Consider the following 144,179-nt stretch of genomic DNA (forward strand, 5'->3'; position numbering starts at 1 on the left):
ACATACATCTTTGCATACATACAATTATTCCTTTAGTACAAATTCTTAGAAGTAAGATTGCTAGGACCAAGGCATGCATATACAATTATATACAAATGCATTTATACATAATATTATATAAATGGGATTATACTAAACCTATTGTCATGCAACTTGTTTTAAAATGAAATACAACTTGTACAAAAATAGTATATATAACATGTGTGAATAAGTTAAAGAAGAATAAAAAACAAATACGGTATCCAATACATGTGCTAGAACATTAGTCACACCTGTGAATCTACTGGAGGGCTTTTCTAATCACATCTTCCTCTCTCTTCATCACAATCCTAAATTTTGTGCTCATCACTCCCTTGCTTTATAGTTTTACTATTTTACTATAGTTTTTCTATTTTATTATTCCCTTGATTTATAGTTTACATGTCTTTACATATTATATGTTGTTTAGATTTGCCCATTTTTTGGTTTTTAATTAAATAAAATCATTTTTTTATGTATTTTTTTAAAATTTATTTTTGGTTGCGTTGGGTCTTCATTGCTGCGTGTGGGCTTTCTCTAGTTGTGGAGAGCGGGGGCTACTCTTCATTGCAGTGCGCGGGCTTCTCATTGCGGTGGCTTCTCTTGTGGTGGAGCACAGGCTCTAGGCACGTGGGCTTCAGTAGTTGTGGCACGCAGGCTCAGTAGTTGTGGCTCACGGGCTCTAGAGCACAGGCTCAGTAGTTGTGGCACACGGGCTTAGTTGCTCTGCGGCATGTGCGATCTTCCCAGACCAGGGATCGAACCTGTGTCCCCTGCATTGGCAGGCAGATTCTTATCCACTGCGCCACCAGGGAAGTCCTGTGTGTATTTTTTTCTTGTTTAAGATTATATCTTTATTAACATATGTAGCTATTCATTAACTCTTCCTGTTTTATTGTGCCCCATTCTATGACTATATCACAATTATTTATTCTGTTTAATGGACATTTTGATTCCTTCTTGTTTTTCACTATTATGAATAAAGTTGTTTTGAATATTCTTTTACATTTTTGGTGTTCCTGTTCAAGAATATCTTTAGAGTTTATACGTAGTAAGGGAATTATTGGGTCGTAAGATAGGTACATCTACAGCTTTTAATATAAACTGCAATATTTTTTCCAAAATGGTTGTGCCAACTGTAATTTCCAATAATAGTGTTTGGGCTCACATTTTTATAACTTACTTTTACCATAAAATGATCACAAACATGTTCTGATATTAATCACTATTTTTAAAGATTACAGAGTATTTTCATCCCATATTGGTCGATATTTATGTGTTTTCTTCTATGACAAATAGTGGAATGATTTCTCAGGATGGATTCCAAGAATGGAAATTTTTTTATCAAAGCGTATTTCAAAAAATTCCACAGATATTTTTAATTTATTTATTTATTTTTGGCTGTGTTGGGTCTTCGTTTCTGTGCGAGGGCTTTCTCTAGTTGCAGCAAGCGGAGGCCACTCTTCATCGCGGTGCGCGGGCCTCTCACTATCGCGGCCTCTCTTGTTGGGGGCACAGGCTGCAGACGCGCAGGCTCAGTAGTTGTGGCTCATGGGCCTAGTTGCTCCGCGGCATGAGGGATCTTCCCAGACCAGGGCTCAAACCCGTGTCCCCTGCATTGGCAGGCAGATTCTCAACCACTGCACCACCAGGAAAGCCCTACACAGATATTTTTGAATGGCTGCACAATAAGGTTCTAATTTACTAACATTTATAGTACTCGTGCTTTACTTCAGATTGGTTTGTTTGAGAGACTCTTGTCCCTTAAAAGGTTGAAGGGATGGACTTCAGCAGAGTCAGCCTCTTACTGGGGCTCTCTTACTTAGGGACAGTGTGGCTTATCTGACACCTATCAAGTTCCAGCTCAAAGACCAAGCTAGAGCTACTCTATAGGAGGATTTATAATTTAATGAGAGAATATAAACACACAATGAAGAAGGGAGGAGGGAACTCACAGGGAGCAATGAACTGACGAATAGATTGTTCTGTGTTCACTGCTCCCCAGGGACTCTGCCTCCGAGTCATAACACCAAGCTGTAGAAACAAATTCTGGCAGCTAGAAAAAGCTTCTCATTCTAACTACAAAGTGAATTGAAGTACTTTTAAAAAAACAATACTGAATGAGGAACCTGAAGAAGGAACAAAGGGATCGAAGCTAATGACAAATACGAGTCAAACTGTGACACTAGATACAAATAAGAGTGAGAAAATAATGGAGATTTAAAATTTAAAAAAACAGTTGGGTTGGATTGGAGGATTATATTTTGAAACAGTAAAGGTGTTTTAAAGGTGGGAAAGAAAAAAAAAACCCCAGCATGCAGCGATTCTAGAAGCAATATTGAGTGCCTACTTGTGAACGTTCTCTTTACAAAGCCCCAATAATGTGGGGGGTTGAGAAAAGAATGAGTCTCAGTCTATTTCTGAGAACAGTTCTCAGAAAAAAGTAACCTATTATCACTTAGGGCTTACTGTGGTGCAAATACCTGCAAATCCAAAGCATGGTGTCTTAAACCAAAAGGTAATTTATTACCGCATGTGATTGGAAGGCACAGTGTGAAGACAGGCCTGCTGGTGGTTTAATTCAGAGACTCAGCGGACTCGCCAAGAATCTGGGATCTATTTTCTGTTTTCCATTTTGTCCCTTAATTCTTCCTTTCCAGTGTCAGCTTCATCTTAAGGATACCTCCTTTCCTAAACACATGATTGACGCTAACAGTATCCAGGGCACCATGTTTCCTCCTTCACCTTCAGGGAGATTAGATAGCGTCCTTCTCCAAACCATCTGAACAAAAGACCTGGTTTTCATTGGTATTGGATTATTTTAGATCACATGCCTATCTCTGAACCAATCACTGGGGGAGAAAAGTATGGGATTATCTTAACTGGTTTAAACTAGTTCAGGTTCACTCCTGGAGTTCTGAATGCAAACACTCAAACACTAGGAGTATCTGGGCACTGTGAGGAAAGGGAAGGAAAGACTGATGTTGGGGCTGTATAGGCAATCAAAAATACGTTTACCACACAGTCCTGGCAAAGAGCAATAATCACGTACATATATAATGGCAACCCAAGACACAGTTAGCAGGTACACCAAAATCAGAAGAGTATACATGGCACGTTTCTAATGTAAATGCTGCCTCTTCCACCATCATGGAAATATAAAGTTTGGCTTTGTTCAAAGAGAGCTTCCATGCTCTTCATGGTTTCATTCAGTTTTTTTGTTTTGTTTTGTTTTGTTTTGTTTTAACACTGTAGTTGGAACTACCTATCAACACTACGTAAAAGAAATCAATACGTTTTCCTGATAAGAGTGTGCTGCACCCTCTATATGTCTTTTTCCCCATGGTTGTCAATATTTATGTAAATCTCTATTACAATGTGAGGCTTTGCCTTAGAAAAGAGTCTTTTATAATATATTTTTTTAAAACATGTTGCCATATTTGTTTCATTTCTTTTGACAGATTTTCTCTCATTTTGTTTACTCCCTCCCACAGAACTCCCAGCCTGAGCATAGGATTAGGGGCTCTGTAGAGTTCATTAGCTGTTTGTGCTAACGAAAGGGACAGTAGCAAGTTGTTCTTTTGGAAAATTAGATAAAAAACTAGGAAGTATATTCCAGAAATGTCTTGAAATGTTACCAAATTACAATGGCAATGCTTTCTGAATATTTCTATAAAAGAAACCAATAGCTTTGGACACAAAGCTTTAAGTATTTACCAACAACATCACCACTCAGCAAACAAGTCTCTATCCCCTGAAGCTCTTTTCTGCCAATTTCCTTAGACTTCTCTACAGCAGAGGGCACTCATACCCAATGTCTTTGAAAGAACAGTGTTTAGATCAAACAAAATAAGTAGAAATATAAGCTTAATTTCTCTATAGGAGAATGGTTATTAGGAAAATTAAGAAAGTTCTGCTTCAGCCAGAGGCTCCTTGAAGAGAGGCCATGTCCTGGTCAGTGCATTTGGAAGCATCTCTCTTCACAGCTTTACTACAAAGAAGGTTCCAGATTATTTGTCACCACACAGTGGTGGCTCTAGGCCAGAATGGACATGTCTTCCTTTGCTTCCATTTCCATGATCTGTGGAGAAGATGATGGAAATGCTCTGGGTTCAATAAGAACTAAATAAAACAGAACACAACAAAAAACCCAAAACATAATCATTAATTAAGCAAAAATGATTAGTGAATATGCATCATTCTGTCCCAAGGAGAAAAATAACATTTCTAACTTGGCTCTGCCGAAGAAACAGTTTTCAATTCAATGTTCCTTTACTAATTCTAAATGTGCAGATAACTTTACAGACCCAAATAAAATAAAACTAAAAGGAAATGCTAAAAAAAGAGACTCTAGTCTTGTTTTATTTTTAGACCCAATGGCTAAGCGGAGCTGAACACAATTAAGAGACTTCTAAGCAGACGCTACAACTTCTAGATCTTGGGCTCTTTGCTTGAGTGAATTTTAATTTTCCCCTAAATTAGAGCTTTGATCTTAGTTATGAAACCACATTTCCAATACACATGACAGTCTTTCCATGCTTAGGCTTCACTGGCTTCAAGAGTGGGTAAGGAACGTGGAAAGAGCTAGGGTTCTGTCTTCTTTGTAAACTGCAATCCTCAGACCCACCCTTTGAAGTGTCAGCCTCCAATGTTGGAAACCAAAGGACCTCCTTATGCCAGGAGTGGTTTTGAATTGTTTTTCTACTCTTTGTTCTAAATTTCTACAACTGAGAGTATGGGGACCCTGGGAGACTTCTGAAACTTTTTTTGTTTTCGTTTTTCCTGTGACAAACATTCCTCTATTGTATTTGTGCCTCTGCCCCTTCCAATTATTCTGCAGGGTGTCAGAAGTAACAGTGATGTGTTGGAGCTGGCTCATACAGCATCAGGAGACTGACTGATAAAATTTTAGGAATCTGTGAGCTTGTTATTAAAATACTGTCATCTTGGAATGGGTCATGGCAAAAGTATTTCTACCACAGACACTGTCAATTGCAGAAATACCTTGAGTAACAAGGTCACCTGTTGGGAATGAGTATAAACTTTTCCTGCTCTACCACAGGCTTCCTTCCCAGAACAAGTCTCCCTGAAATATGAAATGAGAAGTAGTGCAAATTTGTTTCAGTCTTAAGAGAAAAAAATGCAATTTTCTATATGCAACCCATCAAATTAAAATTATTCTCTATATGAGAGAACTATATATACTTGATCATAAGTATCTGGATCCATAAAAATCTGGAAACACAAAAACTATTCAGTAATTCTTTTTTATTATTTAGTGTGTTTGGAAAATGAGATGGTCTAAAAAAATACTATCGTTCTTTAAAAAGCGACCAAAATGCCTAGGTTTAGATTTGGATTACTAACTTTGAGGAAATCAAGTACAAAAATATATACTTAATAAAATTGTACAGAATATTACTTGATTTTGTGATGATTCATATGGCTCCTCACTAATTAAGAATCATCATTGTGAGCAATGTATCTCATATTTTAGATGTTCAGAGATTACTGATGAGCAGAATGTCAAGGGCAGAATACACACATATATGTCACAAAGGTGACAGTGGAGAAATTCAGATTTCAAGGGAAGTCACTGTTAGAGATATTCTGCCAATATTTGGAGGTACCTAGTACTCTTCAGCCTAGCTTTTCAAACACTGTTACTCAATCCCCTATGTTCCAAATATGTACACTCTGGGTTTCAGTAGAACAGACACACTGTAAGTATAACGGGGAAGGGGTTTAATGTAGGAATTAGTGCTTAATTAAAGGATGAAGTTGCTGAGGCAGTAAAGGTTTGGAATGCTGAGGCTGGATGGTGGGAAAATCAGTCACCAACACCCTCAGGCTGAAGCACTGCACTGAGTAGTAGAGCCACTGCTCTTGGGGAAGTCCAGAGGCCCTGGCCACACAGCTCTACTACTCTGCCGGACATCTGTGAAGCCACCATGTTTGGGCACCACAGCCTCCTGAGAATAGTTGCTTCTTCTTTACTTCTGCATTCCAAATCTTGCAGGAGTTTCTCTCACTGGCAAACTACAATCCAGAGTCATATGGGGAAGAGATTCTGAGAGACACAACTCCAAGACTTAGAATGGAGCAATGGTGGTGTCAAGTTGATCACACGCAATCTAGCACAGCATCTGTATTCATGGTTCTCCAGAGAAACAGAGCCAATAGGATGTATATATGAATGGAAAGAGATTTATTATGAGGAACTGGCTTATGTGATTATGGAGGCTGAGGTTGAGAGGTCCCACGGTCTGCCATCTGTCAGCTGAAGACCCAGGAAATCTGGTGCTTTAGTTCCAGTTGGAGTCTGAATGTCTGAGAACCAGGAGATCCAATGGTGTGAGTTCTAGCCCAAGTTAGAGGGCCTGAGAACTGCAGGGCCAGTGGTGTAAGTCCCAGTCCTAGGGCAGGAGAAGACCAATGTCTCAGCTGAAACAGTCAAGCAGACAAAGAGAATTTTCCCTTCTTCTACCTTTCTGTTCTGTTCAGGCCTTCAGTGGATTAGATGATGCCACCCACACTGGGGAGGACAATCTGCTTTATTCATTCTACTGATTCAAATGCTAATGTCTTCTGGAAACACTCTCATGGACACACTCAGAAACAATGTTTAACCAGATATCTGGACATCCATGGCCCAGTCAAGTTGACACATAAAATTAACCATCACAGCATCCTATAGGGCAGTGTCTCCCAAATGTCCCTGCTTTACATATCATACTCAACCCTTTACCATTTCAACCTAACATCTGTTCTAATAATGGCTTACAATTTTTCAATTCACTTTTATGTTACTACCATAAAACCACAGGTATGCTGTACTAGTTAATTAAAATAATGACATAACTATAACAGTGTAGAATGCCCATTATAAAAAAAAAAGAAAAGCAGACATGACAAGATGGTCAAACTGATTACTGGTTGGTGCCATCCGTCAGGCATCAGTGGTGCCAGGAGTTGGTCTTTCCTCACAGCTAGCCTGGCCTTACAAACAATTTCTCAGAACTCCAGTGTCGGACAAAGCGATTTTGTAACTGAGATGGATTAAGACAAAATAAAGCTGTTCTAAAATCAAGTATGAGAATAACAAAAGCACAAACACTGTGCAAATTAAAAATATGACCAACAGTCTCTTATTCTCACATTCTGGCTCATACTATAAGAAAATGCTGATTTTTTTAATCCAACTAAGCTCCAGTCTTGCTCCATCCTTCTCATCTAGATAAGAACTGTTATGATTCTCAATCACAGAATTACCTTTGCTTCCTGACATCATTCAACCCAAGCAAAGTCCTGCTTCCTTAAACCCTCCCCCAGTCACCTAACTCATGTCTGAATCCTATATATCCTTTCTAACACCCTCTAACTGAAACCATCCATGGTTTCCCATGGTATATATTTTCTATCATTTCAACAAGGTCATTAGCTTAACTCTGTTCAATTGTTCACATAAAGACATGTTTGGTTGGTTTTGGTTAAAGATCATTGACACCATATATTACTTAAACCAATCTTCAATACTTACATAATGGGACAACACTTCTACAGGACATTTCCACATGGACATATCATTGCCTATCACACAGTGAGTTTCTCTTTTAAATCAAAAGGTCTTCCTTCTCTAGCATACAATTTCCTGCATACAAGGTTTGTAACTTTGTAGGCAGCTTTGTTTTTTGCTCCCTCCTTCTTACTTACCTTCCATGTTTTGATATAGATATTCTTATGCATTATAATCTTGGATTGACCTTTTCTCCTTATTTCTCAGCTCTAATTTATTAACACCTGAACTAATATGCTATCTTCACTGTACTCCCTTAATTTTCCTTCGTTTTTATACTATTACAGTCACCTGATTCTTTAAATATAATGTAGATAGTCACCTTTGCTTGGTGACTCTCAACTGCTTGTCACATTTAATTAAAACACCTGGCACTATTTTTAACACTCTTCACATATTGGTCCTTCCTTTCAGCTCTGTAGGGACTAGCCACCCCCTGTGGCACCTCAGAACCGTGCACCACAAGGAGTAGTAGAATGATTCCATATGAATGGCATAGCAATGATAATAACTTGATCCAAAGGAATCTTCCAAATGAAGTAAAAAAATATCTGTGATTTGTGTGGACCACTAATCATGATGTCACTTCCCAGCTGAGTGATCTTGGGTGTAAGTTACTCAGTCTCTTCATGCGTTAACTGTAAACTGGGGTAATGATAAAATAGTAGCTACCTTATAAGGCTATTGTGAGATATGAATGAAATTAATACAAGTAAAGCTTTGAGAACAATGCCTGGCATATAGAAAATACTAAGTGACAGATATTATTATATTACTATTTGTATTATCATCATCTTCATTATCATCATCCCCATTTCACATATATGGGAAACAAAGCACAAAGAACTGTTCAGGTATAACGTGTGTGTGTGTGTGTGTGTGTGTGTGTGTGTGTGTGTGTGTGTGTGTCTCTTTCCCATTCCATTGTCAGGCTCTCTGACGTATAAGTTCCTTTTTCCTTGTTATCATATAAACATTTCTATGATGCCTAGTATAGTTCCCTGGACTAATTGTTTAAATCAGTATATCCTTTACTTGATCTAATTCCCTATCAGATCCCTTCCAATGTTCAGACTTTTCACATTGATATTGCTTTTACCCATATCATGTATGCTGTAAATGCAGGATAGACTGATCCTTGGAAGATCCTAGATGAGGTCAGAGGACACTCTGCTGTGCCAATCTTGTTTAGCCAGTCTCAGATCTGTGCTTGTTTGAGATTTGGAACTCATGGAGGAACGGGAATGGAGAAAAGGCTTTAACACAACCTCACCCCCTCTGCTTTCAGAAGAGTTAAGAGCAGTGAATTGGCAAATTGCCTACTTATTGGATCCATTTCCATTGCACACTGCATCTTCAAGAACCTATGTGGATTTGGAGGAGAACTACCTCACATGACAATGGAATTTAATTTTATCTTTGTTGGATGGAGAGAGACAAAGTCATCAAGTGTGTGAAGCAAAAGAGACTTTAAGTAATTTAAAAATAAACTTAAATTGGTATTTTTAGTAGGAGAAGAGATTCTTCTACCAGAAAGCTTGATTTTTTTCTCAAATATAATAAACTCCTGGTAATATCACTTAAATTCAACCGTCCATTTGAGATTGCAACTACTTTCGATCCTGGCTGGTCTTTTTAAAATCTAGTGTACACTTAAAATTAAGTTCACATACCCTTACCAACATCCACAACATCCTTTTGGTTTGTTTTACAATTGTCATGCATAGTTCAATCTCTAAGCCCTCAAATTATTTTTCTTTAAAAAGTTCATTGCTGTTTTGTAACATTACATATGTCTCTGTGTATACATGGATGTATGCCTCAACCTTGGGGTCTATGTCCTGGAAGCACTATAATAAGGGAGTTCACAGCAGTTGGCTGTGGGCTTGTTGCAACTGAAAGGTTTTTATTTGCTGACATAATCCTAAAGCCTGGTAGTACCAGGCAGAATGATACTAATTTTCCAATTTTCAAGGATGGTCTTTCTGAGTTGGGTCACTTTACATTTTCCCTTCCCAGGACACACACCTCCAAACTCGTGCCCTCTTATACACACTTTCTCAAAATTTCTATCAAATTTCCCAACAAAAGAAAAGGAGAAAGAAGTCAGCCATCACAGCAGCTCTGAAACAACCTAAAAAAAGAAGGAAAAAAAATGGATTATATAAGGCATGGATATTTGTTTCTCTCATTTTAATAAACGAGGAGAAATAAAGGAGAAAAGACTAAAATTCGGAAAAGGGTAAATAAAACTCGTCCATTCTCATTACTTCATGCCCCACCCTCCACTTGCATTAACGCTGATTTTTCTTGAATTTTAGGAATCTGAATATTTATCTATCTTAGCTTTCAAGTTGTTTCTAGAGCACTTGCAGGGAAGATTATTTGTAAGTGCCAAAGCTCCCCTCACTCCACAACAAGCAGGTCACTGCCACAGTTTGCTTCATCTCGAATTCCCACCTCCATTATCTGTGCATAACTCTACATTCTTACCTCAGGTAACAGTAATCCCTGGCGCTTTAAAGTGGTCCTTAACAAGGTGGCACCCTCTTTTTCTACAGCCCAGTACCAACGTCCATGATGACACGTGGAGAGGCCGAGACTGATGCTTCTGCCAGGTGGGGCCCAGACAGCTCGGTCCACCTGGCCAGTTGCCAAGGCATGGAGACCCCCCCTCCCCCACCTTTTCCCAGCTGAGGCTTCCGCTGCACAAGAGACACCCGGGAGAGGGATGTGCAAAGCCCCCTACACAGTAGCAGAAGTAGTGACAGATATCTTCCCTGGGCGCAAATCGGTTGGAATCTGTGACTGGGAGAACAAATGCTGTAAAGTTAAGGAAAAGAAAAAAAACAAACGAGAGAAAGGGAGTCCGGGAATGGAGAGAGAGGGAGAGGTGGAAGAGAAGAAAGAGGTGGAGAAGACAAGGAAGAGCGGAAGGTGCCCCTGCTGTGGCCGCGGCCGCCAACAGCCCCGCCCAGTCTGAGCGCAGCCTGGGAAGCAGACCACTCGCGCGGCCGCCACGCCCCCAGCAGGCCCGCCTCCTGCACCTCTCAGGCTCCGCCCCGTAGAAGCCCCGCCCGACTCCCTGGCCCTATGGGTGGGCACAGCGGCAGCGTCCGGGAGCGTCCGGGAGGGGAGGGCAGCTGTCCCGCGTGCCCCGCACCCAGCCCGACGCACGGCGGAGACCGCGAGTGTGGCCGCCTCAGAGCGCTAGACTAGGCCGGCCACATGCGGGCCAGGGGATGCGGGGCCTCCACTAGAGAATCCCGCTCCACCACCGTGACCAGCAACAAAGTGAGACCAGCGCCCTCAGGACAGAGGGACCCAGCGGACCTTCTTTTCTGACGTCCTTGGGCATCTCAGGGGGCGTCAACTTTAGTCTCTCAGGTAGGAGTCCCCCATAGACACCCCTCCTTTCCGTGCTCCATCACTGTGAGGCTGGGGTTCCGGTACCCCTCAGTGGACAGAGCTCACTGGCCTTGCCTCCGCAAACCCAACAACAGCTGCATCGAGAATAGACGGAGGAAAATTGGGGGAGTGTGAGGGCAGAGAAGGACTCTTGCCAGTGTAAAAGGTGCAACATAAAAGTTTGCAGAACTAAATTCTATTCCCAGTTCTTCTAATCAGATTCGTTGATTATCCCACATAAAGTTTTTGGCACCTACTGTGTGCCAGGTATTGTTCAGGGCAGGGCATGCATGAGTGACCAACTTACCAAATTACCTTTCCTTATGGAGTTTTCATGACTGTGAGCCAGGTTAGTGATTCAGGGACACGTCACTCAATCCCAATCAAGCTCTCTCTCCACCCTCACCCACCCTTTCTTAGTTGTGAAAATAATGCCTGTCCCACACACCTTATATATTAAATTTACAAAGATAATGAGAGAATACATAAGAACACAGAAGACTCTTTGAACACTATAAAGAACTCTATAAATGTAACCCATTAAACTGCACTGAAAAAGAAAAATTACATCCTAAGCATTTTCTGAGTTCAAAGTCCAGCTGAGAAAAAATGGACAATATGTGACAGCATCTGGCACTTTGATCAGTTAGAAAACCTAACCAGTAAAAAATGAAATTCTTAGATTTTATTTTAAATTTTGAGTTATTGGATTTCTCTCCTGTTCACACACAGAAGGCAATCTGAGAGCGCCCTGGAATTGCCTTCACTTTGGCTCTCCTGAGTTGAGGTATCCCACTCTCCTTGGTGATGAAAAATGACAGCAAATAAACAATGGTGACCTTGTTCGGATGGTGAAAGATTTTTGTAACCAATATCATGACTTCACAGAGAGTTGCAAAGCTGGATTACTTCAAGGAGTACAAAAGAAATTTGTCGATTTTAGAATTTGGTTATATTAACTATACGCCCCATCATCTACTTTACTTCACACATGATGGTGTTTATAAGATCTTGGAGCAGTTAAAACTGCTAAAATCCCCTTCAAAATAACTCATAATCAACTTTCAAACTGACCATTAGAGCTATCCTGGAATTATGGCCCATAAAGTCTCGGTGTAAGAGAGGTTAAGATGACAGTGACCATCAGGACAGCAGCCTCTGGACAGCATTCTTGGCCACATGTTGCTCTCCGTGTGTGGTAGTCACACAGTATTTTAGGTCAGGCCTCCGGAGACTGAGGCTTCTATCAAAGTTCAGTCAGCTTCAAAATTACAATGAGGTTCTGCACTCCCTTCCACTTGCTCTATTTCTCTCCCAAATTTACAGTTTTATGCCTGTCAAAAGAGAAGAATTTGGAAAGTAGGGGATTAAAGTCAGGTACCCTGGTGACTCCTACAAAGACTACTGTAATAATTCAATAATAATGGCAAACTATCCTATATTGTTTATACACTTTCATTGAATGCTTACAATAACCCCATGAGATAGATGGATCAGAGAGGTGTTTGTTTTTTTTTAACATCTTTATTGGAGTATAATTGCTTTACATTGTTGTGTTAGTTGCTGCTGTATAACAAAGTGAATCAGCTATATGTATACACATACCACCATATCCCCTCGCTATTGCGTCTCCCTCCCACCCTCCCTATCCCACTCCTCTAGGTGGTCACAAAGCACTGAGCTGATCTCCCTGTGCTATGCAGCTGCTTCCCACTAGCTATCTATTTTACATTTGGTAGTGTATATATGTCCATGCCACTCTCTCACTTCGTCCCAGCTTACCCTTCCCCCTCCCTGTGTCCTCAAGTCCATTCTCTACGTCTGTGTCCTTATTCCTGTCCTGCCCCTAGGTTCATCAGAACCATTTTTTTTTTTTTTTAGATTCCATATATATGTATTAGCATACGGTATTTGTTTTTCTCTTTCTGACTTATTTCACTCTGTATGACAGACTCTAGGTCCATCCATGAGAAGTGGGTTTTGGGCCCAGTTAGACTAAATTCAGAGAATAGGTTCTTAACCATTAGGCTACATGGCCTCCCAGCAAAAACTAAAATGATGACAAACCTGTGATGGTTAATTTTATATGTTAACTTGACTGGACCATAGGTTACCCAGATATCTGGTTAAACATTATTCTGGGTGTGTTTGTGAGGATGTTTCTAGATAAATTAACATTCGCATTGGTAGACTGGGTTAAGCAGATTGCTGTTCCCATTATGGGTGGGCCTAATCTGTTGAAGACCTGACTAGAACAAAAGGCTAAGGGAGAATTTGCTCTCACTGCCTGACTGTCTTCAAGCTGGACTCAGACTCAGACTGATAACTATACTATGAGATCTCCTGGTTCTCCAGCTTGCAGACTGCAGATCTTGGAACTTCTCAGCCTCCATAATCATGTTAGCCAATTCCTCATAATAAATATCAAGAAATCTCTTTTTCTTTTCTGTCTCTCTCCATATACACGTGTATATATATATATATATACACATATGCATGTGTGTGTACATATCCTATTGGTTCTGTTTCTCTGGAGAACCCTGACAAAACCAATAGGTTTACTGTCAGCCAGAGTATCTTTACTGGATTTATTGGAAATAAGGAGCCCTTGGATCTTCTTCCAAGGTCAGAGATATGTGATAAAAAGGACACTAATTTCTGTTTATTTATTTTTTCCTCTAGATCCAGAAGCAGACCAAAGCAGCAAACAGATGATCACAAAAGTAACATGTGCTCCTCTGTGTGTGCCAGGTTAAACCTTGATCAAGAATGTTCTGGATGAAAGACAGTACAGATAGTTAAAAGGTGAAGTACAAAACTAGATTCTTTCTGACACATGAGAAGTCTTCTCAGTGGCAAGCTGGATATGCCACTTTGTTTTAATATAATTTCTAGTTCCTTTTTCTTAAGGAATTCAGCTGAGATAAACATCAGTACTTATTTGTAAAAGCAAGAGTGTATCAAAGTTATTGCAAACTTTGAAATGGAAATATAATGATCCACCTGCTATGGATGTTTTATGCAGATATGCACACAAAAGTGAAAATGCTTGCATTATGTTTACCTCCGTATATATGAAATTGAAGACCTGTGTGCCCTACACGGAATGGCTGCATGCCCCCAGTGAAATTGCCTGTCTGATCTGCCTGCTTCTTTCATTTCAGCAGACGTTCCTTTAGTAATTGCAGTTTTTTAGTTTCTATAGTTGAGAAATGTTCGTGAAATCCACTTACATTTTTTTCCAGGAAAGTCAGAGGTAGAATGGATTCATTCTAAATTAGCAGCATGTGAATATCCCACAGCACAGTACACAGAGAACTATTTCAATAAGTATAACCAGTTATTTGGAGACAAAACGTGTGACAAAGACACTGCTTCTTCTTGGAAGAAGCATTATCAAAGTGAATAAGGCTGCTGCTTACAAGTTGACAAATGGGTTAAAAATAAACACAGTCGCCTGATGCAAACACTTATTATCAGTGTGAATAAATAAGAGATTAGGTGTGTATATGTATCTTGCTTGTGTGTTATCGCCTGGGATGTTAACACTGGACCATTTTATGTACAGAAATGTCATGGACTTGATAAAAATATATTGCAATTAATTGTTTTTGTTTTCAGCAAAAATATTTGCAGGCTCCGTGTGGCACAGTCCGAGAGCTACTGTCCTACAGGAAGCAGGAAATGATGGATGCGAAAATACAAGTGGAAGTGTTACCTAGGCAAGAGGAAGAAATATTTATTCATCTGAGACAAGAGTAAAAGAAGATAGAGAGGTGAGAATAGAATGTGCATTCACATATGTAATTGAATACATTGCTTTAAGGAGTATGACATACTGTGGGATTTTAGGTATAACCATAACCAGGGGAGATATTTTTGGACAGGGGACCTATTTTAAGAGATATTACCTATAAAAGTGACTGCCTAGGTTGCCATGCAAAATTAGCTCTGAAGTACCCATCAGAAGTCAGTCACATTATGTGGTATTTATAAGCATCCATTTAGAGTCAGAAAGAGCTGAGTTTGAATTTCTTAATAGCTGTGTAACTTTGAATAATTTCTCAAAATTATCTTGAATAAAATATATTTTTGTAATAAAACTTACCTCATGGGATTGTTGTTAGAATAAAATTTAATATGATCCTAAGTGTTCAATAAATGCTGGTATTAGCTAAATAACAAAGTTAATGTTGTGTCAGTAAAAAGATAACTTGGGTCATCTTCTAGGAATTAAAAGGCTTCTAGGCTGTCTCCAAAGAGTGAGGTAGAAGAATCATGCATTGCAGGTAGAAATTAAACATTATGTGTGTATATATAATATGTATATGCACATATAAAATGATATAATCACACATGTATTTACACATACACGCATATACATGTATATGCTGTATGTAGAGATTCTGTTATATCCTTTAATAATTCACACTTTTTATATGGTTTTATAAACAAAATTCAAGGGAAATACTCCAAAAAAAGCAGGCAAGAGTTTTAAGAAATATTTTGGCAGTGGGTAAGAAATATAGTTAGTTTGGTTATGTTTCCTGCTTTTGAACATGTGTTACGTAAAAAAGAATTCTTAAAAATTTGGATTGTGATTATTTTATTTTGATGAGATGAAGAAAAGGGAAGAGAATGTAGTAGCCTATGAGTATGAGGGATTTCCCAAAGAATGTTGGTATTCTTACCTGCCTTTGCAAAAAGAGAAGTAAAAACAAGTATTGAATATTTCAAGTTTAATTATTGAGTATATTCTATTTAAAAAATGAATGAGGAGATCTGGCTGTCAACCGTGTTGACCCTTCAAGTAAAATAAGATAGTTATGACAATAATTCTGGACTTACAGGGACTTAAGAAGCGAGTTAATGAGGGACAAGCTTCTGTTTCTGATGTAATTACCTTGGGGAAGTGGAACTGTTTATGAGATGGCCCGTTTCTGACGGACAAATGTGGGTGTATAGGAGTGGGCCCCCTAACCTGGGAATGGTGGGCTTTCAAAGTGTGCCTATGCAGGCAACGCTCTAACAACTAGCTACACCTCCTCTGTGATTCCGCTGAAGCATCCATGTCATAATCTAAGAACACCATTGATCTCCCATCTAACTCCAGTCATATTTACCTTGAAAAAGGAGTATCTGGGCCAGGCAGATATCCTCACCTCAGTGAAAACAATTAAAGCAGAGGGCATCTTCATTTCTTCCTTGTCCTTAGTACTCCTTACAAACCTTGTTTTTCCCTTTCAACTTTGTGTTGAGAAATGCTCAAATCTCCTGAACCAGGCTGAGATGAGAAAGGATTTGAAAAAGAAATCTGGAAGCCGTTCTATAACACACCAGTTTTGTTCACAAAGCCAATGTTTCTAAACCAGCAACTTAAGAGTGCTGGAGCCAAAAAAAGTAAATGGTTTCTTGTCTTCTGCTAGGAATAGTGATGCTTTATTCCATAAAGTAGTGTTTATATTATTCTTATTCTTGAGCTTTCAATGCGATACTTGCTCCAGAGGACAGACTAAGAATTGTAAAAAACAGACTGTCATCTTGCTACCTTTTATAACTTACACGTTCTTATACATTTATACATTCTTTAAAAGTAATTTGAGGGACTTCGTTGGTGGTCCAGCAGTTAAGACTTTGCCTTCCAATGTAGGGGGTGTGGGTTTGATCCCTGGTCGGGGAGCTAAGATTCCACATGCCTCGTGGCCAAAAAAGAAAGAAAGAAAGAAAGAAAACAGGAGCAGTATTGTAACAAATTCAATAAAGACTTTAAAAAAATGGTCCACACACACACAAAATCTTTAAAAAAAAAAGTAATTTGAATTTTTAAAGTGTTCTGAGACTCACTTGTCTCCACTAATCTCAAGTTAAGAAGTGAACTTAAAACCTAAAAGTAAAAAAGAGGTTCTAGTTCAATATAATTGAAGTCTCTCTCAATTATAGTAAAATATTGAATTAAAGACAACATTTTTTCATTTTATGAAAGATAATTGATAATTATCAATTATTTGAACATGGTATTAAACCAAGTTAAATTATTTCTGAATGTTAGCACAAAAGCACTTTGAGTTTTGGAAAGAGAGAAATTTAAATTAAGCATCAAAGCTGAAAAGAATATTGTTAGAAATGTTCCATCAACATTTTCCACCCGACTGTTGTGAATCCCATATCTGCTTTTGAGGAGATATCTTTTCTTATTCTTGCCCTTGAACATATGTATTCTATTTCCAAGTAAATAAACAGCCATCCTTTTGAGCTAATAGAAAAAGGAAATGCTTCTCTTGCCTCCTCTCAAATTTGTTACAGTTGGGAATGTTTCCAGTAGTAATTTAACATTTTTGAAGCAATTTTGAAAGATGACTTCCAAATATCATACATTTCATTTAGTTAACTTTATGAAAATTTTAATTAGTAGAAAACCTTTGAAATATGAGTTTGTTAGCAGCCCATTAGGTCATCCATATTTACACAAACCGTGTCTATTTTCTTTCCACTAAAATTAGTTTCTTTCATCTAATTGCCTGTCAATTTAGCTAATGGCAGTTCTCATAAATTATGTCAAATTACTTCCTGAAAGATAAATCGTTATTCTATTAAACTTCAGAGATTTTGTGCAAATGCTCTAGATTTGTTGATGATTTTAAACTTATGTTTTTGCCTGATTAGTGATTATGTTTTAAAGTCTCTTGAGAAGTTTACGTACTTTTATATCTGCATTCATTTGGCCATTTAATAAGGCATTTACTTTAAATAAATATGTTTAAAATTTTTACCTTTCTTATTAAAATAATTCACAATCCCAAATCATCTGTAGTGGCACAAACAATATATAAAATTTATGACTATAAAGAAATAAACATGTTTAATATGTGCCTAATACTATAATCCTCTGCTAAGCACTTTATGTGGTTTATCTATTTTAACCTCATAATCCTTTGATCACTGATAAAGACAACTAAAATGTTATATGCTATTAACATATACATGTTAATATATGCCTTTATGTGTACGTATATATATCTTCTAAGTATATATGTACCTGCATATATATATACACACACATATTGATACATATATATTTATTGATATATACATATCTTTAATTTACATATTTATAAATGCCAAGCGTTTGACTATTGCTTTACTGCCTCTACAGTACAATGGCAAATACTAGCATCCATACATTTAGATATGTATGTTCTTGAAAGAGTCACCTTAGGAAGTTATATGGCTATTCCAATAATATCCCTTTGCTTAGCATATGACATCATTTGTGACTTGCCTTTAGAATTAGCTTATGAATCACACAGAAAATCTTTTCTATTATATTTTGTATCTATACCCCCCTGTTTATCCAAATCTATTTTGTCCAGTGTAATAAACTACTTTATTTCATACTAGTGGTTCAAAAAAAGTTTAGTCTTTTATAAGAATCAGATCTACCATCAAATGAACACATTTTTGTCTCAATTAAAGGCACTTATAATGGGAAGCATGTTTTGAAACTGTGTGAATAGTTACATAGTTTTTGCTTTGTATTTAACAGGAAGGAAGCATAGCATATAGGCTGAGAAGTCAGGCTACAATTCTAGATGTCCTTCTGTCACTTTGACAAGTAACTAATTCCTCTGGGCCTCAGTTTCTCATCTGTAAGATGGAACTGTTACCAACACCTTAAGTTTGCTGTGAGGATGCAATAGCATTGTATAGATGCATATGTCTACTGTAGTTCCATTATAGTTCCATAGGAAGAACCTCATAATTGACAGACTGGTCTTACTCATATACTTGTGCAATGGCATAGAACACTAAAACAGGCATGTTCCTAGTGTCTTCCCTTTCCTGCAAGAAAAAGTTATGCCTTGCCTGATAAACTATTTATGATAGTAGATCAGGCGCAAAAGGGGAGCGTAAGTGTAGAGAGACAGGGAAGTCAGGGTATGAGGAGTGAGGAGTTTGGAGGCATATGGGTGTCGCTAGAGCAGAGAATCTTAAGATCAATTGGTGGGAAGAAAAATGGGTAAGAGATGAAAAAGTGGGGAGGTTTTAAGATGTTTTGATTGGGACTAGGTGTGGCCTTCATATAATTAAGGAGATCAATGTTAAGGTCTTTAATAATTTTATAATTAGTTATTGTGAGTTTTTAAATTCTTATTAAAGAATTAAGTAAATATACTTAATTGAAGTATATTTAATTTACAATGTTGTGTTACTTTCAGTTGTACAGTGAAGTGATTCAGTTATACATATATGTATTATTTTTCAGATTTTCAGATTAATAACCATTATAAGTTATTACAAGATATTGAATATACCTCCCTGTGCTATACAGTAGGTCCTTGTTGTTTATCTATTATATATATAGTAGTATGTATGTGTTAATCCCAAACTCGTAATTTATCTCCCCCCTCCCCCGCCCCCCCGCCCTGCTATCCCCTTTGGTAACCATAAGTTTGTTTTCTATGTCTGTGAGTCTATTTCTGTTTTGTAAATAAGTTCATTTGTATCATTTTTTAGATTCCACATATAAGTGATATCATATGATATTTGTATTTCTCTGACTTCCTTCACTTACTATTATGATTTCTAAATCCATCCATGTTGCTGCAAATGGCATTATTTCATTCTTTTTTATGGCTGAGTAATATTCCGTTGTATATATAAACCACATCTTCTTTATCCATTCATCTGTCAATGGACATTTATGTTGCTTCCATGGCTTGGCTTTTATAAATAGTGCTGCAGTGAACATTGGGGTGCATGTATCTTTTCGAATTAGAATTTTCTTGGGATATATGCCCAGGAGTGGGATTGAAGGATCATATGATAGTTCTATTTTTAGTTTTTTGAGGAACCTCCATACTGTTCTCCATAGTGGCTGTACCAATTTACATTCCCACCAACAGTGTAGGAGAGTTCCTTTTCCTCCACACCCTCTCCAGTATTTATTTTTTATAGACTTTTTAATGATGGCCATTCTTACTGGTGTGAGGTGATAGTTATCTCATTGTAGTTTTGATTTGCATTTCTCTAATAATTAGTGATATTGAGCATCTTTTCCTATAAATGTTGGCCGTCGGTATGTCTTCTTTGGAGAAATGTCTATTTAGGTCTTCTGCCCATTTTTTGATTGAGTTGTTTGGGTTTTTTGATGTTGAACTGTATGAGCTGTTTATTTTGGAAATTAATCCCTTATAGATCAAATCATTTGCAAATATTTTTCTCCCAGTCTGTAGGTTGTCTTTGGTTTTGTTTGTGGTTTCCTTTGCTGTGCAAAAGCTTTTAAGTTTAATTAGGTTCCCTTTGTTTATTTTTGTTTTTATTCCATTACTCTAGGGGATTGATCCAAAAAAATATTGCTGTGATTTATGTCAAAGAGTGCTCTGCCTATGTTTCCCTCTAGGAGTTTTAGAGTATATGGTCTTACATTTAGATCTTTAATCCATTTTGAGTTTATTTTTGTATATGGTGTTAAAGAATGTTCTAATTTCATTCTTTTACATGTAGCTGTCCCTTTTTCCCAGCACCACTTATTGAAGAGACTGTCTTTTCTCCATTATATATTCTTGGCTTTTTTGTCACAGATTAATTGACCATAAGTGCGTGGAGTTATTACTGGGCTTTCTATCCTGTTCCATTGATCTATGTGTCTGTTTTTAGCCAGTACTATACCATTTTGATTACTGTGGCTTTGTAGTATAGTCTGAAGTCAGGGAGCATGATCCCTCCAGCTCCATTCTTCTTTCTCAAGATTGTTTTGTCTATTTGGGGTCCTTCGTGTTTCCATATAAGTTTAAAAATTTTTTGTTCTATATCTGAAAAAATGCCTTTGGTAACTTGATAGGGATTGGGTTGAATCTGTACATTGCCTCGGGTAGTATGGTCATTTTAACAATATCGCTTCTTCCAATCCAGGAACACGGTATATCTTTCTGTCTGTTTGTGTGGTCTTCAGTTTCTTTCACCAACATCTTATAGTTTTCAGAGTTCAGGCCTTTTGCCTCCTTAGGTAGGTTTATTCCTAGGTATTTTATTCTTTGTGATATGATAGTAAGTGTGGCTGTTTCCTTAATTTCTCTTTCTGATATTTCATTATTAGTGTATAGAAATGCAGTAGATTTCTGTGTATTAATTTTGTGTCTTGCAACTTTACCAAATTTGTTGATGAGCCCTAGTAGTTTTCTGGTAGCATCTTTAGGATTTTCTATGTACAGTATCACGTCATCTGCAAACAGTGACAGTTTTACTGCTTCTTTTCCAATTTGGATTCCTTTTATTTCTTTTCCTTCTCTGGTGGCTGTGGCTAGGACTTACAAAACTACTTTGAATAAAAGTGGTGAGAATGGGCATTTTTGTCTTGTTCCTGATCTTAGAGGAAACACTTTCAGCTTTTCACCATTGAGTATGATGTTAGCTGTGGGTTTGTCATATATGACTTTTATTATGTTGAGGTGGGTTCCCTCTATGCCTGCTTTCTGGAGAATTTTTATCATAAATAGGTGTTGAATTTAGTCAAAAGCTTTTTCTGCATCTATTGAGGTGATGATATGGTTTCTATTTTTTAATTTGTTAATGTGGTGTATCACACCAATTTATCTGTGGATATTGATAAATCCTGGCATCCCTGGGATAAATCCCACTTGATCATAGTGTATAATCCTTTTAATGTATTGTTGGATTCAGTTTGCTAGGATTTTGCTGAGGATTTTTGCATTTATGATTATCAGTGATACTGGCCTATAATTTTCTTTTTTTGTGACGTCTGTCTGGTTTTGGTATCAGGGTGATGGTGACCTCACAGAATGAGTTTGGAAGTGTTTTTCCCTCTGCAGTTTTTTAGAATAGTTTCAGGATAGGTGCTAACTCTTCTCTAAATGTTTGGCAGAATTCACCTGTGTAGCCATCTGATCCCGGACTTTTGTTTGTTGGGAGTTTTAAAATTACTGATTCAATTTTGGTACTGGTAGTTGGTCTGCTCATATTTTCTATTTCTTCCTGGTTCAGTCTTGGGAGATTGTACCTTTCTAAGAATTTGTCCATTTCTTCTAGGTTGTCCATTTTATTGGTGTATAGTTGCTCATAGTAGTCTCTTATGATGCTATATATTCCTATGGTGTCAGTTGTAACTTCTCCTTTTTCATTTCTGATTTTATTGTTTTGGGCCCTCTCCCTTTTCTTCTTGATGGGTCTGGCTAAAGGTTTATCAATTTTCTTTATCTTTTCAAAGAACCAGATGTTAGTTTCATTGATCTTTTCTATTTATTTTTTTGTCTCTATTTCATTTATTTCTGCTCTGATCTTTATGATTTCTTTCCTTCTACTAACTTTGGGTTCTGTTTGTTCTTGTTTCTCTAGTTGCTTTAGGTGTAAGTTTAGGTTGTTTATTTGAGATTTTTCTTGTTTCCTGAGGTAAGCTTGCATCACTAAAAACTTCCCTCTCAGAAATGCTTTTGCTGCATCCCATAGGTTTTGGATTGTCATGTTTTCATTTTCATTTGTCTCTAGGTGTTTTTTTATTTCCTCTTTAATTTCTTCAGTGACCCAATGGTTGTTTAGTAGGATATTGTTTAGCCTCCTCATGTTTCTGTCTTTTGCAGTTTTTTCTTGTAGTTGACTTCTAGCCTCACAGCATTGTGGTCAGAAAAGATGCTTGATATGATTTCAGTTTCCTTAAATTTACCAAGGCTTTCTTTGTGGCCCAGCATGTGATCTATCCTGGAGAATGGTCCCTGTGCACTTGAAAAGACTGTGTATTTTGCTGTTTTGGATGGAATGCTCTATAAATATCAATTAAGACCATCTGGTGCAATGTGTCATTTAAGGTCTGTGTTTCCTTATTGATTTTCTGTCTGGATGATATTGTGGTTATTTTTAAAAATCAAAGTAACATGGGTATATTTTGTAATAAATGCCCTTTTAGTTTTTTTCTTCCCATTAATGATGTTAGTAAATATCCAGCTACATTCCTTTTGAATTCCCTTTTACAATGCAGTTAGTATGTTTTTCTCAAGCTGGAATTTTAGAACTTTCCCAAAGCATTTCCATTAGATATTGTATAATTTACTAAAAACATGATGTATAAAGTTGACCACGTTTTCCAAGCTTAACTGATTACAGGTGCTAAAACAATTCTGAATTATTGGGTTCACAAAAATTGCTAAACATCTATAATATGCATTGTTTCAGCAGTGTCTCATTCAATTTGATATTTCTCATTCAATAATGATACTTATAAATTTTGATAGCTGTTGGCCACATTTGGGTGTAATCTGAGTCTATGATAATTAACAAAACAAAAAGACTTTTTCATGACTTGAAACAGTGCTCTCATATTTATTAGTTTGTAGTCTAAGCAAGCTATCATGATTGTGTGTGTGTGTGTGTGTGTGTGTGTGTGTCTGTGTCTATGTGTGTCTGTTTCTATGTACTTCGGTATGAATCTAAGTTATTTCATAAAACACAACATATTGACTCTAAATGTCAAAAAAACTACAAGGGGATGTTGAAATAAGTATAATGTTGAATTAAGAGAGTAATGTGCTGACTTGTTTAACTATTTTGTACAATCCCAAGGAACTACAGAAGCAAACACATTGTTCCAGAAGCAGCAATGGAGTTATAGTTATTTAGATATTTCAGTAGATCCAAGAAGGAATTATTCATACATGCCATGCTGGTTTCAAAGTTGTTTTCTTTTATAATACCACTTTGACATTTCATAGAACTCAGAACAATAGTGAAAGTTAAAATAAACCCTGTTTTCATTGTACTGTCTTTTTGAGAGCAAATGATGCATACTTTAGCTGCGGAGAATTCTGGCATATGTCACATACAGCAGTAGAAAAAAAGAAGCAAATAAAGGAGAGGGGGGAAAGAAAAGAAAGAAAGAGAGAGGGAGAGAGTGTCATGGCTCAGAAATTATGTTAAATACTATCCTATATATTATTCCCTTAAAATTCAAAAAATCCTATATATTATTCACTTAAAATTCAAAAAATCTGCTCATTACATTTTAAAGGAAAAAGCAGGCTTAGGAAATTAAGGTGGCTTGTTCAAATTCACACACCTGATAAAACGTAGAGCTGACTCTTTTCTGATTTTAGAGTCCTTGCATCCTACACTACACATAGAGTCTGAAGATTGATGTATGGCACAATAAATATTTATTGAGACCTTAGATAAATATGGCTGCACATTAATTTTATTTTAACTAAAAATATACTACAATATACGAATTTCATGAAAAATTATTTAATACAGTTTTCAAAGTTCATTATATCAGGATAAAAATAACAGACTGAGTTATTATGCTTCTTTTCTCCCCTTTGTGAAAAATCTTTAAAGCTAGAATATATATAAAATCTGTGACTCCATAGAAAATGAGAAAGGCCATCAGTGATAAACTAAACATTTGGGGAACCCTGAAAATTAGAAAATGAACTGATTTGGATTAAAAGAAGAAACTGCACACAAAATAAAAGTAGCACTGTTAAAAGCAGGAGCAACTCTAGGTAATACCCAGATTTTTATGTTTCCTATGTTGGGAGAGGGAGAGAAGCACTGTAGCACTTATTAGAAATATTGACTCATGAACCACATACAGAAGTGCTAAGCAGCAATTAGTATATGTATTTGCCAATAGCTGGAGAATTTCAGGTGAACACTTAAGCTGAAGAAACAGGGTAATGATCCAGGTTGCTGGCAAAACCCAGGAAAATTTTGGAAGAAAACATCAATTGGCAAACTGTGCCTATCAGCATGTCTTCTGGTCTTCTTTCCATCAAATGGTAATCACTGGAGTATAGAAACTGTAAACCTAAACAGTATCCATAACTGGGCAGATAGAAAACTCCAAACACCAAAATGGACATAAAGAATCATTGAATATTTGAGGAAAACCAACAGCCAAAAGAAGGAATAAACAAACTAAATAAGAGCACACAGAAAGCTGTTAAAATAAGTATAATTAATATCTTTAAACAAATACTTCAGGCCATATTTATTAAGAAGAACGGAATGTCATAAAAATATAAATGTCATAGAAATGATATTTATGTAGAAAAATATAAAATGTCATAAAATTTTATATATTATACATATCATATATATATTTTAAATACTTGAAAGTGGAGTTGAATAGTAAAATGTACACTGCTTAAGAGTGAATTAGAGAGCTGAAAGAAGACACAGAATGGAGGATTCTGTAAGAATATGGTACAGAGTGCAAAAGAACTAAATTAGGAGCTATTGAAGTAAAATTTTAAAGTTGCAATATGCATGCAATTATAGATCCAAGATGGAGAGTAAAGTGTAGAAGGAACTTTCTCAAGCATAAGAAGGACGCTGACCTTCAAATTGAAAGAAATTACTTAGCACTTAGAAAGATACATTTAAAAGACCAACATGGTAAAACTTTAGAAAAACATGGATAAACAGAAAGTTATAAATGTTTCTGCATTTGAGGAAAATGTAGAAAAATATTTGGCACAGAGTAATTTAGAATTCTGTTGACATCAGGTTTCTTATCACCAGGTTTGGATATAGGTAGACAGTGGAGCTGTGTCTTCACAGTCCTGACTAAATGTGATTTTCTATAATAATTGTATGCAGTCAAACTAGAATTCAAGTGATGGAAAAAATTCTCACACATTTATGGATGGAGAACAATTATCAACAGTGGTTACATATTGTCTGTGGGGCAAATATAGGGATTGGTTTACTGTGGTGTTATAAAGTATGTGTATATACATGTATTAAAATTTTTTTTACATCTTTTATTGGAGTATAATTGCTTTACAATGGTGTGTTAGTTTCTGCTTTATAACAAATCAAATCAGCTATACATATACATATATCCCCATATCTCCTCCCTCTTGCGTCTCCCTCCCACCCTCCCTATCCCACTCCTCTAGGTGGTCACAAAGCACTGAGCTGATCTCCCTGTGCTATGCAGCTGCTTCCCACTAGCTATCTATTTTACACTTGGTAGTGTATATATGTCCATGCCACTCTCTCACTTCGTCCCACCTTACCCTTCCCCCTCCCAGTGACCTCAAGTCCATTCTCTACGTCTGCATAGAGACATAGAGAATGGACTTTATTCCTGTCCTGCCCCTAGATTCTTCAGAACCTTTTTTTTTTTTTTTAGATTCCATATATATGTGTTAGCATACGGTATTTGTTTTTCTCTTTCTGACTTCACTCTGCATGACAGACTCTAGGTCCATCCACCTCACTACTGATAACTCAATTTCGTTTCTTTTTATGGCTGAGTAATATTCCATTGTATATATGTGCCACATCTTCTCTACCCATTCATCTGTCGATGGACACTTAGGTTGCTTCCATGTCCTGGCTATTGTAAATAGTGCAGCAATGAACACTGTGGTACATGACTCTTTTTGAATTATGGTTTTCTCAGGGTATATGCCCAGTAGTGGGATTGCTGGGTCATATGGTAGTTCTATTTTTAGTTTTTTAAGGAACCTCCATACTGTTCGCCATAGTGGCTGTATCAATTTATATTCCTCCAACAGTGCAAGAGTGTTCCCTTTTCTCCACACCCTCTCCAGCATTTATTGTTTGTAGATTTTTTGATGATGGCCATTCTGACTGGTGTAAGGTGATACCTCATTGTAGTTTTGATTTGCATTTCTCTAATGATTAGTGATGTTGAGCATCCTTTGATGTGTTTGTTGGCAATCTGTATATCTTCTTTGGAGAAATGTCTGTTTAGGTCTTCTGCCCATTTTTGGATTCGGTTGTTTGTTTTTTTTGATACTGAGATAAACGAGCTGCTTGTAAATTTTGGAGATTAATCCTTTGTCAGTTGCTTCATTTGCAAATATTTTCTCCCATTCTGAGAGTTGTCTTTTCATCTTGTTTAAGGTTTCCTTTGCTGTGCAAAAGCTTTTAAGTTTAATTAGGTCCCATTTGTTTATTTTTGGTTTTATTTCCATTTCTCTAGGAGGTGGGTCAAAAAGGATCTTGCTGTGATTTATGTCATAGAGTGTTCTGCCTATGTTTTCCTCTAAGAGTTTTACAGTATCTGGCCTTACATTTAGGTCTTTAATCCATTTTGAGTTTATTTTTGTGTATGGTGTTAGGGAATGTTCTAATTTCATTCTTTTACATGTAGCTGTCCAGTTTTCCCAGCACCACTTATTGAAGAGGCTGTCTTTTCTGCACTGTATATTCTCGCCTCCTTTATCAAAAATAAGGTGACCATAGGTGCGTGGGTTTATCTCTGGGCTTTCTATCCTGTTCCATTGATCTATATTTCTGTTTCTGTGCCAGTACCATACTGTCTTTATTACTGTAGCTTTGTAGTATAGTGTGAAGTCAGGGAGCCTGATTCCTCCACCTCTGTTTTTCCTTCTCAAGATTGCTTTGGCTATTCGGGATCTTTTGTGTTTCCATACAAACTGTGAACTCTTTTGTTTTAGTTCTGTGAAAAATGCCAGTGGTAGCTTGATAGGGATTGCATTGAATTTGTAGATTGCTTTGGGTAGTAGAGTCATTTTCACAATGTTGATTCTTCCAATCCAAGAACAGGGTATATCTCTCCATCTGTTTGTATCATCTTTAATTTCTTTCATCAGTGTCTTACAGTTTTCTGCATACAGGTCTTTTGTCTCCTTAGGTAGGTTTATTCCTAGATATTTTATTCTTTTTGTTGCAATGGTAAATGGGAGTGTTTCCTTAATTTCTCTTTCAGATTTCTCATCATTAGTGTATAGGAATGCAAGAGATTTCTGTGCATTAATTTTGTATCCTGCTACTTTACCAAATTCATTGATTAGCTCTAGTAACTTTCTGGTAGAGTCTTTAGGATTCTCTATGTATAGTGTCATGTCATCTGCAGACAGTGACAGCTTTACTTCTTCTTTTCCAGTTTGGATTCCTTTTATTTCTTTTTCTTCTCTGATTGCTGTGGGTAAAACTTCCAAAACTATGTTGAATAATAGTGGTGAGAGTGGACAACCTTGTCTTGTTCCTGATCTTAGAGGAAATGGTTCCAGTTTTTCACCATTGAGGACAATGTTGGCTGTGGGTTTGTCATATATGGCCTTTATTATGTTGAGGGAAGTTCCCTCTATGCCTACCTTCTGGAGGGTTTTTATCATAAATGGGTGTTGAATTTTTTCGAAAGCTTTTACTGCCTCTATTGAGATGATCGTATGGTTTTTATTCTTCAATTCATTAATATGGTGTATCACATTGATTGATTTGGGTATATTGAAGAATCCTTGCATTCCTGGGATAAACCCCACGTGATCATGGTGTATGATCCTTTTCATGTGCTGTTGGATTCTATTTGCTAGTATTTTGTTGAGGATTTTTGCATCTACGTTCATCATTGATATTGGCCTGTAGTTTTCTTTCTTTGTGACATCTTTGTCTGGTTTGGTATCAGGGTGATGGTGGCCTCGTAGAATGAGTTTGGGAGTGTTCCTCCCTGTGGTATTTTTTGGAAGAGTTTGAGAAGGATAGGTATTAGCTCTTCTCTAAATGTTTGATAGAATTCGCCTGTGAAGCCAATTGGTCCTGGGCTTTTGTTTGTTGGAAGATTTTTAATGACAGTTTCAATTTCAGTGCTTGTGATTGGTCTGTTCATATTTTCTATTTCTTCCTGGTTCAGTCTCAGAAGGTTGTGCATTTCTAAGAATGTGTCCATTTCTTCCAGGTTGTCCATTTTATTGGCATAGAGTTGCTTGTAGTAATCTCTCATGATCCTTTGTATTTCTGCAGTGTCAGTTGTTACTTCTCCTTTTTCATTTCTAATTCTATTGATTTGAGTCTTCTCCCTTTTTTTCTTGATGAGTCTGGCTAAGGGTTTATCAATTTTGTTTATCTTCTCAAAGAACCAGCTTTTAGTTTTATTGATCTTTGCTATTGTTTCCTTCATTTCTTTTTCATTTATTTCTGATCTGATCTTTATGATGTCTTTCCTTCTGCTAACTTTGAAGTTTTTTTGTTCTTCTTTTTCTGATTGCTTTAGGTGTAAGGTTAGGTTGCTTATTTGAGATGTTTCTTGTTTCTTGAGGTAGGATTGCATTGCTATATATTTCCCTCTTAGAACTGCTTTTGCTGTATCCCATAGGTTTTGGGTCATCATGTTTTCATTGTCATTTGCTTCTAGATATTTTTTGATTTCCTCTTTGATTTCTTCAGTGATCTCTTGGTTATTTAGTAATGTATTTAGTATTTAGTAGTAGCCTCCATGTGTTTGTATTTTTTCAGATTTTTTCCTGTAACTGATATCTCGTCTCATAGCGTTGTCATTGGAAAAGATGCTTGATATGATTGCAAATTTCTTAAATGTTTCAGGGCTTGATTTGTGACCCAAGGTGTGATCTATTCTGGAGAGCGTTCCGTGTGCACTTGAGAAGAAAGTGTATTCTTCTGCTTTTGGGTGGAATGTCCTAAAAATATCAATTAATTCTATCTGCTCTATTGTGTCATTTAAAGCTTGTGTTTCCTTATTTATGTTCTGTCATGATGATCTGTCTATTGGTGTAAGTGAGGTGTTAAAGTCCCCCACTATTATTGCATTACTGTCGATTTCCCCTTTTATTACTGTTAGCATTTGCTTTATATATTGAGGTGCTCATCTGTTGGGTGCATAAATATTTATAGTTGTTATGTTTTCTTCTTGGATTGATCCCTTGATCATTATGTAGTTCCCTTCCTTATCTCTTGTAACAGTCTTTATTTTAAAGTCTATTTTATCTGATATGAGTATTGCTACTCCAGCTTTCTTTTGATTTCCATTTGCATGGCATATCTTTTTCCATCCCCTCACTTTCAGTCTGCTTGTGTCCCTAATCTGAAGTGGATTTCTTGTAGACAGCACATATGAGGGTCTTGTTTTCAAATCCATTCAGCTAGTCTGTGTCTTTTGGTTGGAGCATTTAATCCATTTACATTCAAGGTGATTATTGATATGTATGGTCCTATTACTATTTTCTTAATTGATTGGGTGTGGTTTTTTGGGTCTTTTTCTTCTCTTGTGTTTCCCGCTTTAGAGAAGTTCCTTTCGCATTTGTTGTAAAGCTGGTTTGGTAGTGCTAAATTCTCTTAGTTTTTGCTTGTCTGTAAAGCTTTTGATTTCTCCATAAAATCTGAATGAGATCCTTACTTGGTAGAGTAATCTTGGTTGTAGGTTTTTCCCTTTCATCATTTTAAATATGTCCTGCCACTCTTCTGGCTTGCAGAGTTTCTGCTGAAAGATCAGCTGTTAACCTTATGGGGATTCCCTTGTATGTTATTTGTTGCTTTTCCCTTGCTGCTTTTAATATTTTTTCTTTGTATTTAATTTTTGATAGTTTGATTAGTATGTGTCTCGGCATGTTTCTCTTTGGGTTTATCCTGTATGGGATTCTCTGCACTTCCTGGACTTGATTGACTATTTCCTTTTCCATGTTAGGGAAGTTTTCAACTCTAATCTCTTCAAATATTTTCTCAGGCCCTTTCTTTTTCTCCTCTTCTTCTGAGGCCCCTATAATTCGAATATTGGTGTGTTTAATGTTGTCCCAGAGGTCTCTGAGACTGTCCTCAATTCTTTTCATTCTTTTTTCTTTATTCTGCTCTGTGGCAGTTATTTCCACTATTTTATCTTCCAGGTCACTTATCCGTTCTTCTGCCTCAGTTATTCTGCTATTGATTCCTTCTAGAGTATTTTTAATTTCAGTTATTGTGTTGTTCATCACTGTTTGTTTGCTCTTTAGTTCTTCTAGGTCCTTGGTAAATGTTTCTTGTATTTTCTCCATTCTGTTTCTGAGATTTTGGATCATCTTTACTATCATTACTCTGAATTCCTTTTCAGGTAGGTTGCTTATTTCATCCTCATTTATATGGTCTTGTAGGTTTCTATCTTGCTTCTTCATCTGTAACATATTTTTTGTCGTTTCTTTTTTTTTTTTTTGATGTGTGGGGCTGTATTCCTGTCTTACTGGTTATTTGGCCTGAGGCATCCAGCACTGTGGTTTGCAGGTAGTTGGGGACCTCTGGGAGGCCTCACTCTGATTAATATTCCCTGGGGTCTGAAGATCTCTGTTAGTCCAGCGGTTTGGATTCGGAGCTCCCACCACAGGAGCTCAGGCCTAACCTCCAGCCTGGGAACCAAGATCCTGCAAGCCACATGGTGAGGCAAAAAAAAAAAAAAAAAGAAAGAAAAAAAAGGAGCAGTACAATAACAATAAAAAACAAAATAAAATTAGAAAGATAAAAGTATATTAGGAAAAATAAAAACATAATTGCAACAACTGAAATAAGGTAAAACAAAACCACAACAGAAAGAAGAAAAAAAAAAAAAAAAGTGGAACAAGCCAAAAGGAGCAGAACAATAACAAAGTATAAAGAATAAAATAAAATTAGAAAAATTAAAGATTTATTAGAAAAAATAAAAATATAAATGAATCAACAACAATGAATCAACAAGGCAAAACAGAACCCCAATCTAAAAGAGGAAAAAAGAAAAAAAAAAGAACACCTTGGCTATGGGGGGGCGGGGTGGAGTTTAGGTGGAAGTGGAACTTAGGCAGAGTCGGGGCCTCTGCTTAGGACCCCCTGCCTCGGAAGCAGAGAGGCAGCACATCCAAAGGGCTGCCTCTGGAATGTGGAGTTCCTGAGTTTGGAGGTAGGGCCCTGAGTGAGGGTGTGTGGGTGAGGTTTAGGCCCAGCACGGTTGGAGGGGGTCCCTGAGGGGGTCTCTGAGTGTAGAGGTGGGGCCCTGGTTGGGGTGTAGGGGTGGGGCTTGGGCTCTGCACAGCAGGAGAGCGGTTCCGAAGGCAGAAGTTTAGGCCCGGGAGCCCAACAGGGTCCCTGGTGCCTAAGTGGACAGGGAAGTCACTAGCTGCGTTCCCTTCCATTCCTCCGCATCCCTCCACGTCTCCCCCCAGGGTCTCCCCCGTTGCCCCTGGACCCCTAGCCGTGGGTGGGTCCTGCTGGGTGTGGAACTCCTCCCCTCCCCCAGCTGCTCCTCAGGGGTGCCAGTCCCAGACGTCCGGCCTTTACTTTTGCTCCCCCTTCCCTCCCTCCCACTCCCTCAGGATCGACGCGGCTGGAGGGGGCCTCAGTGGGCAGAGGATCAGGCCCGAGATCTCAGCAGGCTCCTGGGGGGCCAAGTGGGGAAGGGAAGACTGGCCATGCACTCTTTTGATCCTCTGCCCTCCCAGTGGTTCCCCAATTTCCCCCTTCAGGTGTGGGATCCCTTCCCCTCCCCCAGCTGCCCCTCAGGGGCACCAGTCCCATCCCGCCTCCACTTCTCCTCCCCCCTCACTCCCCACCACTCCCCACACCCTACCCACTCGCTGGGGGTTCCTCCCATCCCCTTTGGTGTCCGTGGTCCCCCACCGGTGCCTGGTAGGTGCCCTAGTTGTGCAGAGACGCGAATTCTGCATCCTTCTTAACTGCCATCTTCACTCCTCTCCAAAGTTGTTTATTTTAATAAATCAAATTATTTTAAAATATCACTAAATCAGATAATTTTCATTAAAAGAAACTACGTGTTTAAAGACACATCACAGAAAGAATTGCCTGATCAAGGAATTATAAAAGAAAAAGAAGATAAGAGTCCTTCAAGTGGGAAAAGTTTGTAGCCTGTTCAGAAAACAGAATAAATTGATGTTAAGCAAAAGGATACCTAAAATACCTATAAAAGAACAAATGTACCTTTGGTAGGACTATTTTAAACACTGTGTCATATGGAAACACACATGTTCCTCCTGTCATTCTCTGTAGTATCAATTGTAATCATAATCATAACAAATCATTCTGGTTTACTTTCTTCAATGCACTTATTGCTACCAGAAATTAATTAATTAATTTTCCTTCCACAGGTTTCATGAGAACTGGAAAACTATTTTTCACAGCTGTGTCTTGGTAGTCTACAACATTTCTTGACATGTAATAGACAGAAATGCTTAGTTGATGTTTAGGTGGATTGATGTGTGAGCAGAATATATAAAAGCTGATGCTAAGCAGGGCTTCTGGGACCGCTGAATGAGGAGCTAAGCAAATTCCCTGCCCTGTGGTGAAACTGGAGAAAAAATTTCCAGCAGGCATATTAGTAGATAAGCAGAAAGCCTATAAAGTTAATACATGGCTAAAGGCTGAGTGTGGGCTACTGTGACATAATAGAATAGGACCCCTGGGTGGCCCAAACAAGAAGAGAAAATCTTACTTAAGGACCATTGTCCATGGTCCACCAGGTGCTAAAGAGTAAGACCGGGGCTGGCAGGAGGACCGAGGGACGCTGAGAGGCACCAACCCATCCCGTCCCCTCTTTTCTTTCTTACAGAGTTAAAACCGTAAGCCACTGGACAGAATCAGGAAACACTGTTGCTTATATTAAGGAGATTGACTAAAAGTGGAAAAGAGGGAAGGCTTTGTAGTGATGGAAGCGTCTTATAGCTCGATTTTGGTAGTGGTTACACAACTACATGTGCTTACCAAAATTCATATAAAGGTATACCTAAAGAGTATGAATTTTACTGTAGGTTAAATATTCCTCTAAACCTGACTTGAGAAAAATTACTTTTCAACTGTATAAAGTCATTATTATGCATCTAGACTATTAAATTGTGCAAGTTTTCTAAATTAAACATCCTTGGTGAAAGAGGTAATGAATGTTTTAGGGGCAGATTGAGGAAGAAGACCTTCTCCTTGTTTTTTGTGTTTTGTTAATGAGTTTAAACATGGAACTTAAACATGTTGAGGAGTAAGGGCAAATAAAGCTGGAGAAACTGAAGGTGAAAAAAAAGATAGATGCTACTATGTAAGCAAATACAAATTAAAAATAAGAGGCTTAATTCTCCCCATTGAAAATAAGGACAGAGCTTTCCTTACTCCTTTTTCAGCGTGCATTTACTTTAGAAAACTTGGTCATTTTAAGTTCTTTCTCTGTCTCTTTGAAAAGTATCTGAGTCATTTTAAAAACCAAATAAGCCTCTTAGCAGCTTTACAAACCAGGAATGTCTTTCTCAAGAATCTGGAAACTGTGTCTTTGAAATGTAATCATCAAGGAAGACAGCACCCCTGTCTCCCAGTCTCTGTGGGAAGGTAGGAGCCTCACCTCAGTGGGCACCTTGCTCCAAGTTGCAAAACTGCTTCCTGTCATAAAGACGTGACAAGTTTATTTTTCCTTTGAATAAAGCCAATTAACCAACACAGAAGGTCATCACAGTTAGCAGATGAATTTAGGATGAACTATGTGTGACAAAGGATGCTGGCAAGTCCCGTTTCTTGAGGATTATCTGTCATTTCTCTTGAGAACATGTGTGTAATGGGTTGTAACTGCTTGGCTGTAAAAAGGTGAGATTTATGACTCTGCAGCCTCTTTAGTGGGCTGCCTGCGATGTGCCTCACATTCTGGTTTAATGCTTTTTCAATAATGAAACTGTTTTTCTTTCTTCTATATTTATAGAGGACTGAAAGAAGATATGTTCTTAATTATACTTCCTAAACACTAACTTTTAGAGAAATATTCATCCAGAGACAGAAATGAGAGGAATAAGGAGCACAGATGAGGGAGTAGTTAATTTAGAAAACAAGGAAGAAAAAAATTGGTGGACATAAGATTAATGATAAATGTCTTAGTCTGCTCGGGATACTGTGACAAAATATCACAGGCTGTGTGGCTTAAGTCACAGAAATTTATGTTCTCATTGTCTGAAGGTGAGCCAATTCAGTTTCTGGTAAGAGCTTTTTTCCTGGATTGGAGAGACAGAAATAGAAATGGATGGAGAAAGGGAGAGAGAGAGAAACAGAAAGAGAGCACTCTGGTGTCTCTCTTTTAAAGGCCCTAATCCCATCAAGAGGGCCCCATCTTCATGACCTCATCTAAACTTAATCACCTTGCAAAGGGCCTACTTCCTAATACCATCACATTGGGGATTAGGGCTTTCATACATGAATTTTAGGGAGACACAATTCAGTCCATAGCTATGGTAAATACAGACAAAGTGAATCCAGTCATTACAATGGATGTATATTACATTGTTATATATTATACATTCACTATTAGAAAGAGTCATGAAAATTCTCTTGAAATTGCACAATTATAGTTACAATAATCTAACAGGAAGCATCTTATTCTGAATATATTTTTTGTCTTCCTAAAAACCATCAAATTTATAGATAGATAGATGATAGATAGATGGTAAAAATTTAGATATAGAATATTTTTGTCCAATATGATGAAACAAAATTTTTATTATGCAAAATTAGAGAATGCTACAGTAACATATATAAATTTGATTAGATAATTAAAGTATGCAAATTTCAAATTAGTAGTTTATTCATATTCATATATAAATGAATATGTTTTGGTCAGAAATAGCTTCTTTTATATACAGTTTTTCTTTCTGCTTAATGAATCTTGATTAGAAAAAAATCAGCAAGATGTATGCATCATATTTATGATTTTTTTCTTTGAATTTGCATACATATATATTCATTCTCCCTCACACACACACGTCAATTAAGGATCATTTTTTAAAAACAGAAAATAACTGAGGACCCGCAGTGAAACTAAGAAATTAAGCTGTGGTTAGTATATTCTAGAGAAACTCTATATTTATTCAGGTCTGCCTTCCTGTCTGCCTGCCTTCCTTCCTTCCTTCCTTCCTTCCACTGATGCCATGGGAGTTAGGGAAGCCTGCTTACCACCTGGCTTCCCACTTTACCCTCTCTGACTGGTACCATTTTGGTCGGGGATTGAGGCACCTCAGCAAAGCCTAGCAAGGGTGGAAGTCTAGTCTCTCCTCTCAGCCTTTGCTGGTGGAGGTGGGCGTGGGGCTGTAGTTTTGCTTTGTGTTTGAAAGTTTTCTGTCTTTCTAGGCTGCCCTTTTCCTGGTTCTTTTCTAGGGAAAGCAGGCTTTTCTTTTCTTGAGCCTTTTTTTTGTCTGAGCCCATTGGCAATTCCATGCTGCCAGCTTCTCTAGTACCTGGGCTGGGATACACAAGGCAAAAAGAAAACCCATGGAACTCACCAGCATGCCATTTAGGTTTTTAGGTCCCTAGATGGTCTGTCTTCTTGTTTTTAACCTTTCAGAGTCTTCTTATGTGTGTTTTATGTATAATGTCCAGGGTTGTTAGTTGTACTTAATATAGGAAGAACAGGGAAAATTATGTCTATTCCATGTTCCCTGACACTGAGCCCAGAAACTGCGTTTTTGTTTAGGTTCACTTATATTTTCTTATTTTCATATAATAATGCTTTCTTCTTATCTGGGAATGAGATCTGCAGCTCTCATAAAAATGGCATGTGAAAAATTAAGTAATATATGCGAATTACCATAGAAAGAAGTAAAAGTATTGCCATTAAGAGCTAAGCACATTTTATATAATGTAAAAAAAAATGACTATGGGAAAATGAAATAAGTGGTTTTCACCATGGCAAGTTGGTTATTTAAGGCTTATGTAATTGATCTCTCAGAATGCAATTAGTTTTTCTTACAGAAAGTTATTAGGACAATGTCCAAATATAAATTTTATGTATCAAGCTAACTACATAAAGATTTAAAAGTGAAAACTCTAAAATTGCATGTTCTTTTCAGTTCTATGTTGATGCAGTAGCAGTATATCAAGTTCTTTGCTGAGCCTTTTAGCAAACAGATTCCTGCAGATAGAGCCAGACAGCGTTCAGTGACCCTGGAAAATGAGACAATTAAGCAATGACATCATCAATCATGAAGATGAGATTCTGATGCTATAAAATTTCCACCAGAGGCTCTTTAACATTTATTACAATAAGAACTGCTGCCACGATGTAGGAGTATCTGTGCACTTAGGTTCAAACTGTGGAGAAGCTCAGCAAAGGAGAGAAGGAAAATGGGTAGGAGGTAAGATGGCACAATGGTTAGTGGCATAATGGTTAACGTGGTCCCTGGATGGAAATTTCCTATGTTTGAATCCTAGATCATATCCTGACTCTGAAGGCACTGGTGTTACTTAACCACTAACCATTAACCATTTTATTTATATAAATATCTTATCCCTCCATCTGTCGACGGACACTCCAGGTGTTTCCATGTCTTGGCTATTGTGAATAAATGCTGAAATCATAAAAGAGAAGATTGGTCATTGCCAGGGGCCTGGGGTGGAGGAAATGGAGGAGCTGTTGGTCAATGGTACAAACTTTTACTTACAACATGAGTAAATTCTGAGATCTAATATACAGCATGGTGACTATCATTAACAACACTGTATTGTATAGTTGAATGTCACTACCAGAGTAGATCTTAAATGTTCTTACCACCAAAAACAATCAAACAAAAACTATGTGAGGTGATGGATGTGGTAACTAATCTTATTGTGGTAATCATTTCACAATATATACATATATCAGATCACCATGTTATGCACCTTAGACTTACACAGTGTTATATGTCAATTACATCTCAATAAAACTAGGGAGAGAAAAGAGCAATGAGAGGTTAGTAAACAGGTGAGCAGTGGGTGGGGAGTGTATAGGAGGAAAGAGCAGAATTCAAACAGACAGGATTGGGGACATTTGGTAAATCTCTTTAGTATCTCAAACATGATATCATGGACTTCTCTTTGCACTGACTTATTCCTGCAGTTTCGTCGAAATTACCACTGTAGCCCACACTTCAGGGTTCATATCTGCAGCCTGTATCTCAATAGTGGAAATCTCTGTGTTCTTATCACAGTTTCCTCCTTCTGCAAAACAGTGCAGCCAGCTTAGACACAAGCTTGTCTGTGTCTCAATACAGTTTCTAAATGGACAGGAATTATGAACCAAACAGGCTTGATTTAGGGGTTCTGAATAAATGATCAGTCTGGGAAGATGCCAGACCTCCAACTTCTCCAACTCCTTCTTATTCTAGTTCCTGCTCTCCTGTTTATTTCTTACCTCTTTTACTCGCCTGTTTTTCCAATCCTTGCCTGACACCTGACTAATAACGCCATCTGTTCCACCAGCATTCTGAGCACTGTGAATCTTTCCTTTCTTTCCTGCTAATTCCTGTGTAAGTTAATACAGACTATTCAATAACTTGAAAAAATAAAATAAGACATGAAAAACAAAGGTCACATATTACCCATATTTTCATAATTTAAACACAACTGCTAATTACTTACCAATCTCTTTATTCTAGTCTGTGTTTTTCTCTATCTAAAGCTAAAGATTTACTGAATGCATAATTTTGTATATTGATTGGCTGAGCATTTGTCATCTTGAAGTTTCCGTGTGACTCCTGACTAACATCCATTTTCTAGTTAAGTGTTAATGCCCGGCTTCATGATATATAGGAATCTATTTGCAAACCCTGTCCGGTGTATAATGTGAAGCACGTGGGTCACTTTCAGTTTTTCTTAATGAAAGCTGGAAATTCAGAAACGCACTCAGTGTTCTTTTATAAAAATAAATATAAAAAATTTTAAGATTTTTAAAAAAAATATAAAGGTTAAATATGGAAAAGCAGTGTAAAGTCTGGAGCTCACTGATTTGTTTCTTCATCCGCCTGGATTTAAAATCACAAAGCTAAACATATTATAATTCTGTGCCCATGTCAATCAAAAACATAGGTAGTTAGCTGTATACCATTATTCCTTGACACAAGAAAAATTTTAAAGTTTCTTCAATAAAAATGGGGCTGGATAAAATGTAGCATTACTTAAAGACAAACAGAATAAAGTGACATCAGCATAGTTTCTTATTCTTTTGTGGGCGGGGGGGGGGGAGAAGTTTAGCTACAGCTCTCTGTAAACCAAAAGGTGTTGAACTTGAAACAAAAACAATAGCATGCATAGGGAGAATAAGAAAAGTTGTGTATTCAGTGGATTAAAAGATAAACTGAAGAAATGCTAAAAACTGAAGAATAAACTCAAGAAAAATGAAATTATTAGATTGATAATTAGAAAAATAAAAATCAAACAAACTTAAATGAAGACATATGGTAATACAAAGTAGATTTCATTAAGAATGATTTTTGTCTACTTTGTCTACTTTGAAGTAAGACAAAGTCTAAGTGGCATTAGAGTTATAGGGAATTCAGTTTGAGAAAGTTTTAAAATCTTAAAAGAAAAGTAACATTTTAAATTATATAGCTTACAATAAGCATGGAAAGAAATTGGTGTGATTTCTTTTCTTTAAGGAAATATTAAAAACATAAATAGCATGTTTTAATAACAGAAGTAAAAATATAGCCAATTAACTCTGAAACTCTGAAAAGCATTTTTCAAAAATGCCTGTCATCATTAAGTAATAGGTGGGTTCTGAATTAAAAGTCAAAAGCAAACATATTGAATAATATTGTGAAGTTTGAATTAGAGAAATTTTAAATGACATATTTCATCATCTACTTTCCAGTGCTTTGAAAACTTACTTTAAAATAAATGAATCACACAAGATTTACTGTTGTCATCCAAAATAGGTTTGCCTGTTATCCTTTAATAATATTCCCAGGCTAGATTCTAAAGACCTGTGGTTTTCCTCTCTGTAGGAGAAAAAGTAACACTGACATTATGATGTTAATGTCTTGGAAACAGAGACCACCTTTCATATAAGCAGGGTAGATAGTAAGCCCATATTCATATGACGTAATTTACAAAAACCATTTATGGAACAAACCACTTTCATATTTCAGTTCCCCTGAGCATAATACTTCCAAATTAAAGTTTGCTGCAAGGAATTCCAAAATTAACAATGGATCTGGGCTTCCCTGGTGGCACAGTGGTTAAGAGTCCGCCTGCCAATGCAGGGGTCCCGGGTTCAAGCCCTGGTCAGGGAAGATCCCGCGTGCCACGGAGCAACTAAGCCCGTGCGCCACAACTACTGAGCCTGCGCTCTAGAGCCCGCAAGCCACAACTACTGAGCCCACGTGCCACAGCTACCGAAGCCCGCGCGCCTAGAGCCTGTGCTCTGCAACAAGAAAAGCCACTGCCATGAGAAGCCCGTGCTCCGCAACCAAGAGTAGCCTACGCTCACATCAACTAGAGGAAGCCCGCGGGCAGCAACAAAGACCCAACGCAGCCATAAATCAATCAATCAATCAATAATGGATCTATTGATCTGACTTCTTTTTCTCCTTTTGTATCATCAAGAAATTTGGTTGCAAGCAACAGAAACTGGCCCTGATTTTCTTAAAAAAAAAAAAAAGGAAATGTATTAGAAATATATAACATTGATAATGGAGTAGAAAACCAGGCTTGGAAAATTGGCCAAACTTGGGTAGATATAAAAAGTTAAAAAAGCACAGCAATACTTTTCATTTAGAAACCTATCAGTAATTGGTTAGCCTGGGTATCGCATCAACTGATGGATACTGCTTCTTTATCTTTGCCTCCCAGGAAGGAGATGAGACTAGACTAGTTAAGGTGCTTAAGCACTGTCTAAAATGGTAAGGAAAAGTAGGATTTGCCTACAGTACTTCTACAAGGCAAAGTGGGGAATTCCTTTGTATCAGCCAGTTTATAGTCAACAAAGGAGTACTGAATCTAGGTATTTCAGATAGGATAGTGTTTAGGACAGGAATTTAGGTGCTTAGAAAACCACTGGAGAGCATGAGATTAGAGAGTAAGGAGTACTACCTCCAGTTTCACATTTTCCTTCTATCCTTCAGACACTCAAGATGTACCAATATGTTTTAGGGTCCAGAATGGCAGCTGCCTGAGTATTTGGGTAGGCAATTTGTGGTGGAATTCTTAGATGCTCTTAAAACAGTGTCTCCTGAAGCTCATTGCTGCTGGAAGAGAAAAAAGAGCTTCTGTGTTCTTTCAACTTTCTAAATTTTGTGTAATGCTTTATTGTTTAAATATAGGCAGAACTCTGCTGGAAAGGGATTCTGGTCAATGTAGTTCCTAAACATCCAGCCCTTGTAATAAATGGAGAGCCTAGAAGTGGGAAAAGATGTATCTGAGCGCAAGCAGAAATTCAGGACACGTTCACACGGTCTAAACACATAACTGGGAAATTCCTCCATATAGAAATGGAAGTGGTATATTGGTCAGACAAAGAATGACAAAATGGCTTACAACTAGTCAAATCCAAAGTTCTCTGAAAGATATGATTTATCAAATCATTCGCAAAACAAATATTATCAAAAATAAAGTTACATCAATAGGATGTTGTGGGGAGGGAGCCCGACCTTCAGGCAGCAGCTGGGAAAGTCAGGATGTTAGATATGCAGTCTAGTCCCTCACAGGGGACAGACCAAACCTGAGAGCTGGGTGTTTTTGCTTATTCACTCTGCGCTGAGCCAGAGGGAAGTGTTGCTCAGAGTGCTTGTGCACATAATTAGAGCCACCTTTTTATTTTGCACGGTCCCCAGGGACTCGTGAATGCCAAGCCCCATCAGCAACCAGAACGAGGTGGCAGCTGTAACAGTTGGGGTGCTAGATGTGGAAGCAATCTGCTTCAGGGAGAAGCCCATGGAGATGTGGTTTTACTGTTGGAGTGAGCTTGGGGGCTTAGTGGAGGTTGTGTTCACCAGCTCTATCAGGATCCTGGGAGAATCCTAGTCAGCTCCTACATGCAGGCTGATGAGAAACCAGAAGAATCTCAGGCAGCGGCTAGTAAAGTATGTAGTCAAATTCCTTCCAAGGAGAAACTGGGAGATGAACATTTTCACTTTCTCCCTCTGCCCTGGGCCAGGGGGACAGCTGCAGAAGGGGCTTGTGTACCCACTTGAAAGCTCCTTCTTGTTTGATATGATTCTGTGGGATTCATGTATGCTGAGCCTCATCGGCTATCAGAGCTAGGTAATTGGAGGGTCCTTCTCTCTGGCAGAATCCACAAAAGTTAGGGTGCTAGATGTGTGGACAAGCTCCTTCCAGGTTGAAGCTGGAGATTTGGTTTTGATGTTGGAGTGAGCCAGGGAAGATAGCTGGGGAAGTGCCCACTGGCTCTCGTAGGCTCTCAGAAGCACAACAGTCAGCACCTAGATGCAGGTTAATTAGAAGCTGGATCCTCTGGCAATAGCTGGGAAAGGCGGTCAAAATCCTTTGAGAGAGAAACTGGGAGAGAAGTGATTTTTGCCTGCTCCTTCTGGGCTGAACCTGGGTGTGTAGCTGTGCAGAGTGCTTGTGTGCCTGTTGGAAAACTGTTTCTTTGCTATAGTCCTTCGGACTCATGAATACAAGCCCCACTGGCTCTCAGAGTTGGTGATTTGGGGGCCCGTCCCTGGGGTGGCAGACGTAAAATTTGGTGTGCTAGTGGTGTGGACAAACTCTTTCCCAGGAGTTCTGGCTACTTGGTTATATCATTAGAGTCAGCCAAAGGGAGAAAGGAGGGGGAATTGTCCAACAGTTTTTGCAGGCTCTTGGGAGGAGACTAGTCAGCTCTAAAATGCAGGCTCATTAGAAGATAGGAGAGCATATAAATTTCTCCAGGAAAAAAACTGGGAGATGGGTGTTTTTGCTGTTCTTTCTGCACTGAGGTGGGGGTCAGGGGGTGGGCTGGGGTGAGGGGTTAGGAGTTGGGGGGCGTTGGAGGGGAGATAGCTGAGGAGAGTGCTTGGGGGCCTGTTTAACAGCTGCTTCTTTGTTTGCTATAGTCCTGTGGGACTTGGGAACACACCCAGGAGATCTGGGGCCCTGTCCCTCAGGTAGCAGCCTTTAAAGTTGGGGTGCCATAGGTGTGGTCCAAACCTTCAGCTTCTCAGGGAGGAGCTGTGAGCTGGGGTCCCCTCCAGGTTGTAAGGCGCTGGGCCGTGGGTGAGGTTTACAGCGAGAGTGTGTCTCAGCCTTTCCTACCAGTTTTGATGCGGGTAGTTTCTCATTTGCTTGATACCCAGGAGTTACTCAGCTAGTCTGGATTTCTGTCAGAGGGAATTGGTTTGTATGTAGCTGTATATTCAGTGCATCTGTGGGAGAAGGGAAATTCAGCAGCCTCCTATGTCAACCATCTTGGTGACGTTCCCTAAAGGTTTTTTTTTTTTTAAATAATTTCACAAAAATAGAATATAAAATCACAAATTAAAAGGCAAGACTTTCTTTTTCCTTGAGAACTTGCCAAGTTTGTTTTATGGTTATAAGTGCAGATGGCCTGTTTCTTCTTCACTGGGTTAATGAAAAATGTAATCAATTATTAATTGATATAAAGGCAGACTACTTTGTTTTAAGAGGTAATTTCGTTTCCCACCTTGCTGGTATTTAGCAAAACTTTCTTAGATGAAGCACTGACAAGACACCTTTGTATTTCATAGATCTTTTGTATCAAAACTTTCATGTTATATTTTCTCTTAAATTGAAGTTGAGCAGTCATGAATGTAATAAAAGTGTTGTTAGCAACAGATAAAGTCAATAAAACTGCTCCCAAAGTAAAATAACTAAGGTTATCTGATTCACTTCTACACTCTGCTACTATCCACATAATATGGTTAAATTGAAGTGAATTATTGAGTAGTTAAATGAATCATGCATTTACCTCTGAATCAAATCCTCAATTACTTCTGTTTAAGTTTTGTAACTCAATTTTGCCAGAAATATCATTTCCTTAAGACAAATTTATGACAAAATATGAAAAATTTAAGCTGATAATAGCAAGTTTGTTTTTCTAAGAGCATTAACCCCAACATTTAAAAAGAAAAAAATAAACAGCTTTCAATTTACCTTTTGCCTGCTAAAGAAATTAGCAGATACAAAATGGTCATCATTCAAACACAAAGGTAAAGGAAGAATTAATTACAAGAAATAAATTATTTAAATTCTCTTCCTTAAATCAGATTATTTTCTTCTAAAAAGGTTTCTGAGATCATACCAATCAATTTATCCTCATCTTTTCTCTAAAGACTAATCATCCAGACTTCATCGTTTACTCACACACTTAGAAATCCCATTCACCTCAAAATGATAAATTAACATATTTTTCAGAGACACATTCACAGGTGTGCATAATGTGACTCACTAGCATAATCCACCTGCTTATGACATTTGGCAGTTCAGTAGCAAGTAATAAATATCTATTTAGGGTTAAAAGAAATTCATGATCCATAAGCAATACCTCAAAAGCATTTGAATCTGTGTATCAAGCTCATTAACCTGCTTAGTCTTGATGATTGACTTATTCTCAGATTTTTGGAGCAAACATCACTGTCTAAAAATGTGTAGACACATTTATTATTAGGCATCACTTTTGATTATTTGTCATGTGAACCTTCTGTCTCCTGTATCATCATCCTTCACACACTTCTTGTTGCCAGTGTTGCCACAAATATGAACACCACCTGCGAGTGCAGAAATTGTTCTCACCCCAGAGACATCTGTTCCCACCATGTTAGCAGTGACTTGGTTTTTAACAACTCTAAGAATCTCTAGTCACAATCTGTGAGCAATTTATTGAATACAAGGGAATGAACAGTGTTTCCTGATGAGAAAGTTCGTAAACATCAACTTTTTCTCAAAAATTCTCTAATCAGAAAACTAGGAATCTTCTTCTTTAACACTTACCAGCAATAAAATACCAAGCCCATTAATTAGCCTAAATATGTGGCTTCCCAATTAGTCTCACTGAGTCCTTCTTCTCTGTTAGGCTCTTTCCACCTAATGTTTACTTCTATTAAACTAATATCCATGGCAAGTTGTCTTCAATTACTGGGTTCTGGAGACACAGGTACAGTGTCATGTTTTGTCTCCTTTTACCTGGGTAGTTGCCCTTGGAATTACTTAGTATGGATTTAATTCAGTGTCTATGGTAAAATAAAAAGTGTTTTGGGAAATCTCGTTCCTCATGCCACTTTCAGTTTATTGTGACCCCTTGTCATATAACATTTTATGTAGAAATGTTAGAAACAATCAACTTAAATCAACTTAAATAAAAAAAGAAAAACCCAACCTTCAAAGAGACGCGGAAAGCAAGATGTTTTGAGGATACCGTGTATGATCTGGTGGGGAAGACACATTATAAGTAAAGGAATCACAGAAAGAAAGATGAGGATGTAAAAGCTATAAGCTACTAAAGTTTTGGAAATGACTGGCAAGACTACATATCTTCATTATATTCAATTGTACTTTTAATTCAATTTTGTAGCTCAAGAGATGATGGGGAACAATATATTTGCAATTCTCCAAGTCACTGTGAAAGCTTGAGTCTATATCGGAAATCCAAGTATTCCAACAACAAATGTTCACCTTTTCATTCCAGATAAACTTGGAATACAAATGTTTAACTCTTTCAAAATCAATGTTATAAGGCAGAGACAAGAATTTAATTTCTTTAAATTTGTCTAAAGATTCTCCAAAAAGTTTAGTTACAGTCCCTTGATAGTTTTCAGTCTAAGTTCATTCTTTCATCTCAAAGCTATTCATTTGGTATTAACAGATGTCACCATCATATTTATTAGAGGTCTTGGAGAAAACACATGCTTTCTGCTCTCAAACAGCTCAGTCAGTAGAAAGTTGATGCAAACAGTGGTTTCCATACAATGTGGTAAAGGGTAAAGTGAAATAGTTGGTGGGAGTATAGAAGACGGAACACGTATGTTTGCATTTGTGCAGGCTGGTCAGAGAGGACCACAGAAAGATAATAATGTCTGCACTCCTGCTTATAATCTAAGGGTTTTCTTCCTTCCTCCCTCCCTCCCTCTCTCCCTTCTTTCTATCTTCTTTCCTTGCTCTCTTCTTCTTTTTTTTTTTTTTAATAAGATTGGAGTTGAGAATGATCTTCCCAACAGATAATACAAGATGTGCAGATGTTTTAAACATAGAAAATGTAAAGTGTAAACATAGAAAATAGAATATTTTTGTTACATTTTCTATTCCAGTTCCACTTAATATTAATCACCCGATTACTCCTTTAATTGAAGATTTGGTGTTTCTAAGAAAAATAGAAATATTAACTAATCAGATGAGTGTAATGCAGTCTAAGGGATGACAAGAATCCCCAAAATCTGAGCTTACAACATAATTACAATATGAGCAGAAGTATATAAATGTACTTTATAGATATATACCTTGGAGGAATATTAAATTACAAATCCTTTATGAGTTAGGACTCAAAATGCCATACCGTAGTCATCCTGCTCTCATTATTATTTAAAAACAGGTTCTTTTCACTGTTAAAATGACTGTCATAGAGAACTCGATGTATGCTATGAAATCTTGAGGTAACCCGGCTAATCTTTGTCAGCAGATAATTATTATTTATAGAAATAGCACATAAATACTACACTTTCAAGTACAAAATACTTAAGGCACAATAATGTATACTAAGATTTTGCAGATTTTTCACATTGATATTAATATAAATTCAGACAGGTGACTTTTATTTTTTAACATCTTTATTGGAGTATAATTGCTTTACAATGGTGTGTTAGTTTCTGTTTTATAACAAAGTGAATCAGCTATACATATACATATATCCCCATATCTCTTCCCTCTTGCATCTCCCTCCCTCTCACCCTCCCTGTTCCACGGCTCTAGGTGGTCACAAAGCACCGAGCCGATCTCCCTGTGCTATGCGGCTGCTTCCCACTAGCTATCTGTTTTACATTTGGTAGTATATATATGTCCATGCCACTCTCTCACTTTGTCCCAGCTTACCCTTCCCCCTCCCTGTGTCCTCAAGTCCATTCTCTAGTAGGTCTGCGTCTTTATTCCCGTCTTGCCCCTAGGTTCTTTGTGACCAATTTTTTTTTTGATTCCATATATATGTGTTAGCATACGGTATTTGTTTTTCTCTTTCTGACTTACTTCAGTCTGTATGACAGACTAGGTCCATCCACCTCACTACAAATAGCTCAATTTCATTTCTTTTTATGGCTGAGTAATATTCCACTGTATATATGTGCCACATCTTCTTTATCCATTCATCTCAGACAGGTGACCTTTTTGAAGCTATAAGATAGTATAATTAATATGCATCTGGAAACAATAAAAATACATGAGGGTTTATTTCTTAAAAAACAGTCAATATGAGAATTTCTCATTTCAGCTCCAACATTCCTTCCCATCCTTATAATAAGAAAAAAAAATACAGAAACTGAAAATCATTGACTTTTCTTGGACCCCTCAGAGACATAAGGTCACAAGGCAAACCACCAACCTGAAATTTGGAGAAACAAATGCCATCCAGAGAGATACAGCCAATATCTTACCTGGAGCTGGGGCCAATAGAGCTATAAATAAGTAAGACCACATAAGTGACGATTTTGCCAATTTTCTGGTGGTTGAGTGTAGACTAGTGTGAGAAGCTCCTGAGGGCAGCAGTCTTCAAGGCACCCCACAGTTTTGTGGGCTTTATATCAAGGAACCATACCACGTTCTTATAATGAAGATCCCAGAAAAAGATTCCCTCATGTCCCTGAGAAGAGGAAGGGAGAGTAATATTTAAAAAATACATTCAGAGGCTCTCTAGAACAAAGTCCTGCTCTGCAGGGAAAAGGACTTTGCCAGAGCCTTATCAAGCTGGAGGAAAGAAATTCCTCTCACTCCAACCCCCTGCAACCCTCCCCTCTCACCTGAGTGAAAACAAGAATGGTCAACAGGGATCCAGAGCAGCTAGGAAAGATGTAGGGGACAGAGGGAAAAAGCTATAACAACGAGTAAGCCTGGTGAAGGTCACAGCCCTGCGATCCTGGCCCACTAGAAGACTGAGATTTGCACAGAAGATTATAGAACACTCCTCCCCATTGCTCACCTTAACACCCTACCAACAAGGCTCTAGTCTAAGAAGAGTGGATTATAGCTGAAAGGTCTGCAAATCACAGACTTGTTCTGAGGGAGAGTATCTGAGGAAGTCCAAAGTCAAGAAGGGTGACAAAAACAGACACTAAAGGAGTTTGAAGCCTTTACCACCTACAGCTGCAGCAAATATTAAGCACAACCCAAACCCAAGCCAGATTATCAGAAATCCTCACACTAAAGATCTATTTACCTGAGTATCTTTTACTAGAAACAAAGTCAGACTAAAAGCAGAAGGCACAATACATAAGGTTTTCTAAAGGTGTGTCACACGGGGTTCAGATTAATAATTCTGATAATGCACCACATACAGACTGGCACTGAACAATTAGGTAAATGAATGGAGGTGGGTGGGAGACAGGTTTCCTACTGTTAGACTGGGAGGTCATAGATGAGCAAAGGGAGGAGGCTTAGGGTTGGAAATACCAGTATGAACTCATGTTCAGCATAACATAGATACAGGTGAATATCTATCTAGAAATATTTAGAGCTATGTATTTATATGGGGGTTAGTATAGAAATATACGCTGACTTTCAATGTCAGCTGATGGGCTGAGAAACAAAATACACCAGTACAAAAAGTGTATCTAGAATCCAGATCTTGGTTTCTAATAACATTTTCCAATCAAATGAACCAACGTTCCTTGCAGAAAATGGTGATTCTAGGGCAGGATAAGGAATATGCAAGATAATCCTGGAACATCTTCTATCCTGAAAGAAAGGAGGTGCTTTAAAAAGAAAAAGAAAAAAGCACAATACTGATGGTATGCCAAAAGGACTCAGGAGCCACCTGAAAGAGTATCCAATGGCCAAAGCTAGAACAGTTAAGCAACAAAATATGTAAAATAGTATTGGATTATAATCCAAAATATAAAATAAATATCCATGTGTGCATACTGATATAAATACATGATTGAATAAATAAACAGAGAAAATTAGACAAATCTCCTATACAGAGGTATTTCAGATAATCCATGTAGATACCCCACCCTCAAGGAGATGAGCATGATTCCCTGCTGCCTAAGGGTGGGCTGCACATAGTGCCTTCCTTCCAAAAAGTCTAGTATGGAAAAGAAGAAATAAAGAAAGAGTAACATTATAGTAGAGAATCTTGGTGAACACTGACTCAGCCAGAGGATCAAGGTTAACATGAACAGTGGTAAGTCATGTTAATTGTATATACTCTTGAGATGATGATATCTCTGTGGTCTTCCTTCCAAAAGCCTGTATACCCAATTTAATTACATGAATTCCCAGTTGAGGGACAATCTAAAAAATACCTAGCCAGTGTTCCTCAGAACTGTTGAGGTCTTCAATCAAAAGGAAAGTCTGAGGAACTGTCACAGCCAAGAGGAAGCCTAGGAGATATGAAGACTAATTGTAAGATAGTATCCTGAATGGAATCTTGGAATAGAAAAAGCACAGATATAAATTAAGAAAATCAGAATAGGGTCTGGGCTTTAGTTAATAATAATATATTAATATTACTTCATGGGTGAAGGGGGTCAAAAATATTACTTAACTGTGACAAATGTACCATACTAATGTAAGCTGTTAATAATAAGAGAAACTTGGTATGCTGTATAGTGGATAGGACTGTCTGTACTATATCACAACCTTTCTGGCAATCTAAAACTATTCTAAAATTTAAAATTTATTTAAAAATAAGACTCAAAAATGATCAAGGTTAGAACGATCACTTGCCACATGAGTCATTCAGTAAAAGAAATTACTTTTCCCTTGAATTCTGCTGAGTATGTTATTTGTCATATTAAAATGCAGTACCCTGACAATTACTTTCTAGAATTATTCTAAGAGCAAGAATTATATAAAGGGTAATTCTGCAGGGGGAGGAAAAAGGAAAAAAATCTAAGCAATACAGGTGGGTGAACCAATTTAGAATCAACAAAGATTGACTTGTTCTGTATTCAGAATTCAAATTAGCCCTAAGATTCAGTTAAGAAGAGGAGCTATGAAAAATATTGTGATTTTTCTTATGGCTGAAAAATGAAGAAATCATGTTGATTGATATAAATTTAGCTAAGAATTAGATTTTAGAAACAGAGTACCAAAGAATTAAAATATGAATTTGGGAGACATACCCTAAGTAGAGTTAACAATTAAAAATGGATAATTTTACTGAGAGCTGTGGACAGCAACCTATACTCTCTTACATCTAAAGATGCTATTAAAGCTGGATGCAAAATAAACAAATCAGAATGATATTTGTTTACCTTATCTTTTGGTCAACACCAGGATCAAGAAAGTATTATCATGCTAGAAAATGAGTAAAGGGGAAAAAACAGAGAGTCCAAGAGGAAATACATAGGGAAAAGGTGGGAGTGGGGGGAAGTGAGGATATGAAAAGGAGACTGAAAATGTTAAAACCAAAAGACAATTTACATAATTCTTTAGCATCTTCAAAAAAGTACACAACTTCTCAGACATGAAAAAAAAATAAAGAGTACAATAATACTAAGGTGAGGGGAAAACATGGCATGGAAGGAAACTGGATGAAATTAAGACTCCATAGGATAGGGGCAAGGGAAGCAAAAGCAAATGAAACGGGACATGGATGAAATTAGTACAGATTTTAAGTAATTCAGTGTCATTGAGTCTACCTAGTTTGAAAAAGGAAAAAAATGTGCAGATGATGTAGTATAGAGATTTCAATAGTGGTATAGAACATATACTTAAAAATATGTCAGGTTAAGGTCAAAGGAATAAAAATAGAAAAACACTAGTTATGGAGAGCAAATAATGGAATAGCAACAACATAGATACAATTGGTCTTCGATAAATATCAGAGAAAAATGTTACAGAAGCAATTTTTTATAATTTATGGATAAATTAGTGGGAAGTTTCCTCTGTCCCCCATAATTATTATAATTATTGTAAAGTTTAAAATGTCTTGATTTCAAGATGTAGTTTAAATTCATTTTTAAGGCATAAGTATATTTATATAGAGGAAAGTATAGTAAATGACTATAACTGAATACCAAAATCTGACAAAGAAAGCACAACATGGGGCTTCCCTGGTGGCGCAGTGGTTGAGAATCTGCCTGCTAATGCAGGGGACACGGGTTTGAGCCCTGGTCTGGGAAGATCCCACATGCCGCGGAGCAACTGGGCCCGTGAGCCACAATTACTGAGCCTGCGCATCTGGAGCCTGTGCTCCGCAACAAGAGAGGCCACGATAGTGAGAGGCCCGCACACCGCGATGAAGAGTGGCCCCTGCTCGCCGCAACTAGAGAAAGCCCTCGCACAGAAACGAAGACCCAACACAGCCATAAATAAATTAATTAATTAAATTTAAAAAATTAAAAAAAAAAAAAAAAGAAAGCACAACATGGAATGTTATAAATCAAGCATATATACTAAGTATATATAATATGTTATAAACCAAGTGTATATACTTAGTATATTAGTCTATATATACAAGTATAGAGTATATATGCAACAATATATATAAACACACATACACACACACTTGGAATATATACTCTATATAGAGAGCATATATATATGTATACTATATGCATGTTTTGTTTACAACATATATATTTCTGTGCAAATGCATATATTCATTCCAACATAAAATATTATCAGTTTTAATACAAAAACAAAGTAACATATCATTTCAGAAATAGTTAACTAACATGTTTAAGACCAATTTTTCCAACCAAGAACAATTAGAAAATCTAGGAGAAAACTTCAAAAGAAATGTTTAAAGTCAAGGGAAACCTTGAGGGGCCAAAATCCTGCAGTGAAAGGAAACCCAGAGGATAAGTGCAGTATTCGGCACTGTTTTTCTTCTTGAGGAATTTGTTGTGAAATGAGCAACCGAGAGACAGAGAATGTAAATAGGACTTTAGCAGCCTTATGGGGTTAGTGGGAAAAATAGGAGGTCCAAAATTGCTAAGCAGGAGGTACCATGGTAAATGTCAGGCTTTAGGACTCCCAAGGGGTTGTGTGCTAAGAATAACTGAAAAACAGAAATAGACCAGCCCTCAAGACTGAAGTTAATGTTCAACTCTCTTCAATCATCGATTGGGTTAAGTTGATTTGATACCTTTATCCTACTTTGTTTTCAGAAACAAAGGGAACTCCTATTTGAAGGAAGATAATACCCCTAGCCTCTGTTTATCTACACAACTTTTCATAAACTTTATGTGGCATTCAATAAAAAGTTACCAGGCATACAAAAAAAAGTGATCATAATCCTGGTCCCCTTTCCATCGTGACCATGGAGCTGAGCCACCTACTTCTCCCATCTAGAACATTCTACAGGGAACAGAGCTGACTGACAGCATCCATCAGCCACTCCTTTAGAGCCACTAAGGTGGTCACATCAAGGCCACACTTTCCCTCAGGCTGTTGCCAGGGACTTCCCTGAATGAGTCTTTTAATTTATCTCTGAATGAATCTTTTAATACACACACACACACCCTCACAGTGGTGCTTGTAACATAGCTCAACATATTAAGACTTTCTGCTTTTGAAATTCCAACAACAGTGAACTATCTTGTTAAGACCAATTTTCCCTCCAAGAACAATTAAGAATTTAGGGGAAAAATGTCAAAAAAAACACCTGTTTGGAATTAAGCCAAGACTTGAGAAGGAAAGATCCTGGAGCACAGGGAAGCCCAGAGTGTGAGACACAATTTACCAAAATTGACACAACAATTCTTGTATCAAGAAAGAAATTGAATTGTAATTAGAACTCTTCCCACAAAAAAACTTTAGACTTAGATTACTTCACTGGTGAATTCTATAAAACTTTTGAAGTATAAATACCCAAGTTATAACTCCTTTAGAATATAGAAGAGGAGGGACATCTTTATTCACTTTATAAGAGCATCATAAACTTGTGACCAAATCAATAAAGAACATTTCTAGGAAAGCAAAATATAAACCAATGTCAGGAATACTGACACACAAAATGCTCAACAAGATATAAGCAAATCAAATAGGGTAATATATAAAAATAATAATGTAACATTAGGGATTTTCCTGGAATTAGTTTGACTTTGCATTCAAACATCAATTATTGAATTCCAGTGTCCACATGGGAAAGCAGGGAACAAGAAAGAATGTCACTCCCATCCTTATAAAAACAACAGCAAAAATCTGAACAACCTGAGAGGTTGTGATTTTTCTTGAACTCATCTGAGATCTGAGGTTGTAGGGCAACCAACCAGACCAAAATCAGAGGAGAGGCAGAAGCCTGAAGGCAGATTAAGGGGGCAATCCCACTTGAAGCTAGACAGGGCAAGAAGAATTCAGTTAGAATAGTTAAGCTGGTGGCCTGGTGTGTGACGGTGGAAGACAACAGATCCTATGGTGACTGAAATTATAATGGGAGTGTGCAAGTGGTCCCTGATTAGCTGGAACCCTGAAAAACGTCCTTCATTCAGGGTGCAGACTTAGGAGAGGGGAACAAGAGCTGCTGCAAAAGTGTCCTAAAATTTGGCCAAGAATCTTCTCCCCTATTTTCCTCCCTTGTGGCACAAAAATGACTCTTTGTCAATGGACAGTTTCTTTGCCTCTGGGGTCACTGAAAGTGTGGAATTCTATAATCTCTAAAACTAGGTAATCTAAAATGTGGTATTAGCTTCTATGGGAAGAGAAGGTGGAAAATTTCTGAATTTACATTATGCATGTAATGAATAAAAACAAAATATCTTTCTTCTAGTTTCTCTGAAATTTGTGGCTGTGTCCTGTGCTAAGAATTTAATGAACTGCATGGCATTAACCTGTTAACTCCATCATTCTTCCAGCTGAAATCTTGCTGGAAACTTCCTGAGGAAAATCTTACCTTTGCCAAGAGGCATTTTGTGCCAAGAAGGAAGGCTGGTTAATTCAGACTATAGTATAAATCTAGAGAAAATGTCTTGCTATGATATTTGCCAATTATTATTTTCCATGTTCTTTCATCCAATATTTATTTAGTGCCACTAATGTGTCAGTCACTCTCTTATATAATGGGGATTCATGGAACTCATATATTTATTGGGGGGCAGAGAATTTATCAAATAATGAAAAGAATAAGTTTATCATACCTGAAATGAGTGTTATAAAGGAGAGTCTGGTCATTCTCTGACAGTTTAATACAAAAGACTGACCTGGAATGGGATGTCACAGAGGGCTTCCCTGAGAAACAATGTCAGTTGAGATCAAAAGAATAAACAGAGGAGGATGGGGAACAGGGTTGATTGGAGAATGTTCTATATGGGGGTGCGTAGGGGTTATGCAGATGTGTGTGCAATAGCCTTGCAGCAGGAGGGCCATGAGATCAAGATGCTGAGAGAAGGCATGTGACTAGAACCCACAAAGCAGAGTTCAGAAGGCTGCAATAAGCCAAGAAGAGAGAGAGAGAGAGAGCACCTGACCTGCAGAAAGCTAGCGGCTCTCTGAAAGAACTTGGTCTTTGTCCTAAAGGAGCCGAGAAGCTAGCTACTGAAGTGCTTTAAGTTAGACAAAGCTGGGAACAGCTATCTCCTCCTAGTGGCCATGCTGGGAACAGCTCTGAGGGAGCCAAAGAGGATGACAGAGTGCTAGGAGACCTCTGCAATCACCTGGGCTTGACATCACCTAGCCTTGCAGCATGAGCCTTTGTGGTTGTGGCTGCTGTTGGCTGTTGGCTTGTTTGTTTCATTGAATTTCTCAGCTGACTCACAAACTGTGTTCACTTTTTTTCTATTTCAGGAGAAATAAATATGCCAAGAAGTAATGTACAAGGTGATGTCTAAGAAGAGTGTGAACTTGGCTGTGAGCAGCTACCCAGTGCTTCCTGTTGAGAAAATCCCCAACAACGGTAATTTTAATAAGCAAAACCATTGCTTTTCCTTAAGGGAACTTGTAAACCTTCATTTTATTATCATAGCAGAGATATTTGACTATAACTGAAATAGAGTCGAGATACATATAGTTAGTTCTTTTTTTTTTTAACTTTTGGGTTTATTTATTTATTTATTTATGGCTGTGTTGGGTCTTCGTTTGTGTGCGAGGGCTTTCTCTAGTTGCGGCAAGCGGGGGCCACTCTTCATCGCGGTGCGCGGGCCTCTCACCATCGCGGCCTCTCTTGTTGCGGAACACAGGCTCCAGACGCGCAGGCTCAGTAATTGTGGCTCACGGGCCTAGTTGCTCCGCGGCGTGTGGGATCTTCCCAGACCAGGGCTCGAACCCATGTCCCCTGCATTGGCAGGCAGATTCTCAACCACTGCGCCACCAGGGAAGCCCCCTAGTTAGTTCTTTAGAACTGCTTTTTCAACCACACCATAATACCCTAGCCTAGGCAATGGCACTATAATTAAATTGTTGACCTTTGTTCCTCCACTCAAGGGAAGAAGCCACAATTCTCAATCCATAATCTCTTCCGTGAGCATACAGCAAAATTATTGGCAACTTCAGACCCATTTTTAGAATGGATTATCAGATACATGAATCAAAGAAATAGCTGCCTATCTGTAAAGGGTTTATGATTTGTCTCTCTTTTTTAAAGAGATTTATTATGATTTGGATTGCTTAAAAAATATTAATGTCATGCTTATTGCATAGTGGCCAGAGGATTTGGAAAAAGAATCAATGACTTGGCAAAATACTTATTTAATATTAACACTTTAATAGACAAACCATGGCCTATGCTGCTGCGAGTTAATAATGGGCATGACCTTGGAGAGCTCCTTGCCCACATTCCCTTTGGGGTGAATGTTGGCCTCTCCTTTTCTTTCGAAACAGTACGGAAGATATGATGACAGTTGCTGCACTCGGGGATGGTGTGGTCATTTGGGGTTACCATCAGGGCAGAGGTCCTTAACATTGTTATTGATCCATATTTTCCTGAAATAAGCAAACTATACTTTAAAACATTTACTGCATCATATTTGTCTTACCACCAAGAAAGCTTCTTTTTTCACTGATCAGGAAGACAATGCAAAAGTAAAAATAAATGACCTCCTAAATGAGTGGTTGACTGGTGTGCCAGCAGAGAATAGCTACAGGCTGAAAAGGCAAGAGAGAACTCACTTCCTGAAAGTCACAGAACCATAGGCAAGGGCTGCTGTTATCAACCTGTGAGGTCAGTGAGGAGAGAGAGGGCAGGCTGGACAGAAAGCTGAAAAAAAGGCCTTGAGACAACGTGATATCCAGGTCAGAACTCTTGAAATCACAGTTTGGGGAAGAACCCTGGAAATAAACAGTGACCAATGCTTTTCTCTCTGAATGACTTTATTTTCTCCTTGTTATACTTTATTTGGAAGCAAAGTAGAATCAATAAAATATCTTTTCAGGTAAACCATACATTTCAGAAAACTTGTCGTATTCATCCTGGTTTAGGCATGGTAGAAAGACTGGGATTTCATAATCACAGTTATTCCAGAAGACTGTGTAGGCCTTCGATAACCTGAAACCAACTCTGCCCCTGTGTATCAGGCACATGTGCTCCGGCAATGACTTTGTCATGCCCTTTGCCTCATCTTCTTCCTTACCCATCAGTGATGAAGTGGGAATTAATTTGATAAGAAAAGAAAAACCATTCTTTGGTAAATATTTTATATCAATATATTTTTAAGAATTTCTAAGAGGGCTTCTGAACAGGAAATATGGTCAAGAAAAAGTAGATTTAATTTTTCTCTTTGCTCCCAATATCCTGATGTGGTCATACCTGCATATAAGGTATCCTGATTTAAGGGTGTATAGAGGAACTATGGAGTGTTACAGCCCTTCAAAATTGTTTGGAAACTTGGTTTTTTATTAATTAGATTTTTATTAGAGAAAACTGTGATGTGGCTCTTTTTTTTTTTTTACTATGACTGTGTCTTTAATCATCATTCTTAAAGAGTGTGAGAGAACAAAAGAGTGATGGAGCCCCTAAGAAGTGTGAGCTTGAGTGTGTGTGTGTGTGTGTGTGTGTTGTGTGTATGTGTATGTGTGAGAGAGAGAGATTTTGGTGGGTAATGTGATGGAAAGCTCCTTCACATTTTCACATGATGGGCTCTTTCCTCCTTTCTCTTTTTATCTTACTCCTTTCTGTTTATTGAACATGAGTTGAACAAACAATAAAAAATGTTTTTTGAATTAACATTTTGATGCTAAGCTTTTGTTAAATTATTTTTCAAATGTCATTGTACACGTGAAGACATAACAGGAATGATTGGGTCTGTCTACGTGTGGAGATAAATAAGTTCTATCTGGTGTAGAATCATGAATCAGTGAATCATCAGTGACCACTAAAGGCAGCAAATGGCCTCATATGAAAACAAGCCAGATGCACAAATCAAGATACTCTAAGAACAATTCTTTCTTCCATTGTGGGGTGATAGCAAATTTGGTTAACAAATATTTACTGTAACACATTTTGTTTACACTGATAGTTAGTGCCAAATAAAAATATCCAGTGAGGAGATCATTTGAATGGGTTTAATAAAGTGAAAGTATGAAAAGGGGTTTGAAATGATATTTAATTTGCACAAAAAGTATCATTTGCTTATTCATATTGAAGCATTCCCTCTAAGAACTAAGCAATTTGTTAGCTGGTTTAAAAGACCACTGTCTCAGAGCAGACCTTCAGATGGTCTGTGAAAGCACCCTAGAGATAAGATAAGTTAGAAAATGTCCTCAGCATTTGGTTATTGAGGGGCATATGTGTTTCTCTGTGATGAGGATTGTGAACTCTAGAAATCTCAAGCCTCAGCCCAGGTAAAGGGCCCATCATGTGACCTGAGGTGTTGAATAGAACACAGGAACCGCTATGTATGGAAAAATGATTGAGTCTGTTAGCCATCTTTATTTTTAAAGACTCACTTGCTGAATCTGAATTTTTAGAAAAAAAAAATCCATCCTCAAGTCTCTGTTTTTATTTTTCTTTAGGAAGAGAACCATAAAATTGGAGAAAAAAATAGCAAACAAAAAAAACCCCTTTTTTTTTTTTTCTAAAGTAGATTAGTGGTTGCCTGGGTCTGGGGGTGGGAATGGGCATGAGGGTTTTTTTTCTGGCTGCTAAGCATGTGGGATCCTGGGATCCTAGCTTCCCAACCAGGGATAGAACTCGCACCCTCTGCGTTAGAAGCACGGAGATATTTTCTAAAGACGCCAGGTTTCTATTGACATCTACCTGAGAGTTGAAACTGGATTTTCTTACTTTCCTCTAGCAAGAAACCTTCCTTAGGATTTTACCTCTCCAGTAGCTCACATTTTGTCTACACTTTAGAAAATGTGGGTGATCAGCAAAATTTAAAACTTTCCCACTTGTTCCTTACTCGGTCTTTAGAGTTTGTGGAGGAGCTGAGATTTGAACATAGAGACTCTTGTTTTTTCTTGGAGGTAGACAGTTAAAAAGAAGGAAATAATTAAGATTTTTATTTTTATTTTATTTTACTTTTTTAACATCTTTACTGGAGTATAATTGCTTTACAATGTTGTGTTAGTTTCTGCTGTATAACAAAGTGAATCAGCTATAAGTATACATATATCCCCATATCCCCCCGCTCTTGCGTCTCCCTCCCACCCTCCCTATCCCACCCCTCTAGGTGGTCACAAAGCACCGAGCTGATCTCCCTGTGCTATGCGGCTGCTTCCCACTAGCTATCAATTTTACATTTGGTAGTGTATATATGTCAATGCCACTCTCTCACTTTGTCCCAGCTTACCCTTTCCCCTCCCCGTGTCCTAAAGTCCATTTTCTACATCTGCGTCTTTATTCCTGTCCTGCCCCAAGGTTCTTCAGGACCATTTTTTTTTTTTTTAGATTCCATATATATATGTTAGCAAACAGTATTTGTGTTTCTCTTTCTCACGTATTTCACTCTGTATGACATACTCTAGGTCCATCCACCTCACTACAAATAACTCAATTTTGTTTCTTTTATGGCTGAGTAATACTCCATTGTGTATACATGCCACATCTTCTTTATCCATTCATCTGTTGATGGACACTTAGGTTGCTTCCATGTCCTGGCTATTGTAAATAGTTCTGCAATAAAAATTGTGGTACATGACTCTTTTAGAATTATGGTTTTCTCAGGGAATATGCCCAGTAGTGGGATAGCTGGGTCATATGGTAGTTCTATTTGTAGTTTTTTAAGGAACCTCCATACTGTTCTCCATAGTGGCTGTATCAATTTACATTCCCACCAACAGTGCAAGAGGGTTCGCTTTTCTCCACACCCTCTCCAGCATTTATTGTTTGTAGAGTTTTTGATAATGGCCATTCTGTGTGAGATGATACCTCATTGTAGTCTTAATTTGCATTTCTCTAATGATTAATGATGTCAAGCATCCTTTCATGGGTTTGTTAGCACTCTGTATATCTTCTTTGGAGAAATGTCTATTTAGGTCTTCGGCCCATTTTTTGATTGGGTTGCTTGTTTTTTTGATATTGAGCTGAATGAGCTGCTTGTAAATTTTGGATATTAATCCTTTGTCAGTTGCTTCACGTGTAAATATTTTCTCCCATTCTGAGGGTTGTCATTTCATCTTGTTTATGGTTTCCTTTGCTGTGCAAAAGCTTTTAAGTTTCATTAGGTCCCATTGGGTTTTTTTTGTTTTTATTTCCATTTCTCTAGGAGGCGGGTCAAAAAGGATCTTGCTGTGATTTATGTCATAGAGTGTTCTGCCTGTTTTCCTGTAAGAGTTTTACAGTGTCTGGCCTTACATTTAGGTTTTTAATCCATTTTGAGTTTATTTTTGTGTATGGTGTTAGGGAGTACTCTAATTTCATTCTTTTACATGTAGCTGTCCAGTTTTCCCAGCTCCAGTTATTGAAGAGGCTGTCTTTTCTCCATTGTATATTCCTACCTTCGTTATCAAAGATAAGGTGACCAAATGAGTGTGGGTTTATCTCTGGGCTTTCTATCCTGTTTCATTGATCTATATTTCTGTTTTTGTGCCAGTACCATACTGTCTTGATTACTGTAACTTTGTAGTATAGTGTGAAGTCAGGGAGCCTGATTCCTCCAACTCCATTTTTATTTCTCAACATTGCTTTGGCTATACGGGGTCTTTTGTGTTTCCATATAAATTGTGAACTTTTTTGTTCTAGTTCTGTGAAAAATGCCATTGGTAGTTTGATAGGGATTGCATTGAATCTGTAGATTGCTTTGGTAAGTATAGTCATTTTCACAATGTTGATTCTTCCAGTCCAAGAACATGGTATATTTCTCCATCTTTTTGTATCATCTTTGATTTCTTTCATCAGTGGCTTATAGTTTTCTGCATACAGGTCTTTGGTCTCCTTAGGTAGGTTTATTCCGAGGTATTTATTCTTTTTGTTGCAGTGGTAAATGGGAGTGTTTCCTTAATTTCTCTTTCAGATTTTTCATCATTAGTGTATAGGAATGCAAGAGATTTCTGTGCATTAATTTTGTATCCTGCTACTTTACCAAATTTATTGATTAGCTCTAGTAGTTTTCTGGTAGCAACTTTAGGATCCTCTATGCATAGTATCATGTCATCTGCAAACAGTGACAGTTTCAGTTTTCCTTTCTGATTTGTATTCCTTTTATTTATTTTATTCTCTGATTGCTGTGGCTAAAAGTTCCAAAACTATGTTGACTAATAGCGGTGAGAGTGGGCAACCTTTTCTTCCTGATCTTAGTGGAAATGGTTTCAGGTTTTCACCATTGAGAATGATGTTGGCTGTGGGTTTGTCATATACGGCCTTTATTATGTTGAGGTAAGTTCCCTGTATGCCTACATTCTGGAGGGTTTTTATCATAAATGGGTGTTAAATTTTGTCGAAAGCTTTTTCTGCAACTATTAAGATGATTACATGGTTTTTATCCTTCAATTTGTTAATATGGTGTATCACATTGATTGATTTGCATATATTGAAGAATCCTTGCATTCCTGGGATAAACCCCACTTGATTACGGTGTCTGATCCTTCATGTGTGCTGTTGAATTCTGTTTGCTAGTATTTTGTTGAGCATTTTTGCATCTATGTTCTTCAGTGATATTGGCCTGTAGTTTTCTTTTTTGTGACATCTTTGTCTGGTTTTGGTATCAGGGTGATGGTGGTCTCATAGAATGAGTTTGGGAGTGTTTCTCCCTCTGCTATATTTTGGAAGAGTTTGAGAAGGATAGGTGTTAGCTCTTCTCTAAATGTTTATAGAATTCACCTGTGAAGCCATCTGGTCCTGGGCTTTTGCTTGTTGGAAGATTTTTAATCACAGTTTCAATTTCAGTGCTTGTGATTGGTCTGTTTATATTTTCTATTTCTTCCTGGTTCAGTCTCGGAAGGTTGTGCTTTTCTAAGAATTTGTCCATTTCTTCCAGGTTGTCCATTTTATAGGCATAGAGTGGCTTGTAGTAATCTCTTATGATCCTTCATATTTCTGCAGTGTCAGTTGTTACTTTTCCTTTTTCATTTCTAATTCTATTGATCTGAGTCTTCTCCCTTTTTTTCTTGATGAGTCTAGCTAATGGTTTATCAATTTTGTTTATCTTCTCAAAGAACCTGCTTTTAGTTTTATTGATCTTTGCTATTGTTTCCTTCATTTCTTTTCCATTTATTTCTGATCTGATCTTTATGATTTCTTTTCTTCTGCTAACTTTGGGGGTTTTTTTGTTCTTCTTTCACTAATTGCTTTAGGTGTAAGGTTAGGTTGTTTATTTGAAATATTTCTTGTATCTTGAGGTAGGATTGTGTTGCTATAAACTTCCCTCTTAGAACTGCTTTTGCTGCATCCCATAGGTTTTGGGTCATCGTGTTTTCATTGTCATTTGCTTCTAGGTATTTTTTGATTTCCTCTTTGATTACTTCAGTGATCTCTTGGGTATTTAGTAGTGTATTGTTTAGCCTCAATGTGTTTGTATTTTTGACATTTTTTTCCTGTAATTGTTATCTAGTCTCATAGCATTGTGGTCAGAAAAGATACTTGATATGATTTCAATTTTCTTAAATTTACCAAGGCTTGATTTGTGACCCAAATGTGATCTATCCTGGAAAATGTTCCATGAGCACTTGAGAAGAAAGTGTATTCTGTGGTTTTTGGATGGACTGTCCTATAAATGTCAATTAAGTCCATCTTGTTTAATGTGTAATTTAAAGCTTGTTTTTTGTTATTTATTTTCATTTTTGATGATCTGTCCATTGGTGAAAGTGGTATGTTAAACACCCCTACAATTATTGTTACTGTCAATCTCCCCTTTTATGGCTGTTAGCATTTGCCTTATGTATCGAGGTGCTCCTATGTTACGTGCATAAATATTAACAATTGTTATATCTTCTTCTTGGATTGATCCCTTGATCATTATGTAGTGTCCTTCTTTGTCACTTGTAATAGACTTTATTTTAAAGTCTATTTTGTCTGATATGAGAATTGCTACTCCAGCTTTCTTTTGATTTCCATTTGCATGGAATATCTTTTTCCATACCCTCAATTTCAGTCTGTTTGTGTTCCTAGGTCTGAAGTGGGTCTCTTGTAGACAGCATATGTATGGGTCTTGTTTTTGTATCCATTCAGCCTGTCTATGTCTTTTGGTTGGAGCATTTAATCCATTTTCTATTTAAGGTAGTTATCAATATGTATGTTCCTATTACCATTTTCTTAATTGTTTTGGGTTTGTTTTTGTAGGTCTTTTCCTTCTCTTGTGTTTCCTGCCTAGAGAAGTTCCTTTAGCATTTGTTGTAAAGCTGGTTTGGTGGTGCTGAATTCCCTTAGCTTTTGCTTGTCTGTACAGTTTTTAATTTTTCCATCGAATCTGAATGAGATCCTTGCTGAGTAGAGTAACCTTGGTTGTAGTATTTTCCCTTTTGTCACTTTAAATATGTCTTCCTACTCCCTTCTGGCTTCCAGAGTTTCTGCTGAAAGATCAGCTGTTAACTTTATGGGGATTCCCTTGTATGTTATTTGTTGCTTTTCCCTTGGTGCTTTTAATATTTTTTTTCTTTGCATTTAACTTTTGATAGTTTGATTAATATGTGTCTTGGCATGTTTCTCCTTGGATTTTTCCTGTGTGGGACTCTGTGCGCTTCCTGGATTTGATTGACTACTTCCTTTCCCATATTAGGTAAGTTTTCAACTATAATCTCTTCAAGTATTTCCTCAGTCCTTTTTTTTGCTCTTCTTCTTCTGGGACCCCTATAATTCGAATGTTGGTGTGTTTAATGTTGCCCCAGAGGTCTCTGAGACTGTCCTCAATTCTTTTCATTCTTTTTTCTTTATTCTGCTCTGCAGTAGTTATTTCCACTATTTTATCTTCTAGGTCACTCATCCGTTCTTCTGCCTCAGTTATTCTGCTATTGATTCCTCTAGAGAATTTTTAATTTCATTTATTGTGTTGTTCATCATTGTTTGTTTGCTCTTTAGTTCTTCTAGGTCCTTGTTAAACGTTTCTTGTATTTTCTCCATTCTGGTTCCAAGATTTTGGATCATCTTTACTATCATTACTCTGAATTCTTTTTCAGGTAGATTGCCTATTTCCTCTTCATTTGTTTGTTCTGGTGGGTTTTTACTTTCCTCCTTCATCTGCTGCATATTTCTCTGTCTTCTCATTTTGCTAACTTACTGTGTTTGGGGTCTGCTTTTTGCAAGCTGCAGGTTTGTAGTTCCCGTTGTTTTTGGTGTCTGCCCCCAGTGGGTAAGGTTGGTTCAGTGGGTTGTGTAGGCTTCCTAGTGGAGGGGACTGGTGCCTGTGTTCTGGTGGATGAGGCTGGATCTGGTCTTTCTGGTGGGCAGGACCGCATCCAGTGGTTTTTTTAGGTTTGTCTGTGAACTTATCATGATTTTAGGCAGCATCTCTGCTAATGGTTGCGGTTGTGTTCCTGTCTTGCTAGTTGTTTGGCATGGGGTGTCCAGCACTGGAGCTGGCTGGTCATTGAGTGGAACTGGGTCTTAGTGTTGAGATGGAGATCTCTGCGAGAGCTCTCGCTGATTGATATTACTTGGGGCAGGAGGCCTCTGGTGGTCCAATGTCTTGAATTTGGCTCTCCCACCTCAGAGGCTCAGGCCTGACACTCAGCCACCCAGCATCAGGACCCTGTTAGCCACACAGCTCAGAAGAAAAGAGAGAAAAAAAAGAAAGAAAGAAAAAATAATAAATAATATAAAATAAAATAAAGTTATTCAAATAAAAATAATTAGTAAAATTAAAAAATTAAAAACTTTAAAAAAAGAAGAGAGCAACAAAATCAATAAACAAATCCACCAATGATAACAAGTGCTAAAAACTATAGTAAGATAAACATAAAAATCAGAAACGAGTCAGTTGCAGACAGCAAACCCAAAGTCTACAGTTGCTCCCAAAGTCCATGGCCTCAAATTTGGGATGACTCGTTGTCTCTTCAGGTATTCCACAGACGCAGGGTATATCAAGTTGATTGTGGAAATTTAATCTGCTGCTCCTGAGGCTGCTGGGAGAAATTTCCCTTTCTCTTCTTTGTTCGCACCGCTCCTGTGGTTCAGCTTTGGATTTGGCCCCACCTCTGCATGTAGGCCACCCCCTGGTGTCTGTTCTTCCCTCAGACAGGACGGGGTTAAAGAAGCAGCTGACTAGGGGGCTCTGGGTCACTCAGGCCAGTGGGAGGATGGGGTACGGAATGCGGGGCCAGCCTGCGGTGGCAGAGGCCGGCATGATGTTGCACCAGCCTGAGGTGCACCGTGTGTTCTCCCGGGGAAGTTGTCCCTGGATCACGGGACCCCGGCAGTGGCGGGCTGTACAGGCTCCCTGGGAGGCGAGGTATGGATAGTGACCTGTGCTTGCACACAGGCTTCTTGGTGGCGGCAGCAGCTGCCTTAGCATCTCATGCCTGTCTCTGGTGCCCGCGCTGATAGCCGCAGCTCGCACCTGTCTCTGGAGCTCCTTTGAGTGGTGCTCTTAATCCCCTCTCCTCATGCACCCTGAAACAATGGTCTCTTGCCCTTAGGGAGGTCCAGACTTTTTTCCAGACTCCCTCCCGGCTAGCTGTGGCACAGTAGCCCCTTCAGGCTGTGTTCACGCAGCCAACCCCAGTCCTCTCCCTGGGATCTGACCTCCAAAGCCCGACCCTCAGCTCCCAGCCCCCGCCTGCCCCGGCGGGTGAGCAGACAAGCCTCTCAGGCTGGTGAGTGCTGGTCAGCACCGATCCTCTGTGCAGGAATCTCTCCCCTTTGCCCTCCACACCCCTGTTGCTGCGCTCTCCTCTGTGGCTCCGAAGCTTCCCCCCTGCCCACCGCCCCCCGTCTCCTCCAGTGAAGGGGCTTCCTAGTGTGTGGAAACCTTTCCTCCTTCACAGCTCCCTCCCCAAGGTGCAGGTCCTGTCCCTATTCTTTTGTCTCTGTTTTTTCTTTTTTCTTTTGCCCTACCCAGGTACGTGGGGAGTTTCTTGCCTTTTGGGAAGTCTGAGGTCTTCTGCCAGCGTTCAGTAGGTGTTCTGTAGGAGTTTTTCCACATGTCGATGTATTTTTGTTGTATTTGTGGGGAGGAAGGTGATCTCCAGTTCTTACTCCTCTGCCATCTTGAAGGTCGCTTCCATAGTTAAGATTTTTATAGACTGCCTAAACACTGAGCCCAGTGTTTTTTGTAATGAAGTTCAATAAATCCCTATTGAATGGGTGAATGGATGGGGGCATGAATGAAAGATGAAAGTGAGAAAAATTAAAATTTAAAGGAGACTACAATGAAGTACTAGGAAAGGGGGCTGATCTGAAAGGTCAGGGGGATTCATTAATTCTGATCACTCTTGTGGAAGTAGCCTGCAGTAATTTGGAAACAGAGAACTGAAACGCAGTTGAAAAAATAGGACTAGAGTGTTTTTCACAGTCATGGTTTTTCTGGTTATAAAATTTACATACATTTATTGTAAAATATTCCAAAAATACATGAAAATGTAATAAAGCATAAAATTCCCTACTGCCTTACCTAGAGATAAACATTATTAACATTTTCTATATCTATAATTAAAAACAAATCTTTGTAAGTCAGAGAACAATTAGTTTTTTAAACCAAACTTGATTGTGACTCCTTTTATATTCTAAAGGATATCTCATGATTTGTATTAATGGATAATATAAGTCTGTTGCTTACAGGCACTGGTGCGACAATATGAAAATTTCAAAGCATCTTCCAGTTTATTTATTTTTGCTGTTGCTGTTCTCATGTGGCAGGGCATAGCAGAATCTTTTAGTATGCAATGTTGGGTTTGTAGCTGAGAAGAGATTTCAGAGCTAAACAGCCCAATAAAATAAAGTGGGAAAGATGGTATTTGGATGAAGCCAAAGGAAGGAGGCTCTCAAAAGAGATAAGTGAAAGTCTTTAGAAAGCAATGAAACATGATTATAGGATGGGCCAAAAGATATATAATGATATATTTTATCTAACATTCTCTTTACAATTGTTTCTATTGGGCATTGCCAAACACACCCATCTCCCCTAATTTTCGGCAGAGTATATATTCTGGAGTCTATGTCCATGGAAATCTAGTAAAGAGATGATTTTTCCTATCTCTGGTAACATGGCATACAAGAGGGACCCTGTTCATTGGATGATGATCTAATCCATTTACTGAACTAAAATAATGAATGCTGTGGCTTATACATGGGAAGAACCTTTAACAACAGGAACCATTGCCTCCCCCAGAAGCTCTTTCTCCCTATGCCCTACTGCTGGTTATAATAGGTGATTACACTGTAAATTATCTAATGACTTATTCCCTTAACAGTAAAATTTATGGGACTTCCCTAGTGGTGCAGTGGTTAAGAATCCGCCTGCCAATTCAGGGGACACGGGTTTGTGCCCTGGTCTGGAAGATCCCACATGCCGCGGAGCAACTAAGCCCGTGTGCCACAACTACTGAGCCTGCGCTCTAGAACCCGCAAGCCACAGCTACTGAGCCCGCATGCCACAACTACTGAAGCCTGCGTGCCTAGAGCCTGTGCTCTGCAATATGAGAAGCCACTGCAATGAGAAGCCTGCACACCGCAATGAAGAGTAGCCCCCACTCACCGCAACGAGAGAAAGCCTGTGCACAGCAGCAAAGACCCAGCACAGTCATAAATAAATAAATAAATAAATTTATTTTTAAAAATAAATAAATAAAATAGATTTAAAATCTCAAGAGGTAGACCTCTGTCAGTGTTTCTCAACACTGCCTGTACATTCCAATCACTTAGGTAGATTTTAAAATATACGATGCTCAGTCCTTACCCAAAGTTCCTCATTTAGTTGCTTTGTAACTGATTTAGTCACACCTTGTGGAGATGTAGATTTTGGTAAGACCAAGTCAGAACATGAAGAGAAAGCAAAACTATAGAGAGAAATACCCAGAACAAAGGAGAGAGCATTTGAAAATACCCACAGTGAGAAAACAGAAAAGGAAACAGAAAAACTAAAATTAGAGAAGAAAGAAACAAATCTGGGAGAGGATAGCTTATGATATAACTTCCAGATGAAGAATCGAAAGTAATGAGAAGGGCATAGTGTCAGATGCTATTGGGAGTTAACTCAAGGATAAATCCCCTGGATTTGGTTAGCAGAAGGTCACAGGTGGTTTCAGACAGAAGAAGCTATTTAGGTGTGGATGGGGAGATTCAGGGATGGCATAGGCAGGGTCCATTAAGAAAGAGATGGCGTAGGGGGAGGGTGGACATATCAGGTAAAGAGAACATCTTCAGCAAGTTATACACTTGAAGGAAAGAGGGTAGTACAGGCCAGCCCACATATAGGTGGTGGATTCAAATGAATATTTTTTTAGAAGTGAAGAGAACAGAGTATTTGAGAGCAGGTGGGAAGCAGCCCTTGGAAAGAGAGCTTGAGAAATAATGTAGAGCAAAGGGCTATTTTGAGACATGACAGTGCTGAGAAAGCATGAACTTTAGGGTCCCAGAGGAAAGAGTGCAAGATTCAGAATCAGATTGCTCAGCTTGACTACATTTTGCGAATGCCACATAGGATGTGATTTTCTGTGATCAAAATGTGTGATTATGATTAAATTCCTTCACCTCCCTTTGTGTCAATTTTGCTTCTATAAAATGAGCATAAGAATAATATCTTAAAGGGTTATTGTGAAGAATACAAGAGTAAATACAAATAAATACTTTAAAGCTGTGTGCAGCTGTATCAGTTTGTTGTTATTATTACTTATATCTTTGACCCATGCTAGCTTTTACCTCCATAGAAAATCACACCTAAAAAATATCCACACTATTTCTAAGAAGATTTTTCTGAAAAGAAAACTGGTGTAGCTGGAGCTCCCATAAATTGAATCTGGTTAGTGAGTAAATGAGAGTCGAAGCCAGGCCAGTGGAAAATCCAAGTGCCTGTGAAAAAGGAAGAATGTCCTTCCCTTCACTGTAAAGTTGAATAGATTTTGGAATTGATGACTGCATGGAATCATTTCCTTCCTTTCATAACTATTTCGCTTCTTTTAATTCAGATTCAGTAATTATCCTATGGCTTTAATGATCTTTAAAATACAGAGCATCTCACACGAAAGGCAGTGCAAAGGGACCTGACGCCATTAATGTTTTCAGTATCAGACAGAAAGCTGGAATTACAGAGGTGATTTCCCCCATGCTTTGATAGCAGGCTGTTAACATTATGCACCTCCCTTAATCTCACAGACGAGCCTTTCATTTTCCCTTTTTCCAAGTAATAACTTAGGGCATTAGATGTGAGTGCTATTATTTTCCCACTGTGGTTGTTCTGATATTGCACAGTCTGCTCATTACTTCTCACTTCCATCTTTTTGCTGGACCCCAGTGATGTTATTTCCCCGGTGGTTCCTCTAGTGGCCATCTCGGGGTAGCCACCCAGCGGGCCCTAATTGTAATACATTTCCTACTCTTAGAGACTCATGCTTATTCCTGTTATTCAGTAAATAATAGACCTTTGTATTCATACAATATTTTTAATGCTTCCGAGCTCTGTGCATTGTACTCTGCTTGCGTATTATTTGACTTTAAAGATTTTTATTATAATTTCAAATCCAAAAGGTCTATGGAGATGGATCTGTTTAAAGCTCCTATTTATTAAATATTGTTGCTTTTCTAAATTATGGCTAAAGATAACTGCTACTTTAGAACAGACTAAAAGTATTTCCTTCTGCTGCCATTAAAAGCCTTCTAATCCTATCCTGGAGGCAGATGGATTGCCTACAGAGCCCCGCTAGGTAAACAGATTTGTGTAGTAAAATTGAAATCTAATGATGTATATATTGCAGAGGTATGTTCGATGTGGGCAGGATGGCTATTGGACTGTAAGCCAATGGGACAGAAGTTGCTATCTGGTCAACAGAGGTAAAAATGTAGAAAGAAGAAGAATAACTAAGAGGTTGAACAACAGCAATGGGGTTGAATAGCTTTTTTCTGGCAGCCCTGGAGAGGATTCTTAAACTCTCCAGCCCAGAGAGTTATATGTGTAAAGATTTTACTGGAGGAAAGTCCTATGGGAGAGAAGATAGAGAAGGTGCTGAGAAAGGACTGGGAGAGCTGTCAGACTGTGAGCAAGTGTGAACCTGAGTGAAGGAAATGAAGAGGGCAGGATGGGAGGAAGTACCCCACACTAGCATGCAGCCCTCTCCACAGTGGTGAAATCTAAGGAAGGTTCAACAAGGCCATCGGGGAGTCCATGAGCCAAATTCAGTCATCAGACGAGTCCCATGTCTCTATCAATGGGCCTGCCTGAGTACCCCTGCTGCTGTCAGTCATCAGAAGGTAGTGATGAACTTCAGTGTAGCAGCTGGGCCCATGGTCAATGACTGTTTCAGTAGTTGGTGGTCTGCAAGGCATATTCTCATGACAGCCATAGGATTCCTATGAAGTTTACACATTTGATATTTAAGGTATGTATTTTTTTGAGAATTATGCCTCATATACTTTATGGCAACAACATATTTCCTGCATTTCTGATGTTTTTCAGGAGGGAAGGAAAAGAGGAATAAGTCCCTGGCAATACTGCACTGAAGAAACTATAATAATAAAAAATTGTGTAGGGCATGTGACTAAATACTAAACAATATATATGCAGAGTGGCTACTCTTGTTTTTCTTTTCTTAAATAGTGATATCCAGAAGGACAGGGTTCATGCCTGAGTCTGCATGATTTGTCACAGACCAACCAAAGAGAGAATGAAAAAATGTTGATCAGTGTTCCTGGTTCTGTCACACACTAGCGGTGAGATAATGGAAAAGTTACACCATCTGGGCTTTGGGTTTCTCCTTAATGAAATGCTGGGGCTGGATTAGATTATCTTTGAGATATCTTTCAGCTCAAAAATGTTGAATTTTGAATGCTCTCCATTTGAATATCAAACAATAGCTCAAAAAAGTAACATACGGATTAATTTTACTTATAATTTGGAGAGGCACCAAACATTTTGTTAAAATATGTGGAGGAAATTAAACATGTTACTTTGATGATCCATGAAACCCACATGATTGTGTAGGGTCTGGAGAGGAAAGCAGACATAGAGATTACCGCAAATAGCTCAAATATATTCCACTGAGTTAAGGCTGTCCCAGCCCTGAGCCACACAGCAAGGAGCCACAAATTCCCACCTGCTGAGCATCTTGCTGAATGTGTGCAGGCCACACTGTGGCCTTCGATCTCTGATTTGCTAGTTTTATTCCTAAAAATTATCTTTCTCAGCACAAGAAGCATGACCATTGACCACATCACTAATAGAAACAGTGTTTTGTTGTTTTTAATGGAAGAAATTTTAAAAATACCCCTCACATTTGAGGATTTTTGCCTGATACATTTTGAGTCTAATATGGGTAGTTGGTTCTGAGGCTATTCTGGCTTCTTCCATGGATTAACTGGCTGGGGATAGAAGAATTTTGGGTGCCAAGAAGTTTTTTTGGGTAAAGAAATTTTTATAAAATCATCCTGAATCCACATTTGAAGGTCTATAGCTATTTTAATTCAACAAATTTGATCAAAATGCTGTAGGCCTTAATTAAATCAATACACATTTACAATTCTGGTTTTACATGTTAGAAATAAGCATAATGTAAATTCTCAGAGAATTAAATTCTTCAGAGGAGAACTAACGCATGAACGGTGGCAATAAATAACAGACCTAAATAATGGCTAAAGCTTTATTCTTAGAAGATTTACATGCTCTGAGATCATAGTACCTAAAAGTTTTAGGCACAAATCTCATAATATAGCTTACTGATATATGGTATGGGAAATCTAGTCAATATTCATAATGACACTAAAACATACCTTCATTATGAATAGAGGAGGAATTAGCTCAATTAAATGGGGACAGTAAGTCATGAAGTATTTTTGATGTATCTTGCAATTCTGCAAATAATAAAGAAAATAAAGAATAACATTTAGTTAAGTCAGTTTCTGTGATAAAACATTATTCATTAAGGCAACAAAGATAATGGGGAACATGCCTGAGATAAATTTAATACTGCTGAAAATCTTAACAGGAATTAGATTGAATAGAATTTGACTAAAAGACCACAGAAGGGGCTGAAGGCATTGCCAGAGGTCTCCTGTAACTGGCTGAAATGTCAGTGGTATGATATTTCTCTAATGAATCCAAAGCAATTAAGCAAAAGTTAAAACAAAACAAAAGGACATCTACCTGTTTTTCGGCATTCGCCAAAATTGTCACCTGGTTCTTATCTGTCCTGGTCATGTTATTGATAGACCTAATATAGTTCTAATTCCAAGCAACTGGGCAGTAAGGAAGAAGGTGACCAAAAAGGAGAAGACCCAAGCCAATGACTGATTATCATAGACACTCACCTAAAGTGAGATTCTTCTTCATAGAAACAAAAGGAAGAGCAAATTTCTATTCCAGTCTCTAGTATCAAATAATAAGCTACTCTGAGACACATGGTAACTGGGTTCTAGACCTGGTTCTCCTGGCACCTGTCACTTAAGCTCTTTGGGTTCCAGCAGCGTCTGTAAAAGTGAGAACCTCACGTGTGGAGCTCTCCCTTCTACCAATCACCCTATCCCTTCAGCTGCAACACTTCAAGACCATCACCATACAGTCTAGAGTACATGACCGTGAACTGGTGGAACAGCTAACTGGGAAAAGCAACACTAGCTCATTTAGCCTTTTAATTCTCGCCATTTTTGTTGAGGAGTTTTTGCTACTCATCCACCTTTGTGAGCCTTAGCCAATTTTTCTTGCTAGGCAGTTCCTCATTTTATTTCTAAGAAGAACTAAACATTAGAAACCTTTTTGTTGCAAACCAATGACTCTTAGGTCAACCAGCCTTCTGAGGTGTTTTGTTTGGTCTTACAGACCTGCACACTGATTGAAAGGCAACGTCACTAGGCAGGTGCTTTGTAGTGCAGGCAGCTGCCCACTTGATGTTTCATGCTTGACCACTGTAGACCTGAGTTTTCATCCCTTGCAGTGAGATAAGCTTTGCTTTTACAGAAGTCAGGAAAAGTAGACTGATGCACAGAATATTTTTTAAAATTATTTTTAAATAATTAGTATTTTTCCTTTCTCCCACAAAACCTCAAGGAATCATAAGTGCTTAGGGAAGCCACTAAGAAGGGACCCACACACACAGACACACACACACACACACGCAAGAATAATTCAACTTTGATGAAGTTATAGAGTTTTACAATTAGAAAAATCTAAAAAAGAATCTCAATCTTTAGCACATATGTACGTTTTTGTTCTTTTGATGAACAAAATTGTATTTTACCTTTACATGCAAAGATGGGGAGCATGGGATGGAGACTGTTAATTGGGGGAGAACAAAATCTTTCTGAAGCTTCAGAGTCACCAAAGTCACCTTCTGGCCTGGAATCGTGACATTACACTCTTCGCTGAGCAGATGTGTAGTAATGGCCCTTTTAATTGTTTCTCCCTAATTTCCAACCTTCACTCCCACTTCATAATTCTCAGAGTATCCTGCTCACAGAGAACCTTATTCTATGAATTGAATTACTCCAAATCCTGTACACATTAGAACTGCCTTAGTTCCTTTACTTGATTCCAATTGTTCATTATAAGCTTGTATCTGTGCAGATTTCTGGATTTAGATATCTTTAGGGGTTAATTCCCTCCTTCCTGAGGAACCATTACAGAGCAGTTCAAAGGTTTTCTTGGGTTAATTAACTATTTTTGGAATCCTAGCATCTCAGAGTAGAAAGATTTCTTAAAGGTCATGTAGTCTAACTATTCATCAGACACTTAAATCCCATCTATCCTCTCATGTTGATTGTTAAGATATAGCATGTTGATTTATCTCTACTGAAAAATAACTCACTCCCTCATAAAGTATGCCACACCAGCTCTGGTCAGCCTTGTTAAAAATTCTACTATGAGCTAACATCACTCTTTGTTTTCTACTCATGTTGTCAGTTCTACACTTCGGAACGTGCCTAACAGTGACATTTCTTAACACATTTCAACACAACTATGATGTCCCTGCATTGCTGTCTTTTTTCTGCATCCTAGAAGTTTCTAAGCCCTTCAACCATTGCTTTACCAGTCTGATGGTTCTTTAGTAAATTTGGTCCGATCAATTTTTGCTGAAGGGTAATGCCCAGCTCAGAACAGAAGACTTTCTACAGCTTCTTTAGTTCCTGGGCAGAAATTCCAGCTCAGTCCTGGATGTACTAGTATCTAAATCAGCTTTCTGGGCAATGACCCATCCTTAACTGTTCTGTGAAACAGAAAAGTTGGCTTCATTGGGGGGATTAATGAAGCAGGACACAGCTGCTAAAAGTTTCCTTCCTGGAGAAACTTACCTGAGATTTATATCTCTTTCCCAACTCTTAAAAACTGAACATAACTATTAACAAAAAGAAAATGAAAATTTGGTTCATTTATGTTCCAGGTTAAACATTTTTTATTCAATTTTTTATATCTGCAATTTCTTTGTCAATATTTAATTTAGATTTGAGTAATATATTCAGTTTTCTTTGTGTGTGTGTTGTTGCAGATATTTATATCTGCAGAAATGTTTTCATTATCATCATCTATTCTATTCTAGTATTTTATATGAATGTCATCTCCATTTTCTGCTCATTTTAATCCCGTCCTCCCAGACTAGCCCACAGCAGTTGTATGCAGAGACAGCTGACTAGGTTTTTCTAGGCTAACTTGGGTTCTTGTTCAGAGCAAAGTCTTCTGGTTCATGCCCACAGCCAGGTTGCAGTCACAACCATAAGTGTGAGGCTGGTGGAGTGCAGGGTGGGCTGCACCAAGGAGACGTGGGAGAGTTCATGCTCTGCAGGTTCACACCACTCACAAGAAAAAAACAATTGTAACTATGTATGGTAACAGATGTTAACTAGACAGTGTGGTGATCATTTGCCAATAGTATATACAAAATATATTCCTTAATAAAAAAAAAATAATAACCCAGGAAACCCAGAATCCTCAGGAAGCAAAGAGAAAGCAGAGAAATCCACCCCCATATGATCTCAAACTCATCACCTTATTAATCAGGTTAGGCCCTGAAGAAATGACTTTTCCCCCCTCCCCTGCCCTGCCCCCATCCCCCCCCCCCAAACATTTCCAGAAATGCTAGTACTCCGCTTCCCCCACCAGCTCATTAGGGCCCGCCAGTCATGCTGTGGGAAAGGATCTTCATCTCTGTGTCACCAATGTTGCCTTAGAAATTGCAAAAATTTAGAAATTCACACACACACACACACAAACACACACACAAAAGCCTGTGCCATCAAAAAATGAGAATTTGTCAGATTTGGATTCTGGGGGCCTTTGGTGCATCTGGAACAGGTGAGGGGGGATTAACACGTGTTCACTCCCCACAAGGCTCCTTCTAGCCTGTTCACAGATTATCTCATTTCATCTTCACAAAAGACCTGCAAAGCAGTTATTGTTAGTCTCATTTTATAGATCAGGTAACTGAAGTTCAGAGAGACTAAAAAAATTACTCAGAATATTATAGCTACTAAGGTTATTAAGAATGGTGCTCTCATGGGGTGATGTTCCACCTACCTGGAAAGCTATGTTTTTCGTTTAAATTGCACTAAATTACCATGAATCCTGTTTTTCTAAGAACATGTCCTTTATATAACGAAAAATGAAGCATTATGGCATGCCCCAAGGGAAAACAAAAACAAACAAACAAAACACTCAGTGAAATTTCTCACCCCAGATCAGGAGTCTTCAAACTTTTTCTCTAAAGGGCCAACCCAATAATTTAGGCTTTGTGGCCACATGATCTCTGTTGCAACTATGCAACTATGCCATAGTGGGATGAAAGCAGCCAAAGGCAATATGGAAACAAAGGAAAGTACCTGTAAAAGTTTAGTCACAAAAACATCTTTACAAAACTTTATTTACAAAAGCAGGTCTGAATTTGACCCTATCCTGGGGGATCCATACAGCCTTGAAGTACTGGGCTGCCCACGAAGACCTCTCTCCTCCCAGCCACTGTGCTACGAGGCCATGCATGTGCCCAGGAAGATCACCTTTTTAGGTGGGTCAGGATAACTGAGAGGTCTGACCTATTTTGCACAAGTCAAGAGAAGCAAAACAGAATTAACTTCTTCAGCTATTCAATATGTGCTTTTCATAGGTGGCAAACATATTTTCCAAACTTACATGAATAATATTTTTGACAATTTTTCAAGGAAAACAACTAAATCAAGAATGAGCATAATGTTTTCTAATCGATTTCAGCAGTACCCTACCCTAATCAGAAATTATGTGCATAACTGCAGCTAATCTGAAGGTTTACCTTCATAGTATTTTGTCCCTGTCTTTTAGTTAACTTTATTTTCCCTTATTCTTATTAGATTTTCAACTAAGCTTGATAAGGAGAAGCAACTTTGGAAAAAAACAAAAATCATGAATTCTACTTTTATATTTTCAATTTAAAAATTATAAGTTATGATCTGTACAACGTTTTCACCCAGAACAAATAAATTTTAAAAATAATTAATTAATACTGGGCGAAAAGACAATGGAACAATAAGTAACTGTCATTGTGTGGGAGGTTGACATTTAAAAGATTTAAGTGTAAAATTATATTTTTGAAAGGATAATATTTCTTTAATATGTTAATTGAACTACTGCCAAGGAACAGCTCAAGGAAGAGTCAAATTAAATTTATCAATGTTTTCTAAAATATCCACGAATGTTATTAACTCTCTTTCCCTGTAATGGGCATAACCACACTTAGACATAAACCAGCAACTATTCAATCTTGCTTTCTCTTAACAGATCAACAATGGAGTTTATATATCTACCCAGAAAATAAACATAGGATGACAAGTATATATTGATTTGATAACCCACAGAAGGAGACGATTGCATAAAATCTATTTGGAGATGCTCAAATTCTACAATAGGACATCATTCTATTACCAACCACAGTTAAAGTTCTTCCAAAATTATGTAAGCTAGAAATGCAGAATGGATTGCCATATTCTCTGTTTTCCTAGAAAACTTTTAGTGTTTGATAGCCCAGCCAATGGAGATATTTCATGGAGGATTTTGGCAAGTGTCTATTTGAGCTTATCTGGGGCCATCTGTTGAATGTTCTGGTTTTTCTCAATCTCATCATCATAAACTTTTTAAACTGATTACTCCCACTGTTATTTTGTGATATTTTGTGCACTTACAAAGGAAATAATAAGCTTTCCATGGATTTGTCTTCCAGTTTTACAAACATTTTAATTAACCAGCATATTTAGCTTTTGATCTACTAAAGAATTTCCTGTAGCTCTTAAAGTAACTTTTAAATTCATGAATTTGTTATTTACTTTTTAAAGAGTCAACAGAAGAGTTAGAAATGAAAAGCTCATTGATTCCTTAGCATTCCAAAGTCATGAACTACTCCAAAATCATACTAGCTATCAGTGTATATGTTTAGTCTTACTATTTAACACATTAACATGCTTTGTAGAGTGACACATGTTTGGCCAAATTAAACAAAATATGCTTTTCATAAAGAATTAGATACTATAAGAAAGTCTAGAATAGTTATTGTATATTAACTTTTTTTTTGCATATTAACTCTTATTGCTTATTATTTCATTTTCATGATAAGTCCTATCAATAAACAATATTAATTTAGAATTTGGTAAAGGAAGTTTCAAAAGATCCATTTTGTGAATGGACATATATTGAATGAACACAGCCATGACATTCTTCTTCATTGGATAAGGTTAGTAAGGAAGGAGGGTTGATTGTTACACTGGTAAATAGTTATTTGAAAAGGAAAAAGTAAGACTATTTCATAATGATGATTCAAACGTAGAGAAATAAATACCAGAAAGAAGCAGGTTAAATGATTCTAGGAGCTCCCATAGGGCCAATATTAGTTCATTATCTCACCATCCAGTGTGGGAAAACCTTCTTTTTCTAGCTTTCACATGACTTATTACATTAAAATTATAATTTAGTTACTTTGTCTACTTTTAACATCCATCTTCACTGGCTAGAATAAAATTCAAGAGGGTGGGGATCTCCACCTATTTTGCACAATAATTATTCCAAACATCTAGGACAGTAGTACAAACGTTCAGTAAGAATAAACTTTTCTTTCCAAATCATAATAGTAAAAGGATAAAGTTTAGCTCCTCTTTTGAGGTGGGTTTTATAATCATGGAGATTTAATTCAAGTTTGGATAGATGAGGTATACTTTGTTCTGATGGAAACAATTTAATAGGAAGAAGACTGAGAAGAATTTTAGAAATTAGATATTAACTAGGGTGGGACTGTCAGAAGAATCATTCAATTATTTTAGCTGTTGCTTTATGTTCTTGTTCTCTAAGATAAGGTAATTTGATTGTCTCAGCACTAAGATGATAGGAGTCTGAAATAAATTTCTCTAAGATGCAGTAGTTCTCTGTTAAGGTAATTTGCATATGAGGGAAGAGTTAATTTATCTGTTAAACTAAATAATAATCTGACAGAACAACAGAAAGTACAATTTTTTCGTATCCTAATTTTCAGTTTAAAAAAAAGGATCATAAAACATGTCTGGCTATTTTTGTACTAGCTGACACTTGTTTCTCTTTTTCTAGTGATGAATAGAATTTTATGTGATAAAGATAACCTTTAAAGCTTCTGATATCTCTAAACTGAACACCCTCATTTTGTAGAAAAAGTAAACCAGAGAGGTTTTGTGAGTTATTTACTAATGTAGAGCTAATTATAATACTAAATGTATTTTCATCATACATCATATTATTATATATCACAACTCAAATGTTTTAAAATATATTATCATATATTCTGTTGCAGTGTTTTAGTAAGCAATATTGTTTAATGTTAGAATTCAGTATTATTTTCTGTTGTGGCAGCCAATTTTAAAAAAATTTTCCTATTATAAATGAAAAACTTCTGGTATTTTTTGATATCTAGGCCAATTATATTAGTATTTTTTCATTTTCTTTCTCAGAAAAAAATGTAGATTTCATTTTGTCGAGGTTGATTTACATAACTATTTATTTAATAATGACATACAAAAAGCTCTTAGAGAAAAAAAGATAAACAATTGACAAAAATTTTCTCTAGGCTATAATATGATTAGACTTTCTTATTTATATTTTGTCAAAAGGATGATGCTTTTTAGGACATGAGTGAAAACAGCACAAAGAAATGAAAGGTGAAATATGACTCACGATTTCTTTGCAGTGTTTCTTGGCTTATGTTTTTATTTTGCTTAGATCTTAATATTTTAAGATGACTTCTTTTTCAGAAGTCTTCTATAATTTCTGGTTACACTGTTTATGACTATTTGGTAAAGAAAGATAATGGCTAAAATTTTCCAATAAAAAAATTCACCAATTTCGCTCCCTATTTTTAATATCTTTTTTCTTGGTTTTATTAAATTATTTGACATAGGATATTTAAAATATATTATGCTTTAATCCTTTTGGAAAAAAATAATTTAGCAATTTAACATAGAAAAAATAATCTTACACTTTATTTTATTCATTTTGTTTTTTTAAGGTCAGATGAATGAGTTTTATTTCTTTATTTTATTTTTTTTAACATCTTTATTGGAGTATTGTTGCTTTACAATGGTGTCTTAGTTTCTGCTTTATAACAAAGTGAATCAGCTATAAATATACATATCCCCATATCTCTTCCCTCTTGCATCTCCCTCCCTCCCACCCTCCCTATCTCGCCCCTCTAGGTGGTCACCTAGTGGTGACCTAGATTTTTTGATGATGGCCATTCTGACAGGTGTGAGATGATATCTCATTGTATTTTTTTTTTTTAACATTTTTAAAAATTTTATTTATTTATTTTGTATTTATTTATTTTATTTTTGGCTGTGTTGTGTCTTCGTTTCTCTGTGAGGGCTTTCTCTAGTTGTGGCAAGTGGGGGCCACTCTTCAGTGCGGTGCGTGGGCCTCTCACTATCGCGGCCTCTCTTGTTGTGGAGCGCAGGCTCAGTAGTTGTGGCTCACGGGCCTAGTTGCTCTGTGGCATGTGGGATCCCCCAGACCAGGGCTTGAACCCGTGTCCCCTGCATTGGCAGGCAGATTCTCAACCACTGCGCCACCAGGGAAGCCCTCATTGTAGTTTTGATTTGCATTTCTCTAATGATGAATGATGTTGAGCATTCTTTCATGTGTTTGTTGGCAATCTGTATATCTTCTTTGGAGAAATGTCTGTTTAGGTCTTCTGCCCATTTTTGAATTGGGTTGTTTGTTTTTTTGATATTGAGCTGCATGAGCTGCTTGTAAATTTTGGAGATTAATCCTTTGTCAGTTGCTTCATTTGCAAATACCTTCTCCCATTCTGAGGGTTGCCTTTTCATTTTGTTTATGGTCTCCTTTGCTGTGCAAAAGCTTTTAAGTTTCATTAGGTTCCATTTGTTTATTTTTATTTCCATTTCTCTAGGAGGTGGGTCAAAAAGGATCTTGCTGTGATTTATGTCGTAGAGTGTTCTGCCTATGTTTTCCGCTAAGAGTTTGATAGTGTCTGGCCTAATGTTTAGGTCTTTAATCCATTTTGAGTTTATTTTTGTGTATGGTGTTAGGGAATGTTCTTTTTTTTTTTTTAACATCTTTATTGGAGTATAATTGCTTTACAATGGTGTGTTAGTTTCTGCTTTATAACAAAGTGAATCAGTTATACATATACATATGTTCCCATACCTCTTCCCTCTTGCATCTCCCTCCCTCTCACCCTCCCTATCCCACCCCTCTAGGTGGTCACAAAGCACAGAGTTGATCTCCCTGTGCTATGCGGTTGCTTCCCACTAGCTATCTATTTTACGTTTGGTAGTGTATATATGTCCATGCCACTCTCTCACTTTGTCACAACTTACCCTTCCCCCTCCCCATATCCTCAAGTCCATTCTCTAGTAGGTCTGTGTCTTTATTCCCATCTTGCCACTAGGTTCTTCATGACCTTTTTTTTTTTTTCCCTTAGATTCCATATATATGTGTTAGCATACTGTATTTGTTTTTCTCTTTCTGACTTACTTCACTCTGTATGACAGACTCTAACTCCATCCACCTCATTACAAATACCTCCATTTCATTTCTTTTTATGGCTGAGTAATATTCCATTGTATATATGTGCCACATCTTCTTTATCCATTCATCCGATGATGGACATTTAGGTTGCTTCCACGTCCTGGCTATTGTAAATAGAGCTGCAATGAACATTTTGGTACATGACTCTTTTTGAATTATGGTTTTCTCAGGGTATATGCCCAGTAGTGGGATTGCTGGGTCGTATGGTAGTTCTATTTTTAGTTTTTTAAGGAACCTCCATACTGTTCTCCATAGTGGCTGTATCAATTTACATTCCCACCAACAGTGCAAGAGTGTTCCCTTTTCTCCACACCCTCTCCAGCATTTATTGTTTCTAGATTTTGTGATGATGGCCATTCTGACCAGTATGAGATGATATCTCATTGTAGTTTTGATTTGCATTTCTCTAATGATTAATGATGTTGAGCATTCTTTCATGTGTTTGTTGGCAACCTGTATATCTTCTTTGGAGAAATGTCTATTTAGGTCTTCTGCCCATTTTTGGATTGGGTTGTTTGTTTTTTTGTTATTGAGCTGCATGAGCTGCTTGTAAATTTTGGATACTAATCCTTTGTCAGTTGCTTCATTTGCAAATATTTTCTCCCATTCTGAGGGTTGTCTTTTGGTCTTGTTTATGGTTTCCTTTGCTGTACAAAAGCTTTTAAGTTTCATTAGGTCCCATTTGTTTATTTTTGGCTTTATTTCCATTTCTCTAGGAGCTGGGTCAAAAAGGATCTTGCTGTGATTTATGTCAAAGAGCGTTCTTCCTATGTTTTCCTCTAAGTGTTTGATAGTGTCTGGCCTTACATTTAGGTCTCAAATCCATTTTGAGTTTATTTTTGTGTATCGTGTTAGGGAGTGTTCTAATTTCATTCTTTTACATGTAGCTGTCCAGTTTTCCCAGCACCACTTATTGAAGAGACTGTCTTTTCTCCATTGTATATTCTTGCCTCCTTTATCAAAAATAAGGTGACCATATGTGCTTGAGTTTATCTCTGGGCTTTCTATCCTGTTCCATTAATGTATATTTCTGTTTTTGTGCCAGTAGCATACTGTCTTGATTACTGTAGCTTTGTAGTATAGTCTGAAGTCAGGGCACCTGATTCCTCCAGCTCCGTTTTTCTTTCTCCAGATTGCTTTGGCTATTCGGGGTCTTTGTGTTTCCATACAAATTGTGAAAATTATTGTTCTAGTTCTGTGAAAAATGCCAGTGGTAGTTTGATAGGGATTGCATTGAACCTGTAGATTGCTTTGGGTAGTATAGTCATTTTCACAATGTTGATTCTTCCAATCCAAGAGCATGGTATACCTCTCCATCTGTTTGTATCATCTTTGATTTCTTTCATCAGTGTCTTATAGTTCTCTGCATACAGGTCTTTTGTCTCCCTAGGTAGGTTTATTCCTAGGTATTTTATTCTTTTTGTTGCAATGGTAAATGGGAGTGTTTCCTTAATTTCACTTTCAGATTTTTCATCATTAGTGTATAGGAATGCAAGAGATTTCTGTGCATTAATTCTGTATCCTGCTACCTTACCAAATTCATTGATTAGCTCTAGTAGTTTTCTGGTAGCATCTTTAGGATTCTCTATGTATAGTATCATGTCATCTGCAAACAGTGACAGCTTTACTTCTTCTTTTCTGATTTGGATTCCTTTTATTTCTTTTTCTTCTCTTAATCTTACACTTTAAATTTAACTTTATTTTCTCCCCTGCCATTTTGGGGTAGAATTCTTTTCCAGTATATATATATATATATCATATGAGGGAAGAGTAAATTTATCTGTTAAACTTAATAATAATATATATTATATATATATATATATATATATATATATATATATATATATATATATATTTTAATTTTTGTCCAGCACCATGCAGCACGTGGGGTCTTAGTTCCCTGACCAGGGATTGAACCCATGCCCCCTGCATTGGAAGGTGGAGTCTTAACCACTGGACCATGGGGGAAGTTGCTCTAGTAAATATATTTTTTATCACAGATGTATGTAGAATTTGAATAACTTAAAATCCATATGATGCAATGTACTTCTTCTTTCCTCTTCTTATTGCCTTGAAATTGGAAACTTTATTTCATTTTTAGCATCTATCTTAGCATGCTGACATAAAGGGCAGATATTTTATACATGTTTTTTACAGTCTGTATTTCACAACTGCTCTCACAAATTGATCAAGCATGAATTGCTTTCAAATTATTTTCTGCTCTTAGCATGAATACTATAAATTTATTCAAAGCAAATATTCTAAATGCTGGAGAGGGTGTGGAGAAAAGCGAACCCTCCTGCATTGCTCATGGGAATGTAAATTGATACAGCCACTATGGAGAACAGTATGGAGGTTCCTTAAAAAACTAAAAATAGAACTACCATATGACCCAGCAATCCCACTACTGGGCATATACCCTGAGAAAACCATAATTCAAAAAGAGTCATGTACCACAATGTTCATTGCAGCTCTATTTACAATAGTCAGGACATGGAAGCAACCTAAATGTCCATCATCGGATGAATGGATAAAGAAGATGTGGCCCATATATACAATGAAATATAACTCAGCCATAAAGCGAAACGGAATTGAGTTATTTGTAGTGAGGTAGATGGACCTATAGTCTGTCATACAGAGTGAAGTAAGTCTGAAACGGAAAAACAAATACTGTATGCTAACACATATATATGGAATCTAAAAAAAAAACGTTCTGAAGAACCTAGGGGCAGGACAGGAATAAAGACACAGACGTAGAGAATGGACTTGAGTACACGGGGAGGGGGAAGGGTAAGCTGGGACGAAGTGAGAGAGTGGCATGGACTTATAAATACTACCAAATGTAAAATAGATAGCTAGTGGGAAGCAGCCGCATAGCACATGGAGATCAGGTGCTTTGTGATCACCTAGTGGGGTGGGATAGGGAGGGTGGGAGGGGGGAGACGCAAGAGGGAGGAGATATTGGGATATATGTATATGTATGGCTGATTCACTTTGTTATAAAGCAGAAACTAACACAACATTGTAAAGCAATTATACTCCAATAAAGATGTTTTTTAAAAAAGCAAATATTCTCATAGTAAATATGCAGCTGGTTTGTAAGGCCTTGATAGAAGACAATTGTGATGGAAAGAGTTTCCTTTGTCTCAATTGATTACTATCTCAGGCTAATAATGCTTTGTATGTATATACTTAGCTCCCTTGAGAACCTTGGTACCTTTCTGTGACCAGTGTTAGGGAATTGCAGCTGCTTTTGATTGAAACAAACTCAATTGCAGAACTTCATGGTATAGTATATGATTTAGAGTAAAAATATAATTTGTTGGCTTTAAGTAATAATATTTTATTCTCAGGATGCCTTAAAAATACTTCAAGAAAGAATACAATTACTAGGAAATTCATTATTTGATACACATATCTTGGGAAAATAAACATTGATCAAAAGGTTCAAATAATAAGTCAGCTGGAAGAAAGTTTGCCACATCCTTTTGGGAAAACTTTTAGAAGACAGACTCTGGTGATTCAAGTTTTTCACATTTTCTTGCCAACATACTTAGTATTACATGCTTTATTTGACAGTCCTTCAATTCCCCCACTTTACCCTGCATTATTTTCTAAAAGACTGTTGTTGTTTTTCCCCAAGAGCTTCAACGAAAATCTTAAATGCCTTAGTAGCACATTTGGGGTACACAGGATAAGAACAGACTATATTCTAGCTAACCTCTGTGCCCAGTGTCTCTATACTACTTGTCTTTTTCTGTTCATACAGTACTAAAATCTTTCCCCATGATTTCCTAACTAATATAAATTGATGCTATCCATTTTCAGTCTCCTGAAAAGTGTTACTTAAGAAGAAATCTACTCAGCACTAAACTCAGCAGGTTAGAAGATGGAGGGTAATGGTGAAATTAAAAAAGGATCATGAATAACTGTACTAATCGTCAACGATCTAAAAAACAAACAAACCAATAAAACCCTAAGTTAATCTTCAGATGAAGATTAGAGCCCCAAACTGCAGCTTCTAGACCAGATTGTGAATTTGTGAATTTGTCAAAGCCCAGTTTTAGTGCATTCTCTTTGCCAGCCCTTCACAGACCCGCTTCCCCAGTGCACTGTTCACAGGCTAATCTCTGGTCGTCCAGAACTATCCATGTGATAGCCATCTCATTCTTTTTCTCTTTGGCCTAGTGCCATGATCCAATGTTTCCAGACTCTATCACATCAGGATTTATCAGGGCTGTGTTTTGTTCTCTCAAGATCTTTTCACAAGAAATTAGCAAGCTGTCCTGGGAAACTCATCTACACTGATCTGTAAAGGGAAAACAATTTCATTATGTCCTGTGGTTAGTAGGTAAAATATTTGTATTTTGAAGGGCATTATGAGAATCACAATACCTTAAACCAATGGTCTTCAAATTTATTTTTTTTTAAATTATCATCATCTAGTGATAAAACCCTGTTTTCAAACAAGGTTTTATATAAAACAGGTACAAGTGCAAACGCTCTGGTTAAAGTAGGGGATAAGATAGACACACTCCGTTTTTCCCACCTCCTTGCTTTTTGAGTGGCCCCAGAGCATCTCTGAGGAATTTCTGCAGTTCCACAAACACAGCCTGCAAATGATCTCATTAATGCAGTGGGGTAACTGCTGGTGAGAATGCCAGGTATACGGCCAGCACTTTTAGATCAGTGGTTTTGAACAGGGATTGATTTTGTGCCCCGTGGAGGCTTTTGGAAATATCTGAACACACTTTTGGTTGTCATAACTTGGGGAGGAAGGAAGCGGGTGCTGCTGGCATCTAGTGGGTAGTGGACAGGATGTTGTTAAATATCCTACAATGTACAGAACAGCCCCCCCACAAGAGAGAGTTTTTCAGCCTGAAATGTCACAGTAGAACTGAGGTTGAGAAAGCCTGCTCTAAAGAGAGGAGGGCACCAGGAGCTGCTGGGGGTGAGGGGAGGAAAGGGGGACTTTGAGGGGAGGGAGGAAGCCTGCAGTCCCTGGAGTCAGAGCCTTAACTAGCGAGTGCCCAGGGCTTGCCCAGGGCTGGGGAAGGTAGAGAAGGCAGAAGCTTTGCAAAGTGGTGGCATTTAAAAGTTTGTTACATCTGCAGGTTAACTTGCATTTGTCAGTAGCTAGATCCAAACAAATAAGCTTAGCACTCAGCAAAAATATTAAATAGAAATTTACCTGTGACTAACAACCACCCGTTAGTCCCCTCGTGAACTCCAAAGTTGCGGGCTTCCTGCCGGTGGGCTAGAGGTAGCGGCTGAGTCGGGAGGTGGCCCTGGTCCAGTCTCCAGGGAGCAGAGCCGAGCCAGGTGCTTAAACAGGGCTTCCTGGGGTCCAACCCCCATCACCTTTCCTCCGGTGTGTTGTCTGCTGCACCCGCTCAGCAGCGGGGAGGCTGGTAGGAGGTCCTCTTAGAGGAGAATCCCATCCTCCTTCAGACGTCCTGCGGAGAAGGCAGGTGCATCCCACGTCCCACATCCTCACACCAGGGAAATGCTCTCTCATCTAAACGCCTCCCGCTGGAGCCCATCCTGACCTCTGACCCGGTCACTACCCGGTGCTGTTCCTCAAAAAGAGATTATTTCGAAATTCAAAAAGGTTAAAAAGTATTTCATTGCAAGTATTAACCCGGTTAGGCGCTTTTGCTCGCTTCCAATCTCCTGAATAGGCTTCATTTAAAGGCCCCAGAGGCACCAAGTGACAGTTTTACGCGGGTCATCAGTTCGAAAGCTCTGGAGAGTCTAAGAGAAAACATACAATAAGTCCCCCGCCCACCCCCGCCGTCATTATATAGAAGGGAGAGAGGAAATCCTCCTCACCCGGGGGCCCCTTTTGTGTCGTTCCTGCCAACGCAGCAGCCCTCCTGCTATATAGACCCGCGCGCCCGCCCCTCCGCACTGAACTCGCGTCCCCGCATCCAGCAGCCATGGGGAAGGTGAGCCCCGCGCCGGCGGGAGGGGCCCGCAGCCGGCCTGGAGGCCAGGCCTCTGAGCCCTGTCCTTCCCTTCCCTGCAGATCACCTTCTACGAGGACCGGGGCTTCCAGGGCCGCCACTACGAGTGCAGCGGCGACCACTCCAACCTGCAGCCCTGCTTCAGCCGCTGCAACTCCATCCGGGTGGACAGCGGCTGCTGGATGCTCTACGAGCAGCCCAACTACTCGGGCAGCCAGTACTTCCTGCGGCGCGGCGACTACCCCGACTACCAGCAGTGGATGGGCCTCAACGACTCCGTCCGCTCCTGCCGCCTCATCCCCCACGTGAGTCCGGTTCCCCTGGGCCTACCGTGCCCTCGGGTCACACCAGTGCTCCAGACGCAGTGGTCAGGCTGCAGGTCGGTGGCCTTCTTTTGCTGGCTCTAACCGGTTCTCTTTCCCTTTATTAATATCTTTAAGGTTTCTTTCCACTGAAAAATTGAGTGATGCAATGCTCTTAATTGAAATTGTATTCGCCTTTGTTAAAATTAAACTCACCTCTACTGGGCAAAAGTGGTGCACGGTATTAGAGTGTCTGTGCCACCGCTGAGGAATAAGTAACAGGTGAACTCCTCACACTCAGGTGGCCTTAGGCTAGTTACTGGGCTACTTCTCTCCTTCCTCATCTGTAAAGCAGGGTTAATAAGGGCAGTTGGTTCATCGAGCTGTGATGAGGTCAAAAGGAGGTTGCCCAGCACCTGGCAAACTACCCCCTCCTCCAGATATTAACCATTATGAACATCAAGGGTCCCTCAAGTTCTGCTTTTTGATTAGGCAAAACAAATAACCAACAATGTGATTCCAGTAGCACCTGCAAAGCTCACTGCTACCCAAGTAAAGCCCGAGTAGCCTGGAATTCCAGTTAGGGATGCTTTAATTTGCCTATGACAGAGTCCTGTGGAAAATGTACCACTCTGGGGAAGTTTGAAACCCCCTCAGAGGGTTGAAAGCCTTGATAGGACCCAGACTGGCATTAGGAGCCTGGAAATCTGGGCCTCCACTTTCCAGCCCTGACTCTTTGATTACAGCCTGAAAGCTCTAGCCATTAGATTCTCATAAAAGGAGAAAAGACTTAGAATGGTTGCTCCACATGTGTCAGGCTGTTGTGAAGATCAAATTAGATAACGCACATGTGAGTCCTCTGCAAACCATGGAAGATACCTTATTAGCAGTTTTTTATACCTCAGAATGAATTGCTTATGAGAACCTTTCCTAACGAGGATTTAATGGTGGAAGAAGGAAGAAGGACTTGAGTGGGTACCTGCTGGGAAGGAACACGCAGATAAAAGAACAAGTGCTTTGGAAGAGACAGACAGGATTTGCCCAGGACTGACAGCCTGCCCTTCCATTTTTCTAAAGGTTTTATAATCTATTGATCTAGACAGGCCTCCTTCATGATCTTGAGCTTCTATTTTTATTAATTACCTAAAAGTGTTTTGCCAGACCATATATTAGAGGTGAGAACTGAAACCTAATCGTTACGATAGCTCTTGCTTTTCAGGATTTTAGAACAGCAGGACTCAAAGCAGAAAGGAAAGGATTAAGGAGTTGCCTGGGCTGGACTGCCACCATCTGTGCTTCACTTTGGGGAAAGCAATTCCACTTCCTCTCTCCCCAGCCTCTTCTAATGCTATGGAGTTCCAAAATAATGCCTTTTGCCAGGGATAGATTTGTCTTTTTATGTTAATATCTAATTATTTTCATATCCTCCAAGGAGAGCTCCAGACCACCGTTTAAGTCTATAAAGGAGAGAGCACAAATTATATATAAAAATTGTCACTTAAGAATGGTACTAAGTAGGTACTAAATATGATTCATGTAGGTTGTGGCCCTAGAAAACTATGGAGCACCATGCATATCTTGATCTATGTGAATGGCCCCCTCTTCAGTTTTGCAGTGTACAATCTACCCAGCTATACACAGTGGCCCTGGTGGTGGCTGTCTTTTTGTCATCTTTGATATAGAAAAGATTTTAAAAAATGCCCATTCCCCCAGCGGTGTGAGTGACTGGTTGCTAAAGGCTAGGTTTTCTGACTCATCCCATCTGCTGATTGCTGAACCCAGACCAGCTCCCACCGGCTGAGGATCTACGAGCGGGAGGACTACCGAGGCCAGATGGTGGAGCTCACGGAAGACTGCTCCTCGCTCCGCGACCGCTTCCACTTCAGTGAGATCCACTCCCTCCACGTGCTGGAGGGCTGGTGGGTCCTCTACGAGATGCCCAACTACCGGGGGCGGCAGTACCTACTGAGGCCGGGAGACTACAGGCACTACCACGACTGGGGGGCCCTGGATGCCAGAGTGGGCTCCTTGAGGAGGGCCGTGGATTTCTATTGAAATATTTTTACTCTACCGCTTTCTCCATCTGAAAGCTAATAAAATATTTCCTGTGTGTTTGATGCAGTAACGTGGTCCTCTTTTCCTTTCAGACTCATTGGAAGGGCTCAGAAAAAATAAAACTGGGAATAATGTGGATTTTCTTACAAGTGTCAGTGGAAAGGGTGGTGTGGGGTAGCAGTTGAGAGGACAGGCTCTGGAGCCAGAATGCCTTGGGTCCACATCCACTTACTAGCTTTAGGTGGTCGGCAGGTTACTTAGCATTTCTGTGCCTCAGTTTCCTAATCTGTAAAACTCGGTGTAGTAATACTCTTCATTTCGTAAGTTTGTGGTGTGGATTAAATGAGTTATTATTTTAAAATCACTTACACATTTTAGCTTTGCATATCGTATAATAGTTTCTAGGAAACTGTTCTGTAAGCTTGCTGGTGAAACAGCTGGTCACCTTTTTAGTACCCTTTTCTTAGGAGAATTCCCTTTTGGAGTTTGCATTCAGTAAGATGGCTAAGTGAAATTGCAGAGGGAGACAGAGTTAGATAGAGACAGGTGTGTCTGACACATCTTCGGTGTAAATACATGTGACTGCCTGAATAGATTTACTAATATATGCATATCCAGAGCACAGGTATAAGAATCAAGTGCCACCTTAATGAACAGCCCAAAGGACTCTTCCAAACATTTTTCTACTTAAGGGAGGTACAAAGCATTCAGGTAGTGTGCACTGATAAAAATGAGCACAGTGGGACAGAAGTAAAGACATAAGGTACGTGATCAGGAAAATAACATACAATCATGCAAAGTTCTTAAATCTACTATTGGCTATGCTGATACTATCACCAGACTTGGATCAATTTTTATTACCTCTAGCTCATGAATCAACATTTGATAGTAATCATAGCACCAAGAAAGAAAAAGGTAACGTGGGAACTAATCATGTAAATGAATTCAAAATTTCTTTGCAGGAAGATGAAGTTTATCAAATGAAATCTAAGTAGGTATTCTATTACCCTACTGGATTTTCTTTAATTGACTAGACTTCTCGATTTCAGATGTTTACACATAGTTGAGAAAACACAAATTACTTCCCAGCTGAGGGGTTTGAGTTAATTGTGAAAATGGCAACCTCTTGTTGAAATAAGTTCTTGGTGAACTGAATGGCCATGATTAGGAAAGAACCACTGCAAATTATTTTCTACTTGAAAATATATACATATCTAGCAGCTAAGAAATAAGTTGTTCCCTAAATCCTAAATATTAAAGGAATAAAGTAGTCAAATTATTTAACATTTTACTTCCCTAACACACATGCATATTACAAAATATTTGAAGAAGCTCTAAGGACATTTAGATCTGTGCTAATACAGTAGTGACTATCACATGACTCTCTTTGGCTAGACTTCATTTGGCTAAGTCCAAATGAAGATGTGTCATAAGTGTAAAATACACACCAGATTTCAAAGACTTAGTATGAAAAGTAGAAAGCAAAATATCTGAATATTTTTCAAATTAATTTAATGTTGAACTGATAATATATTGGATATATTAGGTTTAATAAAATCTGTTATTAAAGTTGATTTTACTTGTTTCTTTTAACTATTTTAATTTGGTTACTAGAAAAATTAAGATTACATTTATGCCTGTTTTTATAATTCTATTGATCGGACCCCCAGGCTAAAAAGGTGAGTTGTAATTTGTATGCAGATACAGCTCAGTCTGAAACTTGACTTATATGAAATCCCAAAAATTAGGAGATGGCAGAGAACATGTTTAAGTGTTACCTAGTCATTGAACATCCATTGCCTTATGAGGAGATACTCAGTGAAATTATAATTTTCACTTATCACTGACTGAGGCAGTGGGGGAGTGGGTCCCCATCTTGTCTCATCATATGGATGTTCCACTAACTACACTGAATTTGAAGTTTCAGCAACACATGTGAGTGACCCTCCCTTCTACAGACACAAATCCCTTCTTTCCTCAGCTAATTTCCCCTCCTCTCCCTCTCCCTGTCCAGGGATGGCCCTTCATTTATAGCATTTTCATTCTGGAGGCTGCCATGTTTCCCTCCCCTAACTTTTCAAACACTGTTGTCATTGTTATAGATTTTATAAAGAGCTTGAAAAATAACTGGCTAAAAATATTCATCTTTGACTCTTTAACTACTCTGGCCAAATCAATACATTAACCACTGTTGAGCAACATCACATGCTAGTATTTAGAACAACCAGATTTTTTAAGAGATGTAATGATGAGAAAAAGACAGGAAACTGCTGAAGAGATAAAAAATGATAAGTACAATGGAAAGTGAGAAAGAATAGTTGAATGTTCTGGAAGCCACTGTCATCCAATGCTGGAATGTCAAGAAGAATTACAGCTGAATACAGGCTGTACAATTCTTTTTAAAAAAGGTTATGTAGGGTATTGTGCATAGAGTTGAGACTGCAAATGTTCAACTAGAGGACACCAGGTCTCATTCATACACAGGGGTTTTCTTTTCCATCTATGTGTTTACTTTTTCAACTATTGAAAAAAATCAGATAAGATGGAGTTCAATTTGATAATCCCTGAAATTTAAAGGATGTATATATAGTCCTGGAGGAAGGATAATAAAATAAGAGGGATGCTTCCTGCCTTATTAATGGTCCTGACACATCCATGGGCTTTTGCTAGGTACAAAGAATAAATTCTTGCTCCAAATATGGGATGACAGTAAAGTCCCGAATTTCAGTTATAGAGTAATTCAAAGGGAGAAATTTTCCCTTCAGGATACAAGCCTTGATATTTTGCAGAAACACTTGAAAATATTTGTCAAATAGCTGGATGACAGTAGCGTTTTGTGGAATTTGAAAAATAAAACCTAAAGAATTTGGATAATCCATGAACTATTTATTAACATGTGCAGCAGAATACCTGAATATTGTATGCTGCTCTTTGTGAACAAAATGCTAATAGATTAAAGGCAAAGAAAAAGACATATCAAAAAGGGAAACTTTTTTTCTGTTTTAAATCAGGTGCTGGTTTTCAACACTCAGTTCAAGTACTTTTTTTCTAACAAGATGAGGCCAATGGAAAGTTTCCAGGATGTTTGTTCTGACATGCAATTATTTTTACCCTGCCACATTTGTAGCCATAGAGAAAGATGCTGTCAGGCTGACTGACTGAAGGAGTTCTCCACAGTCAAGGAAACTAGAATTTTGATAAAAGACTAAATAATGAGGTGATAAATTGTTTATGGCACATCAGAGGTAAAGAGTTACTTTTGCTAGAGTTATGTGTACTGATTGATTTCATGAAAAACCCTTTACCCTAGACAATAGAGGAGCTGAATGTCATACTTAATAATTAAGTGGAAAAAGAAAAACTGAAATATTTGATTCCTAACAAATATACATTAATAATAGCTCAACGTGACAAGCAGTGTGCATTTCACACAAGAGGCTCACTTGTGATACATATGTACGGATTATGTTCACTCACATGTTTATGTCAGACGTTAGCCAAATCGATTATAATATCAAATTAGAGAGGGAAAAAGGAGCATGCAGAACAAGTAGATTCATCAGCAGGATTCAGAGTTTATTTACTATTTTGTAGTTTATATTTCAACTTTGTGAAAAAGGAAGGCAGTGAAGCATTTTCAAAACTACCTTTTCAGAAACTCTCAGACTACAGACATGCTGTCCTCAGAACAGCCATTAGTGGAGGAGAGGACGTGACACATCCCTCCACTGATGTGAAAAGCTACGCCTTTCCCATGTCTTTGTCTTTAATTGTGCCTGTGTGCTTTATATCTGTTAAAACTGGTATTCCCAACTACTAACAGCTCAGCTCTTGGAAGAATACCTCAATATTAGTCTGCTGTGCTTCAGCACAAGTTGTCATATGATATAATGAAGTGAGAATGACCTTGGGGTCAGAAGCCCTTGACTTGAGCTCCTTGCTCCTCCATGCACAGACCTGTGGCTTTGGAAATATCATCAAACTTTTCAGAATCATGACTTTTTTGTCTGCTGAATGGAGGGAGTGAGATATTGTATGGATTTGCCTTGCACAGAGCCAGACTGGGTGTTTAGTAACAGTATGTGTCTTTTCCTTTCCTCATTGAAATCGATTGCTCTGTCTACCTGGTGGTTCACAGTGGGACATTTGCTATGTTGAAGGCATTAGGTAAGTCGTGGATTTCAGAGCCTTCCATTTACTCATCAGTCAAGTGAGGATATTGAGAAAAGTGAGGTAAACCATCTAGACAAATAGCTAGCATGTAATAAATGCTAGTTTGATTTTCATTCTTTTCTTAATTTAAAAGGACTGTATTTGAGATTAATAGCTGACTAAATTAGATTTAAGAAATATAACAATCTAATCTTTCCACTATTGGATTGGTTTTACCTAATGAGTTGCCATCACTAAATAACAAAATAATAATAAAAAAAAAAAACTTAGAACAGAAAATCTTGGTTCTCTGAATTCCAGTATGTCTCTATTACATATTGATAAGATTACGCACAATGTCTTCCTATTTTAACTCCATTAGTAAGTTATTTCAGCCTGTAAAGTATTCTCAAAGTACAGCCAGGGTTTGTCATCCATTTATAAAGTTTCACCTATCCTGGTCCTGTTCTTCCTTTGTTCAGAAAGGAAGCTGATCAATGGAGAAAGGGAGGGACCCAGGAAGAGGGTGGTGACGTCTGAACTGAAATCTGCTCTGATCTGAGAAACAAACTTCTGAGTTGTTTTGTCTCCTTTGCTGCAGATGCTATTATTTCCAGTCAACGCATTGTGATGCACAAGGGCTAGTGTGAAATGGAAATTTCTCTTTTAGGAACCAGGAAATAAGTTACGAATAAAAGAATGCTCATCCAGTGAAAGGAGATGGTCTCTCTCTGGGCATCAGTGTTGACTGAATGCAGAGAACCTGGAAATTTATTCAGGAGTTTTTGGAACTCTAAACAAAAAAAATCACTGAACATCATCAGGGTCCTCAAATTCTATCCAGAATTGAAACCAGGTAAGTGGTGGTCCCTCTGAATATTTTTTGCAATTGAAATCTGATTGTTTCCAGAGTGGTACTCCTGAGTTACCATATTTTATTCAGGCAAGTTTTATGCATATTATCAGTCAAATGTTAGAAGAAGAAAACAGCATTGTCACAAGAATAATTTATCTCTGTATTCCTCGTCAACTACTGTCTCTTCCTTTCTGAATGTGGGTGTGTCCTGACCACTGATGGCTGAATATCCTCCTCTATTATCTCCTTCCTCCTCCTTACAAAATGCGAATCCTGTTCAAGTGTTCAGCCTTCTCCACGTGCTCTGGGATGCTCAGGGAAGGTGATCCCACCTCCAGCTCAAAAGTGGTTACTAGTCCTAGACCAACTGTGATAATCCTGCCTGCCTATCCAATGACAGAACTCAGCTTTCAGCCAGATAGATCATGGCATTCTCCTGGTGACTGATACCAGATGAGAGTTGACATATGACCTGAACTGGTGCAAACATACTAAATCTTGAGTTAATGTTATTCTATTTTTGGAGTAAAACCTTTTTCTTTGTCCTGCTGGGTCATCCGAGTGGCTATTTTAGCCGTCTTGAAACTTCGTGGGTAGGTTTATAGTACTTGAAAAGTCCAGAAACTATCCCACCTTAAGAAAGCCAATGCATGGAGACAGGCAGAGCCAAGGAAACTGCAGAGAAGCTGGTGTCCTATTTTAACCATAGTTGGAGACTCCCCTCTCTGAACTTCCTACTATGGGAGATACTAAATATAGTTTAAGCTAATTTGAGGTGGAGTGTCTATTACATGGAGCCCAAAGCGTTGTATCTGAGAAAGGGAAAAACTGCTTCTATCTTAAGCTCCTGAGAAGGCCCTCATGAGTTTAATCCAATTATATTTTTCCAAATCCCAGACACTAGGTGGAATGGATTTGGGCACATAATCAAGTCCAGCCCATTATGGTTAAAGAGCTTCAGTCTGCAAACTGAAAATTTTGGGGAACTGAACTTTCTTTCAATTCCTCACTGGATATGAATGAGAATGAACCAAGCTCTGGTGTCTACACTAAACCAATGATTCCCCTTTTTTTTCTTATGCCACTTTAGATTGAATTTTCTGTTCCTTGCAACTGAAAGCATCTTACATGAAAGTTAAGCCTCTAAAACATATTAGTTTTGATATATTTCAGGTTGAGTTTTCACTTTTTGAGCCTGTGATCAACAGTCTAATGATGGCAGTCATTTTTCAAAAAGTTTGCAGGATTTGAAAAGACCAGAAGCCCATTCCTTAAAAATAAATAAATCTTTATTTATAAAATAAAAAAATAAATAAATCAGGAAAGTAAACCAATGTGAAGAAATGGGCAACATATCTTTTCGCTTTTAAAATTTACAGCCAGTGGAGAACCTCTCCTAGAGCTCCTACCTTTACTCAATTCAAGCAGAGAGCATAGCAGATTGGTTTCCAAGAGGCACTTTGTTTTCCAAGAGGCCATGAGACAATCTGGAGAAAGTAAGACATCATCTTGGTCATAACCACTGTGCTGTGTTTTCACTTGTCTCAGGCCAAGCACAAATAGTCCATGTTCTACGTTAGGAAAATAACAAAAGTTGATACCTGTAAAAACTTTTATTTGTATAATAACACGACATATTTTTTTAAATAGTTAAACACTGATATTAATGCTGGATTTTTCAAATAGTCCTGCTGGGAAGTTATTTACATTTCTATGGTTCAGAAGTATTCCTGGAATTTTTTTTTTTTTTGGAAACTCTGCTATAACATTTGACATTTCTTTTTTGATAATTGTCCAAGATAACAAATTTCCTGTTGAATGTAGAACTGACTTATTCATCAGTACTGATGACTAAGGGGGACAAATTAGGTGAGTGATTAAATTGGGCAATACAGTTTTTGATAAAAAAATTGAGGTTAAGAAAAACATGTATGCAAACAATTGCAGAATATTTTCCCTCTGATTTGAGTGGGGCCACGAAAAATACTTGCTATTGTCAACTACAAATTGGCACTTGCCATTGGCGCTTGCCATCTACCTCTACAAGGATTAAATCACATGTTTCTGCAGCTGCTGACTTTCAACACCCCCTGAAAGGAGTTCAGGGTGGAGAACAGAGATGAGGCACTCTGTGCTCTGGGAAAAACTGGCAGAACAGGTCTTCAGATAGAAATTTTCAGAAGCCCATTTTATGAGCCCAGTTCTTGTATTTCCTCATATCTAGAAAGGCACTAAAACCCTTCATTGTGACATCTGCTCCTTGTGACTAGCAGAAACCTTCTGCAAAAAATATGTGCTTGATTTCATATATTCCCCCTTCACCAGAATCACATATATACTGACCTTCCCCCCTACCTCTTTGGAGCAGTTTCTCAGAGCTATCTGAGATGCTGTCTCCAGGGCTATAGTCCTCATTTTGCCCCAAATAAAATTAAGTCACAACTCTCATGTTGTGCATATTTTTTTAAGTCTACACTACCATCTTCAGAAAAATATAAAAATGTTTAATAAATCAACAAACATTTTCCTGGAAGAATACTAGACCACTGGGAGAAATGCATTCTTATGGTTATGAAAGCTCTTTCCTCTTTAAGAATATTCTTTGAAAATGAAAATATTCCTGAGTGGTAGAATTGCAGAATAAACTAATAATCAAAAATAACTTGGTGAGGAAAGTGGGAACTGGAAGAGATAGTATTAAATACATGATTGTTGAAAGGAAAGGAGGGGTGTCTATCTGAAAAAAAAAATCTGTATCTAATCTGAAATCTTGCCTAGGCCTTACCTAAGGGGCAGGAAAAGAATGGATACTATGTGATACCTCCACATAACAAAAGTAGGTAATGGGAAGAAAGGCAGTCCCAGGTCACTATAAATGATAGAATTTACTGTATCTCACTTTCATCAATTCAAAATCTCCCTCTACTCTCAACCTTCTCACATTCAGAAAGACTTTACGGCTTCCTTTTTGTTGGTGAAGACACTTAGACCTTTATGATTTAATACACCACAGGTAGTTTTAGACTTCAGTCTCAAGGATACTGCTCATTTTCTATGGCACAAAGGGAACAAAAAGTGACTTTTTTCTTTAAAAGATAAGAACTTTAAGTACATTTTCGACATCTCCCAGCCTTTTTATATCAAAGATTTGTCATGTCTGTTTCTGAAAGGGATTGAGATGATTTAGAGATTAAAATATACAGGGAAAGAGGCATTTAAGTCTAAAACAAACCAAATCCCATTTCAAATAAACAAAACGCACTTTAGCTGAGCAGATCTCAACTAAAGTGCTCAAAAGCACTTTGGGGCAGTGAAGTAATGGTCCCCAAGCTCTGCAGCAACTACTGCAAATAAGGGAAGTGTAACGGGCTAAACAGCTTTTATTTTCTGAAAATATAAAGTGAGTTCATTCATCTCTAGATATACATTTTTGCTTAGACTGAAACCCCAGCTTAAATTTACAGTGAAAACCCTGGTTTACAAATGGAGGAACTTTTGCTGGAAAATGCATAGGCAAGAGAAGGTGGCTTTCTGGGAGCAAGTGGATACTTTCATCAAGTAAACTCAGCTGTATCAGGAGTAACAGGACTTGGACACTTGTAAAAACAAAGAGTAACTATTGCAACTCAATACTAAAAAGACACAGAACTGAATTTAAAATGAGTGAAAGGAGCTGAATAGAATTTCTGCAAAGAAAACATGAAAAGATGCTCAACATTATTAGCCATCAGGGAAATACAAACCAAAACCCCCATGAGATAACACTTCACATCCACTGGGGTGGCTATAATAAAATAAAATTAAAAAACAGATAATAACAAGTGTTGGACAGGATGTGGAGAAATTGGAACTCTCATACAAGGCCTGTAGGAATGTAAATAGTACAGTGGCTTTGGAAAACAGTCCGGCAGTTCCTCTAATAGGTAAACTTAGATTTACCATGTTATCCAGTAATTCCAATGCTAGATATTTACCCATGAGAAATGAAAAGATATGTCCACATAAAAACTTGCAAACAAATGTCCATAGCAGCATTATTCATACTAACCTAAGATGGAAATGACCCAATATTTGGGTGATGAATGGATAGAAAAAATATGATATATTCATACTATGGAATATTGTTCAACAATAAAAATAAATGAAGTACATGTGACAACATGGATGAACCTTTTGCTAAGCAAAAGAAGCTAGTCACTAAGGATCATATATGGTATGATTCAATTAATAGGAAATTTCCAGAATAGACAAATCTATAAAGACAGAAAGTGTATTGGTGGTTGCCTAGGGGTCAGTGAGTTATTGGGTAGTATGTGAATTATATCTTAATAAAGCTGTTAAACTAAAACACAGAGGAAGGCTTCAGGGTATGTGGCTCACAATGCCACAGATAAAATAATCTTAGAATTTTTAAAACCAATTTATTTCTTCTTACTAATAACTTTCTTTAATTCCCTGCTCTACAGTAGGATTTTATATTTGATCCTTTAGCAGCAAAGTTGATAAAAAGATAATGTTTTTGAACAAGTGGATGTGCATAAGGTATAAGTGGTTTCCACAATGTCCTACACAGTCAGCAACAGATGTGCGAAGAGAATCCTGGTTGTCTGATTTTCAACCTAAGACTCAGTCTCTTAGCAACACAACCCTTCAAGTTTCTGGTTCCAAATACTCAAGTCCAGAAAATAAAATTGTATTAAAAAGCAAGGTAATGTAGTCACAGGGATGTGCTATTAAAATAAAAATGTATGGAATTTGACCCCAGACAGTACAGACAAGTCAGAGCTCATTCAAGCCAAAGTTAAATGGAAACATTTCCTACCTCAAAGTGTGATTTTTAAAAGGGCCTATTTTTTTGTTGTTGTTGTTCTTCCTTGCAAGAGTGATTTCTCAGGGAAAAGACACAATCTGTTGGTTGACAATCAGTCTTTTTTCCCCTGACTCATTTATTTTAAAATTATATTTAGAGCTCAGCATATTACTGGTATGAAGAAATACTGATGGAAAATAGGACAGAAGGAACAGAGCGCTCTAAAACAGGCTAGGAGGAGTTGAAGGTTGAAGAGAGCTTTTTGGCAACTCAAACCCTCATTTCAATCAGCTCTGTCCTTTTTAATAGTTCAAATCAAATGAAGTCTTTACTGTCATCTCTGTTCCCCAGAGGAAATACAATGCTCTCTAGTTGAAAGGGACAAAGAAAGGCAAATACAATCCTAAAAGTTTTCTCTGTTTGGTCTTTCAAACCTTTAACTTCTCATTTTTTGTGTTCCTGTTAACATTTCTGTTATCTTCATTAAAGGCTCTGAGCTATGTTTCAGACGTTTGGTATCTAAATGAGTTCCCTCTTACAGAGTAGGGGCTCAAAAATGTCGCTGAGACATTAACATTTATGTTAATATAAATGTTTCAGACATTACATGAAATTTCTAAAAATCTTATATGTTCTGGTATAATGTTATAAGTCATAAGTCTAGTTATTACTTTAAAATGTATATCTCAGAAAAAAAAAAGACAATGAGTAAAACTTAAAAAAAAAGAAAAATGCCGTTGAGAGTGTTGATCTTTGTTTCAGTGGGTAGTGGGTTTTATTCCCCCACTTTTACACTGTCAGCACCTAAACATCCCAACTTTCTGAGACCTACACTTTTGTCTTCCTCCTATCTCTTCACAAAATCAATTACATTTCTAGGAATGAGGACCTATGTCTACTTTGGGACCATGGTTTGGTTTTTCTTAAAATCAACTTGAAAAGTGTAGAGGTTGCTTTGTAGCTGTTGACCTCACATGCTGACAGGAAGGAACAAAGGGATCAGCTGGGTAAACAACAGAAAGGGCAATCACGAAGGCTTCAGAAGAAAATGCCAAACTGTCAACTCTATTTCTCTATACGTTGTTTCAATGGCTGTGTCTTTGTTGGGTACTCACTTTACAATTGGGCTGATTAACAATGTTCAGGGAAGTACTGCTGGCCTCTGGTGGTGACTGGAATTAAAAGGAAGCCATGTCCAGCCTCTTCCTAACCCCATGTCTACCATGTGGAAAGGACATAAAATTTGGCTAAACATAAAGGTTTATTAGCAAGCAGGCAAAACAAAGGAGGGGCCAATAATTGAGCTAGAGAAAGCACATGGCAAAACTGCTCACAGCAGCAGTCTTGGGACAATTTAAGTATTTGTGGCAGAAAATCTGGTCATTACCTCCATTATTGACTATTCTTTTAAAAAACTTGGTTCCTGTCTTTTTCATTGTTTTCATAGCATCTGCTTTTTTGGTATTCACAGTTTTACTTCAATTTTAGAAGTAGAGTATAAATAAATTTAAAACCGGGTATAGTGTGAGTTGCCATGCAGTTACAAATTGGTCCTTTAAAAAAAACTGCTGTGCCCACTTAAGCCTCACCTAATGATCTGATCAATGATTTGAGCTATTTCACTTGTTGTTAACTACCTGAAATATCTTTCCCCTTTTAGGCTGCCAAATCATGCTACTCTCTCCTTCAAAACCTGGTTCTCAATTTATATCCCTCATCCTTCCTGTTACTCAAAATGAAAAAAAAATCAAAACCAACAACTCTTGGGTTATGTTTGACTATTCTTCGTTTACTATTCTATATGTAATTCGCCTTTCAGCTTTTTTTTCAATGTATATCAAATAATCACATCATTTCTCCTTAGCTCTGATACTTGCACACAGGACTGAGCCTACCGTTGCTTCTTGTCTGGATCACTGCAATAGTTTCATAATAAGGTTCTCCGCTTCTACCTTTTCCTTCTACAGTCTATTTTCTACACAGCAGCCAGCGTGATCCTTTTTAACATGTCATATGATGTTACTTTTCTGCTAAAACTCTGGCAAAGTATTTCCATTCAATCAAAGTAAAAGCTTAAGTCCTTAATATGGCTTACAAGTCCCTACATAACCTGACTCTCTGTTATCTTTCTAGCCTCCTTGTCTACTATTCTCCCCTTATTTTACTCTGAAACAGTTACATGGAGGAAGCCAGCACGCTCTTACTTTAGAGCTTTTTCTTTAGCTGTAACTCTGGTAAGTTCTTCTCCAGATTTCTTGACTAGCAATTTTGTAACCTTCAAATCTACTCAAATATCACTTTCTGAACATCCCATTTGATACTGCAATCTGCATTTCATACTCCAACTCACCTCCTGCCCCAGCATGACTGGTCACCATTACTTCTTTTTTTTAACCCGTAGAAATTGCCTCCCTCTAACATATTCTAAACTGTTTATTTATTATAGCCTGTCTTCACCCACTAAAATTAAGCTCCGTAAGGACATAAGCCTTGTTTTGTTCATTGATGATTCCCTTTTCTGTTGAACAGTGCCTGGTACATGAAAAATGAATCAATGAGTCTATTTATGTTAAGATACTCAGTCACTGAAATGGAGACTTGAGTTGTACTAGTTTGGTAGAGTCAGTTTTGTTAGAATATGGGTCCTTCATGGAACCATATGGATAGCAGGATGTTGGGTGTTGACACATATATTTACCATCCTCATTATCTGAACTTAAATAGAATGTCTAATAGAGGTTCACTTATGGACCAATGGGTTTTTAAATAAAAATACCTAACTCATGACAACTGTTTGTCACTTGCTTTATCAAATCCTGATGCAAAACAAGAGACATGGATGGGTAAGCTCCATGATTCATTTATTTTTTCCTTATCTGCTAACACCTTTCTTTCACTTTCTATTCCCTGAGTCTTTTCACTTTTTATAGTTTCCGCATTTCTCTCCCTTCTTTTTTCCTATAATCCAACTTCAATAAAAATGATAAAGACATTGCAAGTAAAATGAAGATATAAATAAAACAAATCAAATCAAAACGTAACAAAAGCTCTTAATGCTGTGGTTCGAATTTTATATGAAATACTTTTTTTCACACCATTCTTTTTTGTACATATCTACAATCTAGGGATCTTTGATATTTGGACTAGAACTTATGCGTTGGTTTTATGTATGTGTATATATGTGTGTGTGTGTGTGTTTGAAGGTAACTTCATTTTAATACATATGCATTTTAATTTCAAATATCATATGTCTGTTATGGAAATTGGGGGAAACAAAGGGAAGCATAAATAAGAAATCAAAATTACAAAATCCCACCAAGAGTTAATCACTGCTTATATTTTGTTAGAGATAATCACTGTTTACATATCTGTGTCTTTAAAAATGTGTTAGTTCCTCCTTAATTTTTTCAAAAAATAAAATTATAGTTTTAACTAGAGTTGTTTAAGGTTTTTGAGTTTAAACTTTTTAAAATATATGATACACATATTATATAAGACTGTATAACATCAAATGATATAGAAAAGAGCAGAAGAAAAAGTCTGAAATCCTTCAATTATGAGTAATCATTTTTTAAATCATTTGTACTGTTTTCAAACAAGTATCTTTACTCTGAAAATAGGGTAGATTAATAGAAATGTTTTCTATTTGTAGTCATTTTTTTCATTCTATTTTTTTGGTAAAAAAAAAAAAAGAAAGAAAATGTTCTTGAATTTTGGATGTGGAAAAAAAAGGAACTTTTGTGCACTGTTGGTGGGAATGTAAACTGGTGAAGCCACTGTGGAAAACACTACAGAGGTTCCTCAAAAAACTAAAAGTAGAACTAACATACAATCCAGCAATTCCACTTCTGCATATTTATCTGAAGAAAACAAAACACTAACTCGAAATAATGTAGACACTCCTATGTTCATTGCAGCATTATTTATAATAGCCAAGATATGGAAACAACCTAAGTGCCCATCAATGGATGAATGGATACAGAAATTGTGATATATAGATATACAATGGAATATTATTCAGCCACAACAAAGAATGAAATCTTGTCATTTGTGACAACATGGGTGGACCTTGAGAACATTATGCTAAGTGAAGTAAGTCAGAGAGAGAAACACGAATACTGTATGATTTCACTTGTATATGGAATGTAAACAAAACAGAAGAAAAACAACAGCAAAACAAAAAAAAAACAATCTCATAGATGCAGAGAACAAACTGGTAGTTTCCAGAGGAGGCAGATGGGGAGGTGGGAAAAATGGGTGAAAGGGGTCAAAGGTACAAACTTCCAGTTATAAAATAAATAGGTCATGGAGATGTAATGTACAGCATGGTGAATGTAGTTAATTATACTATATTGCATATTTGAAAGTTACTAAGAGAATAGATCTTAAAAGTTCTCATCCCAAGAAAAAATTTTATAACTATGTAAGCTGATGTTTACTAGACTTACTGTAGTGATCATTTCACAATGCATATAAATATCAAATCATTATGTTGTATTCCTTCAGTGAGATTTTTCTAGATGGTTGATATGGTCAATATTTCATTTGGGACTATGGGGAATTATTTGTCCAGTGCCTTCCCCTTTATCTCCAGTAATTCTTGTGATACTTTGTCTTCAGTAGCCTTTGCTTCAGTTTCTTCAGAGATGTTCTTCAGAGATGTTCCACATATTTCTTTTGACTATTTCTTTTCTTTGAATGGGAAGATTTGTGAGGTGTGAGCTTGGGCAGTTGACAGTGTGGGTTTGGGTCCTAATTTTTTTTTTTTTTTAAAGTGAGTGAGGTTTGTGTTTTTTTAAATTAATTAATTTATTTATTTTTGGCTGTGTTGGGTCTTCGTTTCTGTGCGAGGGCTTTCTCCAGTTGCGGCAAGCGGGGGCCACTCTTCATCGCGGTGCGCGGGCCTCTCACTATCGCGGCCTCTCTTGCTGCGGAGCACAGGCTCCAGATGCGCAGGCTCAGTAATTGTGGCTCACGGGCCCAGTCGCTCCGCGGCATGTGGGATCTTCCTAGACCAGGGCTGGAACCCGTGTCCCCTGCATTGGCAGGCAGACTCTCAACCACTGCGCCACCAGGGAAGCCCCTGGGTCCTAATTTTTAAAACACTTTCTTTCATCTGAGGAGCATGCTTTCTCTCAGTTTTCAGTGCTCGGGGATTTAAATGGGCCACAGAAAAAACCCTGAGGCCTCAGAGGGTCCATCAGTTGATCATTACCTCCCCTCTTCTCCACCAGATTTACCCTGCCAACTTCTCCCTCAGCCAGTTATCTAAGTAGGATGCATTAAATACTGTGGGTCAGCATAGTTTCCCCTTCAAAGCCACATTTTCTACAATATAGATGTTTCTCAAAGAACATTGCTCACTCCTCTAGTCAAATCACACCCCTAATCTTTTCACTACACTATCTAAAATGATCTCTTTTTAAAAATTCTAGTATTATTTACCTCAACAGAACGTAAACACCTTGAATTTTGCCGGTCTTGCTTACTGGTATTCTACAGTGTCTAAAACAGTGTCTGGCACATAATAAATGCACAAAATTTAATAAATAATGTGTCATTAATTGACAAATTTTTGTCTCTTCTCAATGTTTAACCAATCAAAGACAAGAATAGCTTTAGTTGTTTAAAATGCAAAATATTTTAAGATCAGTGGGTTTTATTTTATATATTATATTAAGGCAAATACCATATGGAAATACAGGTGTGCATAGTATAAGCTCTGGAATGTGGGAGAGGATTTTAAATATCGGCCCAAGGGTAAGAAACTATTTTTCACTAACCCCATCTCTGGATTAGATGTAAAATATGCCTATGCCTATGCCTAGGTAACTTTTAATTCTACATTAAAAGCATTTTACACCTTGTTCCTATAAAAAAACTTAATGAAATTAACGTAGGTCATTGGAGACGAACTTGTTATTAAGCTCCAATACTGATCAGCAGATACTAATTGGGACTTATTGGGTTTTCTGATATTGTTAGGTTTCAGAGATACATCCAGCCAGCAAATATTTATTTTACATTTACTATATGCCAGGCACTCTTGTGGGCATTTTGGATGCATCAGCCAACAAATGGGAAAAAATCCCTGCCTTCACCAGAGCAAGGCTGGGGCTCCGGTGAGCCTACACTGTATGAGAAGAATAATGTTGTCATTAAATGATAGGAGAAGACTGCTCGGTTTGGGAGATGTTAGATTCAAGATGTGTATTAACCATCTAAGTGGAGATGCTAAACAGTCAGTTCCTTCTAAGCATCTAGAGTTCAGGAGGGAAGTTCATGTGAATATGAAAGAGAAGATATCCTGGACTACCTCCTTGTCTTCTCCAAGGCATAGAGGAAAGGAGATGAGAGGAAGCTGGCAAAGGACACTGGGAAAGAGTGGAGAGAAGGGTGGGGGAAAAAGATGGAAGAAAACCAGCTGGGGGTGTTGTCTTGAAAGCCAAATGAAGGAAGCATTTCAAGACTGTGTCAAATATTATTGTTATGTTGGATATGCCCAAATCATATGAAGATACCGTGGACCCTATTAAAACCCAATCCCGGGACTTCCCTGGTGGCACAGTGGTTAAGAATCCACCTGCCAATGCAGGGGACACGGGTTCGAGCCCTGGTCCGGGAAGATCCCACATGCTGTGGAGCAACTAAGCCCGTGCGCCACAACTATTGAGCCCGAGTGCCGCAACTACTGAAGCCCGTGTGCCTAGAGCCCGTGCTCCACAACAAGAGAAGCCACCGCAATGAGAAGCCGCGCACCACAACGAAGAGTAGCCCCCCCGCTCGCCGCAACTAGAGAAAGCCCGCACACAGCAACGAAGACCCAATGCAGCCAAAAGTAAATAAATAAATAAATTTATATTAAAAAAAACCAAAACCCAATCCCTTTGGAAAAATGAAGAACACTGCTAAATATTACACTTGTTTGCCTTTTTTGGCACTTCTTGTACTTCTTGGATTTTTAAAAGCATTTTATTTAGTACTTTATTGATACAAATATAATGATGCATGGTCCCTGCTGAGATCTGCAGTCTGATGAACATCTTATGGTCTTTTAGTTTCTCCATCCTACTACTTTGTAATTTGTGTGAGAACAGAGTGAGGCAGAAGGAGAGAAAACAGCGTTCATGGCAGGGCTACCATGCTGTAAGTGCTCTAATCTTACCCAGAGAACATTCAGTGAATTATTATTGACCAGTTGACTCAAGAGAATTCCATTAGAGCTCAATAACACAGTAAAGTTCTAGGGATGAAATGTCAGATACTTCCAGCATTCTAGTTTTGAAAAAGGCAAGCATCCATTATAGTTGAAAATCAAATTTGTGACACAAGGATTAGAAAGAGACTCAAATACTAAATTCTAATATTGCAAAGAGTTATTTTCTGAAACAATTGGGATTCAACATCAGGTGATTTTTTTTTTTTTTAGCTTTTAATTAAACCTTAATTTGTTCATGACATTTTGATAGATTTAGACAAGTTTCAGCCTTCCCACAGTGATTCGTCATTCTCCCCTTCTGTCAGTGAGTTCTTCCCACACAGAGAAACTCAGGTTTAAGGGGCCTCAGTTGAACAAATATAATTAACACCACACAGCCTTCAATTTCATGTTTAAATACATTTAAAAGAATTACTAATGACTTTGAAATAATGAAAGAAGTGGAAAGAAATTACTTTTCATTATGAAGAAGAAAAGATCAAAATATTTCAGTCAAGTCTTCGGGAAAAGTGAAACAAGGAGAAAAGACGTGGGGGAAGAAGGAGAGGGGAGAAGAGGAAAAAAGAAGAAACTTATCCAGAGAATGTTTCATGACTTTTATAGGCATCTCTGTTATGGGGTACCCCACTTCCACACTACTCCTCTTTTTCAACCACAGAAATAGGGAAATTTCTGATACTCTGCACATTTCTAAAAGAGCCATTTCCCTAGCCATCAGGTTTTAAGCTACGCCTAGGTTATAGGCATGGTGATATGTGCAGTCTCAAAAGTGATACATGAAATGCATAAGAGGGCAGATTTGGTAGATACTAACAGATCAATTTTCACATTGTAAAATTTAAAAACAAGTCGAAGCAACAACAAAGGCATAACTATATTTTTATTTTATTATTTCTCTTAAGTAGATATAAATATTGAGTGAAATTTTAACATAGAGGACATTATTTTATTTTTAATTTTTTAAATTTATTTTTTATTGAAGTATAGTTGATTTACAATGTTAATTTCTGCTGTACAGCAAAGTGACTCAGTTATACACATATATACATTCTTTTTTATATTCTTTCCCATTATGGTTTATCCTAGGATATTGAATATAATTCCCTGTGCTATGCAGTAGGACCTTGTTGTTTATCCATTCTAAATGTAATCTTTTGCATCTACTAACCCCAAACTCCTAGTCCATCCCTCCCCCATCCCCCTCCCCCCTGGCAACCACAAATCTGTTCTCTACATAGAGAATATTATTTTAAATTAAGCTTGGATTAATTTACTTATTTACTCAAACAAATGATGAAAAAAAAAATGTAGGAGATAGGTTGTCATATGAAATGTTTTTATGTCAAAAACAAGCTTAAAAATTTGAGGTAGGTTATCTGTTTCAGAAACACATATTTCTTGACGGTTAATTTTATTGCAAAAATGTATGGTGTAATTTCCATGTTTTGCTTGGGAATTTAGAGAACTAGAAAGAATATTGCTCCTTATGCTCACAACAAAGATAAATTCAGACTAATTACAAGTTCATGAGTGTACTTAAACCCAGTAGTGAGCTGAGGAAGCATAACACCTAACTAGACAGAGACAGGGGCCTGCAGGGAAACCCTGGACAGGCTGGCACCACTTGCTCACGTGAGGCCCGGCCAGCCAAACATGGTAAACATTCGGATAGAACTGTGATGAATTAGTGGGGGCTGAATGCAGGCTGGCAAGAAAATGTGAAGCCCTGGAGGCTCTAGATAGGGGGAGGGGTTCCATCACTATTGCCAGCTTTGTCTTCTGCACTCTTCACCTGCAGTGGCACAGTTCTGGAGGAGCAGGTGCTACAGAACGAGAGTTGTCTGGAAATAACAACAGTCATTGAAGCACACATGTAAGAAACTCAGAGAACAAAAAGTAGAGTAAATGCAAACACACACACATACACATACACACACACACACACACACACACACGGGTATGTCACATTCAAGTTGCTGAAAACAAAAGACAAAAAGAAAATCCTTAATAGTTAGGCAAAAGTAGGAAATACTCTTTTTGGCATTTGAGTGTTACTGCTATTAAAGAAGAAAGTGTGTTAACAAACACCTTAAAACTCCCCAAATCAATATGAAACATAAAGATCAATGTATATGAAGATCTATTGTGACCCTATCAACTAGAAATGGACAATCAGAAATTGAAATTTTGAAAAAGCAAAATCACTCATAGGAACACCAAAAACATAAAATGCCTGGAGATAAATCTGAAAGAATATGTTCAAAGCCTGTATTATGTCTGAACACTTAAAATTGGAAACCATTGCTGAGAGAAATTAAAGACCTAAATAAATGGAGAGATATACCTTGTTCAAGATTGTGCCATTAAATATTTTCAAGATGTCTCCTTTACTTAAATTGATCTGTAGATTCAATGCAATCTGGATCACAATCCCAGGAAGCTTTTTTGTGGAAACTGACAAACTGATTCTAAAATTCATATGCAAACTCAAAGAACCTAAACGAGCCAAAATAACTTTGAAAAAGAACTAAGTTGGAGGACTAAAACACCTAATTTCAAAAGCTACTGTAATCAAGACAGTATGGTATTGGCATGAAGGTAGCTCAATAGAACAGATTAGAGAGTCAAAAAATAAACCATAGTCTACAAAAAAAAAAATATTTGAGGCCTTGGGTTAGACCAAGATTTCTTAGATGCAGCACCAAAAGCAGGGTCCATAAAAGGAAAAACATTGATAAATTGGACTTAAAATTTTAAACTAACATTTCAAAATAAAAAGTTAAACATTGTTAGCTTAACTTGATTGCAGGAAGGGAAGAGAGGAAAGATCAGAAAAGAGAGCAGCGAGGCCAAGGGGGAGCATCCGTTTCCAGTGAACACTAAGAACTAAACCATTTTTTACCAACTTGTATCCTAATACCCTCCAAGGCAATTTAAACTCACACAGCATTTCTTGGTGAGGAGGTCATCTTTGCTACCTATCCCTACAGGGATAGCAGATCTTTCTGTCTATGAGGTTTTGTTTGATTGATTGTTTGTTTGTTTCTGGCAGCTGTCATCCACAGAATAAAGTCATTATTGAGGGTCAAAAGGCTCAATCTATGAAGGATATATTCGAGAAGTAGTACAGATCCTAAAAGCAAGCTCAAGATAATACGGCTTTTATTTGATTTAGGTAGAAAGATATCAGAAATGGCTCTCAAAATGTTTCCTGGAAAGAGCCTCAGATTAATATTTTCCTATTTATACACTGAATAAGGCCAGAAAAATGTTTTGTGAAAAAAACCTATAGCATATACTAGGAAAGATTCCATTACACTGAACCAAGCTCATATAGGGTAATTCTTTGAAGAGCAATGATAAAGCAACTTGATATTGCATGGTTTTGGTTTAAATCTCAATCAAGTCATACTTTTCTATTCCTGATGATTTTCTTATTTGTCTAATGTTTTATTAATGCTATTTTTTCTTGGGAAAAATGCAAATAGAAAACATCATGCTTTTGCTGCATATTTTGAGATCTGTATTTATTATCATTTCATTCATGCTAAAAGCAAAGAAAAAAAAACAAGCCACGTGTAAGAATTTCTGCATTCAATTCAATTCAATGACAATAATATTGTGAAATTCATTCCAATTTGTTTTGACTTTGTTTTCCCATTAAAATAGTTTTAACATTAGAAAGAAACATTACAGTTTCAGGGGAAATAGTTGAAAAATAAAACCAAAACGTTAGCCTACTATTATGCCAGAGTATTTAAACAGATGAAGACCCTGAATATTTGTGCCTCAATTCCAGGTGGTTTAAAGATCTAAATGAGAAGGGAAAAGCTGTAAAGCTTTTAGATAATAATGTAGATGAAAACTCTCCATGATATCCCTCTTCTCTTGAGGGAAGGAAAGAATTTATTAAACAAGACACAGAAAAAAAAAACAATTGTAAGGAGTCTAAAATTCATATTCATAAACTTCTTTTCACCAAAAGACTTAAGAGTTTATTTAACAGTTAAACACACATTCACTATATGACCCAGCAATTCTAATTCTGTTTATCCTAGAGAATTGAATACATGTTCACACAACCTGTGCATGAATATAGGATCGTTGTTTGCAATCGCCAGTAATCAGAAACAACCTAAATGTCCTTCAACTAGTGACTAGGTCAACACACTGTGATATGTCCATACAATGGAATACTACTCAGCAATAAAAAAAAGAATGAACTATTGATATATACAACACTGATAAGTCTTAAATGTATTATGCCAAATAAAAAAACAGTCTCAAAAAAGTGGCATACAGGATGATTCCATTTATATGACATTCTGGAAAAGCTAAAAATATAAGTACAGAAAACAGATGAGTTGTTATCAAGGGTTAGAGATGGGAGAAGAGTCTGAATACAAAAGGGCAGCAAATCGGAATTCATTGGGTTGTTAGAATTGTTCTGTACTGTGGTGGTAGTTATGAAAATCTACACATATTTAAAACTCATAGAACTGTATGCCTAAAAAAGTGAATTCTGTTGACAACAAATTTTTTAAAAATTAAAAATAAATAAATTGAAAAGACAGTATAAGGAAATTGTACAAAAGATAGTATAAGAGCCTATCTAAAATCGAGAAAATATAAATAAGCTTACAAATAAGGAGGGGAAATCTCAATAGAGAAATGGGTTATATTTGAAGAGGTTCATCACAAAATTAAAAACAAAGAAACAGGGACTTCCCTGGTGGCGCAGTGGTTAAGAATCTGCCTGCCAATGCAGGGAACACGGGTTCAAGCCCTGGTCTGGGAAGATCCCATATGCCATGGAGCAACTAAGCCCGTGGGCCACAACTACTGAGCCTGTGCTCTAGAGCCCGAGCTCTGCAAAATGAGAAGCCACCGCAAGGAGAAGCCTGTGCACCGCAACGAAGAGTAGTCCCCGCTCGCCACAACTAGAGAAAGCCTGCACGCAGCAACGAAGACCCAACGCAGCCAAAAATAAAAATTAAAATAAGAAACAAATGGCCGTAAAGGAAACGATATGCTTGTACTCATTACTAACCAGGAAAATAAAATCATAGTAAGACAGCACCACTCACAAAACAAATAGGATAAAATGTCTTGCTTTTTATTTTATGAAAAGGAAATTTTAACATTTTTAAATTTAAAAAATTTATATAAATAACCCAGATTTTACTAAAGAAAAAATTACAAATTATATACAATCGAAAAACTATCCAGATATAACCACTCTTTGCATTTTGTTTTATATACTTCCTAAAATTTTAAGAACCCATAAACACAGATTTTTACAAAATCGGGACTAAATAATGCACATTGATCTGAAATTTCCTTTTTAAGTTCACCATTATATTAGGAGACTTTTTCCAACCACATTATAATTCATCCATCTGATTTATCTGGAACTATGTCAAAAATGTCTTTGGATAATTTTAAGGAGTATTCATTGTAGAAAAAGTAAATTACTGACCCAGAAACATTATCAAGTTCTCTTCATTCATACTCGGCACCTCAAAAATCAGCGCTGAAGAAGTCTTGAATTAGAATAACAGGAGACTATTGGTTAGACAATCTTTAAAGAAAATAATTCTGGAAATATCATCCATTATTCAAACCAGAAAGTCATGAGACATGCTCTGATTTTTACCTTTATAATTAATCTAAAACATGTGTTATGTTTATGCTTTTCTCTTTAATCCTGTCAGTTCTTGGCCGGTAGGCACAAAAAGATCATCATTTTTCTTATGCATGTTATATGATATTAGTTTTGCCTTTATTCTTTTCTCTCCCATGAAATAGCGAAAACCTACTTACTGAGCTCTGCCATTAAGTGCTGCCAAAAAGTTCCAGTAATTTCGCTGTCTTGACATCAGATCTATAAAGATTAATCTGTTTGGAGTGTAACTATGGAGACAGGCAGATACTGCCTTACAATACAACCAAAGACCATCTAAACGATGTTCTCACTTATATACTTGGAGAAGCCCTAGAGGTTAGTGGGCTAAGAAGAGACCTATTGAATCCCAGGGAATGGAAAATATCCACATATATCGGAGTGGTTTGGAGTCAGTGTAGTTTGTTTGCCTGGAAAGTTACTGCACTGTATGTCACGGAACTGACTGTGTTTTACATTGCTCTCAAATTCTCATTGAAAAGTTTATCCCGGTGCTCAGTTCATGACCCACTAGTGTCATCAGTCTGCAAAGTCCCCTTATTTTACTTACTTGTTCACTTCTATTTCTGTTTCTCAATCCTATCCAACTCTACCCACCTACCTTAAGTAGCTAGGAATAAGACATTTGTTTTAAGATATAATTATTCTTAATGTGACTAATGCTGCCACACAGCTCAGCAGGTGGGCGGCACAGTTCACATTTCCACCAGAACTGAGTCTCTTCCAGTATCCAACGTCCAAATGCTATGTATTTTTTGATTATACATGTGCTTGACTATATATATGCCTGATTAATAATCTTTTAATTATTACCATAGACTGCCTCTGAAAATATACTGTCTTCTGTGACTTCCCCTTTCATTTGTTCTGATTCTGCATTACTCATCCTGCAGATACTCTGTGTCCTTCTGTTACCCCAGGGCCCTGTAAGGTAATGGACTTTTAAAGCTTTTCCTCTCTGAGCATCATTGCCATGGTCTACATTTTCTCTGCCCCTTCTCTTCAACACAAATGTGACTCTTTCTGTAGCCTTTTTTCCCTTCCAGACAAATGGCAAAATAATGTAATGCATTAGTTCATGCTGGCAATCTTAGAGACCTTCAGTTGCTCTGGTGATCCTCTTGGCTGCCTGCAAGAGATGAGCACTATTATCTCAGATTGGCTGTTGGTCAGTACAAATTAACTACCTATGTATTCATCGGCAGCTTTTTGGCTTTTTTGTTTGGTTTTCTTGGGTACAAATTCCATTGTTTCTTTTCTTGGTTCTCCAATTATTTTTGATGAGTATTTATTCTCTAGGACATTTAATTTGTCAATCCTACATTTTCTTTGTTTTGTTTTGGTTGCTGTTGTTGGTTTTTTGCTTTTTGTTTTTTTCTTTTTCCATCTCCACATATTCTCTAACCAGCAAGCATTGTATCTCAAATTGCCTATAGATCACTTTTGTCCATTTTTTAACCAACACCAACAATTTGTAATAAATCCCCAAGGCAGACAACTTATACATCACATATATTCTATATATATTCTTGTGTTTTGGAGGATGCTTATTATCTTTCTCACCTCCTAAACCCAACAAGTGCTGGCTATTTTGTCAGTTTTACTTTTTATCTAATACACTGCTAAATCCGGATTCCTCTTTCTTACTCCATTTCTCAAATATCTCCCTTCCTCTTCGAATCACTGAAGTCCTGATAACCTGGGTTTCTCAACTGGGATGATTTCAATATCCTTCTCTCTAGCCTTTTCTCCAACAGTTTCTTATTTTCTTCCTTTTCAAAACAAGAAATGTGAGTGAGAAGAAAACACATTGGATTGAGAATAAGAAATGGATTCAGCTTCCCATTTTACATTATCTGTCTGGCAAGTCTAGAGAACACCTCTTGACTTGGTTTATTTATCCCTGCATATGAAAATTGCGTGCAAAAAAGAGCAAGTCTATAAGAATTACACTTCCACAATAATTTCTATTAGGAACATATCCTCCATTTTCCTGATCACGTCACTATCTTCTAATCCTACAGAAACTCAAGAGGAGCACAGAATCGCTGGCAAGGGTCCAGTTTGGACCCACCTCTTTCTTCTTGGCCACTGAAGTGAGGCTCCTACCTTCCCACAGAAACTGGGAGATAGGGGCGCTATTGGCCTTGATGATCACGTTTCAAAGAGAAGGCTTCCAGGTCTTTGAGAAAGGAAGTCCTGGGTTGTAAAACTGGCAAGAGGTTTTTTAAAAAAAGATTTATATCTCAAAAGGGCAAAGAAAGAATTATGAGTTTCTTAAAGTAAATGCTCTAAGGAAAGGAAGGTCAGGACCTACAGGCAGGAAGAAGTCTATCTAAACTTTGGTCAAGCTGAGGGGAATTTTAAGGCAGTCCTGATTGGTTCATTTCATTTGTGGCAGCATCCATGAATAAGTACCCATGCAGTGAAAGGCACTGGATGTTCCCAATGGACATAACCTTAGCTTTAATTGTAATATGCTCCCAATTCATTTGCCATTATTCCCTGGGATAAGCTCATTTTCCTCCTGAATCATAACTACTTGGGTGCCCCCTGTAACACCACCTGGGCTGGGCTGGGCACCAGGAGGATACTCATCGCATTAAAATTCAATTCAATTCAGTCAAAGGAAAACAGCATTAACTGTACTTGCAAAAAACTTCAAGTCCTGCTCAACATTATCCTAAATAGAAAACTGTATACTCTCCTCTTTTATGAATTTCTAAATACCTCTGGAGGCTCTTCTCCAGATAAAACTTGACTTTGCTTGTTCCTACTGCCTGATACTAGTACCTAAAAACTAGGTTAAAATGGAATATCGGGACATATGGTGTGAAAGGCTCACAGATGTACAAGTGTAGAGCCAGTTTGGATCAATGTAGGGAAATAGTGAATATAGTAACTTGTTGTGTCATGCTTTAAATATATGCACTGGTCATCGCCTGTCTACTCATTCATTGAGACAGACCTTTCTGCTGACATCACCATCCAGCTCTGGGGAACTGACTTGGTTGGCATACATCTGGTCCCCCCTCCACACTGTTTGCACACCCACCCACATCTTGGCAACCTAGTTCTCTGAAAAGGCACGGCTGCCTGCTGAAATAACTCAGGAGTGTACTGACTGAAAACAGCCTTCTGGCTTCAGCTGGCAGGTGGCTCTGTGTTCAAGGACAAAGCCAAGAAAGCAAAGGACTCAAAAAATTTTATGCCCAGGTCTTGTTAAGAAAAGTGGTACCTCAGTACTAACTATTCCACAAATATATGACATAGTCTCCTGACATTGTGTCTTTCCAAATTAACACCTGTTTGACCAGTAACACTGTGAATCTCTCTTGTTGTTCTGCTGAGATTTTTCCACCTGGGAAATTTCAACAGTCAATTTTGCCCAGGAATCATCACTCCTATAAAACCTCTTTGACTTCTCATGAGGCTGAATCAAACTTCACTTCCATATTCCCATAGCACTTTGTACATGCATCTCTCCGGGCACTTACCTCATTTACTCTAATGCTCTGACTGGTGAAAGATGAATAAGGCATGTCCCACGCTCTGAAAGAACTCACAATCTAGCAGAAGAGACAGAAAACCAATCACCATCATCAATCTGTACCTATATGCCTGACCATCATCCCAGGTGTTTCATGGTCAGGTTCCTTATAATCTTTGCTTTCCAGCTTTTTAAATTCCTCCAAACTGGGGTAAACTATTTCTGAATTGCTGTAATTATTTATAAAATAATTTTATTTTTCAAAATAGTCAGAATTTTAATCCTAGAGCAACAGAGCAAATTATAAGACTTTTCTAAGCATAATGCAAACAAAAAGTTACCTTTGTTGTCATTAAAATGAAGTACAGTAGCCAAATTTTGGTGATAGAGAAAGCCCTCTCACACTCAGTACTTACCTGTGACTCACTTGTGACTTACCTAGATAAAAGGTGGAATTTATAATAAATAATTTCCACACTTTCAGCCTAAAACCACAACAATTATTGTCCCAAGAATTTATAGAAATATCCCTTTTAGGGCAGAAGACTCATTCCCCTAACTTTTGGGAGTACTGATGGCTAACAGCTCACAGCTGTTAGCCACGAATAGCCGGAGACATGCTATCAAGGTTTTCTTTTCCATTTATATAGAACAACCAGATCTTACCAATTAGTGATTCCCTGACCAACTCCTAATATTTATCTAGAACTTGAAGTTTACAAAATGCTTTCAGAGATGGAGTGTTACCTGGCAACATGCAGACTCACAACCTTAGTTACAAGATAAGGACATTATCCTCATTATACTCGAACTCAGCCTGAGAAGGTACCACAGCTAATAAATGCAAGAGAAATCAGGTCTCCTAATCATTCTCAGCTTGTATTAACTTGCAGTTTAAAACTGATCAATAAACAGTATCAATCTAAAACTATAGCCAAACCGATCACTATGAATCAATCAATAAACATTTCAGAGCCTATTACTATTGAACATAGTGTTTTTGACACAAAAAGTTTTCCATTGAAACACACATTTTACTACTGCCCACATGGAACTTCTGGTTTTGTTGACAAGATGTTTTCACACTCAATGATTCAGAAGAGACAGATTTTATACACAAAAATTGGATGATACAATATAGAGATTTAATGTTGAAGTAATTTAATAGGAAAAAAGATTATACTAGAATATTAGATTTAAGATATATTTTAGATGCTAGAGCACTTAAAAGTCAGTTTTCCTTTCTGAACACCACAAAATTCAGATATTTCACATGTAATTTTATCTCATGAACAAGGAAAAATTTTGCTAGCAGATAATTCCATATGTATAATAGACGCACAAACATAAACTCACGTCTTAACAAAAATATGAATTGTTAAAGAAGGCATGATGGGAAATGAAGTATTTTTTTACTTTAGAAAGTGAATGAGGACCAAGTAGTAGAGATCAAAAGGATAGAAGTGGTAATGAGGAGACTTCCAATTAACATAAGAAAAACTCTCCAATGTACAATGGGAATAATATAGATGTGCATTTCTGATCCCTGAATGTGTTAAAATAGCTAAAAGGTGAGGGTCTGTCAGTGCTATTACAAAGTCAGTGATATTATAAATTTTCTACCTAGATGATTGCACTGTCAGAATCTGTCTGATAAAACGATTTTGGAACTATTTTGAAGGCTTGCAACTTCTAAAGGACAGCTCAACAGCAATGAGTAGGCAGAATGCCCAGTTCTTGGTTTAAAAACACCATTATGTATTTAAAAACAAACAAACATGGATTCTTGAAAAAACAGATGATTCTACATCTTTACCAGAAAAACTACAAAATGAGCCCAGAATTTTTTTTTTTCGCCAGAAAGCAAGAATGTGCTCAAAGAAAGATGACAACACATTAAAAGGACAGAGAATTCAGCTTGAAAGGATCCCCACTGGCCAAACTGGGGACAGTTTGATCATCAAATGTTAGTAATACATTATAACAACTTGAATAAAATAGTACTAAATTCAAAACAAAATTACCTAACCAAACCTCAAACCCTGTAAGTCTTTTCTGACATTCTCTTTCTGAGATGCCCCATGGCTCTCTATGGTTTGTAGTCTATCTCATTGCAATTAGGCTAAAAGACATTGACAGTAAACACTAGGAATAAATAGCAGCACATAAAAAGCATAGGTGGACGGAATCTTTAGTTCATTTAGCAGATTTATAATTTTACGATTTTATTGCATCAAAAAGTTAAGTATAATTTTAGCTATTAAGTGTTTTGTAAACAATAGACCCTACAAATTCAAAATTGCTGTTATGACACAAATCATCAGGAAGGAAAACACAAGATCAAGAAAAAAATGAAACTGCTTGTCTTTTTGAGGGCAGGGTCCCCAACATAAATAATTATACTTCCCATAATATTTATTTACTTAAGATAGAAATTGGGTTTTTTTTAATAGGTAATAAACTGGAATCCTTGGGCCTTCTGGTTTCTGACAAAATATGCATATGAAAATATTCTAGTTTAATATTCTAGTTTGATGCTTGGCAGTAAAGTAGTGACTGCATGATATCCTCAGGATGAATACTTTCATGTGATGGCATGCACATTGGTGTCTCTTCTAACAGCGGGGAAATTGGGTTGGTTATTATGATAGTGGTAAGATACCACTTTCAATAAAAATGGAGAAAGAAGACCAAATCTTTTTATATAAAGAAAATTATAAAGATTCAAGAGAAAAGAGAATCAAGAGTTAAATTTCCTTATTTACAAGGATAATGAGCCTGGGGCAGGGAAAAATAAGAATGCAACTGGTTGAAGAAAAAGAAAATACATATCTTTAGTATTCACCTTTACTTTTACATTCATCATGTTTAATAATAAAGAGAAATGTAAAAGCATTCATTTTTCAATATTTGCCTTTAATTTAGCAGACAACTCAGGTAAGATAAACATTTTTATTCTGCTAGAGTAACTTATTTTCCATCCAAATTTATTAAGTTCAATAAAATCAAAGTAAGTAAAATAGCTTCACATATCAACACAGTGTAACATAATTCTGAGAATTTATCTAGCTAGATAAAGCTTAAAATTTTAATTGTTTTGGTCCATGTGTGTAACAAATGAAGAAAAGACGTTCAAACAACTTCTCTAGTAAAACCAATAAATCACATCATTGGAAGAAATTTTGAAACTAGATTCATTATGAATTACTCAAAGATTTCTGCAAAACAGCTATAATATTATTGATCATTATATGTCTTAAGGGATTTTGGTAAGAGGAATCCAAAATAATTTTTTTTAAAAAAACTGCATAGAAAAAAAGAGATTATGCATCTTATCATGGATGATACAATTTTTTTTCATTACTGAAATGCTTTCAACTATTTACTCAATTAAATGGTGGCTTAGTTACAGAGGCAGGGCAAAACCCCCAAAAGACATAGATAGTACAGGGAAACACTGAAGTCAAGGGTGGTGGCAAAGGGCACATCGTTGCATTATTGTCAATTCACCTGTGTCCTCCCCTAAGCACCTTTGGGGTAAAGGCCGCATCTTAATCATTGGACATTTACAATCTATATACTGCTTGGCATCTCAGTAAAACATGTTATTTTGAAAATAAGAAGACCTAAGAAAAAAGAATTTTAAGTGAGAGAAATCTTTATCCATGTTTACCAACATTCCAGACCAAATTCTACTGTACATCAGCAAGGACTATTGAGTTCACTCTTTCAACAAATATGTGGCAAAATGCTCTCCATGGGCACCATGGCAGAAGTAGATGGTCAAGGCAAGGTTATGGCCACCAGGTAACTTAGGAGGAATAATACAGTCTCAAGCATTTTTGATACAAGTAACTATATAACGACTTCCATGTGTGTTCCCAAAGGCAACAGGCCTACAAACAGAATGCCATGACTAATATTACCAATCTGCTGCGTAATGGTGTGATCCGATGTACTTGGAACTGATTTAGTAGACATGTTTTAGCCTGCAGAAAAAGAACCAGAGAATTTTGCAAGCATTGTTTTCACTTGAGATTTCTTTAGGCTTTCAGATAGCTCTAGGTCATGTTATTCAATGTAAAAAAAAAACTACATTGAGGCATCACCTCACACCGGTCAGAATGGCCATCATCAAAAAATCTGCAAACAATGAATGCTGGAGAGGGTGTGGAGAAAAGGGAACACGCTTGCACTGTTGGTGGGCATGTAAATTGATACAGCCACTATGGAGAACAGTATGGAGGTTCCTTAAAAAACTAAAAATAGAACTACCATATGACCCAGCAATCCCACTACTGGGCATATACCCTGAGAAAACCATAATTCAAAAAGAGTCATGTACCAAAATGTTCATTGCAGCACTATTTACAATAGCCAGGACATGGAAGCAACCTAAGTGTCCATCATTGGATGAATGGATAAAGAAGATGTGGCACATTTATACAATGGAATATTACTCAGCCATAAAAAGGAACGAAATTGAGTTATTTGTAGTGAGGTGGATGGACTGAGAGTCTGTCATACAGAGTGAAGTAAGTCAGAAAGAGCAAAACAAATACAGTATGCTAACACATATATATGGAATCTAAGGGGAAAAAAAAAAAAGGTCATGAAGAACCTAGTGGTAAGATGGGAATAAAGACACAGACCTACTAGAGAATGGACTTGAGGATATGGGGAGGGGGAAGGGTAAGCTGTGACAAAGTGAGAGAGTGGCATGGACGTATATACACTACCAAACGTAAAATAGATAGCTAGTGGGAAGCAACCGCATAGCACAGGGAGATCAGCTCGGTGCTTTGTGACCACCTAGAGGGGTGGGATAGGGAGGGTGGGAGGGAGGGAGATGCAAGAGGGAAGAGATATGGGAACATAAGTGTATGTATAACTGATTCACTTTGTTATAAAGCAGAAACTAACACACCATTGTCAAGCAATTATACTCCAATAAAGATGTTAAAAAAAAAAAGTACAATTAGTCACACACACACACACACAAAAACACACTGAAGTTTTGTGTACATGACAACCAAAGGCTATTAAGGACCTTTGTGTCTTGCAGATTTTACTCATCCAGGAAATGAACTGTCAGAATATGTGATGAGACCAGAAGTTACAGTTTGAAACTCATAGTATGTGTGAATATCTTTCTGAAACTGTAGAAACCACATTCTCTTTTAGGATAGGCAGAAAAATAGTCAAGCTCATATACATCTCACGCCCACTCAATTGGTCCAAATACATGGTAAATACAAGTAACTTAAAAACTCTCTTTTATAGGAAACAGAACCAATCCAACCATACTAGTAATGAAAGTGACCAATCTGTATCATCTTATCTTTATCAACAATGTCTGACCTGTTGGCTGAGAACTGTCAAGTTGAAATGTATAATGGCTTTTATAGCTATAGTCATACAGACATCATCTAACATCTGATGAGCATCTACTAGGTGCCAGTCACAGTGAGCAAGTTATGAAGAATCAGTTCTTGCCTTCAGCCCAGAATCTGGAGTAGGATCTCAATATAACTTATTTACATATGTTCAAAATAAATTACATTTTTTGTAACTTTAAATTTTGTAAATTTTAAATTCAAATTTATATCCCTTGTAATAATTCAAACCTTCTCTGACATGTAGTCAAGTTATCAAGCTTATAAATGGTATTATACCTACCAAAAACTTACTCAAAATATATATAATAATACAACTTTAGGACTCTTACCACTAAAATAAGACTTAACACTTGTGGTAAACACTACCTCTCAACATTGTACTGGAATCCTACCAATGCAGTAAGATTAGGGGGAAAAAGGAAATAAGGAATATACCTATTGAAAGAGATTTCTTTCCTGTTTGTTTTTTAACACACAAATACTGGATGCCTCATCAATACTGAGAACAAGAAAATTCTTCTACTATGGTTATAAACAATTAGTACATAAAACAGAAATGAAATGGTGGTGATTAATGATGACTAACACTTTCTATACTTTTGGGGAATTACTATATATCAAGCACTGACTAGGGTAAATGCTTTTCTTGGGTTGTTTCATGTAATCCTCACAACATTCCAATAAAGTTTCTTCTTGCCATCATCACTTTACAGAATAAGAATTGAGTTTTCGAGATGTTGAACAACATACTGCTATACTAATTCACCACTGGTCTGTATCTTGACCAGACTCAAATTCAATTGTCTAAAATTATAGGCCATAACCTTGGCCATTGTGTTTGCTGTATTTCTTCCCCTGAAAGATAATTTTCTTTATATGGGCCTCTTACACCCCATCAGCCAATAATACAATCGTTAAGCACAACACTTAGCCTGCTCTGAATATCAGTTAAAAGAGTGGCATTTTTGAATGTTGTGAAAAAATGCTTTACCAGAAACACACAACTATTGCTCTCATGTGTCTTTATCCATGTGAGCTCTATCATCTGTACTTGGCTTTAGACATCCCTTTTCCTTGGAACACAATTACCTGTTTAAAGACAAGACTAAAAACGATTAGAAACTTAAATTTCAAATGGGATTAAGAGGATAATGTTTTTTAAAAGACTAAGTGCAAACATTCTCCTTTAAAAATGTATTGAGCATCTATCACAGATGATACAAAACTGTTTCTAATCTACCATGAATCTAATAAAATTTTAGTCTGCATGTTTCTCCAAAAGAATGAATTTGGTTAATCAGCCTCTTCTTCTCCCACTAAGCTCTTCTTAAATAATTTTATTTACATATGGAGTTTCAGCTACTCTCATTGAATTTAAACCTTAAATCCATACCTCAAATCCAGTCCTCTTTCCAAAACTCTGTATCAATGTATCCAACCTGCTTACACTTCTTCAAAGAGGCTACTCAAACACCTAATCTAAAATTGAACATATTTTCTTCCTCTTCATTCATCCTCACCTCACTCTTTCCTAAACTGCTATATCTATCTTGTGTTAATATCACTATTTAATGTACATTAAACATTTGAATACACTTGTATTATTCAGATAGCATAATATCTTCAGATAAATAAATGAAATATAATAACCATAACTCAAAATTGTAGCCTGAGAATTGTGGAGTTGAGGAAAGATTGGCCTAATGGCAATGTTTTAAAATGAAGAAACTGAAGGTCAGAAAAAGTGTTATATGTAAACATCAATTTCATTTAGCATTTAAATTTTTTTGAAGCACCAAACACTTGGTCACCTTTCACATATCATCATAAATTATCATTTTATATGATTCACAAGCTACAGCCATAAATACTCATCAGTTTGAAGTTATTTTTTTTAAGATTTTTTTTTGATGTGGAACATTTTTAATGTCTTTATTGAATTTGTTACAATATTGCTTTTGTTTTATGTTTTGGTTTTTTGGCTGTGAGGCATGTGGGATCTTAACACCCCGACCAGGGGTCGAACCTGCACCCCTTGCGTTGGAAGGCAAAGTCTTAAACACTGGACCACCAGGGAAGTCCCAGTTTGAAGTTATTTTTGGAAAAATAATAATTTTCCACTACAGTTTTGTTATTTAAAACTAGAAGCTAATTGTGATTATAAATACAAAATATTGTATATATAATCCTGTAGTGATTTTTCTCTTTGCTCAACAAAACAGCAACTCTCCATTACCTTAGAAAAAGGAAGTTGGAACACTTCTGAAGGAGAACATACATTGTTATAGTTCATTTGTACCATTTATAAGCAAAAAGTGTTTTCAAGCATTTTATCTACATATCCCATGAGATAGAAAGAAAGGGTTTAAGGACCATGTTTTGTACGTGTCATGTAAATTTAGTACCAAAGCCTTTAAAGATAGATTCCTCTGCACTAGTATTCTTCCTACTAACCCAGTGGCAAAATTCAAGATAAATTATGAGATTACATTCAACAGTCTGTTGCTCATATAGTTAGCTAATGCATGAAACACAAGTGGCTTGGCTTTAGAGGTATTTTATACCTCTGACCACAATGGTTAAAGCCAAAGAACTTAGAGATGCTTTTCTTTAGTAGGAGTAACTTATTATGACTGACAGGTAGTTTAAAGGGGAATCAGATGTGGGACTAACTGAACTTTTATCTAGTCATTTGAAAGCCAAGTGTACTGTATTATTTCATATCATACCAGTATATGAATCAATAATGAAACATGCGTCTAAGACTTTCATTGGACGGTCTCACCGCGCCCCCTACCATACAGAGAGGTTAAAATAAAAAGTAACTAAAATGAAATACACTGAGCTAACTTTCTTTAGCGTCCCTTACTACACACTCTTTCTTTTCACTCATTGAAATAACTAAGTGCAAATCTTAAATTTTATTTGGTTCAATAGATCTGCAGATGAATGGTTATTTTCATATCGGAGAGGTACCGTTGTGAAATAATCCCACACATAGCCTAAACTGATATATGCATAATATATACACCTTTTTTTTTTTCTTACTTTACGAAACCAACACTCTCCGCTACCATCACTAACAATTCTCCCTCCCTCCCTCCCTCTGGGTGTGTTAGTGCGTGGATATGATAGCGTGAGCGCTGGGCGCCGAGTCCCGGCCGGAGACTCAGAGAAACTGTGGGCCATGGGCTAGTACTTGGATTCCAGCTAAGCCTGGACCAGCCCAAGGGAGGAGCAGGGACGCTTTCACGGAGACCCAGGGAAGCTCCACACTCGTAACTTGGCCAATGCGAAGCAAGTTTGTGAACGGGAGCGCGGTGCAGCTGGGCGGTCGGGTTTGGGGCCGTCGACCGGCGATGCCCGGCGCCAGGCTGCCGGCGCCCCGCGGGTCTTGGGTCTCCGTCCTGCTGCGCCGCCGCTCGCGGCTTGGTCCATACTTCCAGGGAGAGCTGCTGGCATCCCGGCCCTGACTCGCGCCCCGCGCGGCTGCAGGAGCGGCTGGGACGCGCTCGCATTCCTCCTCCGAGTCGTTGTCCTGTAGCTCAGGGGACCCGAGAACGGAGCTTTCAGGGCACTATTGACGCCACCCCCAGCTCTCACAGTGTGTGCCTCCCTCCACTCTGTCCCAGGTTCCAACGCCCTGTCTCTAGGGGCGCCCTGGGTCTTCGGGGGAGTGTCCGAAAGTTCCCTCCTGTCCAGGCGCGCGCTGACCACTAGCCACCGCGACCTGGGCAGTGTGGTTAAAGGTTTCCGAGGCCCGGCGCATTCTCCATCCAGGGCTCTGGGCTCAGCAGTCTCTACAGCGCTGAAGTTTTCTGAGTGCCTCCTTCTCAAAGCAGATCAGGACTTCAGTATTTACAGAGAATGTTGTCAATTTGAGGCCTAAAATACTAAACTTGGGTGCAGATAATTTTTAATCTCATATCTGTTAAAGAAGTACTTTAGCTAGATATGAAAAGTTTTTATTATGATGGTTGATGCTCCAGATATTTAATGAAATTTAAGAACAAGACGCTGATGTTTCCCTTATTGCAACATTTCACTGTGTGATCCATACTCAAATTTTATTTATTCTTCTTTTCTGAAGCAAGGTGTGCAAAATATGTTAGCAACAGTTATTAAAATTGTATAGTGTATATATGCAAATCGTATGAATTATCCCCAGCTTATGAAACTACTAAAAGAAATAGAAGATTATTTAATGATCTTCTATTTTTTGCCAATGCTCATTGGTTAAGTATTAGGATAGTTTTACAAAATTGTTTGAAACAAAAGAAATGCTTGGCAGATATTCAATATTCAAAGTACAAAAAACGTGGTGATGTAATTTATGTTCTCTCACTGCTACCACACTGCCTATGAACCAGCTAAATTCAAAGCTCCAAGGAAAGGAAAAGCTTATTTCTGACTTGGGATACAGGTACAGGTATTTATGTTGACATTAAAACTTTGGACAATACAAATCAGTAAAAATAATTTTAAACATTTTCTAACATGAATATGCAGAAGGTTTTAATTTTAATGAACAGCATTATGAAAATTTGCTGCAAAATCTACAAGACAAATTTGAGGAATGCTTTGTTATACATATAAAAATTTAGAGTTGCTTTTCAATTTATGCAATACTGCTTTGAATTCAATATTAATAATACCACATTGACACAAGAGTTAGGAGATTGACTTAATTTGCACAGATGAAAATGCATTTCTGATACAAATGTAATATCTAAATTGAGATGTACTGTAAAAATAAGTTACTGACTTTCAGAGACAGTATGAAAGTAAAAAGAATATACACTATCTCATTAATATATTTTATATCATTATTATTTGGATACATTGGGTTAAATTAAATATATTCTTAAAATTAACATTACCTACTATTTTTACTTTTTAAATTATATATAAGGGTCATATTATATTTCTTTTGGATAGAACTGTTCTAGAGTAAAACTTAAGTTATCCCACACCTTCCCCAAAGGATGTCCCTTCTCACCACTCCTTTTCTGTTTTGTACTGGAAGTCCCAGCTAATGCAATAAGACCAAAAAAGGAAATAATAAGTACACAGATTGGGAAGAAAAAACTAAGTGCCTCCTTTGTTTGCATGTCATGATTGTCTACATAGAAAATCAGAAGGGAAAAAAACTTTCCTGGAACTAATAAGTAATTATAGCAGGGTTCCAGAATATAAGGTTAATACACAAAAGTCAATTGCTTTCCTATATAAAATGTTTCCAATGAACATGTGGAATTTGAAATTAAAAACACAATACCATCTACATTAGCATCTAAAAAATGAAATGCTTAGGTATAAATCTATCAAAAAATTTATAAGATCTATATGAGGAAAACTACAAAACACTGATGAAGAAATCAAAGAAGTAAATAAATGGAGAGATATTTCATGCTCGTGGATAGGAAGACTCAATATTGTCACAATGTCAGTTCTTTTCAACTTAATCTCTAGATTCAATGCAATCTTAATAAAAATTTCAGCAACTTATTTTGTGGATATTGACAAACTGATTCTAGAGTTTATATGGAGAGGCAAAAGACCCAGAATAGCCAACACAGTATTGAAGGAGAAGAACAAAGTTGGAGGACCGATATTACCTGACCTCAAGGCATACTATAAAGCTATAGTAATCAAGACAGTGTACAAGATGGTATTGGAGAAAGTACAGACAAATATATCGGTAGAATAGAATAGAAAGCCCAGAAATAGACCCTCATATATTTAGTCAACTGATTTTTGAAAAAGGAGCAAAGGTAATACAATGGAGCAAAGATGGTCTTTTCAACAAATAGTGCTAGAATAACTAGACATCCACATGCAAAAAAAGAAAAATGAATGTAGACGCTGACTTTACACCCCTCATAAAAATTTATTCAAAGTGGATCACTAACTTAAATGTAAAGCCCAACACTATAAAACTCATAGAAGATAACACTGGAGAAAATCTAGACGATGTTGGCTTTGGCAATGACTTTGTAGGTGTAACATCAAAGATACAATCTGTGAAAGAAAGAATTGATAAACTGGACTTCATTAAAATTAAAAATTTTTGTTCTGTGGAAGACAAAGTCAAGAGAATGAAAAGACAAGTCACTGACTTGGAGAAAACTTTTGTAATAGATACAGACACACCTGATAGAGTACTGTTATCCAAAATATACAAAACCTCTTAAAACTCAACAATAGAACAAACAACCCAACTAATAAAATGAGCCAAAGAACTTAACATATCCCCACCAAAGAAGATATACAGATGGGCAAATAAGCATATAAGAAGATACTTCACTTCATATGTCATCAAGGAAATACAAATTAAAACAACAATGAGATACCAATACACATCTAATAGAGTGGCCAAAATCCAAAACATTGACAACACCAAAAAGTGGTGATGACAGAGCAACAGAAATTCTCATTCATTGCTAGTGGGAATGCAAAATAGTATAGCCACTTTGGAAGACAAGTAAGCAGTTTCTTACAAAACTAAACATACTTTTATCGTGTGCTCCATCAATCACACTCCTTAGTATTTACCCAAATGAGCTGAAAATTTATGTCCACACAAAAACTTGCACACAAATGTTTATAGCAACTTTATTCATAATGCTGAAACTTGGAAGCAACAAAGATGTCCTTCAGTAGGTGAATGGACAAACTGTTGTACATTCAAATAATGGAATATTATTCAGTGCTAAAAAGAAATGAGCTATCAAGCCATGAAAAGACAAGGAGGAAACAAACATGCATATTACTAAATGAAAGAAGCTAATCTGAAAAGGTTACATCTTGTATGATTCAAACATATAACATGTTGGAAAAGGTAAAACTGTGAAGACAATAAAAATATCAGTGATTGCCAGGGGTCAGGGAGTGGGTGTGTGGATAAATAGGTGGAGTACAGAGGATTTTTTAGGGCAGAGAAACTCCTCTGTATGATACTATAATGGTGGATATATGTCATAATAAATTTGTCCAAACCCATAGAATACACAACATCAAGAGTGAACCATAGGGGCTTCCCTGGTGGCGCAGTGGTTGAGAATCTGCCTGCCAATGCAGGGGACACGGGTTCGAGCCCTGGTCTGGGAAGATCCCACATGCCGTGGAGCAACTAGGCCCGTGAGCCACAACTACTGAGCCTGCGCCTCTGGAGCCTGTGCTCCGCAACAAGAGAGGCCACGACAGTGAGAGGCCCGCGCACCGCAATGAAGAGTCGCCCCCGCTTGCCGCAACTGGAGAAAGCCCTCGTACAGAAACGAAGACCCAACACAGCCAAAATTAAATAAATAAATAAATAAATTAAAAAAAGAGTGAACCATAATGTAAGCTTTGGATTTGGGGTGATAATTATGTGTCAGTGTAGTTTCATCAACTGTAAAAATTGTACCACTCTGGTGGGGGATGGTGATAACGGCAGAGGCTATGCATGTTTGGGGTAGAGGAAAACTTCTGTACCTTTCGCTCAATTTTACTCTGAACCTAAAAATTCTCTAAAAAATAAAGTCTATTTTAAAAAGATATTGCATCAAGAGTAACACATATCAAAGACCCTAAGATTGGTGTACCTGTTGATTTATTTTCTTTTGAGAAATATATTTGTTCTCCTTAGAGAAAATATTTTTTAAAATATTGCTATAGGAAAAGACAACTGTTTTTCAAATGTCACTAAAAATAAAGGTTTAATGGGTGAATCCAATTTTCCATTACTAAAGTCCAAATACATAATGTACATTTATACATTTAGAGACTGATGGATAATGCAGACTTCTCACAACCCTTTAACTGGAGTTCTAGTTAACTTATGCAGGTTTATAGAAGAAGTCAGGGCAGCGCATTGGGACAGTGATTTAAGAAGAATGAATTAGAAGGTAAAGGCTATGACAGACATATGACAGACATGGTCTACATGGAAGAGTCAGATATTATAAACTGGAATCAGTTTCCCATGAATCTATGTGTTTTGATCTTCAAAAAGTTATACCTTCCAGTTATTGGCTAATTCTGAATTACAGACTGTCAAAATATTATTTGAATATAAGGCACAATGCCTCCCTCAGAAAAAGAATTGAAGGTTTCCACTATGTCATTATAGGTACTACCAAGATTCATTTTGCCTAGGAGATTATCAATCAAAAATTCTCAGCATTTGTTTGACATGCAATTTATTTATGATAAATAAAATGAACCCAATTTTAGATTTGTATGGGTAATACAGAAACTAGCATGTGACCCCTCTTCAGGTAAGTTCCTCTTCATTGAAAGTGTGGCATTTCAGAACTGCAGTCTGCTGTTTATCTTGTAAAGTGAAAATACATTGATTCACTACTGAAAGCAATTTTATTTTTCTGGTCACTGAGAAAGTATTTTTATTCCTTTAGCAGAATTATTAGTTCCATCATCACATCTCATTAAATATTCAAGGCAATTACTTCATGGAAGGATATATAAGTATCACAGAAAAATGGCCACAAAGCCAAACATATTTCAAGTTCAAAGAGATGTAAACAGTTTATGCATCAACAAAACTACTTCAAAAGGTAAAATTTTATTCTGTGTAATCCTTTGGCCAATTTCCTATGATGGACTTTCTTATTGATCACTGTTATGGATTCAAACATACCTAGATATAAAAGTGCTTATCATAAGAAGGAAAAGATAAATACCAAGGAGAAAAAGGAATTGTGGACATCAATCCTGGGACATGATACCATTTCAATAAAACTTAAATATTTTTCTTATTATTTTTATTCACCTAGTGATTTTTCTTTGACGTAAAAACAACGAGGAATGGAATCTTTACAAGAATGATAGGCCACTTTTTCTTTACATTTATTCAATATTTCAGCAAAAATATATAATAACACTTGAGATACTTTGAAAAAACTACTTATATTACACTTATAGTGCTTCTGAATTCTCATGAACTTGCTCTAGAGAGTAAATCTCTGGCATTCCACAACTTTGTCATCTCAGGATGCTGAAGGCTCTTAGGGTTCCTCTTGTTCTGCTCCAGCGTGAACATCTCAACAATGATGTAAGGCAATGACATGATTATTTATACTTTACTTATTTTAAAAATGAACTGAGGTAGCTTATCTGATGGTAGTAAGTAAGAATTGAACTCTGGCTTAGCACCCAAGGATAAGCACTTTACTCAAAGTCAAATGATCTACAGTTTAAACTAATAAGTACATATCATAAGAGCAAAAATGAATACATAGCCACCATGGCACATGCAATACATTAAACATGATGTTTACTTTGGAAAATGTTTATGAAAGTTAATTTTTCACTTAATTAGGTAGCATAACTTTCTGGATGCTCCAGCAAACATACCCTTAACCATATCTCCAGTTTATGAAGATCTTTTTCTCTCTAATCATAATCTGGATATCATAAATATCCAGAAAAAGTAGATGATTTGATTCTGATACAAGGCCAGTATTTTTATCTCTGATTGAAGATGGAATATACTTCACATCTTGAGAGCTGACAGCACTTCAGAATAAATATCTTGAATGTTCTAAAGGATTTTTAAAAAATCTTATATGTGTAGAATTTCAGTAGACAAAATAGCAATCTGTCAGGGCAATAAGGCAATATTTTCTGTTTGATGTAAAGTTCCAACTTTCAATAACCGCTGGACAGAATCTGAAAGAGCATAGCTGAGGACATATATCTCAAGAATGCATTGCAGCCTTTGCAAATATTTAAAAGGAAGTAGAAACATTTTTAATATTATTGGAGCAAATAAAAATTTCCCCTGGTAAATGTTCTTTATATGTGAGACATTATTTTTTACTGAGTAAATATTTGAAAACTACTTGAGTCAATAAAAAGAAATCTACAAACAGTGAAGCAGTCAGGATTATGGTTATGCATAGTATTTCCATGATTTTAACCTAGCTAAATATACTAGTCCATATATTCAGGAGTTAAAAGAAAGAAGGATGAGCTTAATCATTTTTTGGCAGTAATACTTTATTGACTGTCTTCTCACTTTCCTGCATTTAAAAATTTTCTCATTGTTTTTATGAAATTCTTGAATTTAGAGTACTCCCCACTGTATAGTGAAAATACCAGCATATTTCTAACCTTTATATATTTGTAGTATTTTCATTGTTTGTTTGTTTTGTTTTTGCTCAATAAAACATATGTGTAACAGAGCTGGGTGTGTGAGTTAAAGTCATATTTGCAAAATGCTTTGAAATCTACAGAGTGGTAGAAGGTAGGGAAAGTATACATATTGTCATAATCCCTGTATTAACCAGTTCTGTCTAAAAACAATAGAATTCTATATCCCCTAAGTTGAATTTATAAACAAACTAAATCAAATTAAAACATCTTTCTGGCATCTTTTATAAAAAATAGATCTAGATTCTTCTAGAGCTCAAGTCAATCTTAGTTACTGAAGAAAGGTATCGGTTTTGTCTAGGAGACAAAGGGCATCTGCATAATTGAACGGGTTCATCTATTTTATTTTGAATTTTTGCTTCTATGTGCACAGAGATGATAGTACTTTTCTCAAGCCCCTGGGGTGCCCTCAGGGCACTAAAAACAGTAAGTGATCATATTCTACATTCAATACATTAAAGGCATTTTCCAGGAAAGGGGATGAGAATAGGAATATATGGTGTAGGGAAGATGGGAAAGGGAATAAAATGCAGACAAGAGAACCCATATTTATTAAACTTGAATACAGTTAAGGCATTCTGCTAACTAATGAGAGCTACAGAAACTGCACACTGGATCACTGAGAATAGCCACAATATATACAGATGGTTCAGATGAGGATTGTCTTTTATTACTTCTATTACTTAATTGCCTGGATGCATTGGAATGTCAGTCCTAAAACAACTAAACTCAGAGGCACTTTCAAAACCACTTTGCATATTCTATATGTGTTTCTGCTCAGCAATTCTTGTGGTGACATGAAATTTTAACTGCAAATAGGCTGAAGGTTTGCAAAAGTATTTAATCTTAAATTCGGCAGAGTCCATGGAAAAAATGACATATTTGTCTGCCTTAAGTTTATTCAAATTTCCAAAAAAGAATTTTTTTAAATTATACATTAATTCAAATAATAACTCTTCTAATATAATTGAGATCCTAAAATCCCTTCTTGAGATTTCCTAGTTGGTTTTCTTAGTAATAATTTTTTTTAAAAAGGTCTGCTGTCATAAAGAAACCTGATATTTCAATCAATAGCATTCAACACTACTCATATGATTTTGGCAAAAACATACAATCATTGATGACTGTACACGATTAGAAACAGCATAAAGTTAAATGTTAATAGTATGGTGTGAGATTGGCTTGCTGTTAGAGTGTGTGCTATAGTAGTAGCATTAATTTATTTATTTCATTTTTGTCATTGCATAAACTTTAAGATTTTTCGTCTAACAAGGACCAGGGTCACCTGATAGAGATTTGTTACCTGAATGCCAGAAAGTAAGGAAACCCAGGAACTGTTCTGAACCTTCGAAGCATTGGAAGACGGTAACCATTCAAGATACAATCGGATGTTAGATGAACCAAAAGAAGTGCTGGAGTTATGGGCCTCTCGTCATCCCCTCAGAAGCTAGCTCTCCCTTGCCCCCCACTCTAGTGACTCTACCCTACCTGCAAACCAGTTCCTTGTCAGCGTCTCCCTCAATATGCTGCACTTATACTTACAGTTCTTACTTCTACGGCCCTCTCGATAACTCAAAATGCCCCAAGAAACAGGATCGAAATAGATTCTTTAATCACTTGCAACACAGAGCATTCTTACTGGATAAGAGTCATCTCCTAGGTTGCAGGGCTGTGGTACATCCAGCTATGCAGCTATTAATCAAAGAGTCATTCATTGTTGAACAAGTTGGAGGTTACAAGCATATATTCATGAGCACATTCATTAAGTTGAGAGTCTGGTAGGCAAAGATGGTGGCAACTCCAGGAGTGTGGTTCAGGGTGGCTTGCTCCCAGGAACGCGGTCTGTCCTGAAGATGGTGCTGCATCTGAGTATATGTGTCACTACAGCTGGTGGCCCTACAGAACATGGACCCTCATCGCCTATTCTTGCAGGCTGAATTAACTAACATGGCTAGAAGGTCTATCCTAATTATAGTATCTATTCTGATTTGTAGCAATTCAAGGATTGATAACTTCAGTTTTAAGGAGGAAGTTGTGGTTGGATTTTTCAAAATCATTTGAAGTAATAATAGATGAAGAACTACTTTTTATTTCCATAGGGAAAACTTGTTTCAAAAATCCATCATAAATGCTTAACCTAGTTACAACTTTAATCCTCTAACTAAGTGATATCTTTGGTTTGACTTTATTTTCTCTATAAACAGAACAGCAAATTAATTCATTGTGTTTTGCTACTGTTTGGAAAAATATATTTCTTTATTCGGTCGAAGGGCTTGCTTTTTTTCACAAAGATAGATATCATTTGTTACCACAGTGGAAAAACGTGAAATTACAACTAAATTTGAAACTCTTATTTACTAGTATTCCATTCATTTTTTAATAGAATTTATTTTTTAGAGCTGTTTTAGGTTCACAGCAAAACTGAGCAGAAAGTAGAGATTTCCCATATATACCTGCTCCCTCACATCATAGTTTCCTCCATTATCTGTATCGTCCAATGGAGAGGTAAATTTTTTTATAACTGATGAACCTACATTGAAACATCAGTATCATCCATAATCCATAATTTACATTAGGGTTCACTACTGGTGTTGTACAGTCTATGGGTTTGAACAAATGTATAATGACATATATCCACCATTATAGCCTCACACAGAGTATTTTCACTGCCCTAAAGATCCTCTGTGCTCTATTTATCCCTCCTTTCTACCCTCCCCTAATTTTTTTTTTACTGTCTCCATACTTTTGCTTTTTCCAGAATCTCATATAGTTGGAATCATACAGTATATAGTCTTTTCAGATTGACTTCTTTCACTTAGTATTGTTATACATTTAAATTTATTTCAATCATTTTTATTTGATGATATTGATGAAGACGATGATAATGGCAATTCAACAGCAGGATGCTGCGCAATGTTATATAAGGAATACTGAGAAACAGAAATTTTTGTGTTGTTAATATAAAATTTTTCACACAAGTCCTAAATAATGTCATAAATGATATCCAAGCAGGACACAATGTGGACCCAAGGGAAATCTCACTGTCTTCTACAGACACAGAAAAACTTATTTGTTCAACGCTTTCAAAAATATGGAAAGACTATCATGCAACCTAACATTATGTCACATAGTGGCTTTGATATCTAATTGCTAGAAATATAATATTTTAATGATATTTATGCAAACTGACCAACCAAAAATGTATGATATCCATGTGATTAAAAACCACAATACATTTACTTTCTTTACATCGTTGTTTTGTAACTACAAAAGGAAAAATTAATACCCTCATGCTACAATGACAATCACCAGAACATTTTCCTACTAATGTAGATTGCTTTAAGTTTATGTTTCAATCTACTTACAATTCCTTCTTTCCCATAATAATGATTTATGTTTATAGAGGAATAAGACATGCCACTTATAGAAATCCTATGTGAAAAAATTAAGTGACATATATGAAGTGTCTTAGAACTTAGAATAAAATAGGACATTGGGTATGAGGTGAATGGATGGTAAGTGCTATTATCTGTGACAAGTTAGTTCTGTGAAGCTTGAACTCTCCCAATTTTTATTACCAGAAGTCATAAGAACAATGTCTAAATGTCTATCCTTCAGCTGCTATAAAAAGATTTGACAAGATAAAACTCTAAAATCTCACATTCCTTTCTACTTGTATGCCAAGGCAATAATACCATATAAAGTTCCTCACCATGCCATTCATCAAGCAGCTTCGCGCAGAGACATCCTGATGATGACAAGGACTTAAGACAAAAGGAAACAATGTATTACAGACATCCTCTATTGTGGATCTGGGAATCTGATGCTGAAAAGTAGGCTTAACTTAAGAATGTTTAATTTTTACTAACAATAGAAATTGCTGTCGTGATGTGGGATTCTTGGACTTTTTCTTTCAAACACTGGAGTAATTGAAGCAGAATGATATATACAGTCAGTCACTTAGTGACAAATGTGAAGCAGTGAGAATACTTCAACACTTCTTTAAATCATGTGGAGTTAATGTGATCTCCATATGTACAAAATGAATCTTGATCCCTCTACTTCATTCTCTATGCAATGATTCTCAGATCTGACTGGGAAGTTTTTACAAAATAAAGATTCCTGGACCTCTATCCCAAACGAAATTCAAATTTTGGGATGTGAGGTACAGAAATATCTATATATATATTTTTAATTTCTGTGTCATATTTTCATGAAGTTGGCACATTAGTAAGAAGAATGAATGGACTTTAGAGACAAATTTATTTTAGCACCTAGAAATTAAATCTACCTCTCACATTCATTTGAAGTAGCTATGTGTTATCTCGCTCATTTCTCTTCTCTTCTGAGCTTTTTCTTTGTTTCTGTGTGGCCATTTCCAACCTGGAAATTCTTCTTAATAGAAAAGATGGAAAGATTGATCAATTCATTTATTCTTCTTTTGTCTGTTCAAAAGTGCCTATTGAGTAGCTCCTGTGTTCTAGGTACTCATGTCCTGGGGTAAATGGGCACAGGCCTGTGAATGTTAAACAAGTACATTCTCAAATCCACAAACCACAACTGTGTTACATGCTATATGGGAAAATGCAGCAAGCACTATCCTAGTTAAAATGGTCAGAGAATGTTTCCTCTACCATTCACAGCAAACCTTCTCCATAAAGGCATGAGATAGATACATGTCATACTTGTTGATTTTTATTTGAACTAAACAATTCCAATTAGGCTAGGTTTATTCTAAGATTAGACTTCCTGAAAATGGCAAGTTTTACTTGTTAAATTAATCTGCAGTTAAACTAAACACTAATGATTTTAAGACTTATGGTACATGGTTTCATTATTTTAGCCTGTATTATAAAAGGTAGCTTTGGTCTTATTTATTAGTCGTTTGGAATTTGTTATTAAATTTTATGATGTTAGTGGTTAAAATACAATAGCAAAGCATGAATATAAATCTGCAGGAATGAATTTGCAATTAATTAGTTTTAGGATTTATAGTATTGAGTGTCAAATTTGGAGACCAGGGCTTTCCTAGTTTTTCTTAAACAATTCTGTAAACTTCTTGCTTCACCTATAGGTACAAAATCTTGCTAGAATATAAAGATTGCCTTAATGGTTAATTTAAAAGATATTAGAAGTACAAATATGTGTTTTCATGTAACATTTATAATTTAAACTACTGACAACAGATCTAATCTCTCAAACAAATGTTAAGGAGAACTGTTTTCCCAAAAATTTTAACCTGGAAGAAAATACCACTTAACATGTCATACTCTTACTTAATCAAATGCCACCAAAGAAAGGGCAATAATGCAAAGGCAAAGAATAAATTTTGAGTGAATTTGGGAAAAAGAGTGACAGTTTAATTAGATATCTTAGAATATCCCACATTCAAACCCACGCTATTTAGTTGCTTAGAATAACTTGAAAAGGGAAATCAAGGCTTAAAATGTTGATATTTATTTCTCATTACATTTACTGTTAGCATAAAAAGTAATAATATAGAAACTGAATCCTAAATGTCTGGGTTTAAATTCTGGCTTCATCTATTCTAGCTGTGTGACTTTGGGCATGTTACTTCACCTCTGTGCCTCAGTTTCCTCATCTGTACAATGGGAACTCGACAGTACCTACCCCCATATGCTTGTTGGGAGAATTAACTGAGTGCATACATATAATAGGGTTAATTAGCATCCAGTCTGTACATAGTCAGCATCCAATAAATGTTACCTATAATTATTGTTGTCCCTAGTATTATTTTCTCTAGTTCAAAAAATGGTTGGGAAGATTTTGCTTGTTTGTAAAAACAAATTTTTTAGCTGTCATTTAATGGGCTGAGGGCATTTTTAAAAATTTAGATATTATATACTGCTTACATAACTTTTCTTTGTTATCCTGTAGTATTTTATGAACATAATCATATATGTTCATTACCTAACTTCCATTTTAAAGTAACTGCAGAAATTCATTTCTCAAAGTGACTTAATTTCTCAAAGTACTTTGGAACTAACTCTCTTAAAGTTCCTAAAAATTGTCCAGAAAAAAACAAACCAAGAGTAGACTAAATCCAAACATTTCAAAAATGTCGCTGTACAAGTGTATCCATGGTTTGAAGTTTAAGGCATACAAAGTCCACACTGTGAGTATACTTGCCACATCTCACATTAGCGTTCCTGTCACAGTGAAAGCAAGACTTCTGCCTTCAACCAGAAATTCCACCAGAATATGGATTATCATAAAATGTAAGCAAGGGCCAGATATTTCAGTTTAGCTATCAACCCACTAAAGAAACTATACAAATGCATGTTCCATGAGTCCATGGAGCTAAACATACTTCTTTACCAAAGTACAGAAAATTAATTGAATTTAAAGAGGATATTTAAATAATCATATTTTAAATTTTAAAATCTTTTTGCAGTTTAGTTATTCATTTAATTATTAAGAACATTTAAAAATGCATATACAAATGGAAGAAGAGCAAAAATCATCTGCACTCTCACAACCCAGAGATAAAATTGTCTGCTCAGCCAACACACACTCCCCCGCCTCCCCAAGTCCAGGCATATGTTCACACAATACGAACCCACTCCCTGGCTACCAGTAATTAAACCAGGAGTCAATTAACCTGATTTTGGTTAATCATAGTCCCTTCAGCAGGAATTTGTATGTGAAGAAAAGAAATTTCAGAGCATGTGTTATATCCATCTTATTTTTTTCATAAAGACTTTACTAAAATAATTTTTAATGTTTGAAATGTTTCCATCTTTCACTAAAAATTCTTATTTCTTATGTATTGAGCCATATACATTTATTATTCATAGACAATCATGTTCTCCATAAGAATAGTCACATTTCTGTAGTTGTTGGTTTTGCCACATCTCCTAATTTGAGCCCATGATTAATAAACAACTTTCTAGATAAATTTTTCATGTGTTATGCATTAGTTTAATTGTAGTAGAACATCTTTCTCAAACCAGTGTGAAACGTAGCTTCAGCGTCATATGCCGCAGAGTCCAAGTATCCAAGAATCCCCCACCCCATTTGTTAAGTGACCTCCACCAAAATACCTAGCTAGCTATTCAATTTTTCCATAAAAAAGATGATATGATGTTCATTAATATCCAAAATTATAGATGAGTATCTAAACACTTTGGCTAAAATTAAAAATCTAGATATTTACACATATTTGAAAGAATGCACAAAATTTCAAACTGTTATACAAAGGGACCTCTGTCCTTCTTCTCCCATTACCCAACCTATTTCTCTTTAGAGGATTAAAATTTTCCTTGACTGATTTAGTGAAGCCAGGAAAAGAAAACGAGTTTTGCCTGGCTCAGATCCTTTGGGAGTTATCTGCTCCAAGAGCATGTGGGCTCTGCCCTGCTCCACCTTCTATCCAGCAGTTTGAGCTGGAGAAGACCCAAGTGTTTCTTCATCAGCATCTAAAGTCCTGTCGTTCTCTGTATGGGCTAATAGAACTAGTAGGTATGAGGTAATGCAGTTATTCCCGTCATGATTTTCCGGTAAATCTGTTCTGCAATTGAGTTTTGGATGGGATTTCTCAAAGGACAATTGTGAAGGAAGCATCAGGGGCCGGAGGGTGGTCCCAGACCCAAGCCAAATTTATTTGTCTAAATAGCTCTTGGTTGATCTCAAACACAAAGAAGAAATAATACCACTATCACATCTACGAACTCCAACATAAATATTTGTAGCTAAGCAGTCTTGTCTCATATAACTACTTTTTAAAAGAATGCACTGTTCTACTCAAAATATTTACTTTAAAAACTTCAGTGTCTCTTGTGTAATGCCATTACACTTTAGAGCAGGACAGACTGTCAAGACATAGTTCACTGACAACTTTCATGTCATTTAATGTTAACTAACATTTCTAAGGAAATGTGTTTCTTAGAATTTTCTGTCCTGGTGAAAATTGTGTAGATTTAAAATGCACAAAAATAAAAAGTTCACATTAGCAATATGAAACATCTTAAGAATTTGAGAGAGGAGCATATTCTAAGGCATTTGTGATGAAAGGTACAGAAATAGATACAGATATAGTTTTCCCACTCCTGGGAGTCACAATACAGCTAATTGACTTCATTTAATTCATTGTTTCTTAAACTTATTTGACCATTAAACATACCAGCTCTCAATGTTTATAAACAAAAAATTAACAGCCCTTTGAACTTTTATTTCAGTAACTATCTCTGGAAAATATTTGCTGAATTGAGCCTGTATAACAATAGTCTACTTGTTTACAGAATTTCTGTATAGATTGAAAGATCTGAAGTAGCTTTGTAGAAGTAAGAGAACTATTTAAAGCTATAAGCCCTATGGTTTCCTTTGTTCACTTTAAGGAAACATACCACTTTGCCAGAGGCTTAAAGAACTTTTACACAACTATGAATCTAACTTTTCCCCATAATAATTTTATGTTCACTTTTTCTAACAGTAATTGTTCACCTTCCTGGGGAGGTGGTGAAGCAAGCTAGCAAGAAGCAACATAGCACACCACTCCGCACTGGGCTGAGTCATGTCTTGGTTAAATGGATTTTGGGGGGAGTTATTACCTGTTAACATTTTTTCTTCTTTTCTCACCAGAACCTTATCATTATAAAACATGGTATTTTATTCAAATCACAAGTCATTCTTTCTGAACAAGATGTTGCATATGATTGAAGGACAGGGAAAAGCACAGTACTGAAAACCATGAAAAATGTTCACTTTTTGTGAAATCAACTTGCTTTTAAAGACTGTTGGCTGAAGAAGCAATTGCAAATTATTTTTGAATGACTTTTGGTGAGCACTTTTGCAACTACAAATAGAAATTATGTTCAACTTTCTATCATAGCTTTGATCTTTGATCCACAATGGATTATTAAAAAACTCCTAATGATTAAGCAATGTCCATTACAAACATGACATAATAGGGGGGAATATTTTATTTAAAGTAAAACAAAATTTAAAACATTCATGCTATAGTAATATTATTTTACCATGAGTCTAAAATAACACATAAATACAAAACTCTTACATATGATGAAACTGTATATATCTTTCAGACTACTTCAAGTTTCAGACTTCATAGTTGTGTCCAAGAAGTAATATACCTATTAAGAGTAATTTTTAATTTTATATGAATTATGTGGTCATTTATTCTTTATACTAGATATAAAGTATGAATAGCATGATAAGGTAAGGAACACATATTTGTAAATCATGTGAAAAAATGTATAGCACACTGCTGAATATAGAAAATGGAAATTAGAAACAGTAAGAACAGCATATGTCAAGACATGATATGTGTGTGCATGTAACTGAAATACTGATATATATTTTTAGGAAAAAAGTCTAAATGTGGATATTGAAAATCACAAACTCTACACAAGATTATTATGTTTAGTGAGCATGATTTTGGAATGTAAAATCAGAGACTTAACAGTAATTGCAGATTTTTAAATCTCACTACATTAATATTGATGACAATGGTATTTAAACCCCTTTATTTGATCTTGAAATCTGTACATTTTCTGCATCAAATTTTTCATTTCTTTTCCTTTTTGAAATCAGAGTAAAAACTCTGATTTCAAGGTGAGTGCCTAGAATTTCTCCTCTACATAAATGATTTGGTTGTGTCAAATCAATTCTACTTTTAATGTGGATTTTAAATATGGCATTTTATTTATTTATTTTCTTGAGTTATCTTTCATCTAACTCCTTTACATATGACTTTAAAACTGTTATTTTTAGGTAATGCATTTGTATCTTAATGAATATTTTTCCCAATCCCTCAAAACTGAAAGAAAAAGCTTAACCTTAACCATCAAAGGACTCAGAGAAATCCCACCTTTTTATAGGAGTGTGGTAAGTAGAATAATGACTCCCTCACCATGTCCTAATTCCCCAGACCTGTGAATATGCCATCTCATGTGGCAAAGGGGACTTAGGCTGATGTGATGAAGTTGAAGATCTTGATTTATTTGCAGTTGATGACATTTTTCAATATTTTTTGTATTTTAAATCTTTGAGTATAACTATAGTGCTTTTACTCTATAACAATCATATTCTAATTAAGATCTTATGTAATGTCTAGATAAATAAGGTAGTATGTGAGGAAATATTTAATTCAAATTTAGACATATTTCATGAACATCAAGATCATGAATACTATGCCAAACTTAGAAGTAAAAAACACATTTTGAGTATATATGAGAATCAAATAAATGAATGAAATTTATTTCATATGCAGAAGATAATCTTCCAATTGATACAGCTGTGAGGAAAAAAGGAATTTTTTTCTCCATAAAATAATCAGGACTTTCTCATGCGTGTTCATAATAACACAGAGTGACTTCTGATCATGAGGTTAGATATACCCATATCATGAGAAAGTAGAATTCTATGTTCATAAGAATATATAGAACAATTAGATAGAAAAAATAGTGTGTGTGTTTTTAAAAATCTAAAAGAGTATACTTTGTTACCCTAGTTTTTCTAACTTTGGCATTTGGGAGCTCTAACTCTATTTTTTTTGTTAATTATAAACATATGCATACATATATATATCAGTTTATAACTTTGTACATGTATAACTGTGTGTGTGTATATATATATATATATATATATATATATATATATATATATATATATATACACACACACTTCTAAATTGCTATAGTGCTTGCTGTAGTTGTGAAAGACAAATACCATAGTTTAAGGTTTAATTTTACCTTAAATCCTGCCATGTTGCTAACTTGATCAAAATGCTGAACAACTTATTAATTCTTACTAGGCTTGAGATCCCTAAAGTGATAGAAAAAATAAAAATTATATAACAATATATCTTATAGGACTGTTATAAAATCCAGCTGAAATAATTTTTTCTTAGATTTTTAAATATAATAGAAATTTTAGATAATAACTTTTTAAACCTTAATAAACCAATGTTATAGAAAAATTATGAGCAAAATATTTCATAAGGAAAAGTGCTTAATCTGAAATGTTGAAGTTTATGCAGTGAGACATTTTATCCTGACAGTTTGACAGTTATTAGATTTACTGCCATACAACTGAGTGAGATTGTTTTAAAAGAAGCTAGTCCTTTATGAGACATTTTCCCCCCAGAGAATATGAACTGTGATCAAACTTACTTCAAATAAAAATAAAAATCCCATTTCAGGTTGACTTCCTTCATACAACAAGTATAATGTAGGAAGAAGGTGTTTATTTTAAGCATTTATGCTGAAGAATGGGGGAAAACGTAGTGAAGAAAAATAGGAAATACTTCAGCTATCAGTTGATATATAAGAGAAAACAAATACAAGCAATTCCATGACAAGGGGATGAGAAATAAGACAAATTTAACAATTTTAGTCCCTATGATGCTTGTCTATTTACCGTGATGAGGCTGGGTTTAATCTTATTGGTTGGATTTTTTTGTAAGGTCTTTACAAAATGACAATATTTTTAGTAGATGGAAGAATAAGGGAGTTATTTCTTTAATAATAGATAACTGGATATGAAGGAATAACAAAAGGATTGTGTTTAAGCAGTATCAGTAGGGAATTATAAAATTCAAAAAGAATTGTGTAGGATAACCTAAAGGTTACATCTATAAAATTCAGCATATCCAATTTTTTGTTTTAAATAAAAATAAAATGAGAAGATTAAAGAAGGAAGGACTTTAGATGAGTTATTTTATGTTTTGTTTGCCTTGCAGTCTTGAGAAAGGCAGAAATCACTAAAAGCAAAGAAAACTTGCCCTTCGAGCAAAGTCCAAATAATCTCTTTGGCAAAGGCTGTAGTTTCATTAAATATAAGAAAACATCATGTTGGATGGTATCAAATAAGGTCTTAGGGTTGAATTAACATTTGAACGAAGGTGAGATTGATTTTGTTCCCACACATTTGTTGAAGGGATTGTTGCAGTATTTTAAATGGAAAAAATAAAATAAAAGGTGTAGGGTAGCCTTAGAAGGTTTGGGAAGACAAAAATATGACTGTGGAGTAATAAAAATGAGAAATATTTTCTGATTTTGATTTAAGAATACATGACATGAGGTAAAGTTCATGTTGTATAATACCAATAATATTTGAATGGTGCTTTCCAATTCACAAAGTGCATCTTATTTAGTGCTAATTCATTTTAATATTCTGAGGCGCATATTAATATTACTCTTTTAAACAGGAAACACAGTGCAAAAGTGTTCATAATTTATATATTTCAGGATAGATAGTATGATATGTGTTTCATTGGCTTGCAGAATAAATCATACACATGGTATACCTGATTGCTAATAAATATTTACTGAATTAATCCTTGTAAGTATAGCAAAATTTAGACTGAACTTTCATTATTACTTCTTAGAGAGTTGGCAGTGTTGGGGAGGGAGGTTAACTAAGTACCACTCAGTTTAAACTTTTTGGCAGGTTTTTTTTTCTAATACAATAGGGGAAAATGATTAAATACAAACAAACAACAGACAAACAAACTAAATACTGAGCATGACCAAATTGGGGTAGGTTAAGGCACAATGCAGAGAATTGCAAGTGACATTTATGAGAACACACAGTGAGAGGCAGAGTTGGAATCCAAAGCCAGGACTAACCCTGTAGTTCAACTGGATGTATCATGCCCTTTCCCAGATGCTACTGATGTAGGCTATGTCCGCTCTTATTTCCTTTCAATTGAATCATTGGTATATGGTGGAAAGATACTGCATATGAAGGAAGTTGTGCTTGAAGGTTTAGTTCTTTCATTTCACTGTAATTTGGGGAAATTCAATTATGCTTTTTGAGTTTCCAGTTCTCTCACCTAATCTCTCTCTTTCTCTCTCCTTCACCTCTTCTTTCTTCCACATCTCCCTCCCTACTTCCTTCCCTCCCTTCCTCTCCTCCTTCCTCCCTTTCTTTCTTTTCTTTTTATTAAATTGAAAGTGTTACCTTTAAAACCAAAAGAGACCAATTTTATGTATCAGTCTACATCTTTCATGTTTCACATCATATTATAAGAATTTAGCTAAGCGTTTTTAACTGCTTCATAGTATTTCATAGTGTGAGTGGACTATAATTTATTCACCAATTTCCCTACCAGTAGCATTTTTTTCTGAAATTTTCTATACTTCTAAGGATATTGACTCTCCAACTTATTTTTCTAGGAAAGACACAAAAAATCCACTTGCTGACTCAAACAATGTAGATTTTTAATTTCAGTAGTCATTATCGGGACTTCCCTGGTGGTCCAGTGGTTAACACTCTGCACTTCCACTGCAGGGGGCACGGGTTCAATCCTTGGTAGGGGAACTAAGATCCCACATGCTGCTTGGCATGGCCAAAGATAAGTAATAGTCATTATCAAAAAAAGACTTGGGTTGATTTATAATCCCACTGACAGTGTATGAGAGTAACTTTCCTCATGATGTCATAATAAGATATTTATCAGCATTTGAAAATATTTAGTCTCTAAGGAAAATAGAATGTTTTGTATTTATTTGTATTATTGATTTAATATATATGTCTAAATGGCAGAGAAAATCTTTATAAGCTTATTGGCTATTTATGCTTCTTCTATTTAGAAGACCCTACATTCAAATGTGATTTTGTGTTGATATTTTTTATAGTATAGTTGATTTACAATGTTGCATTAGCTTCAGGTATACAGCAAAGTGATTCAGTTATACATATACACACATACATATATATTCTTTTTCAGATTCTTTTCCATTATAGGTCATTAAAAGATATTGAATGTAGTTCCCTGTGCTTTACAGTTGGTCCTTGATGTTTATTTATTTTATATATAGTAGTGTATACATGTTAATCCCAAACTCCTAATTTCTCTGTCTGTTAAATCAGACAGAAAAAGACAAATATCATATGATATCACTTATATGTGGAATCTTAAAAAATGATACAATTTCTGTTTATTTACAAAACAGAAGTAGACTCACAGACAGAAAACAAACACCATTACCAAAGGGGGAAGGGTGGGGAGGGATAAATTAAGAGTTTGAGATTTTGTGTTTATATTAAAATTACTATGTATTCAGAATATTA

The 144,179-nt window shown here is 36.9% G+C and overlaps 1 protein-coding gene across 3 annotated transcripts; it reads left to right on the plus strand.

Moving 5' to 3' along the window:
• The first annotated feature begins 10,764 nt into the window (after window positions 1-10,764).
• Window positions 10,765-88,426, plus strand: LOC118897706 (gamma-crystallin F). Of its 3 annotated transcripts, none has more exons than XR_005020536.1 (5): window positions 10,765-10,981; window positions 13,685-13,807; window positions 14,624-14,778; window positions 54,356-54,464; window positions 86,066-86,131. XR_005020536.1 is itself a non-coding variant. In XM_036856962.1 (3 exons), the coding sequence occupies exons 1-3, from the start codon at window positions 85,977-85,979 to the stop codon at window positions 88,358-88,360; spliced, it is 525 nt and encodes a 174-aa protein (XP_036712857.1). In that variant the 5' UTR covers window positions 85,888-85,976; the 3' UTR covers window positions 88,361-88,426. The 3 variants fall into 3 exon arrangements, 1 of the variants encoding a protein (XP_036712857.1); XR_005020535.1 differs by lacking the exon at window positions 86,066-86,131 and adding an exon at window positions 65,655-66,339; XM_036856962.1 differs by lacking the exons at window positions 10,765-10,981; window positions 13,685-13,807; window positions 14,624-14,778; window positions 54,356-54,464 and adding exons at window positions 85,888-85,985; window positions 88,088-88,426 and having other exon boundaries at window positions 86,066-86,308.
• Window positions 88,427-144,179: the final 55,753 nt, after the last annotated feature.

Source organism: Balaenoptera musculus, chromosome 7 (assembly GCF_009873245.2).
Source record: "Balaenoptera musculus isolate JJ_BM4_2016_0621 chromosome 7, mBalMus1.pri.v3, whole genome shotgun sequence".
In the NCBI taxonomy this organism is placed as follows: Eukaryota; Metazoa; Chordata; class Mammalia; order Artiodactyla; family Balaenopteridae; genus Balaenoptera; species Balaenoptera musculus.

Coding starts and splice junctions, on each gene's coding strand:
- LOC118897706 (XM_036856962.1), top strand. Junction 86,309..88,087: donor CCTGCCGCCTCATCCCCCAC/GTGAGTCCGGTT, acceptor TGCTGAACCCAG/ACCAGCTCCCACCGGCTGAG.